Source organism: Pinus tabuliformis, chromosome 8 (assembly GCF_031772625.1).
Source record: "Pinus tabuliformis cultivar Carrire ecotype Pingquan chromosome 8, CPIR1, whole genome shotgun sequence".
NCBI lineage: Eukaryota > Viridiplantae > Streptophyta > Pinopsida > Pinales > Pinaceae > Pinus > Pinus tabuliformis.
The window spans coordinates 978456567-978600745 of record NC_142294.1 but is presented as its reverse complement, the minus strand read 5'-3'; positions in this window follow the sequence as shown (position 1 = coordinate 978600745).

Here is a 144179-nt window from a genome sequence, read left to right as displayed (position 1 = left end):
AGAAAGATTCATTTTCATGGACTCCGGAAGTAACAAAGGCCTTCGAACATCTTAAAGAGACAATGTGCCAAGCACCAGTCTTAGCTACGTCGGACTTCACAAAAACCTTTATTGTGGAATGTGATGCTTTAGGAAATGGAATTGGTGTTGTTTTAATGCAAGATGAAAGACCCATTGCTTTCAAAATTCATCCAATCAAAGGAAAGTATTTACACAAAGCTATTTATGAGAAGTAAATGTTGGCAATACTACATGCACTTAAGAAATGGCGACCCTACCTAATGGGAAGATACTTCAAGGTAAAAATGGATCATGATAGTCTTAAATACTTTTTAGAACAAAGATTATCCTCTGAAGAGCAACAAAAATGTGTAACAAAGATGTTGGGTTATGACTTTGAAATCATCTACAAAAAAGGGAAGCAAAATGCTATGGCAGATGCACTCTCAAGAAAGGATGGGGATATTGAAGCATTGTTGTGTGCCATTTCTATTATCCAACCAGATTGGATAAACAAAGCAAGGGATGAATGGAAAAATGACGAAGAAGTGTGGGCACTCATTCAAAAGCTACAACGAGATCCCAGTACATCTGATACATTTAGCTCAAAAAATGATTCGTTATAGTACAAAGATCGCTTATACCTATGTAAGAATTCCCAACTCAAACAAAAGATTCTTATGGAATTTCACACTTCTCCCTTAGGAGGGCACTGAGGATTTTTAAAAACTTACCACAGGGTTAAGAAGGAATTATTTTGGGATGGCCTTAAATCAGATATTCAAAATTTTGTGGTGGAATGTTTGGTTTGCCAACAAAATAAAGTTAAAACAATTAATACCCCAGGTCTATTACAACCTTTATCACTTCCAAGCCAATGTTGGGAGGAGGTTTCAATGGATTTTATCACAAGATTACCCAAGTCCGAAGGAAAGAGTGTCATCATGGTGGTAGTTGACAGACTTACCAAGTATGCACACTTTTGTGCATTATCGCATCCATTTAAAGCCAGTATAGTTTCTACTGCATTTACGGAAACAATTCAAAAGCTACATGGAAACCCAAAGATTATTGGAAGCGACAGAGATCCCATTTTCACTAGAAATTTTTGGACAAAATTATTTTCTTGTCTCAGTACTCAGTTAGCTCATAGCTCATCTTATCATCCTCAATATAATGGGAAAATTGAGATAGTAAACAAATGTTTGGAAGGATATCTTTCTTGCTTTGTATCCGATAAACAAACACAATGGGTCAAATGGTAGCCTCTAGCTGAATGGTAGTATAACAATTCCTTCCATACTACATCAAAAATGACCCCATTTATGGCATTTTATGGATATCATCCACCATCAATCACATCATATTTAAGAGAAAATTATAAGGTTCAAGCAGTGGAACATCACATCAAGCATCAACAACAATTTCTCCAACTGTTAAAGGATAACCTCACATTGGTGCAGAATAGAATGAAACAATAGGAAGATCAACATCACAACGAAAGGAGTTTTGATATAGGTGACTGGGTATTCCTACGGCTACAACCATATAAACAAATTTCCCTCAAGCAACCTAAGAAGGATAATAAATTATCACCAATGTATTATGGTCGTACAAGGTGTTGCAAAAGATTGGTACTATGGCATACAAATTGGAGCTTCCTGCAGCTTCCCGAGTGCACCCAGTTTTCCATGTTTCATGTTTAAAGAAGGTTATAGGTGACAAGCTCCCAATTCAAACAATATTACCAAAACTTGACGAGGAAGGAAAAATCATATTGGAATCGAAGCAGTCACAGAAACAAGAACTTGACAGCTATGAAATCGATCAATTTCGGAGTATCTCATCAAGTGGAAGAACTTATCTGCTGAATATTCCACATGGGAGGATGATAATTTTATACAGAAGCACCCAAAACTACTCAAGCATTGAGGAAAACACTTTTTGGAAGCAGAGGGGCATGTTAGGTCCCTATAATACTAGTGATTCCCCCATTATTATTGTCATTGTATCCCTTATTGTTATTATCATGCCCCTATTGTCCCCAAATTGTTATTAGTGTGCCCCATAGAAACCCATTATTTTTATTGTTGTGCCCTTATGTTATTACTATTATGTCGACTTGATTATATTGTAACCCCTTAGACTCCTATATATAGAAGGGAGGTTTAGTCATTTGTATCATCCAAGAATTGATCATTTGTGTAATGTAAAGGAGTTTGCCCCCTCGAAGAGGCTGAATTCTAAAGTGTTTATATTTCTTTTCTATCTTTTTGTGAGTTTGTTTCAGAACAAGAATCCTGGTATTTTTCTTAATCTCCTAATCTAAGATCTGAAGTTGTTCAAAAATCCACAAAAAAACCTAACACACTTCCAAAGTCAGTTGGCAAAAAATATTCTCAAATACCAACGGAGTCTCCTAAAGTTATGTCTTTGATCCAAAAATTGGAAGGAATTTCTATTTCTAGAGAAAAATTTGTCCAAAAAAATATATCTTAAGGAAGTGTTTCCTCATCCTTATAGTTTTCTGGTGTATTAACTAGATCCTAGAGTGAAAAACTAGGATTTAAACCTTTTGAATTCCCATTAACCACTCATCACAGAAAGAAAACTACTCCAAAACTTCATTCCTCTGCTAGCGATATTACAACACCATCTTCCCCTCTTACTCCTTCTCTTGGTCCTTCCACTTCCTCTACCTCTTTACCTTCTTCTAATCAACCTATCATCCCATCCATTCACATTCCTTAAACACAAATGTCTAGTGCAACTATAATCAGTAGCACTACAAGAATATCTTCCACAATGGCTCACTCACCTCCATCTCCCTCATATTTCTACTACTTCTTCTCCTCTGAGTACTCCCAAAATGGCCAACAGACCATGGAATAATCCTGGGGAAGTACAAATGGCTCTGCCATTACACCCTATTCCCAAACACCCAAAGAGGTTTCTTCCTAAATTTAATCCTAATGATGGCCTCCCTGTAAAGGAACATATTCATAATTTCATGTTAGCCATCAATCTGAATGAAGTCACTGAAGAGCATTGTGTTGTCAGACTCTTTCCATACCCATTTGAAGGATCTGCAGGATACTAGTATTTTTCTATTCCTTTTGGATCAGTAACAAATTGGGATATGTTCGAAGAGTAATTTTTGTTGAAATTTGGTGTTGACCAAACAACTGCCACTTTGATTAATGACTTATCAATTCTTAAGACCAATCCAAACGAAAGAATCAAAGATTTTAATTCCAGATTCAACAAATTGTTGAGTAAGATCCCAGCCACTTCTAGACCAAGGACTGATGTATAGATTGAATGGTATGTCTCTACTCTTCCTTCAAACTTTTCTATGTTCGTAGATAAAGCTAACAAAATAGTTATGATTGATAACATGAAAGAAGCTCTATTTGTAGGAAAGAGAATCCTTGATCTTGAAAAGAAAACTGCCCTTCATGAAAGAAAGCAAATAAAAAAAGTTACTTTTAAGGATGAATCCAAGATGAAACCTCCCAAGGATCCTTTTGAATTCGAAGGATTATAAAAGGTTTTGAAGACAATATCTAATGAAATGGTAGAAATTAAAAAACAAGTAGTTGAAACCTCTAAAAATTCCATTCATAATTTAAAAAGGACTCAGCCATCATAATCACAACCACCTATCGTTATATCAAATGCCAATTCTAATCAAGATGGTGAAGAGGAAGAATCAACTTTATCTGTTGAAGAATCCTAAGAAGAAGAGTTAGCATAAGCTTATGGTTTATGGGATTTCATTCTGACTACTTCATAAAATGAAGAAGAAGAAGAGGCTCTACATGTAAGTACTAGAAGTAAGGGAATTTCTTATTCATATCTAGAAAATCAAAAACAAAAGTCCCCTTCTCTTCCTAATAAGGGCAAAAGTGAAATTAAAAAGTCTTCTACTCCTTCTTCAAATTCTCTTCTGACTACTTCTAAATCAACTCCTTCATCTAAGACTTTGATAATATATGACACTATGGAATATAATATTGTTGAGGACATGAAAAGGGTCAAAGCCAACATTTCTCTTTATGAGGTTAGTAAATTAAAACAACAATAGATACTTTTATTAAAAGAATTGAATGTAGTTCCTGCATCTCCATTACCTATTATTGTCACTACAAAAACCTCAAAAGGGAAAAGCAAACATCTTAATGTCTCTCCATATAAAATTGACTCATCAGATGCCATTTTGATCAGAGACAGATCAAATTCCCATACCCCTCCCTTTTTATTGACTTTTGATATTTTTAACAAAAATTATCTACAGATTATGGTGCATCATCAAATGTCATGACTTATGCGGTATGTCTTAAATTGAATATAACACCACAGAAATATGTTGTCTAGGTTGTTCAATTAGACCACACAAAATTCAAAGTTTTGGGATAAATGAATTATTTTTTAATAAGATTAGCTTCCAAATCAAAGGTTTGTCAAATAATAGATATATTAGTTCTAGACATTCCTGAATTTTATGGTCTTATTCTAATTAGAGACTAATATGAAAAACTATATTGTTACTTTGCAACCGATTGGTCATGGCATGTGGCTTCTGTACAATGGAAAACCCAATCAAATTCATGTTGATAGGGAAAAACACATGAAACATTCAGCGATTTATTTTTATGAATAAAGTGAATCAGTATTTTTTACAAATAATATTCTTGGAAGTTATTCCTTTGATTCTTTCTTTGGCAATTTTCAAGCGCAAGAATCTCCTTTTTTAGTTGACTACGTTTCATCTCAAATTGAAAATTTCTCCCAAACTAATTCTTCTAAGTGTATAAATTTTATATAAAACCTTGTAAATAAACATGACACTCTATTTTGGACCCTTCATTTTGATGGATCGAAATCTAATGAAGGAGCAGGAGCTTGTTTCATTTTGATTAATCCTTAGGGAGAAAAAACTATGCTAGCTTGTAAATTAGAGTTTAACTGTACCAATAATGTTGCAGAATATGAAGCATTGGTACACTTCTTACAAAAGGCTATTAGTCTTGATATCAAATATCTTAAAGTTTTTGGTGACTCATGAATTGTTATCAAAAAAGTTAGAAACAACATCCATTGTGTTTCTAGTCACCTTAAGCATTATCAATCTTTGATCCAAGAAATCATGTCTCATGTCACTACATTCAACATCACTCCTATTCCAAGAATACAATATGCTAGTGCCGATCTCATAGAAAATGTTTCTTCCAAACTCATTCCACCTGAAGATTTCAATCAATATAGATTTTCTATTGAATTAATTTTTCACCCCTCCATTCCAGACAACATTACTAACTGACAAGTGCTTAATGATGACAATGACATCTTGAGTTTTCTGACATCTGAAGGGCCTTACATTGATCAAATTATCAATGAAGATGAACGTCACGAATAGTTGAATAAATCTTCTGAGGAAAATTATTTACCTAAACCTTTAGTTAAACTCGAAGATTTATATGATCTGAAAGATAGATTAAAAAGGGTAACTAATTACAAGATTCAAAGTTCAACTTGGAGATTTGAATTGGTTAACTTAGGATCTGATCATAAGCCTCAGAACATCAATTTGGGCATTGGACATTCACCAGATGAAATATTTGCTTTCATTCATTTGTCGAAAAGATATAAGGATATATTTGCATGGATTTATGATGATCTGAAAACCTATAACACATCCATCATTCGACACAAATATTCCTATGCTTACAAATGGCAAGCCAATCTAACAAAAGCTTAGGAAAATCCATCCTAACTTGGAAACTCATATTAAAACTGAACTGAATAATATTCTTAAACCTAAAATCAATTTTCTAGTCAGACATTTCAAGTGTGTCTCAAATCTTTTGTCAGATAGAAAGAAAAATGGGGATATTCGTATATGTATAGATTTCAGAAATTTGAACAAAGCCTGTGAAAAAAAAACTTTCCTTTGCCCCCAATGGAACAAATTTTACAAGTTGTTGTTGCTTCTGAACTATTGTCTTTCTTATATGTCTTTTCAGGTTACAATCAAATTCTTGTACATCCAGATGATAGACTGAAAGCCACATGCAAGACTAAGTGGGGAACCTACACTTATCAAAAAATTCCTTTCGGAATGATTAATGCTCAAGCTACTTTCCAAAGAGCTATGGATATCACTTTCAAAATTTTGATCAATAAGACAGTTGCAATGTATCTAGATGCAATTACAATTTATTCCAAACAAAGAGGTAATCATTTACATGATTTAAAATAGATCTTTGAAAGATGTAGAAAGTTTGGAATCTCCCTAAATCCTAAAAAGTCATTTTTTTCTCTTGACAAAGGAAAAATTTTGGGATTTATAGTGTCTAAAGAAGGAATATGCATATATCCGGATAGAATTAAGGCGATATCTGAAATCCCCTTACCACATAACAAAAAATCCATATAATCCTTCCTTGGACAAATTAATTTTGTTAAAAGATTTGTTCTAGACTTCTCTCAAATTGTACTTCCTTTGCAGGCTATGATAAAGAAGAATTCAATTTCCAAATGGGGGTTGATCGAAAGAAAAGCATTTGAGTCAGTAAAATAGGCAACCACTGATGCCCCTAATTTTGCCAAACAATTCATTCTTTATACTTTTGCTTTCGAACAATCCTACGCATTAGTGTTGACTCAACCTAATGAGTAGCAAATTGAAGCTCTGATTTCCTTCTTTAGTTCCAATTTATAGGGAGTTGAGCTACATTATTCAGAGGTTAAAAATAAAGCCTTTGCAATCTTCAAATCCATTAAACATTTCATGCCTTTCCTCCTAAAAACACATACAAAAGTAATTGTTCCTTTCCCTATTGTCAAACAATTACTTATCCAGAAAGAATTGGGAGAGAAAAGGGAAATTTGGGTTACTACCCTACAAGAATATGACCTAGACATCAAACTAGCTAAAATAGTAAGGGGTCAAGGTTTTTGCAGGTTAATTACTAGAGCTTATGAGAGTTCAATTGATGAAGATTCAGGTAATAATGTCCAAATCATAGAGGTATGTCCCATCAATATTTAATCTCAATACATTGGTCTTATTTTTTACTTGAAAAATGGTTATGCTCCATTAGAACTTGATTACAAGAAGAAAAGAGCTCTTAGACTTAAAGCTAATCAATATCATCTTGTAAGTGATGTCTTATTTAAAAGTAATTACGATTATTTTTTGCTAAGATGTTTAGAAAAGTATAAATATGAAAAGGTGTTGTAGGAGCTACATGATGGACCAGCTGGTGGACACTATGGTGGAGACACCACTACTCATAAAATTCTGCATGTTGGATACTTTTGGCTGAATTTATTCAAGGACACTCGTACCTATGTCAGAAAATGTAAAGTCTATGGGACTGCTTCAGGAAGACAGAAGAAACCAACTTTACTTTTGCATTCAGTTAACATTGAACAACCGTTTGAACAATGGGGACTCATCATAATAGGTGAGATTGTTCCTAACTCTTTCATGTAGCATAAATACATCTTGACTGCTATGAACTACTTCACCAAATGGGTGGAAGAAATACCCCTAAAGGTGGCCAATTCTAAAAACATTATTGAATGTATTGATCAATTCATCATTACCAGGTTTGGTCTTCCCCATGCCCTTGTTTTTTATAATGCATCTTATTTTTCAAGAAATTCCATTATTGAATTTTCTCTCAAAAGATGTTTTAAAATTAATTATTTCGCGAATTGTTACCCTCGAGGAAACATCTTAGCAGAATCTACTAATAAAAATAACATTAAATAATCAAAAGAACAATTGACTAAAATCATAGAAATTGGCACAAAGCTCTAGTTTCTTCTTTATGGGATGATAGAATCACTTAGAAGGTCTTCTCCTTTCCAACTAGTGTATGGAAAAGAATTTATTCTACCTCCTAATCTAGCTATTCCATCACTAGCCTTGGTTCAATCCATTAAACAAAAACCTTTCTCTGCTTTATAACTAAGAATGTCCCAAATTTTTAAGCTAGAGGAAGAAATGGATAAAGCAAGACAAGTTCATACCCATCATCAACAATTGGTTAAATCTTCTTTTGATGCAAGTTCAGTTAAAAATATTTTTTTGAAATTGGTGATCTAGTTTTGAAATGAGACAAAGCTCATGAAGAAAAAGGTAAACACACTAAGTTTCAGAAATTATAGCTAGGCCCATTTCAGATTGTTGACAAACTAGAATCATCAACCTTCATCCTCCAAGATCTACAAGGAAAGAGGGATGCTCTTCCCGTTAATGGGCTAGTTTCAAAACAATATTTCTCTTAAGGATACATATCCTTCTATAAATATGTAAATAACCACATGTATATACCAGTGTCTTTAATCCCAGTTATGTTAGGTAATACACTTTTGACTTCACATTGGGATATCTCATTATTTACATGAAATTTGAATGATTAGAGAAGAAATATTAGAAAGACTAATTATAACTTTGAATTTTAGTATTGCATTTAACTCTAAAATCTTTATATCATTAAATTGTGAATGTTTCATAACTTGAAAACTTTATAAAGTTTGGTTATCCTATGATTGGTCATGAAAAGGTTTTCTTTAAAAAAGTAAAGGCTAATTTTAGGTTTTAGCATCTTTTAGCTTCAATTATCGTCCATTACTCTTAAGGAGTGAATATACCTCCCCATCCACTAATTTTAAAATTTTTAGAGTGTAACTCAAAAATATATAAAACTTGAAAGATAAGAGGTCTCATCATGAGTCGACTTACCATGATAATGGGAAACCAATGATACTAACATTATCAACATTGGCCACCAAACCAGGATAATGGCTTATGGTTATTTAACCATAAGACAAGAGGTCTCATCACGAGCTGCTTTGTTTAACATCATTATCACCTATGAATGGCAATGTAATAATCTGGTTACCAAACCAAGACAATGGCTTTCAAGAAAATTTTAAAACAAAATTTTAAAAGAAAACATTAAAAAACACCTAATAAATTTACTATAAGTGGATGGGATACTCATATATCTTTGGTTAAATGGTGAACCTGTTGAGGCTATAGATGTCGGCTGGCAACAGTGGCTCTACCAGTGAAAAATAGGTCTATCTTAAAAGCTAATATTCTATAGTTCTTAACTTTATCTTTATAATTGATTAAATGACCAACAACGATAATAAATATTTTCATCAGTAAACAGGTTATGAGATAATTCACAAGATGATGAGTTATTTTTTCATTATAACTTTTATCAATCAAAACTTCAAGATTTTTACCTTTCTAAGTCTTCTTGTTTAATTGTTTAAAGCTTCATTTATTTTAACAGAGATAATTGTTCCGCTCAGTATGTCGCCAATTGTTGTACTACTCAACAACCCCCCCATTATGGTTAATAGCAGAACTAATAAAATATGGGGGACCCTTTTTAATTTAGGATAAAATCCTTTAAGTTCCAATAAAATAAAATAATACTAGGTTCATTTTTTCCAGAAACCTTGACTAAAATGATAAATTTTCCTTACCATAAACTTTATCAGTGCTTAGGTCCATCACGTGTATTCGCAAACATTGGCTTTTGTTTTAAATCCCTTAGCAGCAACACTTTATCGAGGCTTTTCAAGTATGGTAACATATCCTCTTTAAGAAAGTTGTGAATTAAACTTACTCCGAATGAGTTTTCAAACATTTAAGCCTAAAAGTAATAAAAGCGTTCATTTGCGAATTTAATAACAAATCCCAACCCAACAGGATTTCCACATAGTATATCATAGATTCCAATATTGGAATTTTTAAAACGATGCTCATGTCACTTATATCCAAAGCTTCGATCATTGATCTCTGATATCCTCCATTCGATGATCTCCGATATCCCTTTTCGCTCCGATCCTCTGACTTCCGATCCCCCCGATATGTCACTCTAACAATATTGTGATATGCCAATCCCACAAATTTTCAGATATCCTTAAAGTCCTCCACTCTAATATCCGGATCCGATATGTGTTTTAATGTTGATTAATAATAATTTCACGTCCGCCTGTCTAATCGGAACCCATTCAATGAGACCTCTGATATCACATCATTAAAACAAATCTCCAATATCCAGATCCAATATAGTTATCAAAATGAATTCATTATGGTTTCACATCTGCTCCATATTGGAGCTACCCAATATCGTAATTTTTTCATATTGACTCATTTTAAAAGTTTTGATGAGCCTTTCTCTGATACCATATGGTTCTTTCCACTTGTCCATTCCATATGGGGTCGTTTTTATAATATTGAAAATTTTGTTTTCATTGGTTTTGCAGGAAGTTTGTTATGTTTTGATTTCAAATCAGTTTTCGTCTGAGTTTAATAACATAACGAATAAGCTTTGTTTGGCTTAAATAGGGATGAACCCAAGGTCGATAAGGATAAAGTAATAGTTCGATCCAATATTTCCAAAGACTCTCTGCCATGTGCCACAACGCAGTTCTAAACTGAGGAGATTGTTGTAACAGAGACTGAAAAAGGCCAACACGTGGGCAGAAAATCAATCCTTCGGATAAAGAAAACCTCAAATTGTTTCCAGATGTAAAATTTATGACTAAAGTATGGCAAGAATCATCGAAAAGGAAGGTTGAGAGGATCAAAAAAATATGCCAAAGATTGACTTGGAATGCCATTGGTATTTCCTAGTCAAACTGCATAATCAGTGGTTGATACTGAGTCTTATCTGCAACACCACTACTCATTTACTTTCATCATTTAAAGAGGTGTTATTCCCTACACATATGCCTATATGACTCCATCATCCACCTAAAAATCCAAATGATAGATATATGCGAGATTCAGCAGTGAACGGGCAATCAAGTTGTTGCAACTGCAATTGATTATTGTCTTTTACTTTATATTTAGTATGGTTTGTTAAAACCACTTCAACATTCTATGGCACTTTTTTAGATTTTTGTTTTGATTACGAACTATAAATCCACTTCATTGTTATGAAGGGTTCTAAATTTCTGTGAGAAAACTTCTAGTTTTCACTACTGTATCTTGGAGGAATCTTAATAGAAATAGGAACCACTATTATTTCACTTATGAGCAGAGTTAACATTTATCGAGTACTATTATCTGAATACTAGTACTTTGTTTATGATTTAAATGGTTATTGTATTTTTGTTTATCATATACATTTCTGCAAGCAATTAGGCTTTATCACTACTGATGTGTTTAATTGAAATCTTTTAAGTATATGAACGAACAATGATATCTGATATGTGTGATGTGTTTCAACAATTGATTTAATTAATTATTTAATTAAATTAGTTCCCTTTATTTGTTTTAACCTCACAAAGTATTTGATGATCTATATTGTCATGTTTAATGTGAGATCTTTACAAGTCACATATACAGAAAAATATTTCCTGGGATAGATAGTTTAAGTGTATGTATTTTTGTTTCCTAGTTTCATTTGCATAATCAATTCCACACATATATATATCACATCCACTTTTTATCTTTTACTAAGGGAAATTGGTGACATAAATCCAGTCAGAGCCACTATTCCAAATGGAAAAGGAGCTTCCCTAAGTTCCTGATCAGAAGGTTTTCCCCAATGTTGAGGCAGAGATTTTCGAACCTTCAACAGGTTATATTTGCGAAATTAGGTTAAAGTTATAAAGCTCCTTCTTCACCTCTATCTTTTCAAACATATCATACATAACTAAATTTGTAAAAAAAAATTAAATGGAAAATAGTTTAAGATTAATTTTCCCTTTGCACCCTCACTGTCCTGCATAATCACCTTCCTCCACACAGTGAAATCTTTGAACAACAAAATATTTGCACAAGGAAACATAATAGTACTAATTCAAAAAAAATTCATAGTTAAATTACTTACTTTGTTCATCTGATCAACATACATCAACCTTTGTTTATATTTTTCTAGTTTGGATAGTAAATCAAGATTCTGACCAAAAGTTAATAGGTCATTATCTACGAATTCCTATCTCCCTCAAGCTCACTTTTGACCAAATCGATAAAAGACTTTGTTTTATGCATTAAATTCCGTAGATCGAAAGTTATTTGCCATGTACATTCAACAATTTGCAATCTTTCGAATATATTACTAATAATATATAATTTCACTACATTAAGAAGATTGATGGGTTTCTCAAATTTATGAGATCCGCCAGGACTAGGAATTGCCAATGAAGGCCCACATATTTCTAGTTGAGTCTTCAACAAGGACTAGGGCTCAATGTATCTTCTACGTCTTTTATTTAATTTGTGCTTATGCAGATAGTTTTCTCCCAATAGATTTTGTTGTGCAAAGAGCTTTCATTGTACAGAATTTTTTTCACATTTTCCTATTACATAAAAGTACAACTTTCATTATGGGAGCACAACCTTTAATCAATTAATTAACAAAGCCTTTAGTGAGGAGTGTGGATGTCTTCACAAAAAAGGTTTGAAACCTTTCTCCGCACAATGGACTTCCTCCGCACTCCCACAAATCTACCTAATTTCACAAACATAACCATAAACAAAGATTACATTGCTTATGCGAAGAGTTTTGTGTCAATATATTTTATTGTTAAAGCTCTATCCACAAGCATGTGTTAATAGTTGTGCAGAAGTGCATTTTCATAGAGTTGTGAATATGCGAAGAATGAAGGATGTGTGGAGAACAAGGTATGTGCAGGAGAACTGGGATCATAATATGGAGCTAAGGAAGAAGTTTTTGTTGTGCGTAATGACCATTTTGGTCAATTTGTTGTTAATGGTGATACCATATGCACATATTCTTAGCATATAACATTATAATCAAGAAAATTAACAATTTGGTCAATGATCCATCATGTTAATTAAAGAAATGTAAGTTTTATGAAATTGAAACTTTATTAGTGATTAATAGTTTCTAGTAAAATTGTTGGTGTAAGTTGATCAATGTAAACTTTGAAACGGGAACTATAAACTCAAAACGGGAACTTTGGCCAAAAAAACATCAAAAACAGTGCTAAAAACGAAAAGTGTTGATGCTGGAATAACACCTTTCTTTAAAAAAAAAAAAAAAACAAAACAAAACAAAAACAAAATTAATGATAAGAATTAAAAAACTAAAAAAATAAACAAATAAATAGTAAAAAAAATATTTTAAAAACAAATGGAAAAAAAAGAGAGTTATCAGTATAAAAAAAAATATAAATATAAATATAAAATAAAATATATATATATATATATCGATAGGATGGCAAAAGAAAAACAACAACAACAACAACAATGTTTAAAATTAAGTAAAAATAGAAATATTTAAGGAAAAAAAAGGTAAAAATTAAAAATAAAAACAAACTAGATCTTTAAAAAAATAGAAAATTAACCAAAAAAAATAATTAAAAGCTACTAAAATTAAGATTAAAATGTTGATTATTTAAAAAACAAATATAAAAATATATATAAAAGACTATATATATATATATATATATATATATATAATATGTTAAAAAAAATTATCTCACAAACCATAAAAGAATTTAGAAAAAAAAACAAAACAAAACAAACAAAATATATATATATATATATATATATATATATATATATATATATAAACAAAATTATATATAAGTAAGTAAAAATAGAGAGAAAAAAAAAAAACAAAACAAAACAAAAACAAAAACAAACAAACAAACATTAGCAAAAACTTGGGAAAAAAAATAAAAACAAACTAGTTTTAACAAAAAAAAAAAATACTTTTTATTAAACATACATATTTTATTTAAAAAAAATAAAATATATATATATATATATATATATATATATATATATATATATTATTTATTTATTTATTTAACAATCTTTTTTTTTATTAAAAAGAAATATAATTTTTTTAAAACAATCTTTATTATTATTATTATTATTTATTCAAAAATATAAATTATTATACCTACATTTTATACTTAAGAGAAAAAATAAAAAAAATTAAACCTCCATTTAATATTAAAAAATAAAAATAAAAAATTACATTTTTTTAACAGTTTTATTTTTTTGTTTAACAAAAAAAAAACTATAATTTTTTTAAACAACTTATTTATTTATTTATTTATTTTTATTCTTTTAAACACAAATCACAAAAAAATATTTAATTTTTTTCTTAAAACAAATTTAATTTTTTTAATTTAAAATTTAAAAAATTATTATTTAAAAAAAGTATTATATTAAAAAAAAACAAAAACAAAAAACAAAAAAGCAAAAAAAAAAAAAAAAACAAAAAAAACAAAAACAAAAACAAAAACAAAAACAAAAACAAAAAAAACAAAAACAAAAACAAAAACAAAAAACAAAAACAAAAAACAAAAAAACTTGGAGTCCGCCCACGGCTGCGCCACCACGGGTAGTCGGGGGGTGGAGGCCAATTTTTTTCTTTTTATTTAAAAAAAAACTAATAAATAAATAAATAAATAACTTTTAATTTTTTTTATAATAATTTTTAAAATTTTAAATTAAAAAAGTAAATTTGTTTTAAAAAAATTAAAATATTTTTTGTGATTTACGTTAACTTTTAAAAAAAAATTATAATAATTTTTTAAATTTTAAATTAAAATAATTAAATTTGTTTTAAAAAAATTAAATTATTTTTTGTGATCTGTGCTTTTAAATAAATAAATAAATAATTTTAAAAAATAAATAAAAAAATAAATTATAATTTTTAAAATTTTAAATTAAAAAAATTAAATTTGTTTTAAAAAAATTAAAATATTTTTTAGGATTTGTGTTTAAAAAAAAATTGTTTAAAAAAAAAAAAAAAAAACTTATCATTTTTTTAATAAAAAAATAATTATTTAAAAAAAATGTAATTTTTTTTAATATAAAATGTAGGTTTAATAATTTGTATTTTTAAATAATAATAATAATAATAATTGTTTAAAAAAAATTATAATTTTATTTCTTTAATAAAAATAGATTGTTTAAAAAAAATAGATTTTAATTTTTTTTTTAATAAAAAATAATTATATTTTTTTTTAAATAAAAAATATGCATTTTTTGGTTTTTTTTAATAATTTAAATTTACTTTTGTTTTTTCAATATTAATTTTACCAGTTTTTTAATTTTTTCGTTAATTTTCTATTTTTTTTAACTAGTTTGTTTTTAAATTTTTTTCCCCAGTTTTTGCTAATGTTTTTTTTAATTTCTCTATTTTTACTCTATTCAGTGGCACACACTCTGCAGCTGCGGCTGCGGCTTCACGCTATTCAGCTTCACGCTCTGCGACTGCGGCTGCGGCTTCACACTCTGCGGCTCTACACCTCAGGCTGAGATCTACGAGTGATGAGTGACCAGTTATGCAGGGTATTTCCGCTAATGCGAATCCTCTCTGCCATTTGTGTGAGTGATCGGCGTGCATACATTGCTTGATTGCGTGATCCATCGACCTGTTTGGGTATTTCGCGGAGCACAAAGATCGTCAGATCGACGAAGAATGATTCAGAGACAACACGTTGTCCCTTTGGCGGCCTACTCCTGAGAATTACAGTGGGGATTTTCAGAGTTGTGAACGGCTTGTGGTCATCCCCGATCCATTAAGTAGGCATCTGGATCTTAATAATTCTGATCCGCACTCGCTATTTAGGTGAGATTGCACATTTTGCGTTCTAGATCTAATCTTCTGCGGCTAGATCTAGATCTAGGTGGCTAAGTTCTAGATCTAATCTTCTGCGACTAGATCTAGATCTAATCTTATCATCTGCCTTATTTCTTTGCGGTTGGGGTCTACGAGAAAGTAAAATATGGCTCTCAGCTTCACGAAAATAGCTGTTGGCTCATCCGCTTCTGGAGGGCAAGCTCTTGCCCATATCGTCAATGAAGCCCCAGCTCCAGCTATCCAGGTGGTCCAAGCCTCACTCGATGAGGCTTTGAAGTTTTCCGAAAGTGCCCTAATCTGCCAGTTCAATGGTTTTTGGCCGCAACTGACAGCTCTCCACAATTGGATCTCAGAGGTATGGAAGTCTGTCATTTCTGATGAAATTAATATCTACCCCTGTGCCAGGGGTTTCTTTATAGTAGATTTTGAAAATCCTGGAAGCAGACAATGTATTCTAGATTCCGGCCCTTGCTTTTGGGAAAAATCAAGCCTATTCATGAAGCCATGGAACCCATCATTCGATCCCTCTACAGCAGTCATAACCTCAGCGCCAGTTTGGGTGAGATTGCCAAGCCTACCCTTGCATCTCTGAAATCTATCCTCGCTAAAAGCCATTGGAAATGAAATTGGGAAATTTTACTGTAGGTGCCCAGCAACAGAGGAATATGTCAGAACCACCTATGCACGCATTTGTGTGGAAGCAACAGAGGAATATGTCAGAACCACCTATGCACGCATTTGTGTGGAAATGGACTTCAGCGCCGGATTCCCAGCTGAAATAAACCTAACAAGTAAAGACTACGTGTGGAACCAGAAACTCGATTATGAAAGTGTCCTCTTCAGATGTTGATCTTGCTTTGATACGGGCCATCTAGCCAAAAATTGTCCAAAAGCCTCCCAGAAAAATTTTGCTAGAAAAAACCACCACAAATCTACATGGTGGGAAGGAGCACAAAAAGAACACTACACTGTCATCAAAGAAGAATACTCTAGAGAAAACTCTGAATCACAAGAAATCGGGCAAGAAAGAAACAACTCTCAAGACAAGCAGGGAGAAAGCCCCGCCCAACAAATCAACAGCTATGAGAATTCGAATACCGCACAAAATAAATCTTCATTTAACAGCAAAGCAGATCTCCTAGACCAAACTTCTTCTCCGACTATCTTGAAAAGGACGAACACAATAGATCACGAAGCTAAGGCACCAATGTCCCAAGAACCTGAAGAGATGAAGGAGATGCAAGATAAAGGAAGTTGGAAGACCGTAGAGAAAAAAAGAAAGCTACAGCACCAATCTCACCAAGAAAGACGAGGAGCCAGATAATTAAAAACTAAGAAAATTGTAGGTCCGATAGACCAATTTGGTCTCAGTGGACGTTAACCACCACCATCATCATCATCATCATCATCATATATATATATATATATATATATATATAGTTTTTTTTTCCAAATTCTTTTATGGTTTGTGAGATAATTTTCTTTTAACATTTTTTGTTTTTTTAATATTAATTTTACTAGTTTTTTTTATTTTTTCATTAATTTTCTATTTTTTTTAAACTAGTTTGTTTTTGATTTATTTTTTTTCCTAGTTTTTGCTAATGTTTTTTTTTTTTTTTTAATTTCTCAATTTTTACTTATATATCTATATATATATATATATATATTTATATATTATATATATCTTTATATATATATATATATATATCTTTATATATATATATATATATATATATATTTTGTGTTTTTTTTCCAAATTCTTTTATGGTTTATGAGATAAAAAAATTTTAACATTTTTTATTTTTTATTTTTTTCCTTTTTATATATATTTTTATATTTGTTTTTTTAGAGACAATTATTTCATGTGGATTGAAAATTTAATTAACCATGTATAAATATGTAGAATATCGAAAATGCAAAATATCGGCCTTCTTCTTTAAATATGCAAATCAATAAAAACCTCACTACAAAAAAAATAAAAATAAAAATAAAAACAAGAAAATATGAAGAAGAAAACCACTTCCAAAATTATTAAATTTACAAAATAATTATTTACATTTCATACATCAGAAAATTTAAAGTCAAAAAATAGGTCTTTTAAAAAAAAGGTCTGATGCAGAATAACCACTTTTTTAAATCAGCAGGAAAATCACTACCATTCTAAAACGCAATGTACATAAAAATAAAAATAAAAATAAAAAAAGTGCCAAAAACTATGTTCTAAAAAAAACATGTGTGTTCTGCATCACCCCTTTTCAAAATCGGGTCACTTTTTTTCTATCTCTACAAAATGGGTAACAGTATCAGTTCCCGTTTCAAAGTTTACATTGTTGACTTGTTGTTGATATAAATTAATGTCTTTTATTTAAAAGGAAATAGTAATGTTTCTTATTTAATTTTTATTAGAGTGTCTTTTCCTCGTTAAATTAATTACATGTTTGAAAATTAAACATTCCTTTGTATTTTTGTTCTCGAACACATATGCCATCCTTTGGACATTCAACTCTTGTCTCACATGATTAAATTTGTAAAAAAAATCAATTGAAAAGAGCTTAAAATGAATCAATACAAGATAACTACACTAGAAACTCCTAGCTTTCTCTCACTATGAGAGCACTAACCAAAGAAATGCCTCGTAAAATCCATATGTATGTTATGTTTCTATCGAATTTTGACAATATCAGCAGCTAATGTGAAAAAGAAAAGTGATAATATTGGAAAAAAAAATGAGAAAAAAAATTTGTTGATGAGAAATCTATCTGAAAAACCACAGCACTGCAGATGAAACTTTTTGTTACACTTAAATAATACATATTCAATGCATTTTTATGCTTAGGTGAATGTTATAGTCACTATCACAAACCCCAGTTCTCTCGCACAAGCCCCTTCCTCTACACATCTTCATTGCTCACACGAAAACACTAACCGAAGAAACAGAACCAAGACATTAAGAACATGTTAACTACAGACCTTATTACCTAAATCTGCAAAAGTCTTAAATGAAAAATAGTTTAAAAGTAATTTTTCTGTGTGGAATAAAGTTCTATATGTGCCCCCGTTCTCCTACACATTCCCCTTTTTCTATATAGTAAAGCTTCGCACAAGGAAATCTTCACGCAAGAAAGATTCACATAATGAAACATAATAATAACAAGTCAACATTAATAGTTTAATATTAATTTCATCCATGTCAAAAATATTTCCCTATGCACCCCTGTTCTTCCACACATACCCTTCCACTACACAGTAAAAATATCCGCACAAGGAAAGATTCACACAATAAAGTTGTGCATAATGAAGCATGATCATCCTTCATTCCACATAGATTAACATGATAGTTTAATATCAATTTCATCCCTGCCGAATAAAGTTCCCTATGCACCCTCGTTCTCTCACGCATACCCCATCCTTTGTACAATAAAACATAATAATATTAATTAAAAATTTGTTCATAGTTAAATTAATTAAAGTTTTCTTTGTCCCCATTCTCTCGCACACACCTTATGGGTTCACTATTTGCCTCGATGTAATTTCAAATAGTGGTAGACAGTGATATTTGCAATACAAAGATATGGATTATTTAATACTAAAATATTAGAAATAATACATATACCTAAGTGTGAAATAGATTATTTAATTTTAAGATATTAGGAATAATATGTATACACAAGTGTGAAACATTGTGGCACACTTATGTGGAAATCTTTCACTATGCAGAGAGCTCAGCAATACAGAGATATGGATTATTTAATATAAAAATCTTAGCAATAATACATGTAGGCAAGTGCAAAAAATAATGGTACACTTACGCGGAGAGCTTTCATTGTGCAGAGAACTTTGTGCCAAGAGATTTCATTATAAGAGCACAACCTTTAATGAATTAATTAGTGGTAGAGGCAGCAACTATGGATTTGTGCAGAGTTTCCACTATCGCTTTCGATTTTCTGGATTGTTTGGTAGTTATTGATCAAGTCAGCATTAATGGTGAATACATGGGCTTAAAATCAAGGAAAGTTGGATCAATGGTATATTTACATTGTTGGAGTGAGTTTGCAACCATAGAGTCAGTGATTAGAGCCATAATTCGTGAATTTTATTAGAAAGTGTATCACAGGTTGAAGTTTATGGAGCGCAATCAAAACTATGTACAATGAAAGCTTACTGCGCAATGAAATCTAGTGGCAGAAAACACTATGCATAAGCACAAATGTCATTGTACACCTCTTAGAGACTGAGTGAATTTTTCCATAGTCTAGCTGAATCAACTTCGTTTGTGCTCAAGGCTTTACTAATCAATTGATTAAAGGTTGTAATGAAAGCTCTCCGCACAAATATATTCGCATAGTGGAAGCTTTCTTTATGGTTATCTTTATGTATTTGGGTATATGTATGGGTCTACACAAGAATTCCATTATGTGGGGCCTCCGTATTGTGCACAATGGAAAACCTTCTGCACATTTTATAAATGCTCACACTCATAAACAAGCTTTTTAATCACAAAATTTACAAAAAAATAATGTTTTCATGTCAACACCTATAAACAATGTCAATCCCCACCACTATGTTATTACCTGGCTTTAGGAAGAAGTGTGGACCGTATTGCGAAAATTGCCAAGTCTACCACTATTCGCAATAACACCGAGGGAAGTGGTGGAACCATACAATATTATTGGTATAATAATATCTTTGTATTTTGATATTGTTAGTCAATTGAGTAAAGGTTGTGCAGAGTACGGACAAATTTTGTGCAATGAAAGCTCTTCGCACAATGAAATCTCTACGTACAAAACTTTATGCATAAGTAGTGTAAGCTTTGTTTATGGTTATCTATGTGAAATTAGACATATTTGTGGGAGTGTTGAGGAATTCCATTGTGTGGAGGAAGCTTTCATTTTGTGGACCTCCACACTCTGCATTAAATAATTTGCTAGTTAATTGATTAAGTGTTGTGCTCCCATGTTGACAATTGTCACAATTGTCTGAAGCACGAAAGTGGAATCCAAATTTTTATTATAGAAAACGTAAAATATCATTAGATTAGAAAATGTGAAACTTTTATGTAATAGGAAAATGTGAAATATCATTAAATTACGAATTAAAGTTATAAAGTTCCTTTTGAACCTTCTTTTTCTCACACATATCGCGCACAACTAAGTTTGCAAAAGTTGTAAATGGAAAATAGTTTAAGATTACTTTTGTCTCTACATTCTCGTTGTCCTGCACAATCCTCGTCCTCTGCATAGTAAAATATTTGTAGGAGAGATTTACACAAGGAAACATAATAGTACTATTTTTAAATTTGTTTATAGTGAAATTAATCACACGATGACAATGTGCGTAGTTTCCACTATCACATTCGATTTTCTTGACTTTTTGGTAGTTGTGAATCGAGACGGAATTAATGAAAAAAATAGAGGCTTAAAATAAAGGAAAGTTAGATTGATGGTATATTTAGATTGTTGGAGTGACTTTGCAAGCATAGAGTCAGCGATTAGAACCGTAATTCACAAAGTTTATTAGCAAGTTTGGCACAGACTGAAGTTTGAGTAGGAATAAAACTTTGTACAATGAAAGCTCTTCGCACATCCTTTTGTACAAAACTCTTTGCATAATGAAAGATTTCCGTGGAAGTGCAAAGAATAATGATTTTCTTTCTTTGCCATAAAATCAATTTCTTCTCCACTAAATACATCGCAATGTAATTTTTTTCTTGAAACATGTACAAGAGTGTAGAGCTTTGTTCGAGTGCGGAAAGTGAGTGTGGAAAAGTTCAAAGCCAACATACAATGCCACACAATCAACTTCTTCACACTTCATAGCCAATATACAATATCAAGTTTCATTTATCAAATTTAATATCACATATTATACTCATTATTTGTGCAATTTAACATTAGTTTTTATAACATATTTTATTATGTAATTATTGTAATGATAACAAGTAACATACAAACTATTGGAAGCATTTAGTACTAGAGCATGTGAGAAAGGACAAGTGTGTTATATGCAAAAACTTTGTCAAGACGGTAATGTTTACGAAGATGCAAAAACTTGGAAATCACACTTAGCATTGAAGAATTAATTAATGCTTAGTAGTGTTATTAATATATATTTGGAAAATTAATATGTAATTACAGTATCCCCAAAGCACTTAATAGTATTTACGTTGATGCATTGTGTAATGATTATTGGTTTCAAAGATATCAATAAAATTGTATCTATCAATATTATAAATACTCCTTTTGATATTTATTCAGTGAATTCAAGTATACATAGTGCTTTTAAAAGAGTGGCTTTGGTTAGAGATGATGTTGGTGTTGGTCTCGGGGTAGTTGGTGCTTGTGATCAGTGTTTTGTATCTACATGTGACCAGTCATAAAGGTTAGTCATAGACAAAGGATATATGGAGGAAGTACAGTTTACAAGTTAGACATTAGGTTAGAGGCCAAGTGATAGTTATGAGAATGGACTCATTTTCATTTCTTTGATGGAATATTGAATATATTTCCAAGGCTATTTCACAACTAAATAGTTTGAGACTCATTTATATTATGTTGTGCCTATATGAAGGTGCAGCATGGAGATGGATGGTGCTATTTAGTCTTAGCTTTCTGGTGATGTTCCTAGTGGAATGGTTTTTGGAAATGTAATGACCTTGAAATTTTTTCAAATCCTATAAGTTTTGTTAGGCTATTAAAGTGTATAGTTTTCAATCAAATCTTTTATTGTGTAGAAAAATCTTATAGCAATTTTGGAATGCTAGTTTTTAGCTTAACACAAAACGATGGAAACCATACAAAGTTATAAATTGTTACTTAATTCACTAATTTGAGTGAATGGAGTTAGTTTAATATTTGGATAATGCAACAAAGGAAATAAGGCATCTAAGTCATGAATTGACATCTAAGATATTAAATCACTTTGTATTTTGTGGTGTAAAAGTTTTTTGATAGCAAGGCAAGTTTACATAGTAAATGTGTTGAATATGCATTTGTTCAGTGAATAAATATGTAAAAGACTTCTATTTATTTGCAGCAGAGCTTTGGTTAATCAAAATAGAATGTGGTTTAGGATATTAAATATATAGCATCCCAATGTCGATTGATAAAGCATGTGAAATGGATCAATCATGAAATGTAGTCATATCAATTGGAATATGTCAATTTGGAATTTAAGTAAAATGTATATGAATTAAAGTAATTTCTTTCACAACAATCTTTATGATTAAAGATGCTCTAAATTAGTACTAGACATATTGATGATGATCATTGTTTAATGAATACCATTAAAATTGATAATAGGTAAATTTCATTTCAGAACATAGATTTCAATTCATTATTTAGATGAGTTATCACCTTTGATGCATTATATGTAGGCATGTTTCCTGGGAAAGAGTTTTTTCAATGTTCATTTTGTTCTAGACTCATTACTAAGTTATAAGAAATCTACTTTCTTTGTTTATTTCGAAAATATTAAGTGTTTCCAGGGTTTGCTTTATAATTTCTCTATTGTTTTTTGAATTTGTTACTGAGAGCGAACAAACGGCCCAAAGAAATAATGGCAAAAGAACATACGAATAGGTACATGCAGAGAGCGAAGATATCTTAATGCTCACCCAAGATATATTAGTGCTTAGCCAAGGTACTTTAATGCTAATGGATAAGATACTAGAACTTCAACAAATGCCTACAAATCAAAGATGGACTAGATGTCATAAGAACGTAGTCAAAAGAGCTCTTGCACATGAATAGAGAAATCTGACCTCCATTCTAGCAGCATAATCCATATATGTGTTAATCTCTAGAAATAATGGTTAACTAGTAAAGAAATCGTTACCAAATTTTGTTATTTTCTCAACCAATTTTGAAATTCAGTATATGCTAAAGGTTATGTATTGTAATATTCTCGACATAGTTAAAGAAAGAAAAAAATGTAATGGATTATTATGGATTACATACATATGTATAGATGGAGCATATTTTATAAGTTATATCATAATCTTTCTTATTCAATTTAAAAATTCATTTCAATTGTGTAAGATTATGATTTCTTTAGATATTTGTTTAAATCTTGCATGAAATAGCTTTTTCAATGGAAATAATATTGGATTGGTTGGAAATGTAAACAAAGAAAATTGTGATTGTAATTTCCATTAATTAATAACAATGTCACCGGAAAATGATTAACCAAGCTACAAAGTCCTATGTAACTAACTTGCATTATGTTTGACTAGTTATAGAACTTGCAAATTTGATAAATCAATAAAACAATGTAAGAAACGAGATTGCAAGAAAGAAAACACGACATAGCATAGTACAAAACATAGAACCTGAACAAAATATTTCATTGAAATAAATTTTTGTGCAATGACATATTAGCATTTGCATTAGCATAAGCAATCACCTTGTTTACTCTAATGATTTCATTGCTAATCTTCTTCTCACAAGTATAGTATATTGCTTAACAATGTGAAATCATATCTCAATCATCGAGTAAAATGAAAGAGATGTTTGAAAATAGTCCAATTCTTGAACTAGAAACTATAAGGCAATGTTAAGATGCTTAACAATGAAAGCAACGAGAACTATGTTGTTACTAGATTGCTCGGAAATCTAAACAAAGAAAACAATCATTGTATACATATAATCATGTTTTAATGGTTTATTGTAAATTTGTCATGTGTCTCGAAATCAGACAACATATCAACAACATATGATTTGTATGTACAACATGCTCATAGGAAATTTCTCATAGTGTAGGTAATACTTTTTCCAGTTCCATGCCTCTCAGAACACACTATATTTCAGTCTTGTCATTTGCATGTATGATGCAGTTTAACCAATGGAAATAAACAAAGCGAGAGTCTTTCTTGCAAGTGGTGCAATAAAGCATAGTTTTATTCATATTTATATCGCTTGTAATAAGACCACTGCATTTCGCATACACATTCTCAAATGGATTTACATATGCACTGATCATTGTCAAGTATCCTTTGAAGTACTGTAAAATTGATATAGAAAAAAGAGGCTTAGTAACATGAAATCAAATGTCTTTTTATTCCTCTTTCTTTATCTATGTCTATATAAACAATATAATATAGTTTACCGAGCATATTCCACTTGGAAAACAAAGTAGGTTTCTTACATTTTTGGATTTCTTTCCTATTTTCAATGGACATATGAACGTCGATTGTGAAATTCAGAAAACTCTTTCTTGTTTTCTAAATATATTTTTTAGCAATATCAATGGGAAAACATTTTCTTGCAATTATCTTTGAATTGAAAGACATGTCAGAACAAGTTTATCGTGTACTTGAACCTGTTACATATGCAACATTTGTAAAACAATACATGAAAATTGTATAACATATGGAAAATAACTTTGTAACAATGAAAAATTCAAATAAATCAAATCTTATTGTTGCCTTGTCCTGTTTTGCATTGTCATCTTTGATTTCTAGTACATATTGCATTGTTGTGTGTGTTATTGAAATTGCAATATCATTGATTGTTCCAATTGGAAATGCATCTTCATTACGTGACAGGTTTGTAATCATCATATTGGGAAAGAATCAGTACTTTGCACAAATGAGACAAATGTTGCTAAAACTATTTAGGAAAATAGTTTTTTCACAATCACTACTGTCGTATTTATGCTTTGGAATTAATTCGAAATCGCTAATGGAAACACCATCATTTGCAATAATTTATGTCTCGTGTTGTTCTATAAATTACGTTCACACAAACAATGTTATTGTCATTTTTACTTTCTTATTTGTTAAGTCTGTATGGAGAATTGCTTTTGTCTTGTTTGCTTTGTCCAAAAATGCTCGATATGTAACCAAAACAACGCCATGAAAATTCCTCCCAGTTATATTGTTAGTGATATCTTCGATCAACAATGGCATAGACTTGATTTCTTTTTGCCTAGTCATGAGAATTGAATTGAAATAAATTCAAAAAAAAAACAAAAACACAAAAATAGAAATATGATATATAGTTAATGAAACCTACACAGAACTACATGTTTGCTTTCGTTTCTTGTTGGTTTTTATTCCTTACATTTTGTTGTTGCAATATTTGTTATGGTCTTCATGAGGTGAACGTTATAGTCTCCAATGAGGCAGGGAGTTGCTACGGTGTTACAATTTTACTCAAAAGGATCCTTTGGTGTGTTCTTTAAAAATTTAAAGGACCAATAGAAGTTTTTTTATCAGGGACCCTAGTTTTTGGGCTAATATGGTAATTGTTTCCAACCATGGTTTCTTGACTTTAATCATCTTACCATGATGAATTTGGAAACCCTAGTTTGGGCAAGATTGTTGAACCTGCCCATTCAATTTTGATATATAGATATATTAGAAGATGTGTGGAATTTACTAAGTCACTTCATCAAAAGAAATTAGCACATTTTTTGCATGTGTCGATGTGGACCTAAATAAGGAGTTGTCTAATAAAATATTTCTCAAATGGACGGGTAGGGTTTATTCACAACTTGTGGATTATGAAAACACTTATTTTCCTTGTAGCAATTGTTAGGAACCTTTTCATCTTCAAAATCCATGCTCATTTTCATAAGGGCCCTACACCCACCTGAATACTAATAAAAGAATTGTGCATGGAAAGATCCAAAGCAAACCAAAGGATCTAAGACCACTTTGGCTTGCAAGTGTTAATTTGGCAACTCAGGACAAATTTCCTCCATTGGACAGTCTTCCTCATCAAGAAAGACCCCTCCTATCTCTTGGAATAAATTAATTTTCTTAAGGAAAAATTTATTTTAAGAAGGAAACCTACATGTGCACAAAAGTATAGGTCAACTTTAAAGAAAAATTGGGCACCCTTGGAAGCATATAAATTCAAGTTAACCTCATTTGTATATCATCATCAAGCATATTCTTCTCTCTATTCTTTGGATTGGTTCATACATGTCTAAAATTGGTTTGCAAAATTGGTTTGTACAAGTCCAAATTTGCAGGGTCCAAGCCCACACATGTGAAAATTAGAATTTGATCTAGAGTAGCAAGGTTGGAACAGATAAATATCAGTTGCAACCACTCATTTGATAGGTTATTCCCTACGACTAGAGAGCAAAAACCGCACTGATGGTTACTAGATTTGTGCAATTATGACATAAGATAATTTTTTATAGTTGACCATAGACTTTAAATTTTGACCACATGCTTGGAAACTTTGATTTTGATCAGATTTGTCTATTGAACTCATCTTTTGGATATTGGTTGGTTGGTTTTGTTGGATAGTCAAAGGATTGACCTTGACTCTTGATCGTTGATGTAACAACCCAGGGTTAAAATTTCATGTAATAAATTCAATAAAGGCAAAATAAGACCAAGGTCATGGGACACGTATTCGAAGTTGAATGTTAAGAAAAACATCCTAGTGGGTGTCACTTTCGATTTATTATGGCTAAAGAATTTGAAAAAGGCATTGGAAAAGGAAAAGAGGCATTAATTAGCATTCATTTATGAAAATAAGGGAAAATAGGAGAAAAGGGATATGAAAGGTCACATGTTTGTATAAGGAGGAAAATTGAAGAAAAATAGAGGAAATTGAAGAAAACATAGGCCTCAATAATAAAAAGGCTTTTGAGGCTCAGTTCATAACTTTTTCCAGTTCAGTTTTGGAGCTCTCTCTATTCTCTCATACTACTGCACACATAGAGAATTCTTGGAGCACTCTAGCATCAAAGGAAGCAAGCAAAGGAAGGACAAGGAAGGAAAAGGGAAGAAAAGGACAAGCAAGGAAAGGTTGGATCAAGTAGCTTCAACAAGAAGACTTGCAGGTAACAGGGTTCATGTATGATTTCCTAGCTAGTTTATGAATTCATGGTACATGCATTTGTGTATTTGGTTATTTTGTTGTCATTTGCATGGGTTTTGTCGGGTTTGATAGTGGTTTCATCCTTGCCTTGCCATTCCCATATAGCTAGGGTGTGATGGGGTTTTGTTATTCAATTGAACTTTGGGTTGTTGGAATATTTTAGAATCAGGTGAGATGGTCTAAGGAAAATTCCCAAGGGTTGGGGGTGGAGATGGTTTAATCTCTGAGAAGCCCTTGACAAGTGGGTGGAGAAAGGAAAATTCCTCAAGGTAATGATGAAGAAATTATGAGGCATCCAATGTTGTTTTCAAGCTTAATGATCTCTTGACCAGATTTGGTGGGATTGTGCCAACCAGAGGGTGGAGGTGGTTTAATCTTCGAGAAGCCATGGTTTTTTATATATCAATTTGCTTATGTGATCTCTTGACTGGTTTGGTTGAGATCGCAAGAGAATGAGGGTGGATGTGGTTTAATATTTTGGAAGCCCTGGTTGTTTATGTCTTGATACCCACATTCATGCTTGGAATATGGCACAAGGGTGATTGGCTGAAAGTAATATTTGGTTCATCCCAATCTATGGTTTGGTGGTACGTGGAAGTCCCTGACTTGGTTGGATTTTGCATATATTAATAAGATTTATTTTCATATTTCGATTTATGAGTACTTGTTATTATGTGGCTTTGATGGTTGTTCTATCATGGTTATCATTCTAGTTATAAGTTGGTTATAAGCATGGTTCCATAACAGGTTCTAGCTATGAATTATGATATGTTTGATTAGTTTATGATTGGTTAATGAATGTATGAGATAACAAATGTTATTGCAACTATTATGAGAAGGAATTAGACCTTCTTGGTGATTCTCAGATAAGCTTCAGACCCCTATCTTAGCACCTGGATTGAACCTCGGGCTGAAGGAAGGCAATCTCAAGGTAACCACAATCCATGCTTAGCCAAGTAGCTAGCCCTACTAGGCCAGGAGAGGGCTCTCTCCGTAATGATCTCAGCCAACATGATTGGATCAAGAAAATGATATTAGGCTAGGTATAGTAGCACAAGGTTTGATTTGATTTTGAAAGGTTTTGTTGGATCAGGAGGAGCCTAACAGTTAGGGCAAGGAAATTATGTCAAAATTGCAGGGTGTTCGATGGGGCAAGGTAAGCACAAGGCTCAGTACTCAAGGGTTTGATGGGTGAGGTGATTCAAGACAGTAGAAAGAGCATGTAAGAAACATGGATTCTTCCTAAACTGAAGAAAACACAAACTGTGAATATTTCCCGAAAACAGAGCATAAAAATTATGGGTTTTGCCTATCAACTTGAAAACATCCATTTAAAAGCAATGAAATGATTGATGAATTACAAAAGACATTTTAACATATGATCAAAACAGAGAAAACTGAACTGAACATCATACCACATGGATACCAAAGCATAAGCCTCCAATTGAATCCAACCATTACAATGACTGAGGAAAAGCATCATATAGACCCCAAAAAACTCATCCTAAGCTCAGGGAGTCGAATCCATGAGAGGAGGAGATGTTTCCAACAAAATTTGAACTTCTAAAAAGAAAATAGGGTGGTCAAAGTGACTCATCCCTAATTCAAACAAACTAAATCATTACACTTCATAAATTTGTTTTACCTAATGAATCTACCCTAGTAAGCTCTAGAAGCATCATAATTACATTCAATTGATCAATTACAAGGATAAAATCATGATTTGCCAAGGTCAAAGTGAAAACTGGGATGAAATAGTGAAACTCTAGACAAACTGTCAAACGTGCAACACCAGTGCTAGGGACGTAGCGCCAATTCCAGGCACGCCCTTCAACTTCAGCTCCACTTTTGGAGGCCTTCCTGACATCCAAATTAGACCCACAATAGCTTTGTTGGAAATATATGTCTATCTACTTTCCAGAACATCTTGAATTTTTGCATTTGGAGTTCATTTTCCCTATCGAAAGTCAATTCTCCCAACACTTCTCAGCACCCAAGCCAAAAAGAGGGCAGAAAGGTCATTTTTTGAGGGTTTTTGGCCCTTTTTGTCAACCAATTCTACTCCAAAACCTTAGAAAATACACAAGGTGCATGTACTCATCACTGTGAATACAAAAATTCTAATCATTTCCTCATTGGATGCCCCAAGAAAGAGCGCAACACCCATGGCATTGCACGTTTTCCTTCCATGACTGTGTAAAAAATCAACTTAAAAACACAACAACTTCCTTCAAACTCAAAAATGGTCCATCATGCCCAAAAATGTGTTTCTATGACTGATCAAAGATTAGAGGCATGTAGGGATGCCTCAACAAGCATGTCAAGTCTCTTCCTATCCTCTTGCTTGGTCAATTTGTCAATTTTCTCATGAGCTCTTTTGAGCTTGCTTCTTGCCACTTGATTTCCCCTTGCATAATACTTGGCCATCTTCCTTTGTAATTCAACATCTCTGTTTTCTTTTTCCAAGAGGGTCTCCAAGTGTGTGTTCACTTTCTCAAGCCAAGACTCTCTGTTTTCAACTATGTCCTTGACCAATTGCTCATTTAGAGTGAGATGCTCCTCCAATTCTACCTCTTTTTGTCTTTCAAGCTCTAAGGCATTTTTCAATCATCGTGTTCTTGGCCTTTTTCTTTGTCCCTGTTCATCATCCGGCTCTCCATAATCTCCATAAGCCTCATAAGCTGAAATTTGGCTTTCTCAGCTTCCCTCTTTTCCTTCATGTACTTTATTTCCATCAACTCTTGCTTAACTTCTAGCCGCTTGTTCTCTTGCTCATAAATGGAGATAACATATTGGGCTCTTTATAAATTGACCTGAAGCTCCCTGATTTTGGCATCCTTTGCTCTCAAGGAAGCTTGAGAATATTTTTTTCCATCCTCATCACTAGTGTCCACAAGGAGAAACTCCTTTTCAATGTCATGTTTTTCATGCTACTGTTTGACCTCTGCTTCCTCTACCATTTTCTCCTCTCCTTTAACCTGTAATTTTAATGACGAATGCAAGGCCCCTTCCACTTTCCATGGGGTAAACACCTGCCTTGTTTCCCCTTTGATAGGTGAAAGAAAATGGCTGCAAATTGTTCCTCAGTGGTATACTACTCTGACTATGCTCAATGTGTACATCATGTCCCTCACTGTCATCATGCTCATCATGTTCCTCATCACTGTCATCATCTCTATTGGGTGAATGAATGGCTACATGAAATGGTGATGTAGATGGTGTGGAGGTTTCTGGTGAAGAATGGCTTGTTGAGGACGAGTGATAAGTAGGTTGTGGTGGATGAGAAGAAGTAGATGGATGAGTGGAGGATGATGGAGGAATGCAGGAAGCTGGCTAAGTAGGTGGTTCATTGAATATTTCATTATCTATGAAGGTCTCCCAAGTAATTCCTAGTTGATATAAGTGATGGATGACTATCATTTTGATAAGAGAATGATGGAAAATAATATGCATTTGATGAGCTGGATCCCTTTTCTGAGCAATGTATGTCATCTTGTTAATACTCCTAAAAAGGTAATATGGAAAACTCAGCATTCTTACCATGAAAAGTGCATGAGAATCCTGGTATGGTATGAGTATAGTCTGGAAAACCAGCCCTCACATGTGAAATACCTCATGATGATCTTCATCAATGGAACATACTTGTCCAAAAGATAAGAGAAAGGGAAAATTATTTTCTTATCATTTTTGAACCTTGTTTTAAGATATGGCTCATAAAAACTGTGATGTAGATTTTGCTGCTTGAACCATTTCTCTCCTACATTTGGAATTCCAGTGGTCTGTGATATGATGGCAGGAGATATAGTGAATGTGACCCTGACTAAAGTGACCTGGTTGTTTTGCAAATTGAGGATGAACTTTTTGGTTAACTGTTGATGAAAATTCATCGTTTCAACCCTTTGGCAATAATCAAAACAACCCATGTGCCTGAAACATGATACTGCAAGTGGTGATGCCATACGTTCTATTGTATCAGTGGGTTCAAATATGATAATTCTCCCTCCTTTCTTGTTGGCCTCCTGGGTTATCTTTCCCCTTCTTCTGAACTACTGTATTATGCCATGATTTATAGGTGAAAACTTGAGGGACTAATATATATGTCAAGATGAGTGAAATAGTGAGGAGGTGGAGTGAAATATAGTCAGGATGATTGGAAGGTGACAAAGTCTAAGAAGTACTATAACTCTGATCAAAGAGGTGATTTTGGAAGCATGCAAGGGAGCTTTGCTAGGGTTTCAAAATTTAGGATGCCAATTTGCTTAATTGATGGAGAAAAAGAGATACCGAGCCACTTACTTGTTGTGTGCAGGTAGTTGAAGCTTTTGTGGCTTAAGAAAACAAAGGAAGTGGTGTTTTGGTGCTCCTAGGGTTTTCCAGGCTCCTCTGGCCAAACGCGCAGCCCCAAGTGCCAGCGCACAGCGTTCTCAGCAAACGCACCCTTCACTGCACTGTTGAATTTTACTCTAGGTGCAAAAGAACTAATGAATTTTGAAAAATGCTTTTGAAATTTTATATAGAGGATGATTTTGATTTTTCTTTAGAAAAAACCCACTTTATAATGTTTGTTTGGAACTTTTATTTTGTTTTCAAATCTCTGTCTGATGCTTCTCTTTCTTTGTCTCTTTTCAGGTGGATGATGCTTTGATTGAGCTGATTTCTTCAATGGCTCATTTCTTGCAGCAAGGAGAAATGCTTGGGCATCTTATGGGAACAATTATTACATAAAATGACTTGAATTACATCAAAAAAATATAAACAAACTAAAATACTTTGTTTTCATCTCAAAAACATGTTTTTGAGATGAAAATTACATCAATGAAATAAGAACTTTGTACAATAACCATGACTTGCTACCTATCACTATTTGTTTAATTGGTCTTCCTCCTACATTTGCTACCATTTTTTACACTGAAAATATGTTTTTGACTTTGGAAATGGACCCTAAGACCTAATGGAATGACCTTGCAAATGAACCCTAAGACCTAATGGAAACATAAGTGCCTTGATTCTAAAAATAACACAACTAAAACCATAACTGAATGCAACATGGAGATGGGTCAGCAAATGTACCTCATGAGGGAAATTTTGATTTTCTAAGAAGAAGACAATCATCAATGGACCATTTTGGCATGACCTAGTGGAATGATCAAAAATTTAGTATGAGACACCTACAATGAAAATTCAAAGAGCCAATTTGATCCTTGATGGAAGTACGCATATACTGACACTAGCATTGGCCTTGTTGGGGATGGAAGCTCCTTGGAGGTGTCAAGAACACCGTAGAGAAAAGTGTCTACCTGATTGGGCCAATATGGTCAAACAAATGAAAGACTAGAATATTTTTTGAAATTTTTGAAAAATGACTCGATACAAACTAAAAATTGACTCAAAACTGACTTTAGACTAACTCAAAAACCAACAAAAAATAGCACAAAGTGTCTAAAACACATATTTCATTAAATTTGGAAATTTTTTATTACAGAGACATCAATAGAATTCACTTTTTTAATTATTTTGAAATTATAGATCCACTATTTAATTCCAAATTTAATGAAATATGTGTTCTAAGCTTAATAGCCTTCACTTCGGGCCCCAAGCTCAAATGACATTATAATTCAAATCTTGTGAGGAAAGTAAACTGGTATATATAATGACAGTGAAACAACTTCAGCAAGCTGCATCAGAAATAATAGTGTTTCAAGAGCCTACCATTCATTGGTCCTCCTGAGCATTCTTGACCATCCATTTCCTTTAATAAAAATTCATTTTGTCCTCGATAGGCTGAGATTTTATAAGGTCCTTTCCACATATTGTCAAACTTACCATGTTTCCCTTTTTCTTCATTTTGTGCATCCCATCGCAACACTACATCTTCCAGTTGAAACTTTTCTACCTTGGTTTTGCGGTCATAAATTTTATTTATCTTCTCTTGCAGCCAGAAAGTATTTTTAGAAACCTCTTCCCTTTTTTGTTGAAGGTGAATCATTTGAATGATCTGGCGCTGAATATCATCTTCTTCACTGTCAGCTTCTTGCAATAATCTCATGACCAGGACTACAAGGGATGTAGGAAACACTATATCAGTACCATAAACCAATTTAAAAGGCGACATACCTATTGATTTCTTACTGCTCACTCTCTCAGCCCACAAAGCATTAACAAGCTTTCAATGCCAATTCTTTTTATTTTCCTCCAACATCTTCTTAATAATGTTTACCAAGGATTTATTTGAAGACTCAGCTAGTCCATTGCCCTGCGGATAGTATGTCGTGGAATGACCCAATGTGATGTTGTATTTGTTGCAAAACTAAACCATTTTCTTTGACTTAAATGTTGTTGCATTATCTGTAATAATCTTGTGAGGGAAACCAAAATGAGACAAGATATTGGACTCTAAAAACTGAATAATTACCATGTCTGTAGCTTGCCTTGTCGGAATGGCTTCGATCCATTTGGTGAAGTAATCGGTAGCTGTCAAAATCCATCTGTGTTGTGCTGATGATGTAGGATGAATTTCTCCTATGAAATCAAACCCCAACCGCTGGAAAGGCTCATTGACGGCAACTGAATTCAAAGGAAGAGGAAGCAACTTCCTTTTTCCCTGAAAAACTTGACATTCGTGGCAGCTCATGACTATTTTATATAAATCTGAAAACAAAGATGGCCAATAATATCCTGCTCTCAAGATTTTATTAGCTGTTGTTTTCCAAAACAAGTGACCCCCACAATCTCCTCTATGAAAATCATTCATTACCTGTTGAGCTTCATTTTCAACCAAACAATTAAGAAGAACCCCTCCCGTATCTTTCCAATAGAGAGCACTGTCTAAAATGCAGAATTTTGTAGACTTTAGTTTTAGTGATCTACCTTTACTTTTCAACATTCCAGGAGGAGGAGAAAGATGTTGAAGAACATATACTATATCAGAATACCAAGGTGAGTTGAGAAACATTTCTTATACCTGAATGAGTTTCCCACCATCTTCGTCGTCTGACATTGTTGCAATAAGATTTATGTCCAGAGCATGAAGATTCGGCTCAACCATGAGTTTTTCCAAGCCTTGATCTTTGATTAGTTTCGTGGGCTTAACCTCAAGATCATACTCTAACATCACTGCTGTCCACTTACCTCTTCTTCCTTCAAGTTCAGTTTGCATGAGGACATCTTTGACATCTGTGTTGGGAACATATGGTATGGTATGCGAATGCAAAATGTAAACTCAGAAATCCTTCAATGTCTTTATAAGATCCAAATCTTGTTTCTCAATGATGTTATAGCAAAGAGTAGCATCTCTGATAGTCCGACTGAAAAATGCAATGGGTTTCTCCACCTAATTCTTCTTTTGCATCAACATCGTAGCTAAAGTGTGCTCAGATGCGAATGAAAATATAATAAAATCATGAGTATAGTCGGGACTGGGAAAATCAGGGGCTATGATCAAAGTAAGCTTTACCAAGTTGAAATATTTCATGGCATCCTTGGTCCATTTCAAAATGTTGTCCTTCTTCAACATATTAGTTAACTCAAGCAAATGCTCAGCCAAATTTGGTATAAATCTGCGTAAGCATCCTATTGTTGAAGGTTTGGATCTCCTTTTTGTTGTGCGAAAAGTGTATTTGCTGAATTACCTCCACCCTAGAAGGATCAATGTGAATACTATATTTGGAAATTAAATGACCAAGGAGCTTACCTTCCTCCATGGAAAAAATACTCTTCTTTGGATTTAAAGAAATCCCAAACTCCCTGCATTTCTGAAAAACAATCCTCAGGTGGTGTAAATGCTCATCATCAGAACCAGAAAATATTGTCAAGTCATCTAAGTAAACCACTAAGAAAACATCCTTCTCTTTAACGAAATCTATATCCATAGCCCGCTGAAAAGTGGCCCCGACATTCTTCAACCCAAATGGCACCTTGGCATACTAAAAAGTTCCCCATGGTGTTGTGAAGGCAGTTTTGTCTTGGTCTTTTTCGTGCAGCAAAATATGATTGTAACCTGAGTAGACATCTAGTAGTGACATCCGTGATGCTCCAACTACTCTTTGCAGAATGTGGTCCATCTTAGGAAGAGGATAATTGTCTTTCAGGGATACTCTATTTAGGTTCCGGAAATCAATGCACAACCTTATCTCTCGGGTCTTTTTTCGTACCAGGACCAAATTTGAAACCCAATTAGAGAATCTAATTGGAACAATGATACCAGCTTTAAACAATCTATTTACCTCTTTCTCGATAGATGGCCGCAGCTTTGGTTGCTCCTCCTTAACTTTTGTCTAAAGGGTTTTTGATCTGGCTTGATAGGTATGGTATGCTGAATGATGTTCTTGTCATACACTTTAAAATATGAGTAATCCCACGCAAAAACATCAGAAAATTTAGAAAGAAACTTAACATACTTAGCTTTTGATTCGGGAGATAATGTTTTTGATAGGTTAACAAGCTTGGGCTGGTCCGTTGTCCCAATATTTACATCTTCCTTTGTCAGTAGGAACCAAGGTTGGTTTTCTCACCACATCATCTTGGTCAAACAACTCCTCTAAAGGTATAAGACCTCTAGGAATAACATTATCCTTCAGCTGTAAAACATCCATCTGATTTACCTCAATTCTTTGTTCATCAGAATCACAAACATCATCGATGAAAGCATTCTTAAACTTCCCTTCATTCTGCAAAAAGGAATTAATTTCATTTTCATCCCATAAAACTTGCCAATATCTCAAATTATTAGGAACAGTAGGCGTATGTTTGACATGAATTTCAAACTTATTGCTAGAATTCATTGGAATTTTCAACTTTCTCACTACTGTAGCAAGTGAATCAACAATGATATTTTGACTTCTCGGCACCGCTAAAATGTGTATTCTGGAAATATTTTCAAGATATCCAGGACTGCATTCCTATAATCTCTCATCCATGGATGATTCGCTTGATATTCTCCTTTGACTTGTTTAATCACTAGCTCTGAATCACCATAAACAAAAATCCTTTTCGCTCCTAGCTTCTTCAAAATATTTAGACCTGTAATCAATGCCTCATACTCTGCTTCATTATTAGAGTAATTGAAAGATAATTTATAGGAACACACTCTAACATTACTTGGGACTTTGTTTGACTGAAAAACAGGACTTCGAATCCAAATTCCAATACTCGCACCATCTTTACCCAAAGCACCATCGAAGTCCATGCTCCAAAGGCTGTCTTCGTCTTCCAGATGCTGGAATTATTCTTTTGTTTCGATCTTACCTTCGCTGGTTGCTTCATTTATCTATTCTTCACTGACTTTCTACTCCTATGGAGGCTTCTCAGAAGGAATTGCCACTTTTTTCTTTTCTTGGTTAAGAACTGCTCTAAAACCCTCAAAAATTTCTGGTACATCATCTACTTCTACGAGCTAAATATATACATCATTCAATCCACTATCAGTGTACAAAACAAAAGACTCTAAATCTGTATGTACAACATTTATCAGATGATTTATGGGCTTCTCTTTACTAGTGATCATATATTTCATCTTCATTTCCTGGTACAACTTCCTCAATTGACCGAAAATAGGGATTGTAGCATAAGAGAAGTCAAGTTGTAAAGTACCTTTGAGTTTGGCTCCCCACAATCTAGACAATAGCATACCAAATCGAGGTGGTATATCAGCTACTACCATGTCCATCAAAACATTCTTGGCTGGGATTTGATGCAGCGAACTCTACCAAAATCAAATGAATACAAATCATGATATTTTCGGGTGATATTCAGGTCCATCTTTTCCATTATAGACTTGAGCATCAAATTGTGGGAAGCTCCAGAATCAAGCATAGCATTATGAAGAACATACTCATGCAATCTAAAACTCAAATAAAAGGGAGGGACCTCGCTATCTTCTAGTTGAACTTCTATAGCTGGACCAAAAATAAGTTCAAGATGATCATCCTCAACATTCACCTTGTCAAAAAAAGGATCAATTTTCAGTATTCTATACACATGGTGTTTGTAATGGCTATTCTTAACAATCTCAGTCAAAGGAATGGACACTTTCAATTTAGAAATTTCACTTTCTAAATTAAAAAATGTGACTTTTTCTACTGATTTGACACCGATGTCCCTCGTATCTGTTTGCTCCTTCATTGCACTATGCTTTTTCTGATTATCTTTCTCCTTTGTAGTTGTAGTTGTTGATCGTTGATTTACCTTGCTAGGATTCTGATTGGCATGCTCCTTTCCTTTTTTTTGATTGTTTGAGAGATCATTCTTTGATTGAACATCCTTCCTCTTCTGAATAGGACTAATCGGTACCTCTCTGCTCCTCAAATAATATTGTTTCTGTTGTGCGCTCAAAGAATTCATGTAACCATGCTAATAATCATTAGATTTAGTCTCCAAAACAACATCATTTGCTAAGATGTAGTCCTCATCCTTTAGAATATAGGAACTTTCTGCATACTCCTCATCTTTGGTAAAAAATATAGGCATACAATCTATAGTGAAGAAGTGATTTGTTTCAACTACCAGATCTTCCTCCTCTTCTTCTTCCACACCTTGAACATAATTTTGTTTTAAGGGAATTTTGATTTGTTTTTGTTGTTGCGCTAGTTGTTCTAGTGCTTTTTGCTATCTTTGCTTGATTCGAAAAAGGGGTTGTTGCTGCCCTCTAAAGTTTGGGTTCCGGATTTGCGGTTCAGGTCTGTTTGTGATGGACAACCGGTCAATCATCCTTTCCATTGTTAGAATCAATATATCCATGTTTACATCTAAATTAGATGCTTCTTCTTTCATGGTCACTCTCTTCTCTAATCTCATTCTTGCACTTTTGAGCATCAAGTTCACTTATACGCTCACATCATTCTTTTGCATGTCTTCTAGAGTTGTAGGATCACGTTCACACAACTGATATGCCATATCGGCATCAAATCCATCTGGAAACTTAAGCAAAGCCAATCCCTATGGTGGTTTGATATTTGCAGGGATAACACTATACACTGCATTAAATCTCACACAATAGTCTTGCACACTTTCACCAACATTTCTTTTGATGTTCTCATATTTAGACAAAACCTGAAGGGGATTCTTCTTCACCTCCCACCGATCTAGGAAATGCCTCTGAAGGGTAGTTAGATTAGTGATAGAAGCTACTGGTAGGGCTCTGAACCATTTCTGAAATTCTCCTCCAAAACTTTGTACAAACAACCTCATCATCACATCTTCGATTTCAACTTCATGGAGGTCAAAGAAATCATTCATCTTGTCTACGTTTTGTTGAGCTGTAATAGTTTGAGTGTCATCGAAGAAAGGTATTTTGGTTTTATAATTAGGGGGCATGGCACCAAGATTTTGAGGAAAAACAAGGGGTGCATATCGGGCAGCCATAACTAGAGGTGGGGGAGGTGGTGGATTTAAAACAAGGATTTGGATATTCGGTATAATCAAAGGGATATTAATGATAGTTTGAGTGGTGTGAACAATCTGTGAAGAAGAAGGCGGAGGATGACAGATAGTTTGACTGGTAGTAGATGCAATGGCAATATTTCGAAAATCGAAAGATGGCTTATGAATCTTGTAGTTTGAAGAGAGGTTTTGCAAATGATCAAGTGCGAATAAGTTGTGACCCTGATTTATTATGTGAAAACACGTCTTCAACGGGGTTATAAGGAGTTATAAAGGAATCAACAACTATCTGATCAATCCAACTTAAATATTTACTGTGAAATAAACTCTGCTCATAATTAATATCAAACTCAATGTCTTGCAAAGTGTCTAACCTTCCCGGGAGTGAATTAACTCGAGGAATGAAATCCTCACTTGATTGTTCTCCAACTAAACTAGATTTCTCTGCAGCTTTCTTAGATTTTCACCCAATTTTATGAGGATCATTGATAATGGTTGGAGGATTCGGATCTAGATTGGATATGGTATACTTTCGGGAAGCCATTTTGTCTAATTTTGAAAACCAAGATATTGCTTTACAACTTTCCAATTCAGCCTATGATTAAATTCTAAAACTCATCAACCACAAGCTTAAGGATTCAAATTAAACATTTTACTGGGGTGATTAATTTCTGGTCTTTTGTTCCCCAGTATGGTTGCCACTATGTTAGCACCTGGATTGAACCTCAAGCTGAAGGAAGGCAATACTAGGGTAACCATAAACCATGCTTAGCCAAGTAGCTAACCCTACTAGGCCAGAAGAGGGCTCTCTCCGTAAGGATCTCAACCAATATGACTAGATAAAGAAAATGATATTAGGATAGGCATAGTAGCACAATGTTTGATTTGATTTTGAAAGGTTTTGCTAGATCAAGAGGAGCCAAACAATTAGGGCAAGGAAATTAGGTCAAAATTGCAGGGTGTTCGATGGGGCAAGGTAGGCACAAGGCTCAGCACTCTAGGTTTTGATGGGTGAGTTGATTCAAGATAGGTGAGGAGATAGAAGGAGCACGTAAGCAACATGGATTGTTCCTAAACTGAAGAAAACATAGTCTGCGAATATTTCTCCAAAACAGAGCATAAAACTTATGGGTTCTCCCTATCAACTTGAAAACATCCACTTAAAAGCAATGAAATGTTTGATGAATTACAAAAAACATTTTAAAATATGATCACAATAGAGAAAACTGAACTGAACATCATACCACATGGATCCCAAAGAAATAGCTGCAAGTTTTCATTAATCTCTTGCTGAAAACTTATACAAAATGATGTCTACTCAAAGCATAAGCCTCCAACTGAGTCCAACCATTACAATGACTGAGGAAAAGCATCATATAGACCCAGAAATGCTCATCATAAGCTCAAGGATTCGAATCCATGAGAGGAGGAGTTGTTTCCAACAAAATCTGAACTACTAACAAGAAAATAGGGTGGTCAAAGTGACTCATCCCTAATTCAAACAAACTGATACATTAAACTTCATAAATTTGTTTTACCTAATGAGTCTACCCTAGTAAGCTCTAGAAGCATCATAATTGCATTCAACTAATCAATTACAAGGATAAGATCATGATTTTCCAAGGTGAAACTGAAAACTGGGATGAAACAGTGAAAATCTAGACAAATTGTCAAATGTGCAGCACTAGTGCTAGGGGCAAGGCGCCAATGCTAGGCGCGCCCTTCAACTTCAACTGGACTTTTGGAGGCCTTCCCGATGTCCAAATTGAGCCCACAATAGCTTGTTGGAAATATATTCCTATCTACTTTCCATAACATCTTGAATTTTTTCATTTGGAGTTCATTTTCCTTGCCAAAAGTCAATTATCCCAACATTGCTCAATGCGCAGTGCCCAGGCCAAAAAGAGGGCAGAAAGGTCATTTTTTTAGCATATTTGGCCCTTTTGGTCAACCAGTTCTTCTCCAAAACCTTAGAAAATGAACAGGGTACATGTACTCATCATTGTGAATCCAAAAATGTTGACCATTTCCTCATTGGATTCCCCAAAAAAGAGCGCAGCGCCCATGTTGTTGCGCATTTGCCTTCCATGACTTTGCAAAAAATGCATTGAAAAACACAACAACTTCCTTCAAACTCAAAAATGGTCCATCATGCCCAAAAATGTGTTTTTATGACTGATCAAAGATTAGAGGCATGTAGGGATGCCTCAGCAAGCATGTCAAGTCTCCTCCTCTCCTCTTGCTTGGTCAATTTGTCAATTTTCTCATGAGCTCTTTTGAGCTTGCTTCTTGCCACTTGATTTCTCCTTGCATAATACTTGGAAATCTTCCTTTGTAACTCAACATATCTGTTTGCTTTGTCCAAGAGAGTCTCCAAGTGTGTGTTCACTTTCTCAAGCCAAGACTCTCTATTTTCAGCTATGTCCTTGACCAATTTCTCATTTAGAGTGAGTTGCTCCTCCAATTCTGCCTCTTTTTGTCTTTCAAGCTCTAAGGCCATTTTCAATCCTCTTGTTCTTGGCCTTTTTCTTTGTCCCTGTTCATCATCCGGCTCTCCATAATCTCCATAAGCCTCATCAAGCTGAAATTTGGCTTTCTCAACTTCCCTCTTTGCCTTCATGTACTTGATTTGCATCAACTCCTGCTTAACTTCTAGCTGCTTGTTCTCTTGCTCATAAAAGGAGATAACATATTGGGCTCTTTGTAAATTGACCTAAACCTCCCTGATTTTGGCATCCTTTGCTCTCAAGGCAGCTTGAGAAGATTTTTTTCCCTCCTCAACACTAGTGTCCACAAGGAGAAACTCCTTTTCAATGTCATGTTCTTCTTGTTGTTGTTTGAACTCTGCTTCCTATACCATTTTCTCCTTTCCTTTAACCTATAATGCTGATGAAGAAGGTAAGGCCCCTCCCACTTTCCATGGGGTAAACACCTGCCTCTTTCCCCTCTAATAGTTGAAAGCAAATGACTGAAAAATGTTCCTCTATGGCATACTACTCTAACCATGCTCAGTGTGTACGTCATGTCCCTCACTGTCATCATGATAATCATGTTCCTCATCATTTTCATCATCTTTATTGGGTGAATGAGTGGCTACATGAAATGGTGATGTAGATGGTGTGGAGGTGTCTGGTGAAGAATGACCTATTGAGGATGAGTGATAAGTAGGTTGTGGTGGATGAGAAGAAGTAGATGGATGAGTGGAGGATGATGGAGGAATGCAGGGAGTTGGCTGACTAGGTGGTCCATTGAATATTTCATTAGCTATGAAGGTCTCCCAAGTAATTCCTAGTTGATCTAAGTGATGGAGGACTATCATTTTGATAAAATAATGATGTAAAATAATATGCATTTGATGAGCTGGAACCCTTTTCTGAGAAATGTATGTCATCTTATAAATACTCCTGAAAATGTAATATGGCAAACTCAGCATTCTTACCCTAGAAAAGTGCATGAGAAGCCTGGTATGGTATGAGTATAGTCTAGAAAACCTGCCCTCACATGTGAAATACCTCATGATGATCTTCATCAATGGAACATACTTGTCCAAAAGATAAGAGAAAGGGAAAATTCTTTTCTTATCATTTTTTAACCTTGTTTTAAGATATGGCTCATAAAAACTATGATGCAAATTTTTCTGCTTGAACCATTTCTCTCCTGCATTTGGAATTCTAGTGGCCTATGATATGATGGCAGGAGATATAGTGAATGTGACCCTGGCTAAAGTGACCTGGTTGTTTTGCAAATTGAGGATGAACTTCTTGGTTAACTACTGATGAAAATTCACCGTCTCAACCCTTTGGCAAAACTCAAAACAACCCATGTGCCTGAAACATGATATTGCAAGTGGTGATGCCATAATTTTTGTTGTATTAGTGGGTTCAAATCTAATAATTTTCCCTCCTCTCTTGGTTGGCCTCCTGGGCTGTCTTTCCCCTTCTTCTAAACTACTGTATTTTGCCATGCTTTATAGGTGAAAACTTGAGGGACTAATATATATGTCAAGATGAGTGAAACAGTGAGGTGGAGTGAAATATAGTCAAGATGATTAGAAGGTGAAAAAGTCTAAGAAGTACTGTAACTCTGATCAAAGAGGTGTTTTTGGAAGCATGCAAAGGAGCTTTGCTAGGGTTTCAAAATTTAGGATGCCAATTTGCTTAATTGATGGAGAAAAAGAGATATTGGGCCACTTACTTGTTATATGTGGGTAATTGAAGCTTTTGTGGCTTGATCAAATGAAGGAAGTGGTGTTTTGGCACTCCTAGGGTTTTCCAGGCTCCTCTGGCCAAATGCGCAGCACCAAGTGCCAGCGTGCATCATTCTCAGCAAACACACCCTTCACCGCATAGGCGTGCAAAGCCGTTGAATTTTACTCTGGCTTGGACCGGCAAATGTGCCCTTCACTGCACAGGCGTGTAGCGACTCCACCCTGTGCGTAGCGCCCTCAGCAAATGCGCCCTTCTGATTTTTTCAACCTTCACTCAATCTCCTCTTTGCCAAGGAGAGCTTAGGGTGCAAAAGAACTAATGAATTTTGAAAAATGCTTTTGAAATTTTATATAGAGGATGATTTTGATTTTTCTTTAGAAAAAACCCACTTTATAATGTTTGTTTGGAACTTTTATTTTGTTTTCAAATCTCTATCTGATGCTTCTCTTTCTTTGTCTCTTTTTAGGTGGATGATGCTTTGATTGAGCTTATTTCTTCAATGGCTCATTTCTTGTAGCAAGGAGAAATTCTTGGGCAGCTTATGGGAACAATTATTACATAAAATGACTTGAATTACATCAAAAAATATAAACAAACTAAAATACTTTGTTTTCATCTCAAAAACATGTTTTTGAGATGAAAATTACATCAGTGAAATAAGAACTTTGTACAATAACCATGACTTGCTACCTATCACTATTTGTTTATTGGTCTTCCTCCTACCTTTGCTGCCCTTTTTTACACTGAAACTATGCTTTTGACTTTGGAAATGGACCCTAAGACCTAATGGAAAGACCTTGGAAATGAACCCTAAGACCTAATGGAAACATAACTACCTTAACTCTAAAAATAACACAACTGAAACCATAACTGAATGCAACATGGAGATGGGTCAACAAATGTACCTCATGAGGGAAAATTTGATTTTCTAAGAAGAAGACAACCATCAGTGGACCATTTTGGCATGACCTATTAGAATGATCAAAAATTTAGTATGAGACACCTAAAATGAAAATGCAAAGAGCAGATTTGATCCCTGATGGAAGTATGCATATACTGACACTAACACCCTATGTTAAGATATGCATTCATGACATGTAGATTACATGTTCAACATGTGTTTGATGAAATGATTTTCATGGTTAGGCCTGGTTAGGTCAAGTCCTTGGTCAATTTTTTATGAATTTCTTGGTCCTAGTGTTATTTATCATTCTGAAATGTTTCATTGAGTTTTGGGCAGTGGTCTAGAGACAATCCCTAAAAAGGTGGCTTAGAATCTGGGACCGCATGCTCAGAACTAGTAGTTTTGGGCCATAATCACACCTTTACAGGCTTATGCATGTGGTTGTAGTCCCATAGCCACATGGAGGCATTGGCATGCATGAATATGTTGGTCTAGGTCACTCAAAAATAAATCCAACTCAGGGTTTGGGCACGGGAGTTGTTGTTTAGTTGTTGGGGGTCCTGTATCTCCTGAGGAAGGTCAGTAAAGTTCCATTTTGTCAAATCCACTTCCTTAAATGTACTTTGTAGGTTGGATCATGTCATAGTAGCCCTTGGCTCATGTTTATCTTGGAAGGCCAGTTAAAGTGGGTAGATGTGGGAGGAGAGCGTTACAGGTGAATTGGAACATTGTACTCTCTTTGCTGAAAATTTTATGACAAACCAATAAGAATAAGAATTTGAAAGGATTTTCCTCGTTGTGGTTTTCTCCATAGTCTTTGACTAAATCCTTGTGTCTCTAATTTCTCTTGATTTTATTCTACTCTGTATTGCATTTATTGTTCTATCTACAATTTTTATTGGTCATTGGAAGATTAAATTATGTTAAAATATTTCTAATTAAATAAAATAATTTGGCTAAAGTAATTGTAACAACATAGAATAATAGAAAATTAACATGGTATCAAAGCTAAGGTGAAGACAAGCCCAAGGAGACAAGAGACAAGAGCAATCATTCTTGAAAGGAGTTTAAGGAGTCTGTTTGGCTTGGACAATATGTCTACCTATTATTTCAAGGATAATGAGAAGCTAGATGACTCATCTAACTTTGCTTATTGGAAAATCAAGTTGGAAGTTATACTAGATGATAATGATGTTTTGGAATATGTGCAAGGAAAGGTACCTGAGCCTCCGTCAAATGATTCTATTATTTTCAAATTCAAGTACAACAAAGGTGAGCTCAAAGCCAAGAAAATTATCATTAATGGTTTGCAAGATCATTTACTTGTTTATGTTGGTAGCTTGAAGAAGTCTAAGGATATTCATGACAAGTTGATAGAGATGTATAAAGTCAAGAACTTGAATCACATACTCTCTTTGAAAAATCAACTCATAGGGATGAATATGAACAAGGGTGAATCTATACAATCCTATATCATGAGAGTATCTTGCCTAAGGGATCAATTGCAATCTGCTAGTGAAAATTTATCTAACAGAGATATTGTGGTGGTCACCCTTCAAGGTATTCCTCCTATTTGGGAAACCTTCATTACTACTTTAAGAAACAATAATGTTATTCCAACATTTGATGAGCTCCTTGGTAAATGCACTCAAGAGGAGGCCAAGATGATTTCTAGAGGAGGAATTAAAAAGCATGAAGGAGAGCCCTCTGCATTTGTTAGTCAAGACAAGAAGAGGAAAGGAAGAGGAACTCCATCTGGATAAAGAAGGCCTCCCCCTAAATCAAAATACTTGAATAGAACAGGGAGTAGAATTGAATGCTTTAACTACCACAAGGGAAAATTTTAAGGATGGAAATTTATCTAGAAGTTTATAAACCTTGGCGAATCTTGTAGTCCATCATATGCAATCTATAAAATGTTTGACCATATTTCTATAAAAATATTCAAATTTCTAATAATTTTATACAGTCCCTATATAAAATTTTGGAAATTTTTAGGGTGAAATAATTTTATACTATAAAATTTAGGCAAATCGTTTTTATAAAAAATGGAAATTAGCGAATCTTTTTTTTGGAAAAATAATTGAAAATTAGCCCACTTGTGAATATTATCCCCTAAAAAATTTTATAACCATGGCCATTATATGCGGTACTGCACAGAAAAGAGAAATAATTCAAGAACCAATTACAACAATTGTGGCTTCAACAACAACAAGTTTAACAATAGAAGAAAAGTGATGATAGAAGAAGAGGAGATGATAGAAGAAGAAGGGATGATAAAAGAAGAAGAGATACTTCGAATGATTACGATGAAGGCCATCATCCTCAAAAGAGGTCAAGGAACTCTAGGTATGAAAATAATGCAATTGCTAGTCAATTTGAATATATAATTGTTTCTAGTCTCTCTAGTTGTTCTCCTATTGATTCATATGATAGTTGGTAGGTAGACACTGGGGTTTCTAGTCATTTCTATGGGTATAAAGAAGTCCTCTCAAATATAGTTGAAATGGAGACAAGTTTGAAGATATCCTTGGGACAAACCTACATATCCAGTGAAAGGCTTTGGTCCTATCAAATTTGATTTGGACTATGGGGAATATGTTCTTCGTCATGAAGTAATGTATACTCATGGACTAAGGAAGAACTTGGTATTTATTTCTACTTTAGAAAATAAGGCCATGAGGGTAGCCTTCATAAAAGGAAAATTTCTCGCCTAGCCTATGGAATCTCACATGAGAGATGCTTTCACCTTGGGATCTAGAGTTAAAGGACTCTATAGAGTATGTCTGAGGTGTTCTAGTGGAAAGAATACAAGGGGGTCATCCCCCTCTAGTAGAAACAAGACCGATGATGCTATTCAACTCATTCATTTCAACCTTTGTGTACCCATCCTTGTGCACTCTATTGGTGTACATCTCTACTACATAATATTCACGGATGACTTCTCCAGGAAGACATGGATATACTACTTAAGGAATAAGGACAAGGCTTTTGATATGTTCAATGACTTCAAAGCACTGTTAAAATATCAAACAAGGAAGAAGTTCAAGATCTTTAGGTCCGACAATGGTGGAGAGTGCATTTCAAATGAGTTGGCTGACTTTTTCAAGTAGGCTGGAATCAAGAAGGAAACTATTGTACCTTATAACACAAGAAAAATGGAGTGGTCAAAAGAAAGAATGGGTCCATCATGGAAGTTTATTGAGCTATGTTGCATGATCAAAATTTGTTGAAATTCCTCTGGGGAGAAGCTACAAATATAGTGGTATATTTTCAAAACTATATTCCTCATCAAGCATTGGAGAACAAGACTCCTGAAGAAGTATTCACAAGTGTAAAGCCTGATATTGGACGTCTTAGGATATTTTTTTACCCCGTGTATTTCCATGTGCCGAAGGACAAGAGGAACAGGTTGGAAGCCACTAGAAAGAATGGTACATTTATTGGATATTGTGAAAATTCTAAAGAATGTAGAATGTATATGTTTGGTCAAAGGAAGATTGAGTTTAGCAAGGAAGTAAATTTCAATGAATATCCCTTGGAAAAGCAAGGAACCTTCCTTCACCTCCTTCTGTTGAGAAAAAAGGTGATGATGACATTATAGAAGGTCCTTCAGTGTCAAAATATGAGAAGGAAATAGTTGATGACCCCATGGATCCTATGGACCCCTTGGATCCTCATCCAAGTACTCCCCCTGCCAAGAAGATACCATTATGGCTTCATGATACTTTACAGGATGTTGATAGATATGTTCCTTCCAAAAGGGCCTTCAGATAAAGTAATAAGCCATGTCTATATCAAGGATACTTTGCAGCTATGAGCACTATGATCAAGGTGAAGCCTTCTACCTTTGAAGAAGTTGTGAAAGAACAAGTTTGGAAGGATGCTATGGGTGAAGAATATGAATCGATTATGAAGAATGATGTATGGGATGTTGTGCTGATACTTAAAGGAAAGTTTATCATAACTTAAAATGGCTATATAAGATCAAACGTGGAGCTAATGGAAGTATTAAGAATTACAAAGCAAGGTTCGTAGCCCAAGGTTTATCCCAGAAATAGGGAGAAGACTATGATGATATATTTTTTCTTATTGCCCACAACACTGCTATTAGATCGATTATTTCCCTTGATGCTAGTCAAGGATGGACACTTCACTAGATGGATGTAAAGATGACATTTCTTCATGGCATACTACAGGAAGAAGTATATGTTGAGAAACCTTAGGGTTTTGAAGTGAAGGACAGGAAGACTAACGTTTGCACATTGAAGAAAGAATGATGTGGTTTGAAGCAAGCTCCCAGAGCCTGGTATGCTTGTATTAGTAGTTACCTGGTGAAGCTTGGATTCACAAGAAGTAATTTTGATCCAAACCTCTACTACAAAGTGGTCCAAGGTATGCCATTTATTTTGGTTTTGTATGTTGACGATCTATTCTTGACAAGTAGTGAGCCCCTAATTCTCAAGTGTAAGAGTAATTTGGCCTCTAAATTTGATATGAAGGATCTTGGTATGATGCATTACTTTTTGGGATTAGAGGTGTGGTAGATACCCCGATATATTTTCCTTTCTCAAGGAAAATATGTTGTGAAGCTATTGGAAATATTTGGAATGACTGAATGCAAGTCCCTATCCACAACAATGGAGATGAATTTCAAAAATTTATGCAAAGATGTAGTTGGGCCTGATAATTTGGAGAATACTTCTGAGTATCGATAATTGGTTGGGGAATTCATTTTCCTTGTGAACATCTATCTGGATATATGCTATGTGGTGAATACTTTTAGTCAATTCATGACGGAGCCCTTTCATGCACATTGGGTTGCTGCCCAAAACATATTGATATATTTGCATGGGATGATTAACCTTGGTCTAAGAAATTCTGTTGGTGATGTATGACTTCATGGTTACACTGATGTTGACTGGGTTGGAAATGTTATTGGTAGCAATATGACATCTCTACTTTGATATCTTGGATGAGCAGGAAACAAAATTTTGTAGCTTTAAGCATGACCAAGGTAGAATACAATGTTGTTAGCATGGCTAACTATGAGGAATTTTGGTTGAGGAATATCTTTATAGAGTTGTTTGAGAAAGTTCTAGATATGACAGTGATATATTGTGACAACAAGAGTGGGATCTGATTTCCAAAATATCTTGTATTTCATGACAAGTCCAAGCATATTGAGATCTAGTATCACTACATTTGAGACATGGTGCAAAGAGCACTCATGAGACTCCATCAAATTTTTAATAATGAGCAGATAGAGGATATACTCACCAAGGATTTATCGAAGGGGTAGTTTTTGGTCTTTAGAGAGAAGCTTGGACTGATGGATGTGACCCTCCTAGGTAAGGGTCCTAGTTGATCAAGAACACTGAGCATGCTCTTCCCTCCTATCAGGATCCTAGGGTGGGAATGTAGCAGTAAGGTATCTCAGGGTTGAGGGACATGTGGAAAATAGGATAGGGTGTGTATCCTTACCTCTATGGTAAGTTGATCTCGCTATTATCGTTTTGACATAGTATACCCCATTTGGAATCTTACCCACAAGCTAGGCTTGTTGGGATTGGACCTCCCCATCTGACCAATAGGTTGAGGTGACTTGAGATAAGGTGTGTATCCTTACCCATGTGGTAAGTTGATCTCGCTCAAGTCTTAGATGCAAGTGTTCTGCCACTTGATTCTTAAGGGTCTCAATGGAGAATCATCGGATAATAGGACATATTGTGATCATCAATTTGATCTCACTTATTTTCACTACATGATAGGATAGAGTGTGATCCTTGATTATTTCTCACCTATTGTCCTAGGTTAATAGGACAGAGTGTGATCCTTTCCCTTATGGTAATTCAATCTCACCTATTCATAGAGGGTTGAGTTGGGCTCCCCTACGATGTGGGTTGAGTTGGAACTCCCCCATAATGATTCATTGAATAGAGGGTAGTAGCTTTAGCTCCCCTATGATGTCAAATTCTTCTTCTTTTAGATTTAAGAGTGTTCAGCAAAGATCAGTAGAGATGATTCGAGATGAGCAGTGACAACATTTGATTTAATCATGATGAGACATTTAAGATGGGTCATATGTTGCAGTCGGAAATTTCTAACTAGCTAAGAGGGAGTGTTAATTTGATAGCTCAGGGATAAATTCCCTCCACTAGACAGTCTTCCTCATCAAGAAATACCCTTCCTAACCCTTGTAAGAACTTAATTTGGTTAAGGAAAAATGTACTTTTAAGAAGGAAACCCACATGTGCACAAAAGTATAGGTTGTCTTTAAACAGAAATTGGGCACCCTTGGAAGCATATAAATACAAGTCAAGTTAACCTCATTTGGATATCATCATCAAGCATGTTCTTTAGATTGGTTTGTACATGTCTATAATTGGTTCAGGAATTGGTTCGTACTAGTTTAAAATTATTGGGTTTGAGCTCACAAGTGCAAAAAGGGGAAATTGATCTGGAGATGCAGGGTTGGAACAGAGAAATCTTTGCTACAACCACTCACTTGATAGGGTATTCCCTATGGATGGAGAGCTACAAGTACACTGATGGTTACTAGCTCCATGTGGCTATGACCTAAGATATTTTTTATAGTTGAACGCAGACTTTGAATGTTGAACATAGGCTTGGAAACTTTTATTTTTATCAAATTTGTTTATTGAGTTCATCTTTTGGATATTGGTTGGTTGGTTTTGCTGGATAGTCAAAGGATTGACCTTGATTATTGATTGGTGAATTGGAACATTGTACTCTCGTTATTGAATATTTTATGACAATCTAATAAGAAGAATAATCTGAAAGGGTTTTCCCTATTGTGGGTTTTCACCTAGTTTTTGACCAAATCCTTATGTCTCTTATTGCTCTTAATTGTCTTTTATTTTCTATTACATTTATTTTTCTACCTACAATTTCTATTTATCATTGGAAGATTAAATTGTGTTGAAATATTACTAATTAAAGAAAATAATTGGGCTAAAGTGATTGTAACATCATAAAACAGTGGAAAATTAACAACAAGCAAGACAACACACAACAACAGAAGTCATCTACCGCCCATCCAACCCCATCAAACTTAGCTCATCCTCATTTTGATCCTTCTCAACCCACAACAAAGTAAGCTCATATTTCAATCGAAAAGGAAATAGACTCAACCATAATTCTGACCCCATCAATGAGTGGGCACAAACGCACTGATGAATCATATCACTCGGATAATGACAAGGAAACAACAAATATGTTAGGACCTTCGGAAATGGAAACATCTCAAGAAAATGTTGTCATTGTGTCATCTACCTTTTTAATTGATAATTGCTCAAAATGGATAGATGTTCATAAGAGAAAAGGAAAGAAGTAAAAACCCACAAACAATCTTGGGAGTTAAGATTAGGATGTTAGCAAATGTAACACTATGTATTGTGCTTATTAGATATGGAAAGAATGATGTAAATTGATATTTTGAAGTAATACAATTCGATGTACAAAAAAAATTAGTTAAGATAAAGGATTGATATTTGTCTCAAAATTCAAACATAATTATGTCTTTTTACTTTTCAATTTAATGAAAAGAATGTTATAAAATTAAATCGAAATAAAATATATATAAAATGTTTAATTGTAAAATAAGTTGTGGTTTTTTGGGGATGTGGTATGGATAAACCATGGTATTGTAATAAAGTTTATTTATAGGTTAAGAATCTTCATGGTAAAGTGAGAGTTAAGAATTTTCATTGCAGTGAGAGGCACTCTCCATTCCAATATCGGGGATTTGCTGTAATGTTTAACATTTTGACTTAGTAAAAATAAAAAACAATCAATCAATCAAATGAATATATATATATATATATATATATATATATATTTCTCCAACCCAAAAACCCACGGTATTCTTAACCCATGGTTTTTTCCCATGGTATTCTTCTCTAATGTGGCCTATTTAAAGGCTAATAATTAAACCAGCCTAGATCCAACCATTTTTTAATCTTGACAATGCGAGATGTATTATGAGATAAGTGTTTGACGTATGTCATTGGTTAATGCTTGTCAACCATTTAATATATATGGTTATCCTAAATTAGATAGTGTAAACTACATAACTCAAAATACAGTCTAATTTCTAATAAACTAAAATAAAACCATTTAATTATACTTAAAAAAATGTTGATAAGAGATAAAATCTAAATAAAATTATTCATTAAAAAAATGGGGATTGAAATATGCTATGGAAATTTAATGTACATAATAGTTTCAAATAAATGTCATTTTGTGAACGTTTGGTCCACGCAATCGAATCCTCGCGGCAGCAGGAGGAGATATTTTAGTGTCATAGGTCACAAGTGCAATGGCTCAGAGAAGGGGAGAGAAACACATGATTATTCCACAAATATTTGGTGAAACATCACCACCATAATCGCATTTATTCACTTAAATTTAACAATGGAACCCGGCATGTTGAGCACGAGGATATAGAGGGTGAGTTGGTATTGTACTATAGGGAGTTGTAGACTAATGATATGCACAACAAGAATGATTCCATAGTTAGAATCACCAACCACATTCCTCAATTGATCACTCCTGAACATAATGTAGCTTTAATGCATGAAATATATTTCACTGAAGTAGAAGAGGTGGTAAAGAAATACCTAGTAACAAAGCTTTGAGCTTGGATGGATTCATAATAGACTTATTCAAGTTTTGTTGGCCTTTCATTGGAAAGGAGGCACACACGGTGGTTAAAGAAACACACAATTCCCAATAGGTATGGTCTGGATTGAATGCTACTTTTCTTAATTTTGTTCCTAAAACTAATCACTCTGATGAAGCTAGTAATTTTCAGCCCATTTCCCTGTGTAATGTAATTTATAAGATTATCTCATCAGTTATTATCAAAAGACTAAAGCAATTGTTGAAGAATATCATTGATTCAGAGAAATTGGATTTGTCAAAGGGTGTTCAATCCTAGATGGAGTTATTACTACGCATGAAGTGATCCAATCCTTAAAAAAGAATAGGAAATAAGCATGGCGATCAAGTTGGATCTATCTAAAAATTACAATTATCTGAACAAGAGGTATCTGACTGGCATCCTGACAGCTTTTGGTTTCTCAATGGGTTGGATTCAATCCCTAATATTTATGCCCTTTTTCTCTATTATGATTAATGATTCACCCTCCAAAACATTTAGAGTCTCAAGGTGCCTCCAACAAGGTGATCCACTTCTTAAAAAAGAAGATTAAATTGGCATGGTGATCAAGTTGGATCTCTCTAAAGCTTACAATTATCTGAACAAGAGGTATATGACTAGCATCCTGACAGATTTTGGTTTCTCAGTGGATTGGATTCAATCCCTAATATTTATTCCCCTTTTCTCCATTATGATTAATGATTCACCCTCCAAAACATTTAGGGTCTCAAGAAGCCTCCAGCAAGGTGATCCACTCTCTCATTTCCTATTTATTTTTGTAGTTGAAGGTTTGGGTCATTACGTCGAATCGGCAGTCAACGGAGACCTTCTAAAGGGTTTGAGAATTTGGGGCTAGGATATGTCAGTCACTCATTGACAATTTTTTGATGATATCATGATGTTCAGTGAACCAACGGTCCAAGAAATAATGACTTTAGGAATATCTTGTTGGACTTCTAAGATGCATCGGGCACCTTTATTAATGGAGGGAAGTTGAGCATATATTCCTTTAATACAAATGTGTTATCCAATGGAATGTTGCAAGAACTCTTGTATTTCAAATAGATACACTACTATCCAAATGTTTAAGCATTCCATTGGTGGAAAATTTGATGTAGACATCCTTGTGGATGGAGATTAAGGAAAATATCTCTCGAAGATTAACTAATTGAACATTCAAAGCTCTTAATTCTTCAAGTATAATTATTTTTCTTAAATTTATGTTGTAAGGAGATTAATAGGAAAGAAAGTGGACCTTAATTACCTGAGATAAATTATGTTTGCTAAAATGGGGTGGGAGTCTCGGGATGAGAGACCTAGATCTACTAAATAATGTTATGGGGGGGAATATATGGTGGCACTAGTTCCATGGGAGTCGAGAATTATGGAAACAAATTTGTCATAGGAAACCTTTCCCAACCTTAGACAAGAGGAAATTATGATACATACAGCTTTGACAGAGGGGTCATCAATCTGGGATCTATAAAGGGAACAAAGTACATTCATACAGAATCACTTGTTCTAGGAAGTCATTAATTGACACAAGGCAATATTCTATGATGAATCCCAGCATCAATTCTCAAAATTGGATCATTGATAGGAGATAAGGGGTATCTAGGACAGTATAAACCAGCTGGGGGTAGTGGTCATGATAGATTTCTGGAAAGAAGCAGCCCTGCAATATTAGTGAAGGAATTGGAAAAGAAAGGATGATCAGAGCATTGTTGGGCCTCCACAGCATTGGAATGATTTAGAAGCCATCTTGAATGATAGGAAGATCCAAGTGGCTAGGGATCAAGATCGAATATGATGGGGATATCAATATCAGGGAAATTTCTCTATGAAATAAGTGTACAATTTGTGGCAAATCATAAGGAAATATCAAAGGAGTCATACTAGTGAAGAGTGTGGGGCATGAAGGCATGGCCCAAGGTTGAAAGCTTCCTATGGTTGATTGGTCATCAGAGACTATTAACATGGGATCTCTTGAGGTAAAAAGGTTTCAAAGGCCCATCTAAGTGCCCTATTTTTCAAGAGCATGAAGAGAGCATGGACCACCTTCTTAACACATGCTTAAACATGGTTTATTTGGAACATGATCAGAAGTCCATTTGGTCACTTGGATAGGTCACAAAATATCCTTAGAGTAACCATCAAGGCATGGAGAACCCTCCTATTTAAAAACCCCATCGTAAATAGGTCTTGGGAGCTCACTCCAGAGCTATTGTTATGGAATGTTTGGAAGGCTTGCAACACGGTAATATTTAAGGATGGCAAGAGTACTAGGGAGGAGGTAGGAAGAAAACCAGAATGAATAACAAAGTATTGATTATGTCAGAAAAATGGTTGTCAGAAGCCAATATTCTTAAGGATCTAGATTTATCACAAGATTTGGTGGTCAGTTCTTAGGGGCAATTAAATTGTGTCAGTATTTCTTCCCCCTTGGGGTTCACTCCGTTGAAGAAAGTGTAACTACGTTCGATCTTCATAATGACATGATCTTTGTATTTGATGTAATAAGAGAAAATAAATTATGTTTGTAACCTTGCTGCATGGGTTTCATGAGCAAGAAGTGTCATTAGATGAAATACTTATTCTTGATGTCTTTAGGATTTATTTCTATGTCAAAGAATCATTTCATGAGTCCATGTAAATGTATACAAGTCTTAATCAAGTGTAGCAGCCCTCCAAGACCAAGATCAAAGCCTCAAGATCAAAAAATAGAAGTATGCAAGAGAAAATATTAAATAGAGTTCATGTCGGCTCAAAAGTAAATTAAATATATAAATATATTTAATGTCGGCTTGAAACAAGAGTGATGTCTGTTCATGGGATCATGTTGGCTCATATATGGAATGCTCACCACTATAATTAACCACGAAGGGTCAGCTCCAAAAGATAGAATCTCGTACTTCTACTTCTCTGAGATTTTGGGTAATGAAGCCACAGTTAAGGCATGGAGCTGCAATCACGAAGAAGATGAGGTGTAGCCACAGTCAACGCATGAAGCCACAGTCTTGTAAAGGGAAGTCTCAATCATGAAGAAAGAAGACACAGTCATGAAGAGAGTAGTCACAGGGTTTGACTGCACCTGGTTTGGGTTTTAGGTGCAGTCATAACCTCGATGCATGGAGCAATGAATAAGGTCTCCGCAACAAAGTCTGGGTAAACTTAAGATCTAAAGGTAGTATCCACAGTAAACTTTGGGCATGTCACTCCCATCATACTTAAGATCTGAAGGTGGTATCCACAACAAAGTCTGGGCATGTCACTCTCGGCATATCTATCTCGAATAAAAGGATCAAGACAAGTTTTGGATGTGGACATAAAGATCATGATGGTATTCCTGCAGTAGACAGCAGTCAATCTCAGTGATGATCACAGGGATATAGAGAGATCATACATCACAGTGAGATTTAGATCTATATCTCACTGTCTCGGCATAAGGAGCAGTATCACAGTCTATATGGAGAAACAGTCCTAAAGCTCTAGCAAACTAGTAATGGAGGAATGATATAATAACTAGGACTACTTGATGAAAAGCATGAATGAGGATCACTGTCTCAATGATGATGAAGATATAAGGCACAGTCATCATGTTGAAGAAGACCTCATTGACATAATGTCATGGATGATCTCAGTGATATTGTAGTGATGGCTTCAATGGTGCAGCAATGAGGAGAACCTCAACAGCAACAGAAAGTAGGATTGATATCTTGGTCTTGGAGAGGCACAGTGTGTCAAGGGTCATGGTCTTGGTATTTTTCAATGGAATCTCTATAAGAATAATTTACGCATGGGTTTTCCTCTCCAAGAGGGAGAGGTTTTAGCCCTGGTAGAAAGCCAAAACATTTGTGTTCTTGTCTCTTTTGTTTTTATAACAATTTTATGAAGTTAACATATACATGCTAATAATGAAGTAAACATCAAGTTAAGAAAATTGTTTAAATACTTCAAAAATTGTTATCATGTATCGAAGAATCACTGTAATTATGCATGCCCTAGATTCTTCAACACACTCTACCTCCTCAAGGTTTCATAAATTTGAACTTTGACAAAGCATCTAAAGGAAATCTAGGTCCAGTTGAATTTGGTGGTATCTTTCGCGATGATAGAGGCTTTTTGTTTTTATGCATGATATTATGGATATACCAGCAATAACATGGCAGACTTTCTAGAACAGGAATGAGGTTTGGCTTGGGAAAGTGAGAAAGGATATACTAGGCTCCATATTGATGGTGACTCCCAGTTGGAAATTAAAGTGGCTCAAGAATTACATGATGGCTCTCTAGTCCAAAAGGTAGTTAAGAGTTGCAACTCGATCTTCTAGTACATTGTATCCAAGCTCTATTTTTATCTTTTCCATACATTATTAGAGCTCACTCCCTATGAACAGGGAATAAGGTTGCTAATCTACTAGAAAACTAGGGGAGTCAGGATGTGAATCTCTCCATCTCTCAGGATTGTCTCTTGACTTTCTCTTCTAAATGGTTGGAGAACCTCGATGGGGGTGAACAAGTGAGGTGGAATTAATAAAGGGGGTGAGCAGTTGATACTACCATAGGATGTTCTTACAACTCATAATTAATGATCACACCAGGTTGAGCAAGTGGCAATAGACGCCTACAAAATTTGAGAGCCAAGCAAAAGTTATATTTTGGACGAGGGCTCATCTCTAGCACATGGTTTTTCTTGTTATGGGAGATTCGCAAAATGGTGAAATGGAAGTTGAGTATGCATAGGCTGTCAACCTATCCATGCCTTCTCACCTTAGTGTAGCAAGAATTATTGTGCATGCAAGGTGGAGGGGTGGTTGTTTTGTTGAGTTCAAGGTGTTGATTTGCAAGGTTTGGGACCCCGATGAGTGGTGGATTAGTGAACACCCTAGAGGTTGGTTGGATGTGGTATGGAGCGAGACTTTGCAGTTTCATCTTGTTGTGGATGCCCAAAGGGTGGAGCAACTTCTCTATGTAGGCCTTGTAAGTAATAGATATTTCTATCCTTTCCCTTGGAATTTCACAATAATTGGATGGTGATCAATTTGGATCCCGCTAAAGCTTACAATTATCTGAACAATAGGTATATGACTAGCATCCTGACAGATTTTGGTTTCTCAGTGGATTGGATTCAATCCCTAATATTTATGCCCTTTTTCTCCATTATGATTAATGATTCACCCTCCAAAACATTTGGGGTCTCAAGAGGCCTCCAGCAAGGTGATCCACTCTCTCATTTCCTATTTATTTTTGTAGTTGAAGCTTTGGCTCATTACGTCAAATCGGCAGTCAACAAAGACCTTCTAAAGGGTTTGAGAATTTGGGGCTAGGATATGTCAGTCACTCATTGACAATTTTTTGATGATATCATGATGTTCAGTGAACCAACGGTCCAAGAAATAATGACTTTTAGGAAGATCTTGTTGGACTTCTAAGATGCATCGGGTACCTTTATTAATGGAGGGAAGTTGAGCATATATTTCTTTAATACAAATGTGTTTATCCAATGGAATGTTGCAAGAACTCTTGTATTTCAAATAGATACACTACTATCCAAATGTTTAAGAATTCCATTGGTGGAAAATTTGATGTAGACATCCTTGTGGATGGAGATTAAGGAAAATATCTCTCGAATATTGACTAATTGAACATTCAAAGCTCTTAATTCTTAAAGTATAATTATTTTTCTTAAATTTATGTTGTAAGGAGATTAATAGGAAAGAAAGTGGACCTTAGTTACCTGAGATAAATTATGTTTGCTAAAATGGGGTGGGAGTCTTGGGATGAGAGACCTAGATCTACTAAATAATGTTATGGGGGGGAATATATGGTGGCACTAGTTCCATGGGAGTCAAGAATTATGGAAACAAATTTGTCATAGGAAACCTTTCCCGGCCTTAGACAGGAGGAAATAATGATACATACAACTTTGACGGAGGGGTCATCAATCTGGGATCTAGAAAGGGAACAAAGTACATTCATACAGAATCACTTGTTCTAGGAAGTAATTAATTAGCACAAGGCAATATTCTATGATGAATCCTAGCATCAGTTCTCGAAATTGGATCATTGATAGGAGATAAGGGGTATCTAGGACAGTATAAACCAGCTGGGGGCAGTGGTCATGATAGATTTCTAGAAAGAAGCAGCCCTGCAATATTAGTGAAGGAATTGGAAAAGAAAGGATGATCGGAGCATTGTTGGGCCTCCACAGCATTGGAATGATTTAGAATCCATCTTGAATGATAGGAAGATCCAAGTGGCTAGGGATCAAGATCGAATATGATGGGGCTATCAATATCAGGGAAATTTCTCTATGAAATAAGTGTACAATTTGTGGCAAATCATAAGGAAATATCAAAGGAGTCATACTAGTGAAGAGTGTGGGGCATGAAGGCATGGCCCAAGGTTGAAAGCTTCCTATGGTTGTTTTGTCATCGGAGACTATTAACATGGGATCTCTTGAGGTAAAAAGGTTTCAAAGGCCCATCTAAGTGCCCTATTTTTCAAGAGCATGAAGAGAGCATGGACCACCTTCTTAACACATGCTTAAACATGGTTTATTTGGAACATGATCAAAAGTCCCTTTGGTCACTTGGATAGGTCACAAAATATCCTTAGAGAAACCATCAAGGCATGGAGAACCCTCCTATTTAAAAACCCCATCTTAAATAGGTCTTGGGAGTTCACTCCAGAGCTACTGTTATGGAATGTTTGGAAGGCTTGTAGCAGGGTAATATTTAAGGATGGCAAGAGTACTAGGGAGGAGGTAGGAAGAAAACCAGAATGAATACCAAAGAATTGATTATGTCAGAAAAAATGTTGTGAGAAGCCAATATTCTTAAGGATCTAGATTTATCACAAGATTTGGTGGTCAAGTCTTAGGGGAAATCAAATTGTGTCAGTATTTCTTCCCCCTTGGGGTTCACTCTGTTGAAGAAAGTGTAACTAGGTTCGGTCTTCATAATTACATGATCTTTGTATTTGATGTAATAAGATAAATAAATTATGTTTGTAACCTTGTTGCATGGGTTTCATGAGCAAGAAGTGTCATTAGATGAAAGACTTATTCTTGATGTCTTTAGGATTTATTTCTATGTCAAATAATCATGTCATGAGTCCATGTAAATGTATACAAGTCTTCATCAAGTGTAGCAGCAGTCCAAGACCAAGATCAAAGCCTCAAGATCAAAAAATTGAAGTATGCAAGAGAAAATATTAAATAGAGTTCATGTCGGCTCAAAAGTAAATTAAATATATAAATATATTTAATGTCGGCTTGAAACAAGAGTGACATCTGTTCATGGAATCATGGTGGCTCATATATGGAATGCTCACCACTATAATTAACCTTAAAGGGTCAGCTCCAAAAGATAGAATCTCATACTTCTACTTCTCTGAGATTTTGGGTAATGAAGCCACAGTTAAGGCATGGAGCTTCAATCACGAAGAAGATGAGGTGTAGCCACAGTCAACGCATGAAGCTACAGTCTTGGAAAGGGAAGTCACAATCATGAAGAAAGAAGACACAATCATGAAGAGAGTAGTCGCAGGGTTTGACTGCACCTGATTTGGGTTTTAGGTGCAGTCATAACCTCGATGCTGGAGCAATGAATAAGGTCTCCGCAACAAAGTCTGGGTAAACTTAAGATCTGAAGGTAGTATCCACAGTAAACTTTCGTCATGTCACTCCCATCATACTTAAGATCTGAAGGTGGTATCCACAGCAAAGTCATGGCATGTCACTCTCGGCATATCTATCTCGACTAAAAGGATCAAGACAAGTTTTGGAAGTGGACATAAAGATCATGATGGTATTCCTGCAATAGACAACAAGAAATCGCATTGATGATCATAGGGATATAGAGAGTGTCGTGGCGGAAAAAGTCGTTTGTGCGGACACAACTGACCTCCCTAGGAGTCTAAACTCTCTAGCGACAAACAAGACAAAATGGAGTGATCTTTCTCTAAATATACCTTTTAAAACATGAAAACTACAAGTGTTTAGGCTTACCTTATTCCAAAACGCTGTTGTTGTAGTCCGTCCTTGCCGATCCGGATGAGCTCCTCCTTCAAGTCAATTCCTGCAACCACAAACAATCAAACAATTACCAAGCACTTGCATTTCATATAATAAAACATATATCCAACATGCAGACCAAGGAACACATGAAATAACTCATTAACACAAGCTATTGAGAAAAATAAACCAGTTTGTATTAATAACGAAACAAAGAAACTCTTACAACCTGGCCTTGGTGTTGTGCAAGTTCCTCCCAGGGTCCATCAAGGGTTTTCCTCTACTTTGACAAAGCTCACCCACTTCCAAGTAGAATCAAGCAAAGACAATCTCTCCTCACAAGGTTCTAAATGGGAGTCCTAATTCCTGCAGCATTTACCCAAAGAAAATGTATAGCTCCAACCTCTCCTCCCTCTGGCTCAATGTCTTTATTTATAGTGCTGTAAAGAGGTTATTCAGGTCCACCATCAATGGGATAATCCCCCTCTTTGGGTGGGATAGCTCCCTTATTGATGGGATAAGTTCCTCCTTAATAGGGATACATGAACCAACTGGAGGCGCATCCATTTCATCAAACCGACCTCTAGAAAGTTCTAGAAGTAACCACAAGTAACTTTTTTAAGATGAAACTCGCGCATTTTGCCTTTTACAGAAGGACGCACCTGTCCCTTAACATACAGAGCGTCCAAGGACGCAACTTTTGTGAACATTGTGAGCGTCCCCGCAGGTAAGGCTAGAGAGAACCTGCGACCCCAGAGATAAACACATTTTTTACAAGACTTTCTCTCTTCTTTGAGTTTGAGATGGATAGCAGAGGCATAAGACTTGCCTAAGAGGGTAGCATGACTGTTGATTTGAGCCATACTAACTGTAAGTAGTCATGGTGACATTTTTTAGTGTAACAGATTGCCCCCTAAAGTGCGAAGCCTGGAATAGATTAGGGTTTTGTAATTCTAGGAAGGGTGAAGCGCTTTATCATTTCAAGGATTGTCTTGTGGATGACCTGGTTGGAACCTGCAATTTTCAACACAAAATACATGTATAAGATTATATCATTACTGAGGTAGGCATTCCCATACTCAGATTCAAAACTTTAACTAATGGACTAACTATTCTGATACAGGAATGATCTTGCAGTACATCATTTTTTATAGACTTTTGTAGACACAGTATGGACGCAGCCATCTGTTTATGATTAGTCTACATAGATAATGAATACAAAACTCCTCGCAGCCTGGATGGTAGAAACTAGATCCAGGGTCTTCACTTCTACTTCCCGAATTGGTACGATTCTAGCCATGTGATTTAAATGATTTGATGTCGAACATGTTAGAAACCACTTGATTACCAGTCGATGATGTAAACTGTTAACAAGCGTGAGAGAGACCACCAGTAATGTCAATGGTTCTCAAAGTACCAAGCACAACCCGTGAAATGTGAATAGATGTTTTGATGTCGAACACTTCACGGAATCCTTTGATCGAAAGTCAATGATGTAAACTGACGTCAAAGGCGAGAAACCTGCCATTGATGCATGCAGACTTCAAGGTACTGTCGATTCCTAAGTCATCTTTCTAGATAATGTGTCGATGTCGATAGAAAGCGACCCGTTGCAGGCAAGCCCGCAACACGAAATCATTGTTCAAGTTGAAGAAATGTTGCTGTAAGGACTGACTCAGGGATGGTCAAATGGATGACAAGTATTTTGCAGATGAAAGTTTTGCTTACAGACCTCTTGAACACATAACGACACGACAGATGGCTTGGTGACGAATAACTCAAAGTTAATCCCCGGAACCCGGTTAAAGACTTTCAAAGTGGTTTGGTCAACTGTGAGGTAAAAGATTTCCCAACCCAGGTGAATGAAAAGTGTCGTGTTCAAGAGTGGTAATAAAGTTTCTTTTGAGACAAAAGGTAACAAACAGGTTCATTCTTCTCTCTTTTCCCCCACCATTTCTGGCAAGTACCTCTTTATTTTTAACAAGCTCGAGGAGGATAACATATGCTTGATTATAAGCTCATCCTTCGGACGAGTCCAACCTAGTTTAAATTCAAACCCTAGGAAGGAGTGGTTCGTTCCTGTTTGTAATTGAACAGGTCCTTTACTGTAAAAGTTTAACGAGCCCAGTATAGGAGAAACTCGGCGTTTTTCATTTTTAGAGAGTCTGAAAAAACAAAAGGAGACTCCACGTTGAACTTTTTCGTATATTTGTGTCCCTCAAGCCCGAAAAAGTATAAAATAATACCTGGGGGAACCGCTTGATCTTGAGACCAAGGAGTACTTTCATAATAGTGTCGTTGACCTGAAAAGTAAAAAGCGATCAAGGACACGTCGTTTTATTTCCTTATCGAGTTTGAAACGACAAAAACCCGGCAATCTTTTCCTGATTTTGCGGTCAGAAAAGAGCTGAAAGGGGACCGTCTTTTAATTCCGTTTTAGCGAGTGTAAAAGAAACGCTCGACGATCTTTTCATGTTTTAGGAGTCAGAAAAGGGCTTAAAAGATGACTCTGATATTTTTGTTTGTGAAAAATGACAATTTCCCTCGAAATCCCTTTGTCCTGCACAAAAGCAACACATTACTCATACCTGTTTAAAATAGGCAAAAATACATCGAAAAATATCTTTTCATGGTAAAAAATGAACTAATTCATCCAAAAAACCTATAAAAAGACCTTTTACCATGTCATTTTTACCGTTTCACTGTTGAGGTTGAAAAAGGAGCTTTTGACAAGAAACTTCCCGTGGTCGCTGCGGAAAATCCGACCGTCGGAATCGAACGCCGTCTTATCCAGGTATTTTGCACATCCTACTCTGCATTTCTATCCGTTTAGAATCAATTTTTAGGTCTTAGTTTCATTTTTTGGGGGGGTTTTGGTTTTGGAATGCGCCTCTCGGCGGACGCGGGTGCCCTTCGGGTGACCCGCGTCCCCCGACTTTTTCTCATACGGGAAAATGGTCGGAAGACGCGGCCCGCCTTCAGGCCAGCCGCGTCCGGGCGCCCTGTGCTACAAAGCCGGGGTGCGTCTTCCGAGAAGTGCGCATTTCAAAACCCCAACTCCCTCAAAAAACTACCAAAAATTCCCAAATCAATTTCTAATTTCTATTTCTGATGTGCAGGGTATTAACCATGTTAGATTGGAGAGAAAGAGAGCACGTAGAGGATGATGAAGTTGCAATAAATCATCAACCTTCCCTGGATGCCCTAAGAGCATGCGGATTATACAAATATTGGACCATACCGGGCATGAGGGGCCAGGTAAGATTCTTGGAATGGCTGGTTGAGCGATGGAACGTTCAAGAACAATGCTTTTACATAGGAGGGCACCAGCTCGAGATAGAGCCCTCGGATGTATACTTTCTCACTGGCTTGCCGAACAGAGGTGAGCAACTCAGTCTTGCGGGGACTAGGCCGGGTGGCCAATCCCTTGATAGTCTCCGCGACGAGTGGTGCACACCTGGGGCTCACCATTCAAAAGGCATAGAGATAAAACACATCACTCTGCCTGAACTCAAGGTCATAGCGTTCACGGTTACCAGAATTTGCGGCGCGGCCGCTTTACACATTGCTTCCGGATCCCAAATGCGGATGGCAATTGACTGTTACCAAGGCACCATTTTCAACTGGTGTGAAGCTGTGTCGGCTCATATGAAGAGCCAACTGACCAAGGCAAAGAACGGACGACTAAAGACTTTTGGATATGGGCCTCTAGTCGTGAGTTTTGCCTTGGAGAGAGTTCCAATGCTGATCCCTCAGCAACTCACTGTTGATATCTTGGGTCCTCGGGAGCCAAAGCTGATACGATGGGTTGCGGTGATGGCCCGGCATCCTGACGAGGGTGCGACAGTGGTTCGATTCTCAGATAGTTACTTTCACTGGTTAGAGGACCAGGTTTTTTCGATACAGGACTTTCCGTATGCCGGAGTGGATTTTAGAGGTGATCCGGACATGGTTCTTCCACCGGGAGAACAATGGGATGACAGAGGTACTTTTATTTTCACAAGTTCTCTAATTATGTATTTTTTTATTTTTCATATATATCATCTCAAAACTAACAGTAAAATTTTCAAAATGCAGATGTTGGTCCACAGCGTCCAGCCAACCTCCGGCCTTTTGATAGACTACATCCAGCTGCACCGGTACCGGCCCCACAGGACGCGGCTGCAGAAGTACTAGCTGAGTTGGAGCATGATCTAGAGCGTCTCACGGCAGATATACCTGAGACTACTATGGATGACATTCCTATCCGGCTTCAGCGCTTCGTAGTCGCGGTCCCTGGACCGTTTAGGAGATTTTTGCGTAAGGTAGCCCGCGCAGTGGTGTCATACAGAGAGCACCACCAGTGATTGACTAGTCACTTTTGTAGTCACATGTGACATTTTGACTTTTTGTACTATCATTTTGCCGATCATAAGGTGTTTTCAACCTATGATCGAAGACGATGTATATATTTTTTGACACACTTCTATCTATATATATCACTATTACCGGCTTATCTTGTTTAACATATGTGACGAAATGTTTTTTAAATTTACTTGCATGATTATCGTAAATGTCTGTCCAACGTTCGAGAAGCAATTGCATCTGCTAATGTATTCAAAGACCTTGGAATATGTTGATATTCAATGTAATCAAATTCACGTTCCAAGAGACGCACTCTCAAAAACAACCTTAATAACACAGGATTCCTAATGGCATAAACTCTATTAAGCTGTAATACAACAAGTTCAGAATCTAACCTCACTATCAAACGTCGAATTCCAAATGAAATAGATTCGGATAATAATTCAATCACTGCACTGTATTCTGCAATGTTGTTCGTTGTTTGACCGAGGCTTACCCCATGCATAGAAACTAACTCGTCAGAGGGCGAATAGATAACCCAAGCTGCGGAAGAGATGTTCCGTGTACTACGACAAGCACCATCAGCAAATCCAATATATGTTTGGAGAGGCGTCGACATCTGCAATATCAAGAGTAAAACCAAGATAAGCCAGAATAACGACGAAAAACCACACTCTCTAAGCTAAGCACACTGACTAAACTAACACACTTGCTAGCTAGAAAGAAAATCTAACCTATCTAAAAATTTCTCCATACCCATCATTTAAGCATAATACCTCTTTAGGTAAAGTCCATTTCTGGGTTTACCCAAAGAGTCCCCATCAAAGTCAACTAGCTCATAAGCCCCTTTTGCTAGCTTTCGCTTTACAATGTAGGGCCCATGCCACATGGGAACGAATTTTCCGGCACCTAGCTTATCGTTAGCTTGATCATATAATAGTACTAGGTCTCCTTCCGAAAAACTTCGAGGGGTTACATTTCTATCATACTGAGCTTTCATTCGTTTCGCGTGAGTCTCGATTGCCAATGTAGCGTCACGTCGAGTCTCATCTAATTTAGCCAAGTACAATAAACGTTTCTCCTCTTCGGAAGTAGCTGGAAGTAATTCGACAGCCATTTGAAGTGATGGGATTTCGCATTCAATGGGTAACACAGCTTCTAAGCCATAAACTAGCTGGAAAGGAGTGAACCCTGTTGAATTTTTCACTGAGGTTCGGTATGCCCATAGCGCTGAAAATAACATGTTGTGCCAATTTGACCGATGAACACCAATGGTTCGTCGGATCATGATAACTAGAACTTTGTTGATAGACTCAACCAAACCGTTGGCTTGCGGATAATAAGGAGTAGAGCTATCGTGGCGCAAACCAAGCTGGCTTGTAAGCTCAGTCATCATGACGTTTCGAAAATGGCTCCCATGGTCAGTAATGATTGCTTGTGGGACACCAAACCTAGTTATGATATGATTGAATACGAAAACTGCAGCTGTTTTGCCGCTTGCGTCGAATGTAGGCATCGCCTCGGCCCACTTAGTAAAATAATCAACCGCAAGGATGATATACGCATGCCCCCGGCCGAGTGAGGGTTACAAGTAATAAAGTCGATACCCCATTTGGCGAATGGACCAACGGCAATTATAGGGTGGAGAGGAGCAGGTGGAGCGCGCATCTTGCGATCAAACACTTGACAGTTGTGGCACTTCCTGACTGCAATGATACAATCTTTAAACATAGACGGCCAGAAATAGCCAGCGCGCAACACCTTCTGAGCTGTGGCATACCCAGACATATGACTGCCACATGCTCCAGAGTGACAATCATTCAAAACCCTCTCAGCCTCTTCGTGAGTTAAACAACGTCGAAAAACTAAGTCTGCCCCCCGGCGATAAAGTGTATCTCCAATAATTTTGTATGGCTGGGATTGAAACCGAATTTTTCGACGTTCCGCTTTGGAAGCTTCAGGCCGAAAGGTTTGGGTTTGGAGATAAATGATTATATCCCCGTACCACGGATCTACAGTACTGATAAGAAACAAAGATTCGTCCGCAATGGACTCCTCTGCCACAATCTCTGTGTCAGCACTCGGGAAATCACACATCAATTCCGCAAAAACTAAGGATTTCTTAGACTTGGACTTCTCGAACTCCAAGTCGAACTCTTGCAGGATAACAATCCATTTAGAGTACTTGCCCCCTAGCAGCTGTTTTGTCAAAATATAAATCATAGGGTTGCAATCCGAAATAACTGTAGTTTTGCGGAGAAGAATGTAGTGACGAAAACGCTGGACAGCTTGAACGGCTGCCAGGGCCAATTTCTCCACATGCGAATATTTTAGCTCAGTGGGATTCAAGGTCCTACTAAGATAATATATCACATGCTCCGCTCCGAATTCATCTTCTTGAACTAACACCATTCCAATGGTGGAATGCGAAGCTGCGAGGTATAAGAAGTAGTCTTGGTTGTAGTTGGGAGGATGCAATAACGGTGCATGGGTCAACGCGTGTTTAAGTGCATCAAAAGATTGTTGGGCAATCTCGTCCCAAAAGAATTGTGCATTCTGTTTCAACAACCGTGTAAAACCTTTAGTGACCTCGGCGTAGTTTGGGATGAATCGGCGTAAAAAGTTCGCTTTCCCTTGCAAACTTTGGAGTTGGCGCAAACTCGAAGGAGGAGGCAATTTGATGATAGCCTCGACTTTCGAGGGATCGACGCGAATGCCAGCTTTTGAAACAACAAATCCCAGCAATCGACCTGTTTCTATACAGAAAAAACACTTGTGGGGATTCAACCGAATTCGATAATGCCTACACCTCATAAAGATTGCTCGTAGGTGGACAAGGTGATCAGCTCGATGTAAAGAATGAGCAGGCAAATCATCGAGATAGGGTTGCACAATGTGCTTGATGTCATGAAATGCATAAGACATCGCCCGTTGAAAAGTGGCCCCGGCATTCTTAAGCCCAAAAGGTAACTTGCAATAAGCAAATGTCCCCCATGGACAAATGAAAGCCGTTTTTGGTTGGTCGGCAGGTAGAATATTGATTTGATTATAGCCCGAGAAACCATCCATAAAAGAAAACCTTTCACTTCCGGCACAATCATCAATAATTTGATCGATATAAGGCGTAGGATAGTTGTCTTTTGGACAAGCTCGATTTATATCCCTATAGTCGATACAGATTCTTATTGTTCCTTGTTTCTTGTTGACCGGAACAATATTCGATACCCAATCCGTTAACGGGATCGGATAAATGAAACCTGCTTTCAACAGCTTTTCGACTTCTGCTTTAATCGCAGCCGCTTTTCGAGGGTGAATTTGACGCAACCGTTGCCGGACGGGTTTAGCATCCGGGTAGGTCTTTATTTCATGAACAACAATGGCAGGATCAATTCCCGGCATTTCCTCGTAAGACCAGGCAAACACGTCGCGGAATTCTTGGAATAGGGCCTTGTAAGTTTGGATTTCTTCTTCAGTACATGCGGCACCTATATGAATGTTTTCCTCGATTCCGGGCTTCACTGAAATATCAATGGGAATAGTACGAGAAATATTCCCTAAATTCAACTCTGAATCAGAATGTTTCGTTGGATCCTGAGCGTCTTTGACATATTCAGCGGTAAATTTAGATGAAAAATCATTTTCAAATGCATCATCCTTAGGTAAAAACGAAGATCTGTGATGGAGATCCTCCCATGGTAGATCATCTACACTTAGGATTTCGCGAAGTTGTTCGTCAGATGACACGACTTCGGGAAACGTTATCCGTTCTAAGGGTGAGGTGAAAAGTGACTCTTCACTGACCACATTCATTTGGTCGACTTCGGTTGAATGAAAGTCAGTAAAAGACATGAGAGCTTCATAAGCAATTTCATATGGACTCAAAGGCATAGCATTACCAAGTGAGTCTATCTCAGAGTCAGATGGGACGAACCAAGGATCATCATAAATAATGTTTTCTGATGTAATCATATGAATGGTTGCAAACGAAGGATCTGCGCTGAGTGGAGGGAGAGGAAAAGTTCCCAGTAAACCGGAATCCTTAACTAAACCTACACCAACGTCCCTATAAGGGATTGTCGTTTTACCAACATGCTGGATACTCTCTGAAGAGGCTGGGTCGGATGAAAAGTATGTCAGCTGATCAATAGTCACGATCTTACCGTTATGTGGAAACTTAATTACTCTGAAGACCGATGAAACGACCGCTGTCATAGCATATGACCAACTTCGACCCAAAAGAAGGTTGTAGTCTAGAGGGGCATCAACCACTTCCACATCCAGACTAACGGTTTTACCTTCAACCCCTATAGGCAATTCTTGTAGAATACCAAACGGACGGAACCCACGGCCATCAAAGGCCTTAAGGATGGTGGGGGATTGGTTCAACGAAGGAGAACCAAGCGATCTCCAACATTGAATCGACATAATACACGTAGAAGCTCCCTCATCAATCACAGTCCGATGAATAGGCCTGTTTTTGACTATCACTGGAATTTGGAAAGCCATTTGATGGGGGAGACGTGGCGTACTATTTTCTAGATCAAAGATCATTAGGTTCGGGTCCTGAACATCGACAGCTCCGATAGCCGACAAAAGCAATTTCCGTTGTGCTGGGCATGATTGCAGCACTTCGAGTGCCGACATTGCTGAAGGTGAAACAGCTAAGTCCTCAACAATGTTGTAATTCTGGGCTACTCTCGCATGTGGATTGAAAGCAGACCTTCGAAGTACACCCTTGGCGGGCGGCTTAATCACTAAGTCTGGGTTAGGTTTTTCGATCTGTAGTGGATCGGAACCAGGAGCTGAGGTTGATGGGTTAGAGTGAGAAGATTCTGCTTCCTTGCCATCAACAGGAGCCTTACTACCATAATCTTGCGATCGAGTCGCAATCCTCACATGAGACATCATCAAAATGGGTTCTTCACTGGCATTCGAAGAAGAACCTATCATCTTATTCTCCTGTTCTGGAAATGGATTCTTTAACACAGCAGGAGTGGGAGAACCTTTGACTATTTTTACAACCTCGGCCCGATGAGGGCAATCTCTCGTAAAATGATCCTCTTCACAAATAAGACAAGGATATCGAGGTTTGCGTTTTTCGTCATTGGTTTCCGACTTTTCAGTTTTCTCCTTTGGAGCCTTGTCTGCTTTAGCCTTCTTCTTTCCTTTCTTCTTTCCACCGTTTTTTGGTTTGGCCGTAGATGACTCTACAGCGTGAATGTCGGCGGTGAGTTCAGGAGAAGACTCTCCTGTCGGAGAATCAGGCAAAGTGATAATTGGAGTAGTTGAAGCCTTGGAAGACTTCTTCTTGCTCTTCGTAGTCACGATACCAATCATACCATCAGCGGCATGAGATCCCGAAGGAGCAGCAGCGATTTGATTCGACTTTGGAAGATCCGGAATCTTCTCGTGTAACGTACCCGACTGAGTGTAAACTAAGTCAAGGTATTGTGCCTGAGCAATGACTTGCTCCTCAGTAACTACTCCGGCCTTAGCTACATCTTCAGTAATCTTCGGTAATAATGATTTGACAAACCATTCAGCTAAGATTTGGTCCGGGATAAAAACTTTCACTAATCTCCTTCGACGTCTCCACTCATGAATGTGATCAGAAATATACGTGGACGTCGATTGTTTTAGTGAAGTTAATAACTCCGTGCCGTTATCGTATCTGACCGGCAACTGAAAGTGAGTTAAGAACGAGGTAGCTAACTGGCTAAAGTTGTAAAAAGAGGCCCGTGGCAACTCAATGTACCACTTGGCCGCGAGACCAATGAGTGTACGCTGGAAAAGACGTAAGCGGATGGAATCATCTGAGATAGAATTCGAAGCACACCAGAGGTGGTAAGTCATCACATGATTGGACGGATCCTCTCCAGACTTACCTTCGAACTTGGGTATATCGCTGGGCAACTTATTTGGCATTGGCGGCCAGAACTGAAGATATTGAATTGGATCGTTCGTTAGGCGCGTCAAGTCGGGTAAATCCAAAGTTGCAATAAACGGTAACTGCCGGTTAGGATCTCTAAAACTCTGGGTCACAATACCAGCCCCAGGAGGAGGATATCCAGGATAACTAGGAACAGGAGTCGCATTTGGGATATTATATCCTCCTGGAAAACCAGGATTAACCGGACCGTACTGGGGTTGTTGAGGTTGTTGATAAGTGTACCCAGGATACGGTTGATACTGGTAAACCGGTTGTTGGACAGCTTGCCCAGGTTGGTACTGTCCCTGGTACGGAGGTTGAACAAATTGAGGTTGAGTAGTCACAACCGTACTTATACCAGGCTGACCTACAGGCATCTGGACCGTGGTTTGAATCGTAGATCCAGACAACGGTAAAGATGTCTGAGGTGTGGTAACAGGGACAGTAGAAACTGGAGCCGTCGATACTCCAGAAGTAAGTATGGTAGATGTAGCGATAGTTGCAGCAGCCGTTTGAGATGGAGTACTAGGTGCAATTGACGGCTGAGTAACTACCGAAGCTACAGAAGTTTGAACATTTGGCTGGACAGGTTGCGGTTGCTGGGTTGGACCAGAAACTACGGGTTGTCCAGCTTGAGGAACCATCTGTACACTTGGCTGCAACACCTGTTGACCCTGTGATGGATCCCACACTAACATTCCAGGGTACTGACCCGTAACAGGTTGAGGGTACTGAGATCCATAACCAGATTGAGGGTAGGATTGATAATTGTAAGGTGCAGTTCCCATACTTGGAACATATGACTGACCTTGAGGCGGTTGATAACCTTGACTTGAGTATTGACCTTGAGGTTGATAACCTTGAGGTAAATACTGATACTGGGGTTGACCTTGACCTTGAGGTTGGTACCCTTGAGGTTGATAACTTTGGGGTTGATACCCTTGAGGTTGCCATCCTTGAGGTTGCCATCCTTGAGGTTGATATTGATACTGAGGTTGACCTTGGGGTACATATTGAGGCTGAGGTTGACCTTGAGGCAAGTATTGCACCATAGGTACATACTGACTTTGAGGTTGCCCCCCAGACACGATTTGTGTACCTTGAGGTTGCCCCCCAGGCGTTAACTGCGGTTGCCCCCCAGGCGGTAATTGGCCACCTTGAGGTTGGGAAACGGGAACTGAACCTGACATCATGTAAATGTCTCCTACACCCAATGGTATATTACCACTGTTTCCAGCAAATAACCCATGATCAACGGGTTGAGGAGATGCCCCCGCAAAGGTACCAGAAAGTGACTGATACCCAGTGGGAACAGAAGGACCGCCGTGTAAAAAAGATTCAGGACTTTGTGTAAACACGGACGACTGACCAGACATATTTACAGGAGTATGAATACCTCCAGGTGGAAAAGGAGTACGAGGTGTAGAAAAACCGACTGAGTTGTCTAAAAAATTGGTTAACGCAAGGTACCAAGAAGTACTTCTAGGAGGACTGTAAAAGATGGATTCACGCTCCCTTAGATCAATAGTAAGTTGACCTTCAAGGTGAGAGACACCTATATCTTCTTCTGGAGCAAGTTCTTCTATAGCAATCAAACCAGAAGGTAGATTTTCGGTGATAATTCTTTCTATTCTCGGTGAATCAGGGACACTAGAAGTTGGAGTAACAGGTTCGGAAATTTCAGGTTCTTCGCCTGTTTCACTGGCAGATGAAAAACTACCAGCAAGCTCGGAAACTGTAACAGTTTCAGGATTGTAACCTGTTTCTAAACTTTGGTAATCTGGATGGACTACCAAGGAAGATTCTCCTTCTTCAGGTGAACCTACTCTACTGTCACTAGGAGGAGTTACAAGGACCTTTAAACCTTCTAAATTACCCGGGTCGTCTCGAGGAGGTGATCCCCTAAGTCTACGGGATCTTATCAACAATTCGGCCACAGAAACAACTTCAGGAGACTGGCCCCGAAGTCTACGGGACTGTCTCGGTAATTCCGCCACAATTAAAGATTTTTAACTACAACACACGAAAACAAAGTAAAAATTTCAAATCAAACCACCTAAAGTCTTCTAAAGAAGCAAACAAATTTGAAGCACACGCCTAAAGAATCTAGAGCGTCAAACCAAACACAAACAGTAGTCTTCCGGACCAAAAGCGCTAGTTGGTGATTAGGCCCAACCTCGCAGGATTCAGTACAGAAATGGCGGGTGGAACAGTTACCCCGGCAACCTGCTTAATGAATAGACCGGCACAAGTTCCTCCACTTTAACCGTCTCGAAGTGAAGTGAACCCCCCGGAAAATCCAAGTGAGTATAACCGACGTCTGCTCCAGGTACAGTGGGACCTTCCCTCCACCGTCACCTCGGTAGAACCCTAAAGATTATGGTCACTAAAGTTACCAATCACAACAATTACACCTGGGGGAACAGTCTAAACTCCGACAGCACGCAAGGGCAGAGTAACAAGCTCAATCCCCTCACCGGCTCCTTGACAATAATCCAAGGTTTACCGATAAGTGACCCCTGGCTCCTCGACAATGGTTAATCCGAGGTTTACCGTTTGTAATACGTACTGTCTGGCGTCGTTCCCAACGAGGGGGGAATGATCCCCTCACTGGTTCGGACACGAGCTCGTGCTTCTCCTTTAAGAGGAGCTTTCCCAGAGTGCAACTGAAACAATTGGATTTAATCTACTCAAGATAAACTATCTGTTTGGTTTTGTAGTCTTGGAGAGTTAAGTACTCACCTACTCCAAGACCCTAGCCTAAGCTATGTTGGTGTTTCAGAGCCCTAGAAAAATAAAAATTACTAGATTGATTTTAATTTAAGCGTTACTTTTAAGGTTGTTTCTTAAGTCAAAAGGTGATGGAAGTGAAACCAGTGGTGTGTTGACTCGACTCGAAACCACTACAAAATGCACCTAGGATGATTTACCCACTACTTTACTTTTTCGATGAATTGCTTAACTAAAAAGTTGAGAGAATGCAATCTTTATAAAAGCAACTTCTTAATTGAAGACAATCAAAGAAACAATTCGTTTGTCTTTTCCAAGCATAAAAACATGACCGCTCTTTACATGCACGAAAAAACTCTTTTTCTCTTTAAAAAACAAAAAGCTACTTGAAACAAGACTTTCAAAGAAGATGTTTTTGTATTTTTCTTTTAATAAAGCAAATAAATCTAATATAACCAAAAATCAATCTTAACAACTATTAAAATCTACGAAAATTCACTCATAAGCAAACTAAAAGGTAAATTTACTCTAAGCAATCTTAACGAGGCCAAAACCAACAATGATTATTCTAAGGTGTTTTACTTGATCACAATCAAATCAAGGACTAGCTTATTGCAGAACCAAAAACTAGTCAAAACAAAACTCTAATCTTTTTGTTCTTTTGTAAAATGGAAATCAACACTTTATAAACAAGTAATTCGAAATTTGACCCAAAACAACTTAAATGGCAAGCTGCTCACACAAGGAGACTTTATGACAGGCCCGACTTCTAAGAAGGCTAACCAACCAGAGAGATCTAAGGCTGGACAACTTTCTACTGTCAAAGTCACTACAAGACCTATCCAAAAATCAAACCCTAGGCCTAAACTTCGTTGAAATCCACTAAAACACTCAAAGCTCACAAAACAAGTTCAGGTGAAAATTTTTGACAGGGTACTAAAGGATCTGGGCAGAAAACACTAAGAAAAATCAAAATTTAAAAGCAATTAAAGCAAAAAATGGAATTTTCCTAAATTTTACAGGAAGACGCAGGCAACCCGTTGTAACAGGTGCGGGCCCGCTCTGTGCAAACGGCAACAACGCGTCCAAAGACGCACTGTGCAGTACTCAGAGGGTGCGTCCTTCTGGAAAAGTTAAGAAAAACCAAATCTAACTAAATCTAAAGCTAAGCCACCCAAATACTAATTCTCACAGTCAAAAACCAGAAAATAAAAATGATTTTCTCAGAGCAAAGTTCACACAAAGGAAAAGACTTTCTCATTAATGGATTCCCCAGTATGGTCGCCAATTTGTCGTGGCGGAAAAAGTCGTTTGTGCGGACACAACTGACCTCCCTAGGAGTCTAAACTCTCTAGCGACAAACAAGACAAAATGGAGTGATCTTTCTCTAAATATACCTTTTAAAACATGAAAACTACAAGTGTTTAGGCTTACCTTATTCCAAAACGTTGTTGTTGTAGTCCGTCCTTGCCGATCCGGATGAGCTCCTCCTTCAAGTCAATTCCTGCAACCACAAACAATCAAACAATTACCAAGCACTTGCATTTCATATAATAAAACATATATCCAACATGCAGACCAAGGAACACATGAAATAACTCATTAACACAAGCTATTGAGAAAAATAAACCAGTTTGTATTAATAACGAAACAAAGAAACTCTTACAACCTGGCCTTGGTGTTGTGCAAGTTCCTCCCAGGGTCCATCAAGGGTTTTCCTCTACTTTGACAAAGCTCACCCACTTCCAAGTAGAATCAAGCAAAGACAATCTCTCCTCACAAGGTTCTAAATGGGAGTCCTAATTCCTGCAGCATTTACCCAAAGAAAATGTATAGCTCCAACCTCTCCTCCCTCTGGCTCAATGTCTTTATTTATAGTGCTGTAAAGAGGTTATTCAGGTCCACCATCAATGGGATAATCCCCCTCTTTGGGTGGGATAGCTCCCTTATTGATGGGATAAGTTCCTCCTTAATAGGGATACATGAACCAACTGGAGGCGCATCCATTTCATCAAACCGACCTCTAGAAAGTTCTAGAAGTAACCACAAGTAACTTTTTTAAGATGAAACTCGCGCATTTTGCCTTTTACAGAAGGACGCACCTGTCCCTTAACATACAGAGCGTCCAAGGACGCAACTTTTGTGAACATTGTGAGCATCCCCGTAGGTAAGGCTAGAGAGAACCTGCGACCCCAGAGATAAACACATTTTTTACAAGACTTTCTCTCTTCTTTGAGTTTGAGATGGATAGCAGAGGCATAAGACTTGCCTAAGAGGGTAGCATGACTGTTGATTTGAGCCATACTAACTGTAAGTAGTCATGGTGACATTTTTTAGTGTAACAGAGAGATCATACATCACAGTGAGATTCAGATCTATATCTCACTGTCTCGGCATAAGGAGCAGTATCACATTCTATATGGAGAAACAATCCTAAAGCTCTAACAAACTAGTAATGGAGGAATGATATAATAACTAGGACTACTTGATGAAAAGCATGAATGAGGATCACTGTCTCAATGATGATGAAGATATAAGGCACAGTCATCATGTTGAAGAAGACCTCATTGACATAATTTCATGGATGATCTCAGTGATATTGTAGTGATGGCTTCAATGGTGCAGCAATGAGGAGGACCTCAACAGCAACAGAAAGTAGGATTGATATCTTGGTCTTGGAGAGGCACAGTGTGTCAAGGGTCATGGTCTTGGTATTTTTCAATGGAATCTCTATAAGAATAATTTATGCATGGGTTTTCCTCTCCAAGAGGGAGAACTTTTAGCCCTGGTAGAAAGCCAAAACATTTGTGTTCTTGTCTCTTTTGTTTTTATAACAATTTGATGAAGTTAACATATACATGCTAATAATGAAGTAAACATTGAGTTAAGAAAATTGTTTAAATACATCACAAATTGTTATCATGTATCGAAGAATCACTGTAATTATGCATGCCCTAGATTCTTCAACACACTCTACCTCCTCAAGGTTTCATAAAGTTTAACTTTGACAAAGCATCTAAAGGAAATCTAGGTCCAATTGAATTTGGTGGTATCTTTCGCGATGATAGAGGCAAGCCTTTTTGTTTTTATGCATGATATTATGGATATACCAGCAATAACATGGCAGACTTTCTAGAACAGGAATGAGGTTTGGCTTGGGAAAGTGAGAAAGGATATACTAGGCTCCATATTGATGGTGACTCCCAGTTGGAAATTAAAGTGGCTCAAGAATTACATGATGGCTCTCTAGTCCAAAAGGTAGTTAAGAGTTGCAACTCGATCTTCTAGTACATTGTATCCAAGCTCTATTTTTATCTTTTCCATACATTATTAGAGCTCACTCCCTATGAACAGGGAATAAGGTTGCTAATCTACTAGAAAACTAGGGGAGTCAAGATGTGAATCTCTCCATCTCTCAGGATTGTCTCCTGACTTTCTCTTCTAAATGGTTGGAGAACCTCGATGGGGGTGAACAAGCGAGGTGGAATTAATAAAGGGGGCGAGTAGTTGATACTACCATAGGATGTTATTACAACTCATAATTAATGATCACACCAAGTGGAGCAAGTGGCGATAGACGCCTACAAAATTTGAGAGCCAAGAAAAAGTTATAATTTGGACGAGGGCTCATCTCTAGCACATGGTTTTTCTTGTTATGGTAGATTCACAAAATGGTGAAATGGAAGTTGAGTATGCATAGGCTATCAACCTATCCATGCCTTCTCACCTTAGTGTAGCAAGAATTATTGTGCATACAAGGTGGAGGGGTGGTTTTTCTGTTGAGTTCAAGGTGTTGATTTGCAAGGTTTGGGACCCCGATGAGTGGTGGATTAGTGAACACCCTAGAGGTTGGTTGGATGTGGTATGGAGTGGGACTTTGCAGTTTCATCTCATTGTGGATGCCCAAAGGGTGGAGCAGCTTCTCTATGTAGGCCGTGTAAGTAATAGAGATTTCTATCCTTTCCCTTGGAATTTCACAATAATTGGGTGGTGATCAAGTTGGATCTCTCTAAAGCTTACAATTATCTGAACAAGAGGTATATGACTAGCATCCTCACAGATTTTGGTTTCTCAGTGGATTGGATTCAATCCCTAATATTTATGCCCTTTTTCTCCATTATGAATCATTATTTATGCCCTTTTTCTCCATTATGATTAATGATTCACCCTCCAAAACATTTAGGGTCTCAAGAGGCCTCCAGCAATGTGATCCACTCTCTCATTTCCTATTTATTTTTGTAGTTGAAGGTTTGGGTCATTACGTCAAATCGGCAGTCAACGAAGACCTTCTAAAGGGTTTGAGAATTTGGGGCTAGGATATGTCAGTCACTCATTGACAATTTTTTGATGATATCATGATGTTCAGTGAACCAACGGTCCAAGAAATAATGACTTTTAGGAAGATCTTGTTGGACTTCTAAGATGCATCGGGTACCTTTATTAATGGAGGGAAGTTGAGAATATATTTCTTTAATACAAATGTGTTTATCCAATGGAATGTTGCAAGAACTCTTGTATTTCAAATAGATACACTTCTATCTAAATGTTTAAGCATTCCATTGGTGGAAAATTTGATGTAGACATCCTTGTGGATGGAGATTAAGGAAAATATCTCTCGAAGATTGACTAATTGAACATTCAATCTCTTAATTCTTCAAGTATAATTATTTTTCTTAAATTTATGTTGTAAGGAGATTAATAGGAAAGAAAGTGGACCTTAGTTACCTGAGATAAATTATGTTTGCTAAAATGGAGTGGGAGTCTCGGGATGAGAGACCTGGATCTACTAAATAAAGTTATGGGGGAGAATATATGGTGGTACTAGTTCCATGGGAGTCGAGAATTATGGAAACAAATTTGTCATAGGAAACCTTTCCCGACCATAGACAGGAGGAAATTATGGTACATACAGCTTTGACGGAGGGGTCATCAATCTGAGATCTAGAAAGGGAAAAAAGTACATTCATACAGAATCACTTGTTCTAGGAAGTCATTAATTGACGCAAGGCAATATTCTATGATGAATCCTAGCATCAGTTCTCGAAATTGGATCAATGATAGGAGATAAGGGGTATCTAGGACAGTATAAACCAGCTGGGGGAAGTGGTCATGATAGATTTCTGGAAAGAAGCAACGCTGAAATTTTAGTGAAGGAATTGGAAAAGAAAGGATGATCGGAGCATTGTTGGGCCTCCACAACATTGGAATGATTTAGAAGCCATCTTAAATGATAGGAAGATCCAAGTGGCTAGGGATCAAGATTGAATATGATGGGGCTATCAATATCAGGGAAATTTCTCTATGAAATAAGTGTACAATTTGTGGCAAATCATAAGGAAATATCAAAGGAGTCATACTAGTGAAGAGTGTGGGGCATGAAGGCATGGCCCAAGGTTGAAAGCTTCCTATGGTTGATTGGTCATCGGAGACTATTAACATGGGATCTCTTGAGGTAAAAAGGTTTCAAAGGCCCATCTAAGTGCCCTATTTTTCAAGATCATGAAGAGAGCATGGACCACCTTCTTAACACATGCTTAAACACGGTTTATTTGTAACATGATCAGAAGTCCCTTTGGTCACTTGGATAGGTCACAAAATATCCTTAGAGAAACCATCAAGGCATGGAGAACCCTCCTATTTAAAAACCCCATCGTAAATAGGTCTTGGGAGCTCACTCCAGAGATACTGTTATGGAATGTTTGGAAGGCTTGCAACAGGGTAATATTTAAGGATGGCAAGAGTACTAGGGAGGAGGTAGGAAGGAAACCAGAATGAATACCAAAGAATTGATTATGTCAGAAAAATTGTTGTCAGAAGCCAATATTCTTAAGGATCTAGATTTATAACAAGATTTGGTGGTCAGGTCTTAGGGGCAATTAAATTGTGTCAGTATTTCTTCCCCCTTGGGGTTCACTCTGTTGAAGAAAGTGTAACTAGGTTCAGTCTTCATAATGACATGATCATTGTATTTGATTTAATAAGAGAAAATAAATTATGTTTGTAACCTTGCTGCATGGGTTTCATGAGCAAGAAGTGTCATTAGATGAAAGACTTATTCTTGATGTCTTTAGGACTTATTTCTATGTCAAAGAATCATGTCGTGAGTCCATGTAAATGTATACAAGTCTTCATCAAGTGTAGCAGCCCTCCAAGACCAATATCAAAGCCTCAAGACCAAAAAATAGAAGTATGCAAGAGAAAATATTAAATAGAGTTCATGTCGGCTCAAAAGTAAATTAAATATATAAATATATTTAATATCGGCTTGAAACAAGAGTGACTTCTGTCCATGGGATCATGTTGGCTCATATATGGAATTCTCACCACTATTATTAACCACGAAGGGTCAGCTCCAAAAGATAGAATCTCGTACTTCTACTTCTCTGAGATTTTGGGTAATGAAGCCATTGTTAAGGCATGGAGCTGTAGTCATGAAGAAGAGGAGGTGTAGCCACAGTCAACGCATGAAGCCGCAGTCTTGGAAAGGGAAGTCGCAATCATGAAGAAAGAATATGCAGTCATGAAGAGAGTAGTCGCAGGGCTTGACTGCACCTGATTTGGGTTTTAGGTGCAGTCATAACCTCGATGCTGTAGCAATGAATAAGGTCTTTGCAACAAAGTTTGGGTAAACTTAAGATCTGAAGGTAGTATCCACAGTAAACTTTGGGCATGTCACTCCCAGCATACTTAAGATCTTAAGGTGGTATCCACAGCAAAGTTAGGGCATGTCACTCTCGGCATATCTATCTCGACTAAAAGGATCAAGACAAGTTTTGGATGTGGACATAAAGATCGTGATGGTATTCCTGCAATAGATAGCAGGAAATCGCATTGATGATCACAGGGATATAGAGAGATCATACATCACAGTGAGATTCGGATCTATATCTCACTGTCTCGGCATAATGAGCAGTATCACATTCTATATGGAGAAACAATCCTAAAGCTCTAGCAAACTAGTAATGGAGGAATGATATAATAACTAGGACTACTTGATGAAAAGCATGAATGAGGATCACCGTCTCAATGATGATGAAGATATAAGGCATAGTCACCATGTTGAAGAAGACCTCATTGACGTAATGTCATGGATGATCTCAGTGATATTGTAGTGATGGCTTCAATGGTGCAGCAATGAGGAGGAGCTCAACAGCAACAGAAAGTAGGATTGATATCTTGGTCTTGGAGAGGCACAGTGTGTCAAGGGTCATGGTCTTGGTATTTTTCAATGGAATCTCTATAAGAATAATTTATGCATGGGTTTTCCTCTCCAAGAGGGAGAGGTTTTAGCCCTAGTAGAAAGCCAAAACATTTGTGTTCTTGTCTCTTTTTTTTTATAACATTTTGATGAAGTTAACATATACATGCTAATAATGAAGTAAACATCGAGTTAAGGAAATTGTTTAAATACTTGACAAATTGTTATCATGTATCGAAGAATCACTATAATTATGCATGCCCTAGATTCTTCAACACACTCTACCTCCTCATGGTTTCATAAAGTTGAACTTTGACAAAGCATGTAAAGGAAATCTAGGTCCAATTGAATTTGGTGGTATCTTTCGCGATGATAGAGGCAAGCCTTTTTGTTTTTATGCATGATATTATGGATATACCAGCAATAACATGGCGGACTTTCTACAAGAGGAATGAGGTTTGGCTTGGGAAAGTGAGAAATGATATACTAGGCTCCATATTGATGGTGACTCCCAGTTGGAAATTAAAGTGGCTCAAGAATTACATGATGGCTCTCTAGTCCAAAAGGTAGTTAAGAGTTGCAACTCAATCTTCTAGTACATTGTATCCAAGCTCTATTTTTATATTTTCCATACATTATTAGAGCTCACTCCCTATGAACAGGGAATAAGGTTTCTAATCTACTAGAAAACTAGGGGAGTCAGGATGTGAATCTCTCCATCTCTCAGGATTGTCTCCTGACTTTCTCTTCTAAATGGTTGGAGAACCTCGATGGGGGTGAACAAGCGAGGTGGAATTAATAAAGGGGGCGAGTAGTTGATACTGCCATAGGATGTTCTTACAACTCATAATCAATGATCACACCAAGTGGAGCAAGTGGTGATAGACGCCTACAAAATTTGAGAGCCAAGCAAAAGTTATATGTTGGACGAGGGCTCATCTCTAGCACATGGTTTTTCTTGTTATGGGAGATTCGCAAAATGGTGAAATGGAATTTGAGTATGCATAGGCTTTCAACCTATCCATGCCTTCTCACCTTAGTGTAGCAAGAATTATTGTGCATGCAAGGTGGAGGGGTGGTTGTTCTATTGAGCTCAAGGTGTTGATTTGCAAGGTTTGGGACCCCGATGAGTGGTGGATTAGTGAACACCCTAGAGGTTGGTTGGATGTTGTATGGAGCGAGACTTTGCAGTTTCATCTCGTTGTGGATGCCCAAAGGGTGGAGGAACTTCTCTATGTAGGCCTTGTAATTAATAGAGATTTCTATCCTTTCCCTTGGAATTTCACAATAATTGGAACTCCTCGTGTGGCAGATGTTAGTTTCTTTTGGGTTTTTTTCTTATATGTGCATTGGGGAATTTACAGGAGTATTTTTAGTTTCTTGTGGATTAAGTTGAAAATTTGTGTCATCTGGTCTCATTGAGGTTAAATGTGGGTGTTTGAAGTATTGGTTTCTTTTCTTCTACCCAAAATGACTAGTTCTTTGGTGGCGTGGGGGACTGCATTTTGATGGTGTCTGTAGTTTCTGGGGGGTGCTTATCTAGTAGCATGGGGATATGATTTTGGTGGATTGGGGGTTTATATTTCTTATAAGTCATGTGGAAAGAAATCCTTGGTAATCCAAGGTTCTTGGCATGCTGAATTGAATGAGTCTCAGTGGTTGGAACCCTTTAGAGGCATGTTTAGATAGAGGGGGTGTGTCCGACATGGTGGAGTTCCCCGTGGAGAATTGGTGGATCATGGTGGCTGGGTGAGTGTAGAGAAAGTTGAAGGGGGTTTTGAAGTGGTATCCGAAGGAAAATTGGCATAGGAAAACTTGCCAGCACCTAGCCTTGCAGATGCACTACATTATTTTGGGTCCATTAACAAATAGTTGCAGAGTGTCACTGCACTCCTGGGGGAGTAGGGGCAGCAATAGCGTGATGACCTGAATGAGGTGATAGGTTTCATGAATGACTTACAACATAATCAATGGGATATTTTGGACAGAATGGCTTCACTGAGAAGGAGTCAAAGACGCATTCACGAGAGGTTGGATCTGATTGAAGGCAGGATTGACCACACAGAGTTCCATGCTCATAGGGTCCCTAGACCCCCAAACCCTTTTAACGTCGGGAAAGCTCTAGCTATGATCCAAATTTATGAAGGAATGAAATTATAAACATAACACAGAGATAAAACAAAAAACGAAACTTCAATTAATTAATAGAAAGTATTGAAAATTGTTTACTTGCATAATGGAATCAAAATAGCTCGGGCAATCGTAGCTTATCTTTGAGAAGAGATGTACGGCTACATGCCTTTTGAACTGTGTTAAAATGAGGCTCAAATTCTTTTAATCATAAATAAGAAGTGTGGAACACTAACCCTAGGAGATGAAGCACCAACGATTTTGGGCCCAGTTGGGGTAAGTTGGATTGCTAACTTCCTGGGGTTGTAAATTTACCATACAATCTATGTTTGGCTATCACAATACCTCGCTTCAAAGATCTCCACGAGGGGATGAGTGAAAAAATATGTAAAATCGATTCTAACACTTTTTCGATTTTTTCACTTTCCTAGAAAAGGTCATTTAGGACCTCAAAATGGCTCCAGAAGTTTAGGACCCGAAAAAATGTCAAAAATAGAAAGTGTGCTAGAATTAAAGAAATTGAAAGGAAACATTGTTGGGGTCCAAGTGGAATAGGCAGGGGGGGCACTAATATCCACCTAGATAGGGCTCGCTTTGTAATCCTTGATGTCGATTGGCTATGTATATATTCTCTCTATATTTTGGAGACTACATACTTTTGGTGTATGGACACAATATAGTTTTTAGCACTTTTCTACCAACATTGGTATATCTCTCCTGGCCAATAAATATGGTCGGAGTGACACTGAGAGAGAAGTGAATATAATGAAAATCCTATGTAATGTTTTGATGATTTAATAGAAGTGGTTTGATCAACAACAACAAAAATAACATGTTGTGAAATATTAATCTATTAATGTTTTATAATAATAAAGTTAAAACAAATATATATAGATATATATATATATATATATATATATATAGATATATATATATATATATATATATCGATAGATAGATAGATAGATAGATATATAGATATTTGATTTATCTTTAAATTTGATAAATTGGAAAAATAAAATGAACTAATATAATGATAATGATGATATGATTTTTACCAAAACAAGAATATTATATTTATAAAAATATGTGTTGTGGACCCAACAATTACAAGAAAAGAGGGGCTACTTGAGTGATTTTACTCACACACATGAATTTTTGGAATTTCCAGTGGATAAAAAATTGATTTCTTTGATATCTAAAACATTATGCCTAGTTTTGTAACACCAAAAGACTTGAAATTTTTGACAAATTTTACAACACATACTAAGTGACATCTCCTAGCCCTTTACACAAGATGATACAACAAAAAAAAAAATTAGATAAAGAATTATCAAAAGACATTCCAAGTAAATCAAAGAAGATTAGAGATTTCTAGGAGTTAGATTTTCTTTATTTGTGGCCTTTCCTACCTCTTGTCAAAGGAGAGGAGGGATGTGAGTGTTTATTTAACACTTTTGAAAAGGATGGAGAGGAGGAGGTATTATCACCTTCAACCTTTTGTGTAGGTTAAATATCACATTCCTTTTTCTCCTTTTTTGCGGGTATGGCTTCTCTTTCCGTGATTGAATCATTGTCATGATTTTTTTAGCGGTTGTTTAAAATGCCATTTCTAATGACATTTGATATCCTATATATTTATCCTTATCTACATGTGCACTTTAAACATCTCTATTAGTATGGTGGCCTACCTTTTTATGGGGTTTTTTAGAATTACCTTTTCACCCTCTAATTTTTCGTATGTGTATCCATAAACCGAAGATAGTTGATGGTTCATGATCTTTATATGGGAATGAAATACTATAACTCTTTTGATGCAACTTCATCCTCCATGTCTAAATTTTATTGAGTTAGAACATCCTCAAGGGGAGGCATGTCCTTTTGACGCTAATAACTCATGCATCAGGAGTTGACCAATTGGATATCTTGGTGCAGTGCATCGAATATTTCCCCTTCATCATTTTCCTGATTGAGGGAATCATATTTTTTCCCTGCCAAATATTTGTTCTTACTAGAGGAAAAGTAGGACCTTTTAGGCTCCAATCCAGTTCTTTCATGTGTCCTTGATGATGCATTTTGCTAAGGGGCACTATTTCTTCTTTTTGGTTGCTACCATTGTTCTCCTTCCTCAATATTTTTTTGGATTTTTCTTATTTTGGTCATCCTTGAGAAAAAAGGCCCATATTCATGATGGCTCTGAAAATTAAATGGTAGTTTATCATAATCCACCTCCTGATAATAAGTCCAATTATCTAGCTAGAGATTTATTTCCATTAGGAGTCTCTTATCAATACCCACTACTACAAAAATCCTGACACAAGATTTCATACATTCTCATGTCTTTTTTTCCAACCAATAAAGCATCCCTTAGCATTTCCGTTGTTCCTAAATATGTCCTTGTTTCAATAGCAAAGGGGAAAATATGGAACTTTAACCCGAATAAGGACAAACAGATGGAACATTCATTTATGGGTTGTAACTGGACTCCATCAATTTAGATACAAACCCTTGAGCCCCCATAAAATATGCCCCACTTTGAAAAATTGGCTCTTTATATGCTTTCTTTTCAAAGAGGAAAGACAAAATCCCCTCCCTCAAAAGGAAATAGAAAGTTGTCATTCAATCATGGACCTCTAATTTTAATCCACTTAGAGATTCCAAGAGTGCGGTGAGGGCCTTAGTCCCATAAATTGTTCGATTAGACCTATCTATGCTAGCCTAATAGGCATTCTGCATAATTGTTTGGCATGAACAACATTTTTTGGGATATCATTTGATTTATTCACAAATTTTACTAGCTTGGAGCATTAGAACCTCGAACCACTCACAACAAATGTGAAGCATCGATATCCAGATTTGGTGGAGGGAATAGCCTTCTAAAATTGAAAACTATCAGCGAGATGGCTAGGGTTTCTTATATCCTTTCCATGATTAAGATATTAAATTTTATGTTGTAGATAGGAGATATTGATTTATTCATTTGTTGGTTTTGTGATAAAATTTAGAAGTATTTTTAATTAGTTAAAAAATTAAATCATTTATTTTAAGTTTATATCTATATATATATATATATATATATATATATATATATATATATATATATATGCTCATTGCACTTAACAAATTAAATTTCAAATAGCATCACTTTTTTATATCATATCTCAAAATTTTCATGAATTTAGCTATAAATTCCCTTGAAATATGGAGCACAATAAAGAAAATATTCTTATTTCACATTACAACATAAAATAAAATATATTTATATTACACAATAAAGTGATAAAGATATTATATAATATCTAAATGTCAAATTTAGATATAATAATTTCTTAATTCCCTGGATGGTTTCTCTCGAGGTGCAAGCAAGGAAGGAGGGGTCTTCTACCCACTACCACCCTCTGAGAATTATGGGAGACAACATGGTGCTAGATGCCCACTCATATCACCTAGACCATCATGAACTAATGCACATTCATTCTCCCCATTCGTACATCCCATTAACATGTTTTTACACACACTCAAATTTACCATGCAATGAATGTGTTGTTGGTTATGGAATTTTTCATTGATCGTGTTGGGATTCCCAATGCACCCAGAGTTGGTTTTATATATCAATTGGGTATGAGGAGGTTAGGTTCATTTGTTTTCGATGTCTATATTAGAAATTTTTATGTCCATTTGGGTATTGTTTTGTTTTTCAAGGGAACTTCCAACGTTTTGGTCTAAGATTTACAGTCTGAAGTACCAAACCCTCCTAGCCTAGTCCCTTCTCTAATTCTGCTTCTCTTATATTTTTCTAAGTGTGAGAATATCTTCCTAATTAGGGTTTCTTATCTCATTTTACGGTGGTGTTATTTGCATGAGAATAAGGTCATCCTCCTAGTAGGGGTCACCAATAGCGCTCTATGGGAACTTCCAAAGAATTAGGGACTCTAGCACCAAGCTCTTTATGTTTTCTCTAATCAACCTCTTTCCTCAAACATATTTGTGGGATGCAACAAACAACACGTATATAGTCCACGTTCATGGTGTTTTTCTATTAGCTTTGTTGGATTTTCTTTCTACTCCTCTTCTCCATTGGTTCAATACCAATAAGTATTGGTATGGTGATTCGCCTTCTACATCCCCTCTCTCTTAGTCAACAATTTCTCGCTCCCTATCCCACACCTATATAGTATGCATTTGTTATCTCCATCATGCCTCACCAATGAGCTTGTTCGACAAGGGGTGCTAGAGGTCATGGAGCCTATAAAAATGCCCAAGCTCAATCTTGACACTATGCATCTTCTGATAGGTTTAAGGATTACAAACCCCTAGGAATTCAATGGGTAATTTTTTTATTTGGAATAAGAAGTCACAGAACGAAGGGAAAATGTTTCAGACACTAAAGTCATGGCTTCAGTCTCCAAATAGATCCATGACGCGAGGACTCATCGAGCCTACAAAATTCAGTATTTGCACATCGATGACCTTTATTGGCATGCCATGAGTCTATTAGGAAAGGTTGTGTTTGATCAAAATGAAAGTTAATATGAAATCCTCCTTCACATGAAGGAATTACATCTATTATATCAGCTCATGTATAAGCACATGGAGAGTATCAAGGTGTTGTACTGTTCAACAAACCCCATTTTAATATATTATAAATTTCCTATGAAATTTATTAAAATAGGGACCCTTCAATTTTAGAAAAGTCTTTGATTATCCAAAAAGCCAAATTAAATAGCCCCCGAGACACAAACTATACTTAGGCTTAAGTATTAAACATTATGGGTTATTTAATATAAAAAAATGAAATAAAACAAAGTTTTTATCCCGGAAGGTTGAAATTTTTATAAAAATATAAATACACTACATCGCATATAAGAAATAAACATAAGGCAAGATCGGACCCGAATGGGTTATTAATTGTTAAAAATATCACATCTAGGACATCGCAAAGACATAAAAAACTTAAGTTTGACCCTACTCCGAACTACCGATTGCAATATGCGATAAGGCCCGGACCTGACCGGAAAATACATGCAAATACATATTAATCCCACATCTATGGGCTATCGTGAATAATAAAACTTAAGTCCATACCTGCTCCCTTTGATGATTGCAATATGTGATAAGGCCCGGACCCATCGAGATTATACACTGCAATTTATATTAATATCGCATCCAGGGCCTATACCGCAATCGCAAAAAATTCTAAAAATTCATGCGTCATCCCAATGTCGACTGCGATAGGACATCATTAGTGATGTTAGATCCACATCATCACCACGTCACTTGTTAGTTGTCATGTCATTTTCCATGTCACCATTCCACGTCATAGTGATGTCACTATGATGACATCCCTGACGTCACCCCGGGACCCCGCAATCGCAAGTTTCATAGGGACACAACTTATAATAATTCCTTCACCCATACTGATTTGTGATATGTGATATAACTGGACCCGACATGATTATAAAATCTATTCCATAAATTCCCATGTCTGAAACTATCGTAATTTCCAAAGACTCATGCCTATTGTGATAGCAATTAAACTGGACCTGATAGAATTATATGTTACAATTCATTTAAATCCCCGCATCCGCGAATATCACGAATAAAAAAAGAACATCGTTTCTCTGAATCCTACCCATTCCGATTGCGATTGCAATTTTATTTGAGAAGGGCCCTTTTTGGATTTTATATGAAATACTCCTAGTCTAAACCAATTGCGATTGTTCTGAAGTTTTTCCCCTGACTCAATTCCGATTGTAATTGTTTTAGGATCTGCCCCAAAACTATGATTTCTGATTGTGATAATCCATAAAGCTCCACCTCCTCACTCTGCATTCCTCCCCATGATGTTAGTGTCAGATTTATTTCGCTTTATGTTTTCCTGATTTCCTGCAAAAGTAATTTGTTTCAAATAAAATTCGTTCATCGTCTCATTTATGTTTATCTTATTGATTCTTGTTTTCCATGTTCAGGTTCATGACAGAGAAAGACAGTTGTACTGATAAGTGATAGATCAGTTCAAACAGACAGACAAACATCCAGAGAATTCGATGGAACAAACGAAGCTGATGAAGACGGAAAATCACTTTCAGAAACTTCTACCAAAAAATTATTTTCCTTTAAGAGTTGTTGAAGGGATCTGTTTAAATGCCCTCAACGCTCTACATAATAGATTCAGTTGTTTTATGTTATTTAAGCTTGTTGTATAAAATAAGGGTCTGGAATTTTATGAAGAAAGGCTTATGAAAGCTCGCATAATTATACTTTCACACTTTTCTCAATAGAATGACTTGAACATTGTTTTAGGAATTTTCATAAATAATTTTGAGAAGTTGCACTACTATAATCCTGAAATCATCTTTGTGAGAAAGACTAAACTGCTACTATTTCTTTTATAAGTTGAGCAATGTGCATTTCATATTTCTATCTTTGTGCCTGTGTTTTGTTCATAAATAAATAGTGAATTTATCTTTTCAGATTGCTTATTACATGGTATTTCTACTCTACTCTGCAATTCAAGAATTCTTGAAGGCACTATTGTATAAAAGATTTAAAGTTGTAGGTTAGAGGAGAAAACTCAGATCTGAAGGATTATTGAGGAATTTTTTTTTGCACTCTGAATTATGTTCTGATGGGTAGATTTTGTACTATTATAGCTCTAGTTTTAAAAAAGTTCAAGCATTGTAAAAGATTGTTGGATACTATAGCCAGAGAAATGCATTTAATAAATTGGAATTTTTAATAATATTGTTTTAAATAATAGTTTCATTTTATAATGGAAAGAATGTGTCATTTTATTCATATTTGTCCACTATTGTTGGTAGGAGTAATTTGTCTCAATCATATGTTATTATTTATCTCTACTCTTATGTGTTGAATTCTGATTTCTGAGTAACTATTTACTCAAAAATCTTTTTTTTAATCTCAATTTAATTAATAATGATATGTTATGAACTATTTCCTCATATTCTTGTTTAAATATTCAAATTATTGATTTAACAATCAATATCATTTTGTGAACTACTTCCCAAATGTTATTGGTTGATTATTTCGATTAAGAGGTCTTTGAATAGAATATGCTTTGGAATTCATAATTTCAGTTAATTGAACTATTTCGTTAGCTTGATATTCATTATAAGCCAAACATATTTAAATCCCAAATCATTTAAATATCTTTATCTCGGTTGGGTTAGATCTATATCTGCCCAATTGAGATAGGATTAGGATTTAGTTCCTTTTTTCTTGCATTTTAGAATTAGTTCGCATTTAGATTAATTCGACATTTCTAGAAGTCCTCTTTCAAGGCAAAACTTTAGATTGGTTTGGTTGTTCCACAAAAACAACTTAAGGATCATTCTTCTTGCCTGGTCAACTCGAAGAATTGATCTGATGGCCCTAGCTATTAGCAATTAGAGATATATTTAACGCTGATAGTGGTTGGGAGAAGGTAAATGGACCTAATTGAACCAGTTGGAACCGCTATCCCAAATGTAAAAGGAGTTGTTTTAAGGTCCGAACCGGGTGCTTATCCCCAATGTTGTGGCAGAGATTTTCGAGGCCTCAACATTTTTGGCGCTAGAAGGAGGGCCTTGAATTAGTTATTTGTTTAAATTTTGTTATATCATTTTTTTTAAATTAATCATGGCTCCCATATGCATTCCTACACTTGGTCATGTGTTTAGTTTGAGTCCTTGTCAAAGTTAAAGTTCGACAGTGACACTAATATTTATGCATCAAATCATATTTCTGATTTTTTTAATAGATGTAAATCTTTTAATATAATCGTTGATAATAAGATTTGTAGGCTTTTCACTCTCACATTCAGAGGACGGATCTGCAAATGGTTCTTGGTGCTTCCCGAGAAGTCGATTCATTCATGGAAACATTTTTGCTATGTATTTCTCAATGCACATCAAATTACAGTTACAATAGTTTGTGTTTAGAATTAGATAATCTTTACATGTATGATAATAAATCTTTAGATGATTTTTATAATAGATTTTGGTCGTTTGGTTATATATTTCATTTACATGATTTTCCTTCAACTAAGTTTCAATTGAATGTTTCACTTCTCTTGTTTCTTCCTATTTTGAAGATAATGAATAAATTAATGAAAAAAAGACACATTTAACTCATTAACTAGTCTTGAATCACCAAACGATTTTATGGAATTCAAACCTGAAATTGTAATTAAATCACAACATTCTTCTTTAAAAAGTTTCAATTCTCACTTTCTGATTTTTAAAACAAATATTTCCAATATAAATACAGAATCTGAAAATGTTATTGAAACAATTTTGTATGATGCATGTGATCAGTCAATAGTTCCAATAAAATCCAATCTACAACAAGACTTGGATAATGAACATATTAATTTATCTTCTTTCAAAGAAAATTCAGAACGTGCTTCTCTAATTGAAAGAACTTCCTTAAACCTAGATTATAATACGGAAAGTTCTATAAACGATTCATTTCAGTCGCTATTATATTCTGGAATGCATTGTTTTCTTTATCCCAATGGTGATCACCTTAATTTTTCAAGTGATAATCTTTCTAATCTTTGTTCTGAAAAAAAATTGTAGCTATTACTCATTTGGATGATAATTCTTTAATTGTAAAAACCTATTCTTTTGTATTTTCTGATTCTGTTAGTTCAGATCATCCATTTAATTTCATAAGAAGAAAGTAATTTACGAAAATTATCATGACAATGAGGATAAAGAATCACATCTTGTACAAAGTGCACCAATTTCGAAAATTGATCTATCTTGTAAAGATTCATACACTTTAATTTTGTCTCATCTTACTAAACATAAACTTAATTTTGAGAATTTTGATGAGTTAATGTTGCGATTTTATAACGTATTTCATTCTGATTTCCTTTTAGAAATTTGCAATTATAATTTTTTTAGGGAATGTCCTTTTAGTGGCAATTCATTGATTGAAATCCATGATAGGTTCCAGAATTGTCTTGTAAAATTATTTTGTAATTTTAGCTTTCATAACAATTTAATTGTTTGTCCATCCTTTTATTTTCTTTTCTTTTCTTTTTGCAAGCATGTTAAATCTTTCGATATTGAATATCATCGAGATTTATTAAGTGAAAATTAGGAATTGGTTTCCCATAATCTTGAATATCAAAAATTATTTCATTTCCAATTTAATTCAACATTCAGAAATTCATTCCAATCATTTCATTATCAGACAAATTTAAATCTTGAGAGTGTTCTTCCTTCACAACATGCTTTGCCATCATCTCCTTTGGAAAGTTTTCATTATCCAACAAATATCCGTCCATTCTTTGATGATCCCATTGATATTTTTTAGAGCATGCTTTCCAAAAAAGATGGTTTACTAATAGGTTCATTGTAAATAAACTTGTCTTTGTACATAATTTTACATTAGATGTAAATAATAAATTTTGTTTCATTTTGATTATTTTCATTATCTGGTTACTAACATTTGACTTGTACATACAAGTAGATAATAAAACGAGAGAATGGTTACATTGGAAGTATGATTATACATAGTCATGTTTCCTTCATTATGTTAGAATTAGGGGTAGATTAGTTTAGATTAGATTCAATAAATAATGATTTCGAGTTAGGTGCCTTGCATTGGAGAAAGTCATATCTTTCGGTAAGATTAAATAAAATTCTTCAATGGTAAGTCTTATATACTCATTTTCATTCATTTCTTTACTTTTTATATTTAGTTTTGTTTTTTTATTTTTTGTTGATATGTATCTCTATTTTGCAACTCTTCACAAGCATTTTCACACCTTCACCAGATCAAATTGCGAGCTCAAAGAAGCAGTAATGATTTTCATCGAATCAACCAAAATGGGACAGTTTTAAACCTTAATCTTTTTTCTTCAAAAGCATTACTCTGATTAAAAAATGGTTAAAACGCTTTTTACAAGTTCTGCTTTTGAAAAAGATAAATAAATAGCAAATTTCATCATTCAAACTAAATTATCACTAAATGATTTTAGCTTTGAAAATTCGATTTATCTAGATTTCGACATAAGAAGGAATGTTTTCATCATAAGCTTTTTCTTCTTTTGTTAAGAAATTTGCATAAACAATTTTGTAAAGTTTTCATTTTAGATTTGGTTTTGAGTGATTTTATCATCATACTTGTTAATGGTTATATCTTGAGAATTCAGTTATCATATCACATTTACTTTTTCTTTTAGATAATAATGTTAAATGATATACTCTTGGCCTTTCATCAACATCTCTTGAAAACCTTTTTATAATCCTTCAATTTGAAAATAGGAATTTTTCAGGAAGTGGTTATGAAAATTGAAAATTAGATAAAAATTATTAACTCTGAATTTTTTTCTGTGCCATTAAGTTGTAAAATCTTTAAAAACCTCAAAAATTATATCCTTTTACTCTAGCTTCAGTCAAAAAAAGTTATCCTTAAAAAGTAAAGACCGTATTATGACTAAAACACTTTCAACTCATATTTGTCATCCAAAACTCTTATGGAGTCAACAATCCTCCCCATCCATTAAAAAGGAAATTTTTAGAGTGTAATTTAAAAAAAAAAAAATCTAAAAAAATAAGAGGTTGCATCACGAGCCTGCTTACCAAGTTCATAGGGAACCAATTAAACTGACATTACCACATTGAACACCAAATCAAGGTAATGGCTTACGATTTTTAATTGTAAGACAAGGGGTCTCATTACGAGCCAGCTTGTTCAATTTGATTGTTACTGGTGAATAGCATTGTCATTATCTGGCCACCAAACCAGGAAAATGGATTTTTAGCATCAAAAAAGAAAAAAGAAAAAGGAAAATAAAATTTACCTCCAATTATTGCACTATTAAATGGATGGGACACTTGATTGTTGTTGGTTAAAAGGTAACACTATCGAGGTTATGAACCCCTGCTGGAAACAGTGGCTCTACCTGTGATGAACAAGTACATCTTAAAGCTAAGTCGTAAAAGGCCCCCTACTTTATTTTCACAATTTATTAATGACTAATCCAAGTAAATAGGAATTTTTCATTCACAAAAGGTTTTAAAAAAAATGCAATTTAATGAGCTTTATAGCCAGAGTAATTTTATTTATATAGATATTTAAAAAAATAGTTTTCACTTCTTAAATTATTTTTACTAAATTTTTGGAAAATTTCATTATTATCAGAGATAATTGGTTCTTCCAGTGAATCACCAATTGTTGTACTGTTCAACAAACCTCATTTTAATATATTATAAATTTCCAATGTAATTTATTAAATTAGGGACCTTTCAATTTTAGAAAAGCCTTTGATTATCCAAGAAACCAAATTAAAAATCCCCTGAGACACAAACTATACTTAGGCTTAAGTATTGAACATTATCGGTTATTTAATTAAAAAAACAAAATAAAACGAATTTTTTTATCCCGGAAGGTTGAAATCTTTATAAAACTCTAAATACCCTGCATCACACATAAGAAATAAACATAAGGCAAGACCAGACCCGAATGGGTTATTAATTGTTTCGAAAAAGAACCCCACTTCCATCGCAATCACATGATCTTCTATAAGTCCATGCCTCCTACCTTAACCGATTGCGATATGTGATATCACTCCAAACCCGACCACAGATTTAAATCCACCAAGTTAAAATATTACATCTGGGACATCGCAAAGACCCAAAAAACTTAATTGCGACCCCACTCCGAACTGTCGATTGCGATATGCAATAAGGCCTGGACCCGATGGGAAAATACATGCAAATATATATTAATCCTACATCCGCGAGCTATCGTGAATAACAAAACTTAAGTCCATATCCCGCTCCCTTTGTCGATTGAGATATGCGATAAGGCCTAGACCTGCCGCGATTATACACTGCGATTTATATTAATATCGCGTCCAGGCCCTATACCGCAATCGCAAAATTCTAAAAAGTCATGCATCATCCCAATGTTGATTGCAATATGACATTAGCAGTGACTTCAGATCCACATCATTACCACGTCACTTGTCATTTGTCACATCACTTTCCACATCACCATTCCACGTCATAGTGACATCACTATGACGACATCCCTGACATCACCCTGTGACCCTGCAATCGCAAGTTTCATAGGGACACAGCTTATAATAAATCCTTCACCCCTGTCAATTTGTGATATTCGATATAACCAAACCCGACGGGATTATAAAATCTATTCCATAAATCCTCGTGTCTGAAACTATTGCAGTTTCCAAAGACTCTTACCTATTATTATAGTGATTAGACTGGACCCGATAGAATTATATGTTGTAATTCATTTAAATCCTCGCGTCCGCAACTAACACGAATAACAAAAGAACATCATTTCTCTTACTCATTCCCATTCTGATTGCGATTGCGATATTATTTGAGAAGGCACCCTTTTGGATTTTATATGCAATACTCCCGGTCTAAACCAATTGTGACTGTTCTGAAGTTTTGCCCGTGATTCAATTCCGATTGCGATTGTTTTATAATATGCCCCAAAACTCTGATTTCCGATTATGATAAATTGTAAAGCTCCACCTCCTCACTCTGCATTCCTCTCCATGATGTCAATGTCATATTTAGTGCAGTCTACGCTTTCCTGATTTCTTGCAAAAGTGATTTATTTCAAATAAAATTCGTTCATCATCCCATTTATGTTTATCTTATCGATTTTTGTATGCCATGTTCAGGTTCATGACAGAGAAAAACAGTTGTACTGATAAGTAGCATATCAGTTCAAACAGGTATACAAACATCCAGATAATTTGATGGAACAAATAAAGCTGATGAAGATAGAAAATCACTTTCAGAAACTTCTACCAAAAATTGTTTTCATTTAAGCATTGTTGAAGGGATCTGTTTAAATGCCCTCAATGCTCTGCATAATAGATTCAGTTGTTTTCTTTTATTTAAACTTACTTGTATCAAATAAGGGTCTAGAATTTTATGAAGAAAGGCCTATTGTACTTTCACACTTTTCATAATATAATGACTCGAACATTGTTTTAGGAATTTTCATAAAGAATTTTTAGAAGTTGCACTACTATACTCCTGAAATCATCTTTGTGAGAAAGACTAAACTGCTGCTATTTCTTTTATGAGCTGAGCAACGTGCATCTGGTATTTCTATCTTTGTGCCTCTATTTTGTTCATAAATGAATAGTGAATTTATCTTTTCATATTTCTTATTACATGGTATTTCTACTCTTCTCTGCAATTTAGGGATTCTTGAAGGCACTATTGTATAAAAGATTTAGAGTTTTAGGCTAGAGGAGAAAACTCAGATCTGAAGGATTATTGAGGAATTTTCTTTTGCACTCTGGATTATGATTTGATGGGCAAAGTTCGTACTATTATAACTCTAGTTTTAAAAGCATAAGTTCAAGAATTGTAAAAGACTATTGGAGACGAGAGCCAGAGAAATGCATTTAATAAACTGGTATTTTTAATACTATTGTTTTAAATACTAGTTTCATTTTATAATGGCAGGAATGTGTCATTTTATTCATATTTGTGCACTATTGTCATTATGAGTAATTTGTCTCAATCATATGTTATTATTTATCTCTGCTCTTATGTGTTGAATAGGGTGAAAGTGTTAAGCACTTATTCATAGGATGATGTCCTTTCTTTATTCAAGTATGGAATATTTATAGACTTGTTTTGAGACACTCAATATTTTGGGAAGGGAAGGCTCTGGAAGATGCATGGATTTTATGGCATTCTAATCCCTATTGTCGGCCTTCAAAGCTCTATCTCTCATTATATGTTGGGGATATGGTTGGCTAGAAATACAATGATATTTCAGGATAAGATATTTGTCCCCAATCATATTGCAAATGGGATTCTTACTATCCGTAGCCACTACCCACAAAATAAAGGAAATGCTAAGCACCCAGAGTGATTATCCATGAATGTATTAACACATCAAAGTTGTGGGCTTACTTTGATGGGGTCTCTTTTAACAATGGATAGAATTGTGGTGAAGGATTTATACTATACCTTTCTACAAAGCACAATTTCAATGTCAAACTTGTTTGGACTTCAAGACCAATAATCAAGCAAAACTTCTGGCATGCAACTTTTTTCTTTTGTTTGCACTTGAAAAGGTATGCACTCACATTCATATTTTTGGTATTCTATGCTTTCTATTAATTGGATTAACAAAATTATCTCATGCACGAACATCATACTTCCTATTATTGATGATATTATGATAATCTCTAATAATTTGTCTTTTTCATGCTCACATGTGTACAAGGAAAGGAACCAGATGGCTTGCTTCTTATCAAAAGGGAGTCTCCATATGGAGAAGACTGTCTAGAATGTAACAGAACAAATAAATGATCAGTTTTTTGAGGTCTTCCCCAACCCTTCAAACATAGTTTCAAATCTACAACGACAGTTTAAGGGCAATCTCCACAAAATTTCCTCGTATTTTTGTGTGTTTCTTTTTTTCATGCTATAGCACAAATAAAGAACATACAGTTTCTTACAGGTCCATTGTTTGGAAAGATTATGTAATTTTCACATATGACAAAATTTTGGTTGGAAAAAACATATATACCACTAAGGCAGTGCTAGTTTTATTATCATGTTAAGATGTGCACGTGGTTAGTTTATGCACATGACGTGATTCTGTTTTTGGCATATGGTAAGCCTCTTATATGCTCAAAACAATTATTTGCATAGTGTTTGTATTGATATTTTTCTCTTGTACATGAAAGGTTCTCTCACAATCCAATATGGGGGTGATGTGTAAGTATGTCCATCCTCAAAAAATAAAAACTATAAAAGTAATTTTCTCCAAACAAATTAATGTCATCCTAAACAAAAATGATGTGTTAAAGTGTTCTTTTATCACATACCTTGAATTTGAATGTATCATAAATTTACCTTCAACAAAAAATTACCACATTAAAATTCCAAATTAGGTAAAATTTTAAACATCTTTACTCTTCACTAAAGTCAATACCCTTTTTGTCCACGGGGTCTTGGATAGATAGTGATCGGGTGCTCTGTTAAGGCACTCCTAGATGTGAAGTCACCAGTTCAATTCCCTGCCCTGTTCGGGTTGATATATTGGACATGATGAAGATGTAGTCCTGCCAAACTTACAAAAACAAAGTCAATACCCTTTCTTAAACCAAAGGAAAAAGGTTAATTCAACGCAGAATCAAAAATCATTTAGGTTTTGTATAAATATGGATTTTAAACCTTTTAATATTTCTTTGTAAGAATAATCATTAAAGGTAAAAACCATCTCTTATGGATATATTAAAACTTTTAAAGGCATTAAATATTTCCAAGTCAAAGTTGTAATAAAAATTGTAATATTTGAAAATATTAATTTGATGTAGTTTTATTATAATTTTTGTTATCATGTCATGTAAAAACATCATTAAATCTATTATTATTATTATTAAATCTCATATTAATATTAAAATTTTGATATATATATATATATATATATATATATATATTAACTCTAAATATATATGGGAGTAAAGAACAAAGACATAGGGTGACAGAGGTGGAGACATGGAGGGAATGACAAGGGAGAGATGGAGATAAAGTGGGGGGAGAGGAGAGGAGTGAAGAGAGAGAAGGAGAGGGGACAGAGAGGGAGAGGAGGGTGAGAGAGAGATGGAGGGAAGAGAGAGGAGGAGAGAGGGAGGGAGATAGTGATAGGGTTGGAGGGAAGAGAGAGAGAGAGAGAGATGATGGGGGGAATGGGGAGATATGAGAGAAAGGGAGAGAGAAGGAGGACGAGAGAGAGGAGGATAGAGGAAGAGAGGGAATGGAGGAGAGAGGTACACAGAGAGAGATGGAGTTGGAGGGAAAGATAGGGAGGAAAGAATATATGCATAGGAAGAGGAGGAAGATGTAGATAGATATGGAGAGAGAGAGAGTGTGTATATTTTTGGTTTGATATAGAGAGATAAGGAGAGATAAATGGAGATAGAGATATAGATGGAAAGAAAGAGAGAGATAGAGGGAGGGAGGGAGAGATAAATAGATATGGAGAGAGAGCGCATGTGTGTTTGGGTGGGGTCAAATAGAGAGACAAAGAAGGAGAGATGGAGGAATATATAGATATAGATGGAGGCGGGAAAGAAAGTGAAGAAAATTGCTTGCACTAGATGCATCGATTTTAGTGTAAATGTTGATTTCTAATCCTATTTGATTGTTTGCACTAGATGCATTGATTTCTATGTAGATGTTGATTTCTAATTATATTTTAATATTTGCACTAGATGCATTGATTTTAATGTATATGCTTATTTCTAATCATATTTGATTGTTTGCATTAAATGCATTGATTTTATTGAAGATGTTAATTTCTAATCCTATTTGATTTCTTGCATTAAATGCATTAATATCAATGTAGATGTTAATTTCTAATCGTATTCGATTACTTGCACTAAATGCATTGATTTCAGTGTAGATATTGATTTCTAATTATATTTTATTGTAGCACTAAATGCATTTATTTTAGTGTAGATATTGATTTCTAATCCTATTTGATTGCTTCCATTAGATGTGTTGATTTCAATTAAAAAAAATACATAGAGAGAAAAAGGTAGAGAGAGGGAAGTGACAAGGGAGATAGCAAGAGAGGGAGCGAGGAGAGAAGGAGGGAAGAGAGATAAAATGGGAGAGAGAGGGATATATAGATATATATAAAGAAAAAGTGTGTATGTTTGCAGGATGATATAAAGAGACAAAAGGAGATAGAGATATAGATGGAAGGGGGATAGAGAGAGAGAGAAAAAGAGAAAGGGGGAGAGATAGATAGATATGGAGAGAGAGAGATCATGTGTGTCTGGGGAGTCAAATAGAGAGACAAAGAAGGAGAGATGGAAGGAGATATAGATATAGGTGGAGGGGAAGAAAAGGTGAAGAAGATTGTACTTGATTTATAATTCTCTACTCAAAAGAAATTTACACTTTGAGAGATTTAGTCCCTCTCAGTGTTGGATAGATCTGAGGTCAAGATGTATCTAAGCTCATTTTTAAATTGTTTGAAAATTTATAAAAAACTTTGTATCTATAGACAATTATTTCCCTATCATTTTTTAGGGGAAAAAAAAATATTTCAAAGAACCAACCATTATTGAAAATATAGGAATATATAGATTTTAATTATGTAAAGGATATAGATAAGAAAAAATCTACAAATAAATATGTGTTTACTCTAATAAGTGTCGAGTATTGCTATGTAATAAATGTCAACTAATAGCCCCGAGGGATAGCTCAAATGGTCGAGTTCCCGTTGCTAAGTACTCTCCCGGTTTGGGAGGTCACGGGGTCAAATCTCCTCGACGCCCTCGGGGTTAGGCCTGATATGGCCGACCGGCAGATCCCTTTGGGTGGAGCTGCCCCGCTTCTCTATGTGGACGTAGCGGCCACTCCGGTGCCCGTGAACCACACTTAAAAAAAAAAAAAAAAAAAAAAAAAAAAAAAAAAAAAAAATTCAACTAATAGTTATATACAAATATTAAAAAACTTGTAAATTAATTGCTACTTGTTTCCACCCTACATAATTGCAAAATAATAACACTGCGTAAACCCCCTACTTAAATTTATGGTTTTGTTATACTTATTATCGAACACGTTAATTTAATATAATGTGATAGTTTTATTTAACTTAATATTACGATATTCAAATTTGTTTGGAAACTTTATACTCTTAAACATTCCTATTGCATATACAAATGGTTTCTAATGTATCACAACAATTTAAAAATTATTAAATAATACATTAGGTATGATTTTGATTGTGAAGTTTTTAGTTCGATGATTACCCCAAACCATGTAGATAAAACGAGTTTTAAACATCTAAACCTCCTTGCATCACGGTTAAAAAATATACATTAAATTTGTACCAAACTTAACAAACACATTAAAATTGTAGAATCAAGGGAAGTAAGCGAGCTTGGGAAATAAGTAGAATGGTTGTTTTGGTTTTTGTATGAATGAAGGCAAAGCGATCTTGTTACACGATGGCAGTGACGAAATTGTAACAAAGGATATATGTGATCTTTTGAGGGTCGCATCTTTAAATTTTGATAATGGTTTTCACCTACCTTTAGTTTAATAAGAAATCGAAAGGATATTATAACTAGGATTGGGATTTCACAACAACAAAAAATGGATGGTTAGAAGTATAGATGGTTGACGATGGAAGGATGATAATGTTGAAATCAGTGTTATAAAACATTTCAGTATATTGGATGCGCCTTTATTTATTGCTGAGAGAGATCATCCATAAGATAGAAGTTATTATGAATCACTTCTTATGTGTTGGAGCGCAGCTACGAGACAAAATTCAAATGTTGCGAGGGTCATCACTTACAAGGTCAATGGAGCAAGGAGGTCGGGCATTCATTTATACATCCACATTTAATAAGGCTTTGATTATTAAAAACATGTAGAGGACAGTGTTTGGGAATGGTATGTGGTCTCGTATCATTAAGGAAAAATATATGTTCGATCAAACTTTCTTGTCATGGATTAGCAGTGGTGCCAAGAAGAAATATGTTATATCACTCATTGGATGTTGGGGTTTATTCATTGAGAGGTTGGATATGGATCCAATATCAAAATTGGATTAGGTGTCATCATGGGGATGGTTGGGAATCATTCCTTATCTTTTCAATTGTTGAATTTCATACACATAAATGACATTATCCACTTGCATCAAAAATATCAACCAAGGACTAAAAACATTAACCATCGGAGTTGGAGAAGGGTCAAAGATTTAGGCATACCAAAGACATGTCATGAGGAATGGGGGTCTTACATAGCACAACTTCGCTCTGCTAGCATCACCCTTGGAGATAAGCAAGATTGTATGATATGGGGGGAGAAATGAAAAAGAACCATCCAATGGTCCAAGACATTTATATTAAGTTACCAAGGCCTAGGAGGATTATTAATTGTAATAAGTGTCTACAGGATATATGGAGTTAGAATCTCCCCAATAAATAAAAATATTTTTGCTAGCTAACCAATTATGATGGTATTTTAACATGGAACAACTTACAAAAGCATGGGTTCATTGGCCCTGGTATTTTCCCTCAATGCATGAGTGGGGCGGAAGATACGGATCATTTGTTAATCAAATGCTCATATGCAAGGTTGATTTGGGATGGGGTTATGGAGGAAATGAAGCTTCATTTTGCTGGCACTATTCAACCCTTAAGGAAATGCGAATGTGGTGCAATCATAGTTACTGCGCCTATTAACTTATTCCACTTCTCATGGGAGGATATAGGGGATCTAACAACAAAGATGAGATTAGAGTGTTATGGGGAGTCCTTATCACAGCGAAATGGCTAAGGCTAGATAAAATATAGGTATATGGAGATGCAAAAAGAGTCATTGATTGGGTAAACAAGCAATACTAATTTCAATCCCCCATACTTGCAAACTGGATGACAAGGATCTCGAACCTGATAAGGACTTTTAATCATATACATTTCTAGCGTATATACAGAAAACAGAATTGGACACCGACCTCCTATCTAAAGGAGGTATTTCAAAGAAAACAAGTAAAAATTTTCCTTAGTTTTCAAGCAAGGTATCATGATAAACGCATAGAGCATCAACTACTCTTAGGATACATTTTAGCACATACCTGATTATGATGAAAATTTTGTTTGTAAAGACACTTTTTGTGGAAGTTTTGTTTCTAAAGACACTTTTTGTAGAACAAGAAAGAATAGATATTGTTTTAATACAAAGATAGTGTTTTTTTTAATACAAAGATAGTGTTTTTTTTTTCTTTCTGAATAAAAAGTGGAAGGGTTGTTTTGTTGTTGGGCACTGAACTGACGATTTCTCACTCATCTCCGTCGTATACGATCTAGCAAAAAAATGAAAATCGATCATCATACACAACCCACCCTGCTAAGAAATTTAGGAAAACTTGCATTTCTAAAAATACAATAACTCAACGACATACCTCGTATCCACCATTGTCAGTCTCTACAACAGTAATTAACTGGTCACCATCCTGGCCGATTTTGCCCCGCTTTCCTTCCAAATAATCACTCAATAACTCATGAAGCTCGGATAGCTCTTCCATTCCTAAGATGCTTAAATCCATATAAGTGTACCCACTTTTCACATCAACGGAGCAAAATTCAGTGTGTGTATTCATAAATTCTACTAGTGTCTTGGGGATATCTTGGGGTAATTGCCCAAACAAATCCTCTATCTTCTGCTCTAGGGAAGCTCGGCATTTATCATCATATTTCTGTTTGTTAACTTTCATCGTATTTGGTTTTGGCCGACCCTTCTCAATTACTGTTGCATTGTTAAAGCACATGGATTTCTCTTCCACTGCACCTGAACTTTTAGCTTCTTTCACCATTTTTACTGCAATGGACTTCCATTCAAAAAAGAAGATATCATATAGCTCTTCAGCCATGTTGTAAACTTCATGATCAGGAGGATTGAACGTCATTGCATTGTCAAATGTCAATTTAACATCATTGCCAAATTCCAGTGGGATAGAATATTCATTCTTTCTTAACTTGGACCTCACTGTTCCCAAATCCATAGGCTTCTTGATAATCTCAAAATACTTGTCAATGCCAAGCCAAACCTCTGAACTCACTGGCTTGTTGAAAGGCCAACTGCTGGGGTGGTTCATTAGAGTTTGTAATAGACAAGCGCACATTATTCTTATGGAGGGACTAAATGTTTTGATACCTTCTAACTTCTCATTTACTTTCTTCAACTCCTCATCTCTATTTTTCACTTCTTTTTTATTATTTTCCCCCGACTTTGCTCTGTCGCGAGTGGTGTCATAATTATAATATTGTTGGTCGGGGGAATCTAAGCGGAATCTTTTGTGAAAATCTTTACCTCCTGTCTCCCTCCCTCGCTTTCGGCTTCCGCTACCTTTTGGCATTCCTCTAATTTGATAGTGGTGGCTCACTAAATTGTTCTACCGATTGCTTTCGCCTTGCCAATTACGTGGATCGGATCAAAGTTTCCGGTATTTGTAACATGGGAAAAACGTATGGACGTGACGGTTGAAATCTCGGAATGCGCAGTGCAGTTCAAATATGGTGTCCAGTTAAAAGAGTTAACTAAAAACATATAACCTGTATAGGAGAATGGCAGGCGGGTAGAAATTTTATGAATAATAATGGTGTATTCATAATGAAATATTTGTATTTTCATTTGTTAATCGGTAGAGTAAGAAAAGCCGACAACATTACATATTCACTTGCAATAACCTCCCGGTCTGGTAGACTAAAGACATTTTAAACATCTTTCAAATAAATGAAATACTAATTTACATGTAACATAAAACTAAATTTCACTCATTATAACTATACTCTATTTCAATTATACAGTGATTTAAAAAATACTCATTATAACTATACTTTATTTCAATTATATAGTAATTTAAAAAATTGGAGTTTATTTCTTTTAAGTTTTCATTATTTTATAAGATAAATTATAACTTTTTATTATTTAAATTATATTTGTGTATTTATAAATTAATTGATATATATATTTTAGAATAGAGTTAAAAAAAAAAAAATTATTAATAATTTTAAAAATGGATTATAAAATTTAATTTTCATGAAATATTTTTAAAAATAGTTACGATAAAAGATTGAGATTTATTTCAAAGTTTAAAAATAGTTATGTATTTTTACATTTTAATTTAATGGAAAAGAAATATAAAATTAAATTAAAATAAATACATATAAAATATTTTAATTATAAAACAAGCTATGGTTTTTTAAGCATGTTGTATAGATAAGCCATGATATTGCCACATCGTATTGTAATAAATTTTATTTATAGGTTAAGAATCTACATAACAAAGTGGGAGTTAAGAATTTACATAGTTAAAAATATTGATGCATGTTATTCAAATAATAATATTAAGAAAATCTATATTTATAAATAATACTAATCTACTTAACAATTTAAATTTCAAATAGCATTACTTTTGTATATCATATCTCAAAATTTCCATGAATTTAGCTATAAAATCCCTTCAAATTTTGACAATAAAGAAAAAATTCCTCTTTCACATTATAACATAAAATAAAATATATTTATATTGCATAATAAAGTGATAAAAATAAAACAATGCCAGCCAAGTGAGCCTTCACCACTCACCTCCCTAGCCTATTACAATGAAGTCTTCCTAAGCGTTTTAAAGGCTTAATTACATGCAATCCATGGGCACTAAACCATGGATAACCAAAACCCTCAGCCCAAATCTACCATTCTTGACCAAGCAAAATTGACTCTTTCACCGAGTCAAGTTTTACCTAACACACTCCCCAATCAATCAACTAATCATCGCCCTGATGAGGTTGTAAAATATCTAGGCATAGATCAACATCAAGGATCCTTAATGCGAGCTTCATCTAATAAGAGACCTCCAAGGAGTTTCCTTCTAAAAGAAATCATAGATCCAAAGTTTAAGGTGCATTCCAATTGAATTAAAGAGTACTTTCATTACATGAGAGATCATGCTTTGATTAGAAAATTTCTAGGCATTTGGCCCTTAGAAAAATGTGTCTCTTATTGGATCCAACACAAGTAAAATCCAAACGGGGTCAAATTGGAGTTGGTGGAAAAAGGATTTTTCACCATTATCTTTGGAAATGTGGAAGTCGCAAGAGTTTTTTCAAAAATGGACCATACTTCTTCAACTCTACGAGTTTATATCTTAGTTTTGGATGAAAATATTTTTCTGGAAAAAGAGGATTGGTTGCCCCAATCTAGATCTGCATGTGCTCCTTCCCAAAGGATTTTGGGATAAAGAAATATTAGCAAGATTTGGAAATGTTTAGGGCCGTTTTGTCAGAGTCTCGAAAACCACTAAGCAAGAAAGATACATACTTTATTCTTGCATATGTGTATATATGAATATCTCATAGCCCCTTGATCTGAACTTAAACAAGAATGAAACAAATTACAGATATAATCAGAAACACAGAGATGCAGCAGAAAAACACTTCATTTCCTTAACAGAAAAATATTGAACTATGCTTACAAACATAATGGAAATAAAATAGCTCAGGCGATGGTAGTTTATCTCTAAGAAGAGATGTGGCGGCTGCATGCCTCTGAATTTTGTTACAATGAGGCTCAAGGGCCTATTTATTATTGTAAAACATGAGAAAACCTTAAACAACCAAAACCCTAACCCTAGGAGATGTAACACCAAGAGTTTGTGGGCCCCAATGGGGTTAGTTGGGTAGCCAACTTCCTGAGGTCATAACTTTGTCATATTATCTATGTTTTGTGTGTACGATACCTTGTTGGAAACGTCTCGCCAAGTAATACAAGTTTCGTCATATGTGCCTATTGCAGACCCCAAAAAAATGTCGTTTAGGGGGTCAAAACTGCTCTAGAAGTTTGAGACCTGAAAAACTACTAAAGTTAAATGTAGAAATGAACAAGGAAACATATGAAACTAACTCGAGGGTCTAGGTGGAATAGGCGAGTGGCCACCAATATCCACCTGGATCATTCCTCGCCCCAGTCCCCATTGCATGCAGAGCCTTCATGAGGTGAGGAAATTTCTATTGAACCTAGTCCCTGGTGAACCACTTGCCCTGGTGAAGGAGTTAGCCTTCTTTGACAACTCAATATAACGGTATCCTCTATTAGTGAGTGTTCTTGATTGGTGTGTACATGATTTGATCAGTTGTGACATGTTCCATGCAGTTAGGGTTGAGCTTTGTTGGTGCAAGTTGTTCTGCAATGTCAGATGTGTCCAACAATGGTGGAAATTCATTAGGAGAATTTTGAGGTCTAAAATGGGCCTCCTAAGGAAATTATAAAATAATAGTGACAATAATAAAATAAGATTAAATTACATCATCAAATTTTAGAGGGAAAAAGAAAAAAACTATTTTTTAAACTCGTATTTTCAACTTATCTCCCTATGAGTTTACTCAAATTTTGAGAGGGAACACTCGTTGGATGCAAAATTTGATTCCTCATCCAAGGAGTACCCATGTTGCATATTTTTGATGGACTCTTCTACACGAAAAATGATAAATACATGAAAAACATTATTGCAATCACGTTTTTTCATGTATTTCTCATTTTTCGTGTAGCAGGGTCCATCGAAAATATGCAACATGGGTACTCTTTGGATGAGGAATTAAATTTTTCATCCAACGAGTACTCCCACTTGAAATTTGAGTAAAACATTAGGGAGATAAGTTGAAAATACGAGTTACAAAAGTAGTTTTATTATTTTATTATTTTTTAATCTTTTTACCTTTATACTCCAAAAATGGTGAATCATCCCCCATGGTTGACATCATCATCTTGAATCCTATTGGTTCTTATAAAGTTTATTTTGGTTGTACATTTTTCTTAGGAGGCCCATTTTAGACCTCAAAAGTCCTCTAATGATGGCCGAAGGTGATCTACCTTGAACACTGGGTGCAGACCAAGGAACGGTGGAATGTTGAGCTCAAAGGCATTGTCACTGATAGCCTTGGTGATGGTGTATGGCCCATATCGGAGAGGGCGAAGCTTTCGGTGGGGTCCAGTAAGGCGCTCCTTCTGCAAATGTAGCCAAACTTTATCGTCCACTTGGAACTTGTGCGGCACTCGATGCTAATCATGGTTCTATTGTACTTAGCATTGGCTCTGTCCAATATATCATGGACCTGTTGGTGGATGTGTTGAATGCACTCAATGAAGTTGTTATCCCTTTCAGCTTCAGACTGAACGTGAGCCGAATCTACATGAGTGGTTGCAAATGGTATGGCCACATCAATGGGGCATAATGGCTAAAATCCCAACCTTACCTGAAAGGGGTTGTGGCCTGTTGAGCTGTGGAGAGCTTTGTTGTACCTGTGTTGGACATAGGGGAGACTTTCATCCCACGTGCATGGATGCTTTGAGTTGTACATGCATAGAATGTGTACAATCATCATGTTGACAACCTCTATTTGGCCATCAGTTTGGGGATGGAAAGTCGTGGACTTAGTAAGTTTACTATCCAGCATCGACTAGAGACTTGACCAAAATGCACTCAGGAATCTATCTAAGACAATGGACTATGCGATCCCAAATTGTACCCACACTAGCTCAAAGAAGATCTTAGCAATGGCCTGTGTTGTGATACTCTTCTTGCAGGCCACCATGATGGCCATCTTAGAGAATCTGTCGACGACCACGAAAACAAAATTGTTGACGTGCTTAGTAGAAGGAAGGCCCGACATGTAATCCATGGAGATGATTCCTAAGGCCAGCTAGGAGTAGGTATCGGAGTATACAGGCCTTTCTTCTTTATGGTTGGTTTGAAAATGGCACGGGCGATGCGGGATCTAATTTACTTCCCAACATCTTGACGAAGTTTCGGCCAATAAAAATACTTCTGCAATACCGCCATTGTTTTCTCTACTCTGAAATGTCCAATGACCTGAGTGTAGTGTGCCTCCCAAATCATTTTGGCACGCTCACTTGAAGGAACATAGATGTGTCCCAGGTGGCATAACAATGCATCCTGAAGGTGAAAATTTGGAACTCTCTTCCCTTCCAAGAGTGTCTGGTATATGCTGCCAAATTCTGGATCGCTCTTGTAAAGATGCATCCACCCTGATGTCTTGTGCCCACATGAGTCAAGCACAGTGATCAATGCCATGATCATCGTCGACTGAGGCAATCAGCGGCGTTATTGGTGTTTCCCTTCTTATACTTAATGTTCAAATGGAACTGTTGTAGATAGGTAGACCATTTTTTATGGAGATCGTTCTACAACTTCCCTTCTATATGTATGAACTATAGAGGTCGGTGGTCTGTGTGGATGACCATTTCCTTCCCCATAATGTAATCCTTCCATTGACAATAGGCATGCACAATGGAATACATTTATTTGTCATAAGTGGGGTACTTTTGGATTGTGTCTGAAAGTGTCTCATTGTGGTAAGCAGTAGATGTCCATGTTGAGTAAGAACCGCACCAATAGCATAGTTGGAGGCATCTGTCTCAATCTCAAATGGTTGTTGCAGGTCTAGTAATGTGAGAATTGGTGCAGAACAGAGGCGATTCTTCAACTCAGAGAATGATTTTTGTTGGGTTTCTGACCCAAAAAAAAAAAAAAAATGCTCCACCCTTGGTGACTTGACTTAAAGGCCAAGTGATATGAGAGAACCCCAACACGAACCTACGGTAGAAATTGGCAAGACCCAAAAAGTTGCAAAGCTCTGTTAAAGTGGTTGGCATTGGCCAACCCCTAATGACTTGTATCTTGGATGGGTCCACATTTACACCTTGCTCATCAATTATGTATCCCAGATATTGAACACAGGTTAGGATAAAGGTGCATTTCTCCAAGTTATCACATAGCTTGTGTTGTTGCAAGGTTTGAAGGACTTGTCAAATATGGTGGATGTGCTCTTCCCAACTCTGGCTGAAGATCAAGATGTCATCTAAATACACCACCATGAATTCATTGGTGAAGGGCCGCAAGATGTCGTCCTTCAGTCTCATGAAGGTTATGGGGGTGTTCATCAATCCGAATGGCATGACCAACCATTCAAAAAGGCCCTCCTTAAATTTGAAGGCAGTCTTCCATCGAAGGGTTCAATAGGTACCTCGTGATAACCTGGCTTCAAGTTACTCTTGCTGAAATATTTGGCCCCTTTGAGCTTGTCCAGAAGGTCATCAATCTGCGAGATTAGGTACCTATTTCGGACAGTGATCTTGTTTAGTTCCTGATAGTCAATACAGAGCCTCCAAGTCCCATACTTCTTCTGTACCAATACAATCAGGCTCCCACAAGGTGATGAGCTCGGCCTAATGTGCTCTTTATGCAACAATTCTTGAATATGCCTCTTGATCTCATCGTTCTCCATAACAGAGCGTCGATATCTCAGTTCATTGGGCAGTGACACACCTGGGGTTAGATTGATGGAGTGCTTGACCTGACAGCGCAGAGGTACCCTTGTGGGTGACGCGAAAATATACTTGTACTCCTCCACGACCTTGTCCATCTGTTGTTGTTGTGTAGAGGATCCCTACCTGGAATCCGTGGCCACAACCTTCTTCTTGCCCTAGGGGCGAATCATAAGGAAAATAAATTTCCTGATTTGGGAAATGATCTCATTCCATTGCTTTACAGTAATCAAAGAGATGGTGGTAGCCAGGGCTACCTCCAGTATCCTGTACAACTTATTTGCCAAAGTAATAATCACAGAACAAGATCTAAACTCATATACAACATGTCACTTCCACAAGTATGGTTTTCCTAACAATACATCACAAACTTCAAGAGGAGCAACGTCACACAGTACCTCATCCATGAAGGGATTGATGCTGCAGGGAAGGTGGCACTCTTGGCTGACGCGAAGATCTCGTCCTTGGTGAAGCCACTCGATGGTGTACAGTTGTGGATGTCTTGTAGTCTTTAGGCCTAGCCGCTTCATGACCTCTACTGAAATGAGGTTGTTTTGGCTCCTGCTATCGATAATGAACTGCAACGAAAACCCTTCACCCACATCTATGAGTGGAAGAGGCGTTCCCCCTCCTCTGGATCTTCAGGCTCAATCTTTTGGATCTTGGTGGTTGCCACGGTGACATTGGGCTCTGCATCAATGATCTGCTTCCCTTTATCAGTTCTCTTATCAAGTTCTGATTCAAAGTCAGAACCTACATCTGATTTAGAATCCTTCAGCTCAGCCACCAGTGACTAATCGGCCCGACACTCACTTTTATTGTTAGTGGAGCTCTTATGGAACTCACATCATTTTCCTGTGTCCTTCTTCATCTTCATGGTGTTTTCTTTGCTTGCGGCTTTGGTGGGCTGTCTTGGGTATCCCTGCCTTAGCTTGGTCCTTTGTTTTGTGGTTTGGGGGCGCCTTTTCCTTACTTTGGATTTGTAGATCCAAAGTCTCGCATATTTTGTTTAAACTTCTGCTTAATCTTGATGGTGTACCGATACGTCGTGTTGAGCGAGGAAATGCCCAGGAACTCCATCTCGTCCTGGATGTACTTATGTAGATAGTCACAATACTTGAGCACCAAATTCTGCTCAGTATCCTTGATACCTAGCTTCGTGCGAAGGGTATGGAAAATATTTGTGAACTCTGGCACATCTTGGTCCCTTCTGTGTCGTAGTGTGGTCCACTTTATGTATTTTTCTTCATAGCTCCTGACAGGGTAATATTGTTCCTTAATGGCATCTCAGAAAGAAATCCAAGTGAGTGCAGATGAAAATAGCAAGGGTTCACTCTCCTTTTGTTCACAATATGTTTCCCACCAGTCCTTGATGTGTGGGGTGGCTTTGAGAAGTGCAAAAGTAATATTTTCCCAATTGGAAAAGTCATGAACTGAAAAATATCCTTCCAACAAATTTAACCATTTATCTACGATGTCTGCATCTATCACGCCTTCTAATATGGGAATATTGACGTTAAGTTGTACTTTAAAAGGAGTGGCGCCTCGAGAGTGGATGTTGTATGAAGATGCATTGCATGTGGGTAGTCGTCAAAAGATCTAGGCAAAGTTATCCAGCATCGCGTCCCTCTATCGCTCGAGGGCTTCCTCAAGCAAAATTTTGAAAGGATCTCCTGCCCCCTTATCTTTATTTTCTTCTGCCATGGGAGGTCGTCAAGTTTTGTGAGGCTGATCTTGCAATGGTTCAACTAGATCAAGCCCCAACTCCTTGTACCCTTACCTCATTGGGGACATGCAAAGAAAAATAGAGAAAGTGCAGATCGCTCTGATACCACTAATCCGAACTTAAACAAGAATGCAACAACTTACAGATATAATCATAAACATAGAGATGCATCCCCCTAATAATACTAGTGATTACCCCATTAATATTGTAGTTGCATCCCTTATTAATATTTTTGTGCCCCTATTATCCCCATATTGTTATTATTATGCCCCATAGAATCCCTCTATTGTTATTTTGTGGCTTTATATTATTATTGTTAGGTCGGCTGGGTTATATTGTGACTCCTTAGACTCCTATATATAGAAAGGAGGTTTTGTCATTTGAATCATCTAAGAATTGTTCATTTATGTAATGTAAAGGAGGTTTCCCCCTCGAAGAGGCTGAATTATAAGGCGTTGATCTATCTTTTCTATCTTTTCTTGAGCTGGTTTCATAACATTTGGTTTCAGAGCTTTGGATTCTAGGGTTTCGCTGCTCCAAACAGGTCATTGTGGCATTTTCCCTATAAAATTTTTCCTGCGACATTTCAAAAGCTTTAAAAAAAACCCATTTGAGAAGAAATCACGTTGAATCTCAGATCCAAATTTCAGAGCTGTTCGCTTTATATTTGCGGAGATATGATCTGAGGAAGTTGGTATTCTTGCAGACTCCTGAATTTCATTCCAAACAGGTGACCTGGGGAAAATTGTCATAACTTTCTCTCTGAGCATCTGATTGAAATTTCATAAGAAGGTACAGAAAGAGGACAGACTTTAGTTTCTTGTATATATTTTTCAGAGCCAAAGGTCGAAACAGTGACTCGTGGCACGTCGTACAAGTTCGCTCTACTGAACTAGTCTATAATCAGGTCACTGTGGGAGATTTTGCATAACTCTTCCTTGGAGAATCCAATTTGGATCAGATTGGTGGCATTGGAAAGAGGACACAGAGGGCTACTATAGGTCGCAATTTCAGAACTGGATGATCTGAAAGTACAGAGATACATTAGAGGCAATATCGAGCTCCTACAAAGTGAAAAAAGGTGTGTAGATTCTTTTAAATTTTTGCTTAAGATTGGTTTGAAAATTTATTTTGAAGGAATTCAAAGGGCATAGTAGAGCATTATTATCGGTAAGTAAGCAACCTGAAAGCCCTAGCATGACTCATGAAGAAGAGGAATAAATGCTACATGATATATCAAAATTACAAGAACAAGTGCAACAAATGTCACACTCACAAAAGCTAACAGAAGCTAAGATAAATGGCGTGGAATCTAAGATAAAGGGCATGGAAGCTAAGATGGACGATTTGAATATAGATTTGAAGAGATACATGGCAGATTTGAAGATAGATTTGAAGACAGACATGGAAGATTTGAAGACAGATTTGACAAATTTTCTACAAGAAATACTTACTAATGGTGAAAAAGTTGTAAAGGAAACTCATGATGCGAACAAAAGAAATGTTAATCATGATTTCATAGACTCTAATGTGGGATCGAAGACCCACCGTATTCCAAAAATCGATATGAGGAAGTTTGATGGCAAGGATCCCGCAACATGGATATTACAGATGGAGCAATTTTTCGATCTCAATAATGTGAAAAACACACAAAAGGTATGTATTGCAACTTTATATTTGGAACCAAATCAGTTTTTATGGTATTAATGGCTTTGCTCTCATAAAAAAATTATCACTTGGGCAATTTTTACGGAAGAATTGACAGCACATTATGAGGATACAAAAAGCAACACCTTTTTTAGCCAATTGATAATTCTTAAACAAAAGGGTTCAATAATGGAGCACATTGAGGAGTTCCAAAAATTGAACATAAGGGTAAAAAATATTCCAGAGGAGCATATGATTGATGTGTTCATAGGGTCTTTAAAGGATAATATCCAACATGATGTTCGCCTTTCGGAACCTGATTCATTAGAGAAGGCATTCAGGTTAGCAAGAAAAATGGAAAGCAAAATTATGGCAACCAGGAAGCATACCACTCACAACTATAAAGATGGAAGTGTTATTGCCCCTAGTCTTCCATAACCTATAAGGTTGACACCACAATAATTGGAAGAAAAAAAAGCAAAAGGGCTTTTTTACAGTTGTGATAGCAAATACACTAAATTTCTTAAGTGTGCTGAGAAGAAATTATTCTACATAGATTGCGAAGAGGAAGAAGAAAAGGACCAAGAAAGGTCAAAAGAAGAGGATATACTCCATGAACAAAGCCTAGATAAAGAAGAAATGAATCTGACCATATCTTGTAATGCATTGGCTGGAATTACCACTCCTTAAACCATCAAGATAGAAGGACAAATCAAGAAGAAAAATGTAATAGTGTTCATTGATTCAAGAAGTACCCACAATTTTATTGATTGTAAGGCAGCAAAAGAATTGAATTGCTTCCTATATCCAGCACCATAGTGTCAAGTGATGGTTGCAAATGGAGGAACAATAAATTTCTCTAGAAAGTGCCATAATATCAAGCTATCGATGGGATAATATGTATTGACTAGCCCAATGCTTTCCATTCCAATGGGAGGTGCTGATGTTGTACTAGGAGTCCAATGGCTACAATCCTTGGGTACAATAGCTTTTAATTTTCAAGAACTTTTCATGAAATTTTATGTGGAACGAAAGGAAGTTGAAATAAGGGGTATTGCAGGGAAACCAGGAAAGATAATCAGCTCTAATGGTATGACAAAGCTTCTAAAAAAGGAACAAAGGGGTGTAATTGCACAATTATGTTCGCTAGATGTTTCCACATTGGAATCATCTATTTCTCCAGATCTCCAAAAAGTCTTGAACAATCATTCCAAGGTATTTGAGACTCCCAAAGGTCTCCCACCTATTCATGATCATGATCATGCTATTCATCTAATTCCAGGAAGTGTTCCTCCAAACATCAGGCCGTACAGATATCCCTATGCCCAAAAGAGTGAAATTGAACGTATGGTTGCAGAAATGCTAGAGGTTGGTATAATTCAACCGAGTCAAAGTTCTTTCCCTGCTCCAGTAGTATTAGTGCACAAGAAGGATGGATCATGGCGCATGTGTCTGGATTATAGAGAGCTCAAAAATCTCACTATTAAAGATAAGTTTCCCATTCTTGCCATTGATGAATTACTGGATGAATTGCATGGATCAATTTACTTCACCAAGTTGGATCTTCGTTCAGGATATCATCAAATCAGAATGAATACTGAAGACATTTCGAAAACAGCATTTAGAACTCATGAGGGTCATTATGAATTTTTGGTCATGCCTTTTGGCCTTACCAATGCACCTTCAACATTTCAAGGTTTGATGAATTCCATTTTCAAACCATTCCTTAGAAAATTTGTGCTAGTATTTTCTGATGATATACTAATCTACAGCAAGTCTTGGAAGGATCATGTTGAACATGTTGACAGGATGTTACAACTATTGGAGGAGAAACAATTATATGCAAAAAGATCCAAATGTTTCTTTGGAGTACAAGAGGTGGAATATCTGGGTCATATTGTATCTCATGAAGGAGTTAAGGTAGACCCTAGAAAAATTAAAGCCATTAAGGAATGGAAAATCCCCACATCCATAAAGCATCTACGAGGATTTCTCGGGTTGACAGGGTATTATCGCAAGTTTGTTAATAATTATGGGAGAATAGCAGAACCTCTAACAACATTATTGAAGAAAGATGCATTTTCATGGACTACAGAAGCAACAAAGGCCTTCGAACATCTTAAAGAGGCAATGTTCCAAGCACTGGTCTTAGCTACACTAGAATTCACAAAAACCATTATTTTTGAATGTGATGCTTCGGGAAATGGAATTGATGCTTCTATAATGCAAGATGAAAGACCCATTGCTTTTGAAAGTCGTCCAATCAAGGGAAAGTTTTTACACAAAGCTATTTATGAGAAGGAAATGTTGGCAATACTCCATGCACTTAAAAAATGGCGACCCTACCTAATGGGAAGACACTTCAAGGTAAAAACAGATCATGATAGCCTTAAATACTTTTTAGAAGAAAGATTATCCTCTGAAGAGCAACAAAAGTGGGTCACAAAGATGTTGGGTTATGACTTTGAAATCATCTACAATAAAGGGAAGAAAAATGTGGTGGCAGATGCACTCTCAAGAAAGGATGAGGACGTGGAAGCATTGTTGTGCGCCATTTCTATTGTCCAACCAGATTGGATAAACGAAGCAAGGGAGGAATGGAAGAATGACGAAGAAGTGTGGGCACTTATTCGAAAGTTACAACAAGATTCCAGTACGTCTGATACATTTAGCTGGCAAAATGATTCTTTATGGTACAAAGATCGCTTATACCTCTGTAATAATTCCCAACTAAAACAAAATATTCTTATGGAATTGCACACTTCTCCCTTAGGAGGGCACTCAGGATTTTTAAAAACTTACCACAGGGTTAAGAAGGAATTTTTTTAGGATGGCCTTAAATCGGATATTCAAAAGTTTGTGGTGGAATGTTTGGTTTGCCAACAAAATAAAGTTGAAACAATTAAGACCCCGGGTCTATTACAACCTTTATCCATTCCAAGCCAATGTTGGGAGGAGGTTTCAATGGATTTTATCATAGGTTTACCCAAGTCTGAGGGAAAGAGTGTCATCATGGTGGTAGTTGACGGACTTACCAAGTATGCACACTTTTGTGCATTATCACATCCATTTAAAGCCAGTACAGTATCTACTGCATTTATGGAAACAATTCAAAAGCTACATGGAAACCCAAAGATTATTGTAAGCGACAGAGATCCCATTTTCACTAGAAATTTTTGGACAAAATTATTTTCTTGTATTGGTACTCAGTTAGCTCATATCTCATCTTATCATCCTCAACCTGATGGGAAAACTGAGATAGTAAACAAATGTTTGGAAGGATATCTTTGTTGTTTTGTATCTGATAAACAAACACAATGGGTTAAATGGTTGCCTCCTGCTGAATGGTGGTATAACACTTCCTTCCATACAGCAACAAAAATGACCCCATATATGGCACTTTATGGATATCAGCCACCATCCATCACATCATATTTAAGAGAAAATTCTAAGGTTCAAGCAATGGAACATCACATCGAACATCAACAACAAGTCCTCCAACTCTTAAAGGATAACCTCATGTTGGCACATAATAGAATGAAACAATAGGCAAATCAACATCGTAGCTAAAGAAGTTTTGATGTAGCTGATTGGGTATTCCTACGGCTACAACCATATAAGCAAATGTCCCTCAAGCAAGCTAAGAAGGATAATAAATTATCACCAAAGTATTATGGTCCGTACAAGGTGTTGCAAAAGATTGGTACTATGGCATACAAATTGGAGCTTCCTGCAACTTCTCGATTGCACCCAGTTTTCCATGTTTCATGTTTAAAGAAGGTTATAGGCGACAAACTCCGAGTTCAAACAATATTTCCAGAACTTGACGAGGAAGGAAAAATTATATTGGAACCGGAAGCAGTCACAGAAATTAGAACTCGACAGCTACAAAATCGATCAATTTCGGAGTATCTTATCAAGTGGAAGAACTTATCCGCTGAAGATTCCACATGGGAGGATGAGAATTTTATACAGAAGCATCTAGAACTACTCAAGCGTTGAGGACAACACTTTTTTGAAGGAGAGGGGCATGTTGGGTCCCTATAATACTAGTGATTACCCCATTAATATTGTAGTTTCATCCCTTATTAATATTGTTGTGCCCCTCTTATCCCCATATAGTTATTATTATGCCCCATAGAATCCCTCTATTGTTATTTTTGTGGCTTTATATTATTATTGTTAGGTCGGCTAGGTTATATTGTGACTCCTTAGACTCCTATATATAGAAAGGAGGTTTTTTCATTTGAATCATCCAAGAATTGTTCATTTATGTAATGTAAAGGAGGTTGCCCCCTCGGAGAGGCTGAATTCTAGGGCGTTGATCTATATTTTCTATCTTTTCTTGAGATGGTTTCATAACACTGATTTTGCAATGGTTCAACTAGATCAAGCCCTAACTCCTTGTACCCTGACCTTTTTGGGGACATGCAAAGAAAAATAGAGAAACTGCAGATCGCTCTGATACCACTAATCCGAACTTAAACAGGAATGCAACAACTTACAGATATAATCATAAACACAGAGATGCAACAGAAAAACACTTCATTTCCTTAGTAGAAAAATATTGAACTATGCTTATAAATAGAATGGAAATAAGTTAGCTAGGGCGATGGTAGCTTATCTGTGAGAAGAGATGTGGCAGCTACAGGCCTCTGAACTGTGTTACAATGAGGCTCAAGGGCCTATTTATTATTGGAAAACATGACAAAACCCTAACCCCAAGAGATGTAATGCTAAGAGTTTGTGGGCCCCATTGGGGTTAGCTGGGCAACCAACTTCTTGGGGTCGTACCTTGGTCATATTATCTCTGTTTGGTGCATACGATACCTTGTTCAAAAGGTCTCGCCGATTACTACAGGTTTTGATACAAGCTTGTGCCTATGGCTATGAGCCTGCTACGGACCCCAGAAAAACATCGTTTACAGGGTCAAAACTGCTTCGGAAGTTCGAGACACAAAAAACCGCTAAAAATAGTAAATGCTGAAATGAACAAGGAAACATATGAAACTGATTAGGGGGTCTAGGTGGAATAGGCAGCTCGCCACCAATATTCACCTGGATCACCCCTTCACGAGTCGATTGATATATACTATCAAGGAAAACTCTAGAAGAAAACCTTTGACTATGAACACATTATGTTCAATTGTCATAGATTCCATGAATATGGGCATCTCTGCAAAAATTGCCCCATGCTAGTTCTTGAGACCACTTTAAATCAAGACCAAGCTATATATTGATATGGATTATTTAAACTGATTAATCATTGTCATGGACCCAAGCCTCTACCCCCACAAACACACTTTGGAAAAACCCTTTTTACCAACAACAACTTTGAATTGCTTGCAAATCTGGAATCCATAACCCCTCCTACAAATCTCTCACCCTAGAGATATACATGCCAGATACAAACAATGCCAAAGAATCCTCTGAGGTTCCTAATATTACCTCCTCACAATCCTCAAATAAAGACACTTAAGAACCCTCTGAGAAAGATTCTAAGTTTTCGCACAATAATGAGGGAACCAATGAAATGGATTTGGATACTCTCAATTTCCCAAGAATTGCTAAGGAATAGAAAGATAAATACCCAAAGTCTTTCATGGAGAATCAAGTCAAAATATAAGTAGAGCCATTATGAAATCAAGATAACAAGCCCAATGCTGTCTTATGGGGGCCTGACCCAGATTCTGAGTTATTTAGCCAAACAAATCCCTACACTACTGGCCCTTTCAGCATTAGCTCGCAGAGCGCGGATTGAATTCTCACCTAAAGCAGTATTGGGGGATGTCGGAACCAAGTTTCTGCACCCTTGAGATGTCTGTGATGTTGGTTTAGTCCAACTAGGCCTACCTTCATGCAGGTTAATTCACACATTGTTTTAACCTTCAATATCTTCGTGATCTGTTATAGTCGACCTTCGTGCAGCCCTAACCAGGGGCTGAGATTCTTTCGCATTGCTAAGGCAGCAAACTGCTATATCTCCTAAACTATGCCAAGTGTCTTACTTATCTTCTTAACATATATTAGTTAACTTTGAATAAACAAATATTCTATCTTGCATTCACTTAATCAACACAATTATACACATTTGCGCATCATATAAGCATTAGAAGCGAAATTCATACCCAATATAACAAATGCATAAAACAGGAAATAAATACGTAGAATTGATAGAAACTTCTCTTTATTAATACTTCAACCGATTACATACTAGACTTGCCCTGTGCACTCAGTTGTAGGGGTCCACTCACTCAGCTGCGACTACTAGGCCTCTATGCACTCAGCTGCAGAGCCTTCTCCTACTCTGCGACCCAAAACTAGACTTTTTACACCTCAGATCTATCTCGCATACATCATCTTTATTCTTTGACTATGCTTTCAAACTACTTAGAACCTTGATCTATTTATACAATTCCATAGTCCACGGACCATGGGTAGATCTCTACAGCTGACATTACAATAAAAAAATTAAGGGCGGACAACCCTATGACTCTTTAACAAACTATGCACTCTGTGCCCACAAAATGTAGAGTCTTTACATTGGACCTACAATCTTTGACCAAAATCTGGGCTATAAGCCCCAAAACTTCCCTCGGGGGATCCTGCACCCAACAGGCCCCCAACACCAACATCGTGACTCGCCCTCGAGTCACTCTGTCAGTGCAAAGATCTTTGCCCGAAGACCTCCCAACTCTAACTATATCACTGCAATTTTGGCAGCGCACTAAGCGGCTGCCTGTTGGACTTCCTCTACACGCTATTTAGTGACTGCTGTAGTTGAACTGCTGCCCTGAATATTTTCTTGAGTTGCTTGCAGCTGCGCAAGATTTTCTTCAATGGAGGTTGTAATGGTATAAGCCTCATCGATCCACGGTTGTATGCATGCCTTGAAAACTACTTCCTTAGGTCGAGCAGCATCCACCTACTCCTTAAGCGCCTTATCCTGCTTCATCCTTGCGAGCCTCTGCGTAAGGGCAACCATCTGCATAGTCCCTTTTACCTCATTGTACTTCTGTTGTAGTTCGCATGCCTATGTCTCCAGGTGCTCTATGTTCGAATCCTCTTGCAAGGTGGTGAGGACCTCAAAGGATTGCTCGAACAGCTTTGTGCAATCTGTCACTAGATTATTAACCGCTGCCATTATTGTTGTGATCACGGTGGCGCGATGTTCCTTAACCTCCAGTGGAGTTGAAGGTTGCGCCTTCAACTATAATTCTACTATCTGAAGGTTCAACTCCAGCTGAACCCAGGCCATTTCTTCTCTTACGTCACGCACCCCTGCTGCTAACTTTCATACGCGCGCCTCCACTAGTTCCTCTGCTTGGATGGCCAACTCTGGGACCATTTGGCAGGCTTCCTCCACCACTTGCACTATCTGTCTATTCTGCACCACTACCTCGTCGCACTGCAGGCTCAACTACTCAATGTTGATGCATTGCTCGCTCATTACCTGTAGTGCACGGCTCTCCCTAGTGCGTAGTTCTGCAGTGACTCCATCCTGCAAAATATAGAGCGTCTCCTGAGGGAGCATAGCCATGTTTAACTCAATCCCTTTCAACCTGCTAACCATAGGCCTGTCGGCCTCATTCTCTATAACGAGTGCTCCATCTGGCAGCACTATTGTGTTGGTCATCCAGGCACACAACATTTCCTCGGCCACGAAAGTGCCTACTGTGAGGCTAGTTGACATTGTGCTAGACTGCAGAGTGTGCACCTACAACTCCTGTATCTGTGTCCGAAGAGCCCCCAATACGATCTGGTGTTGCTCTTCAAACTGCCAGAGGGCCTCCGCGGTGACGTCCCTCACCATTTCACCGATATCATGTAGATCACCTTTAGTAAGGGTGATAGGGTCGAACGAAGTCTTTTAGGCCTTCATCTTCTTTCGCAGCCCTAACTACTCTTTTGGTCTCAGACATTTCAGCTGGGTGGACATTGTCTACGGGTCCGCACCACCTTGTTCTGTATCGGTCTTGGGCTCGGGCGAAGGTGACTTCTATCCTTCGCGCTCTTCTTTTGTTGTCTTCTACTGCTCCTCTGCCAACTTCGCAGCGTCATGCGCCACTTGGGCCTTAGTCGCTGCTTCTTCCTTCCTGTGTTTTTCCGCCAACTGGGCCATCCACTATTTCACCTCTTCCTTCTTCCGCTTCCCGGCAGACTTCTCTGCTTCCACCGTTGAGCCAGCTGGAGTGCGCCACTCCGGCAACCATGACTCAAGGACCACGAAGATGACATCATTGGTCGCCAAATAGGGTAACTCACACCACATCTTTGTGGGGTCCTTTCGTGCCCTTATGAAAGCATGGTAGAAGTCTGCTTTTAACTCTGTGGAGCTCTTTAGACTGTTGTAGACCGTGGGCGATAACCATGGCTTGCGATTGATCCCCATCCTAATGGTCATCTCCATGAGCACCCAAAATATTTTGCTTTCACGTATCCTTTGTGCATCCCTGATTTCCCACAGCAAAGCGTACTTCACTTCCTCTGGAAGGTCCTGCGCGATAGTCAGGAACTGGCTATCTTTAGGCAACTCCCATTCCACCAGTACTATGGACAATAGGAGCCATGAATAATGAAATGTTTTTCCTTGCTCCTGTGCCTCACAGCAGTTCTCAAGGAACTTTGCGCATCGATAGTTTGCCTAGTTGAACTTGACCCCTTCTGTGCATTGCACTGCTAGTGCAACCACCAATGTGGGCACCTCATCCACGCAGCACTTCTACATCACCTTTCCTACCAATATCTAGGTCATGACCTTGACTGTAGGGTTGTTGATGCTGGAAATGCCATACCCTTGCTTCTTCTTCTCCAGTTTAAACTTCCTTTTCATGGCCTCTGCGATGGCCAAATCGTCACTCTTCCCTTCTAAAATGTTCGTTGGGTCCTCCCCTATGCATCGGAGCTGTGTAATATTATGAATCAAATGATCTGTGATGGGGATGGGCTCCTCCAACCACAAGCATCCATCATGCACCAAGCAGAGTAGCTGCCTAATGACAAAAATGGTCACTGGGGTGCAATGATAATGTGGCACCCAGATCAGGTTTAGCAATCTTGCCTTCTCTACACCTCTTAGCCATTTGTGCATCTCCAACTCTATGGTTCTAGCTAGCACATCTTTCTTCTAGCACATTAGCTACGCGGTCGTTAAATTTTGGAATTTCTCGTGGTCCGCGAGGTCCCAATCTTCAAATTTCAGCACAGGCACCCGTCCTAAGTGCGCTCCTTCAAAAATAATGTCATCAGGGAGTAGTGGAGTTTGCAAAGAACTCTTGATCTCTTCTATATCTTTGGACGCCTTTGCTTTACCCTTCCACGGAAGAACATATGCAGGTAACCTAGTGGGAGGGTCTGCACCCTGGGGTTCAACTTCCATCTCTACATCCTCCTCCTCAACCAGGATTTCTTCAAACTCTTCCTCCTCATCGGCCTCCAAATTGATAGCCTTCCCCTTTTATTCCATGGTGAGCTTAGTCCTCAGTAGATTTCTAGGTCATATGCACACCGGTACCATGGCATGCTTGTCTTTCTTGGGTCTCGGCATGTACGGTGATGTAGGGATCTCAGTGACTATCCTGGCGCTCTCTGGGGCTTCCACTTCCGTAATTTCATGCGTGGCTTCCTCGGTGGTCATTGCTCTAGTATCCATGGCTTCTTCTGGTGCTACCATAGTGCAATTCCACAGTTCTCTCAGTGTCTCTGGCAATTGCTCAAACAACGAATTCGCTTTCAGAATATCGAACAAATATTGGTTCATGAATATCTGAGCGTGTAATAACTCAGTTCTCAAATTTCCAAGTGTTGTTTTCTGGAAAGCCCTTTGTATTTTATAGCGCCTTTTGAATTTTAATTCGACCGTCTCCCCCACATTCGATCCATTAATGCTAGATTGGCGGCAGATTTTCAAGAATCTAACCCATAAATTTTGCCTTAAATGCCTGTCGCCCACTCCATTTGGTCTCAAACCAAGCATCACATCATGAATAGTGACTTTAACGGTGACTTTCCGGCCAGCCCGTGCCCCAGCGCAGCTACGCTTGTGCTGTCGCAGACCCTGTGACACTTTGCTACTGCGCACAGTCCTGACATTGCGCAGTCCCCGGGCAGAGTAGTTTATAGTCTTGCGCCTCCTTTCAGTTACCTGGAGAGCTAATACTGTGCTTTGGTCAGCTAGTCAGGTGGTCAGGCCACCTGTGTATGGCTTCAAATGGCTGCCATTCACTTTTCCTAGGAAGGGCTCTCCATTTAACTTGACCAACTATACCGCGCCTCCGTCTATAATCTCCTTAATAACATACGGCCCTAACCAATGCATTCTAAATTTCCCCAGGAATTTATCAAACTTACTATCATACAACACCAGATCGTTTACCTTGAATGTGCACAGCTTAATATGTCGATCGTGCCAAGCCTTTTTGCGTTGCTTTTGGACCTACTAGTGGAATCCAACCAAAAATCATTCTTCTTCGAGCTCTTCCAGCTACACGAGCCTCTCCTCCAAGGCTCCATGATCCGTCATACCTATGAGCACTTGCTATGCGCAGACTAGGTACTATATATTCCATAAGCATTATGGCTTCTACTCCATAGACAAGTTGAAAAGGTGTATGTCCGTCAGTTTCTTTCACGTCATCCGATAAGCCCATAACACTGCAAGTATGTGTAGTTCCTAATCACTTCGTTGCGCGTTGCATACCTTGGTCAGCGCATTTTCCAGTACTTTGTTGAATGCTTCTATGCGTAGAATCTTTTGCGTGATTTGTCTTCCTACATAATATCTTCCTAGCTTTAAGATCCGTCTGCAGGGTCGCCCCCCCAACACACGCTTATTGACCATGTATTTTAGTGCGGACTTTGTGTGCATCTACGCAGATTGTGGCTCTTCTCCATATGCCTGCGTCCACTTGGCCAAATGTGCGTGTAGATCATCCTATTCATTATACTTATCTGTCAGTCGCACCTTAGGCTTCCCAAATCATGTGCACATCATTCTCCTACATTCTCGCCAATCATCAAAGCTTCCTTTGTGCATGCCCCACCATCTCGCAGGCATAGCGCGCAGTACCTAGTCCAAGGCTTGGAAGCGTTGTTTTTCTGGCACCTCCCTTTCAAATGCATCCAAGAAAGTATCTACCTCATTCAGTCCATCATAAATAGGCAGACCTCTTACTTATGTTGATACCCAGCACAGCGACCTCGTCATCATATTGCAATTCAGTGTAGTTACCTCATGTAACCGATTCTACCATCGTTCGATCTCTTCATCAGAATCCAAGGTACAGGAGCTCTCGCTCTCCCATGCAATCTGCCCATCTACATTGGGATTCACCCAGTCCTGGTCTCGTGTTGTTATCTTATAGATGTAGTCCAAATCATCATCACTTTCATAGTCATGCACCGGCTCCATATAACGCAATCCTTCAGCCGGGTCCAGGGGTACAATTATGCGTAGTGACTTCTTCTCAAAAATCATCTTCTGCTTCTTCAGATTGATTACCCCATTCATACCAGTGGCCCAGTCAATTCTTAAGAGTACGGGGTAGGGATTGATGTCATCAACAATCTCTATCACTTCGAAATCTGCCAGCTCCCTCGCTCCCTCAATATCCACAATTATTCCCTGCAACCGCCCCATGGGTATTATTTTCTACTGTTTCACCATTCTTAGCTGAATTGGAGACCACTACAGCGCAGGTCTTCCCATTCGCTCCCATGTCTACTTCGGTGGAACATTCGCATCCGATCCCAAATCCAGGATGACTTGATCCATCTCATATTCTTCGATCTACGTGGTTAGCCTCATTTCTCATCCCATCCTTGTCTTATGCTTCCCAATCTTCCGGACTACATGTAGTTCTCCTAGTGCGGTCCCATCGCATCTGTTGATGAGTTCCTATAACCCTTTCACAACCTTACTGTCATGCAGTAATTTCATACAATTTTCCAAGAACGTTGTGAGCATATATGAGTCCATTTCCGACTACGGTTTATCTTTGCTTCCTGAAGTGGAGGCATCAGCAAAGCTCTTCTTAGCTTCCATGAAGGTTTCCGAAGTGTGCTCCAAATCAAACTCTACTTTCTTTGTCGGATCTTTGCGAACCCAAGTATTATCTTATGGTTGTTTTCCTTTGTCATCTCCTGTCGTGATTCCACTTCGGAGCACAATGTTCACATTCAGATCTTCCTTGCACGGCTCAGACCTCATCATCTGTAGGTTCTGAGTCGGGGAGGCGGTAGCGCTCCTTTGTTGCATATCCTAGCTATTAGCGTAGGACAATCTTATGTCTCATGATCAAACAACGTGCAATAAAAACATGATGGGCGCGTTTGATTTGTGCAATCGTGGGCATAATGTCTTGGCCCTTCACAATTGTAGCAAAGCAATTGTCTACAACCTCTTCCAGGTCCTCCTCTGCCTCAGCCTCATCCACGCCCTTGAAATACTTTTCTCTCCACTCCTGTATTCTGGTCAAGGGGCCGTGTTTCGGCTTGAACTCTATAGATGGGAGTTCTATCCATCATCAACTCATAGCTTCTACAAGTGCGCTTGTCATGTCCCACCAACCTAGAAAAGTTGTAGAACAACTATTGTGAATTTTCCGTACACTTTTGTAACAAGTGACAATTGTTTGTGGCATGTTTTCCAGCTATTTGACAGATCGCGCACCACAAAGCAGGCGTCGCACTAGGTCCTTCTTTAGCTTTCGGCCTTAAAGGCATCAGTCCTCCTCCTGCAAGATAATTTGTAAAAACTGGGTAGTGGTCTTTTTCATGACCCTGGCTCTTTCATTTTATGCACCACACTTCTTCGTGCACTTCTGGTCAAACCATTCTATCCTGTTTCAGACTCTGCATCTCAAGGCACAGATTCTTTAGCTGCGCATGGATTTGCTAAACTCCTAGGTTAGGATCCTGCATTGGGGTCTCATGTAGCCTCATAGCAATCTCTAAGGGCTCTGCCTGAGTCGTTATCTTCTGTTGCAATAGCGCACTCCTTAAATGTGGCAGTAGCAAATCTACAAACCGCTCGTGATGTTTCCCATCTATCAGATTCATATTAGTTTCACGAATCATACATTTCAACCTCTGATCCAGCTCCCAAGGAGTCTTGCCTGGTAGCATTGTGATCTCTTTAAATCCCATGATTGACTGCGCTTCAGACTTAGGCCTGCTAAATTCTCTATTTAGCGTTGCTTGGATATCTGCAACTCTCGCATTCGAGTTATCATTGGAGTACTTAATATACTAAGTCAGTGCATGATCGCGTAGGGCGCTAACCAACAGCGCGCAATCCTGCAGGGTGCTAACTAGCGTCGCCTTCTTTATATGGTCATCTGTAACACCTTGCGCTTCCCATACAGCCCTTACAACATACCAGAATTGGTTCGAATCCTCATTTTCCAAACCTTTGAACACAAGAAACTTCATTGTGCTTGCCATATTGAATCACGGTGGTGGTGGAGTTGGTACGGGTGAAGATGGAGGTGATGGCACTGAAGTTGGTGGTGGTGTGGGTGGAGGTGGTACTCATGGAATTCTTTGCCTTATCAGATGGATGGCACTTCGCAGTGAGACCTTCACGAGCTCTTCCTTGTCCCCTCGTGGAGGTGAAATCAAGGGGCTATTTTCTGGACCCTTATTTCCTTCATTCCAATAAACCTTTCCGTTTCGCATAGCCCCGAACATCAAAGTAACTGCATAACCTGCTTTTCACACAACAGAATTTTAATCCAAGTATTCAAAGACTTTACGTACTTACCTCGTGGTCCTTTAAGAAAGCGTCGCTCTGCCTCACTATAGCTAACTGAGGTGTCAACCATGAACTCAGTAACGAATCCTCTTATAATACGATCGAGCCAATGATCGACGGCGTGTGCGGTCTTATCCTTCGATGCTTCCAATATTCGCACCAACTCTGGGGTCCACATAATAAGACCGTTAGGTTTCCACCTTCCTTGGCTATCTGCTAGCTTCACGATCCACTTGTATAGCTCAGTAGGGAAGGACGCAAAAAATATCTCATGGATCTCTTTTTATAGGTAGTTTTCTAGCCACTCTTCTTTTGATAATCACGGGTTTTTGTTCTCCTGCGCTGCAAAATCGTGAATTATTTTGTCCAACCAACCTTCAATTTCTTTCTTAGTTGGATTTCAATGATACGACATCAGACATATCTATGCAGATTCTGGTCCCTACAACGGAACCATTTGTTGGCTTATGGGGGCCTGACCCAGGTTCGAATTTATTTATCCAAACAAATCCCTACACTACTGGCCCTTTCGGCATCAGCCTGCGAAGCACGGACTGAAGTCTCACCCGAAGCAGTATGGGGGGATGCTGGAACCAAGTTTCCACACCCTTGAGATGTCTATGATGTCGGTTTAGTCCAACTAGGCCTGCCTTCGCACAGGTTTCTTCATGCACTGTTCTAACCTTCAGTATCTTCACAATCTGTTATAGTCGGCCTCCATGCGGCCCTAACTAGGGGCTGAGATGCTTTCGCGCTACTAAGGTAGCGAACTGCTATATCTCTTAAACTGCGCCAAGTGTCTTACTTATCTTCTTAACAGATCTTAGTTAACTTCGCGTAAATAGATATTCTATCTTGTGTTCACTTAATCAACACAATTATACACATTTGTGCATCATATAAGAATTAGAAGCGAAATTCATACCCAATATAACAGATGCATAAAATAGGAAATAAATAAGCAGAATTGATAAAATCTTCTCTTTATCAATACTTCAACCGATTACATACTCTACTCGCCCTATGTACTCAACTTCAGGGATCCGTGCACTTAGCTGCAGACTACTAGGCCTCTACGCACTCAGCTACAGGGATCCGTGCACTTAGCTGCAGACTACTAGGCCTCTACGCACTCAGCTACAGAGCCTTCTCCTACTCTACAACCCAAAACTAGACTTTACCCCTCTGATCTATCTTGCATACATCATCTTTACTCTTCGACTATGCTTTCAAACTACTTAGAGCCTCGCTCTATTTATACAATCCCATGGTCTGTGGACCATGGGTAGATCTCTATAGCCGACATTACAATAAAAAAATTAAGGGCAGACAACCCTATGACTCTTTAACAAACTACACGCTCTGCGCCCACAAAATGTGGCATCTTTACATTGGAATTACGATCTTTGACCAAAATTCGGGCTCTAAGCCCGAAAAATTCCCTTGTGGGATCCCGCACCCAACACCCAAAAAGGTTATATACAATAAACCAGTGTCAATCCTTTTGAGTTCGCATCCAACCTATGAAGAAGACTACCAAGTCGCATAAGGATGAGAAGAAAAAATTTCATATGAGAAATCAACAAATCTTGGAAGAACTGGGTTACAGTCTTGTCAACTAAGGTAGAATAAAGTTGACCACAAAAGTTTATCCCTCCACAAACTATTCTCCCCCATGAAGACAATCTCCCACAATATTAGCAACCTAAATCACAAGGGAAAGCAAAGGATTCTTAAAGACAAGTGGCTCATGAAACATACAACCTTCTTAATGATTCAGGAAACTAAAACTTCCTATGAAGTGGTATGCAATATGACAAACAAATGGGGTTGAGGATTCCAATCAGTAGCTCTTGATGCACAAGCTCAATCAGAGGTCTTCCCATCATCTAGAACTCTCAATAGATATCCATCCTTAACATGTTTTCTTCTTTAAGAATTCTTACTATACAATTTTAGCTCATAGGATCATCAGAAACTTGTTTTCGTTCAATTGAATATAGGTTTCAGTACCGAGAGACAAGCCACATTTTCTTAACTCTGCCAAGTATCTTATTTTATTCATCTCCTTAACATATTGGATCCTAGGAGGGGATTTCAATTTAATAAAATCTTTAGAAGAAATAAAGGGTAGTGTTAGAAATCTAGAAGTGGAATCCAGTGTCTTCCAAGATGTCATGGATTCTTCTCACTTGGTCTAACTTAGCACCATCAATGACACTTATACTTGGAATAATCATAGAGTTGTCTCCTAGAAAATATCTTCAAAGATGGATGTGTATCATGTCCCTCCCTAGAAATGGGCCCTTTTTCCTAGATCATTTATGGTTCCAACATCGTGAATTACAATCCATCATCAAGGATTAGTCAGATGAATTAGCCAAATTGGAAGGATCAAAAATTCTATGCCTTCAAAGGAAGTTGAAGCACATTAAATATCAGCTTAAAACTAGAATAGTAAAAAAATTGAGAACGTCACTCAAGACAAATAGAACCTAGAAGCCCAAATGAAGTGCATCCAATAGGAATCCGTTCACCAAGGAATATTAGAGGAACTTATAAATAAGGAATTGCATATTCTCACTCTGTTTGAAGAAAGAAGGAATCAAGAAGAAATGCTTTGGCAACAAAAATCTATAATTCTATGGCTGAAAGAAGGAAACTAAAAACACTAATTTCTTCCATAATTCGATGCTTAAACATCATCACCACAACCGTATTTCTTCCATAAAAAACCACACATGTTTCAAGGTTCAGGATCACAAGGATATGACTACCATGTTGGTACAATATTATAAAGACATACCATCTGACCCCAAGTCAAACTGCTCGAAGGCTATACATAAAATAGTCCATCACATTCCATCTCTAGTTACCAAATAGCAAAACAAGGCTCTCTTAAGAGAGATCTTTATCAATGAAGTGAAAGAGGTAGAAAAATCTATGCCCCAGAACAAGGCCCTTAGACCAGACGGCTTCACTACTAACTTTTTTCAAGCTTGTTGGTCAACAATTGAACATGATATGTGGTAAGTGGTGGAGGAATCAAGAGATTGAAAACCATCTTGAAAGTTATTGGTGTTACCTTCTTCACTTTAGTTCCCAAAAAGGAGAATTTTGTTGACCCTAATGGCTTCTATCACATTGTTATGTATAATGTAATCTACAAAGTGATCACCAAAATAATAGCCAAATCGCCTCAAACCCATCCTCTTAGCTCATTTCTACGAAACAAACTAGTTATGTGGAGGGGCATTAAATTCTGGAGAGTATAATGATTACACATGAAACCATTCTCTCTTTAAAATTATCCAAGAAACTGACATTCTTTTAAAACTTAATATTTCTAAAGTTTGATAAACTAGATTAGAGTTATATCTTTAACATTCTCAGAGCCTTTGGCTTTAACCCTAACTAGATCTATTGGATAGGGAGCCTTATCTCTTCAACCTTATTCTCTATTTTTCTAAATGAATAACCTACTATCCCCTTCTTGTCCTCTCGTGGTATCCAGTTAGGAGATTTGATGTCACATTTTATCTTTATTATAGTAGCGAAGGGTCTTGCAAGGCATTCAAAGTAGCAATTGAGGAGAACAAATCAAAGTATTGTGTCTATTTAGTGATGATCTCCCTCTATCACACCAAAAATTGTTGGATGATAACTTGGGTATGGAAATTCCAACTATTCAAGAAGCCAAATGATTTTCTCAAATTTTGGAGGACTTCTCTTTGGCCTCAGGTATGGAAATAAATAGAGATAAATCTCATATTTTTTCTCTAATACACCTTTGGTTGTGCATAAATATATTGCAAATACATTTGGTTTCCAAATCAACAAACAGCTAACAAAATACCTAGGAGCACCACTAGTGGATAGTTCCTTCAAACTCAATTTATGGGAGGATCTCATGAACAAATTGAATAACAAGTTATCCAACTAGATATTCAGATCACTAAATTTGGTAGGAAGACTAATCCTCCTCAATTTAGTTATGTAGGCTTTGCCCATATATTTATGTTATGCTCTGATAGCTTTGTCCTCCATCCTTAACTCAATCAAGAGCTTGAAGTGGTATTTCTTATGGGGAGGAGCTAAATTGGAAAAAAATGGGTGCTTTTAGCTTGGGATAAAATCTGCAAAACCAAACTAAATCGAGGCCTATGGTTAAGAGATCTTTCAAATTTAGCTAAAATTATGGGAGCCAAGACCTAGTGGCGTTGGATCCAAGGATCTCAATAACTTTGGAAATGTATCTAGACTAGAAAATATTGAATGTGCATTCCAATTGGGCAGCTCATAAGAATTACCTTCTCCCAAACAGGTTCCTTCATTTGGAACTGTTGTAGCGGCTACAACCACCCTCTAAAATTTTTCCTTAGCTTTGTTTTGGAACCTCCCTACCAACTTTTCACAACAACTTGTCTTGCTTCGTCAAGTTCACAAGCTTCAGTGTTTTGCTTGCAAAAAGGTAGTTTGTCGATCACGGCTTGATGCACTTCCCTCATAGGCTGATCACTTGGACTTAGTCCAGTTGTAGCTTGAGAAGCTCCCCCAAGAAATTGTGCAATTCTATAGGGAAACCAGCCTTCCCTCCAAAAATTACACAACCCTTATTGGCAGCCTGCTGGGCTCCAGAATTGCACAATTCTAGCAGTCAACACTCACAATGAAAATTGTGCAATTTTCCCCAACAGGACTTCTCAGCCTAGAATTTGCACAAATCTAGGCAGCAATCAATTGCTCTACCTAGAAATTGTGCAAATCTCTTTGGCATCTAGTCCAGCTCCCAGCCAGAAATGCGCATTTTCTCCTAGCAGTCGAACAGCCTCATGCATGTGTAGCTGAGTTGACTAGTTCCCTCTAGGACCAAGAAAAACTGACTTGCATGCATGGGTTGCTTCTCCTAAGGCAGAATGCAAAGGCATCCCTTGTTTCTGGGACCTATTTTTGGCAATTGGAGGTTGCATGCAAGGATCATTTCAGAAACCTCCCACCAAGTGTCGCTTTCCCTATATTTGTGGCATGTGCGTCACAACCTCCATGTTATCAAAACTCATCAACTGGATGCAGCATATCTCATGCCTCACATCAACCTTGCATTTATAACATCCCACATCACATCTAGGATCTATCAGCACATCCAGCTCAGTTTTTTTGGTGTAAGCCCGCTTCCCATGTCTTGTGTTACATTTCTAGCATTTTTTGTGTTTCACTTTGTACGAATGCTTTCTGCTTGATTTCAATGAGCACTTGCTGTCATTTTGATACATATTAGCTTGTTCTAGCACCATTTCAGTTTCCGTTGTTATCTCATTGATGTCACATGCATGAAACTGTTTTGCACGAATGGTCACTGATTCGGTGACTTGCCTCACCCACATGCATGTTGTTCCATTTCCTTAATTTTTCATTCACCGTTTTCATGCATGATCATTCACTTATTCTTACACTCAGTATCACCATGCATTCACACTCAAACTCGCATTCGATTGCCCATCGGCGAGTCTGGGCAACATCGGCCTGGACTCTGCCTTCACTGAGATAGCATTGCGCCATCTAGGAAAGGAAGACTCTGTCTTCCTCTCCAAAAATGTGCATTTCTTCCTAGGCACTATCCTCCAGGACAGTTTTGCACATTTCTAAGGGACAGTGACTATTGGCCCATAAAATTGCGCAATGCAATCATTGAGCATGCAGCCATTGCCAGTTGAGATTGTGTATTGTGCAATTCCAACAGTCAACAGCTAGACTAGATTGTGCATTGCGCAGTTCCAACGGTCATCCAGCCTTACAGCAGCCTAGACTGTGCCTTGAGCAGTCTTGGTAGTCAGTCTCCCGACCTCCCGGCGGAAATTACGCAACCTTCATGATCAGCCACCCAGGTATGTTGCAGGTTAGCTCTCAAGTTCATTTTGGTTTTCGACTAACACATTACTTTCCATGAGTGTTGTTGTGTCTCCAAGTATCACATGTTTTCATCTACCTCCCAGCGATACAGGTACAATGGTTTCCAGGAGAGCAGAGTTGAAGAAATCGTTCAGAGCACACTTGGAGATACAGTCGATCAAGTGTCTATGAGCTTGCCTACTCACGAAGACATCAAGTTGTTCGTAGACAAGGACATCAAGATATGACAGCAGCAGCATCACAGTGAGCAGCATCATGAACAGAAGCTGAAGGCATCATACCGAATGCAATGAATGCAAGAGGAAGGTTGTTGACAACACAGAGGTGGAACAAAGTTGTGAGCTCAAGTAGATCCACTGATGATGAAAGAAACTTTGGAGACTCAGGCTATGAGGTGATGGTGCAACATGAAGATCACGCAAAGACAAAGAATGGAACAAAGAAGGAGTTGCATGTGATGAAGTAGTACCTCAAGGAATAACATGAGTTTCACAAACAAGCAAATGAGTTGCAGCAGGAACAGGAAAAGCAGTGGGTGCAACATGCACTTACGGAAGAAACTACACCCGTACAAGTTATAGATCTATCCTAGTAGCTAGCACGGAGCAGACATGGTGAGCAATGTTGTTGATCGCATGCAATTGATTCGGAAACATGCATGTCATTGTGCGCATGCATGCGATCCAACCCATTTAGCACACTCACCAAGGCAAAGACAAGAAGCAAGTCCAATTGGATTTGAACATGTACTTCGGCAAGTTGATGCGCATGACCACCAACACACACTTGAATATTATCACAGACACTATGCATCAACGTGTTATCGATTCAACCGCACCGAAGAAGACCATGTGCATGCTAGCAGAAAAGTTGGATGAAGGAGCCACACCAATGCACCAGATGCACTGAGTTTGCTTCAGCAAGATGTCACCATGGAGCACATGCACACCATCACGGATGACCAAGCTTGCAATCAGCTCACCACCTTCACCATCACAAGCATGTCAAAGAGTTGGTCTCACCACAATGGACTGAGTGTCAGTGATGTCTTGCATGGCTTTCTCTAGCCATTTTGTCTCACATGAGTACATGTGCATTGTAATGTAACTTCATGTCAAGTGTAAGTCAAGTGTCGATAGTTGGATAGTTGGATCCAAGACCTAGTGGCGCTGGATCCAAGGATCTCAATAACTTTGGAAATGTATCTAGATTAGAAAATATTGAAATGTGCATTCCTATTGGGCGGCTCATAAGAATTACCTTCTCCCAAACAGGTTCCTTCATTTGGAACTGTTGTAGCGGCTACAACCACCCTCTAAAATTTTTCCTTAGCTTTGTTTTGGAACCTCCCTACCAAATTTTCACAACAACTTGTCTTGCTTCGTCAAGTTCACAAGCTTCAGTGTTTTGCTTGCAAAAAGGTAGTCTGTCGATCACGGCTTGATGCACTTCCCTCATAGGTTGATCACTTGGACTTAGTCCAGTTGTAGCCTGAGAAGCTCCCCCAAGAAATTGCGCAATTCTATAGGGAAACCAGCCTTCCCTCCAAAAATTACGCAATCCTGATTGGCAGCCTGCTGGGCTCCAGAATTGCACAATTCTAGCAGTCAACACTCACAATGAAAATTGTGCAATTTTCCCCAGCAGGGCTTCTCAGCCTAGAATTTGCACAAATCTGGGCAGCAATCAATTGCTCTGCCCAGAAATTGTGCAAATCTCTTGGGCATTTAGTCCAGCTCCCAACCAGAAATGTGCATTTTCTCCTAACAGTCGAACAGCCTCATGCATGTGTAGCTGAGTTGACTGGTTCCCTCTAGGACCAAGAAAAACTGACTTGCATGCATGGGCTGCTTCTCCCAAGGCAGAATGCAAAGGCATCCCTTGTTTCTGGGACCTATTTTTGGCAATTGGAGGTTGCATGCAAGGATCATTTCAGAAACCTCCCACCAAGTGTCGCTTTTCCTATATTTGTGGCATGTGCGTCACAACCTCGATGTTATCAAAACTCATCAACCGGATGCAGCATATCTCATGCCTCACATCAACCTTGCATTTCTAACATCCCACATCACATCTAGGATCTATTGGCACATCGAGCTCAGTTGTTTTGGTGTAAGCCCGCTTCCCATGTCTTGTGTTACATTTCTGGCATTTTTTGTGTTTTGCTTTGTATGAATGTTTTCTGCTTGATTTCAGTGAGCACTTGCTGTCATTTTGATACATATTAGCTTGTTCTAGCACCATTTCAGTTTCCGTTGTTATCTCATTGATGTCGCATGCATGAAACTGTTTTGCACGAATGGTCACCGATTCGGTGACTTGCCTCACCCACATGCATGTTGTTCCATTTCCTTAATTTTTCATTCACCGTTTTCATGCATGATCATTCACTTATTCTTACACTCAGTATCACCATGCATTCACACTCAAACTCGCATTCGGTTGCCCGTCAGCGAGTCTGGGCAACATCGGCCTGGACTCTGCCTTCACTGAGATAGCATTGCGCCATCTAGGAAAGGAAGACTCTGTCTTCCTCTCCAAAAATGTGCATTTCTGCCTAGGCACTATCCTCTAGGACAGTTTTGCACATTTCTAAGGGACAGTGACTGTTGGCCCATAAAATTGCGCAATGCAGTCATTGAGCATGCAGCCATTGCCAGTTGAGACTGTGTATTGTGCAATTCCAACAGTCAGCAGCTAGACTAGATTGTGCATTGCGTAGTTCCAATGGTCATCCAGCCTTACAGCAGCCTAGACTGTGCCTTGAGCAGTCTTGGTAGTCAGTCTACCGACCTCCCGACGGAAATTACGCAACCTTCATGATCAGTCACCCAGGTATGTTGCAAGTTAGCTCTCAATTTCATTTTGGTTTTCGACTAACACATTACTTTCCTTGAGTGTTGTTGTGTCTCCAAGTATCACATGTTTTCATCTACCTCCCAGCGATACAGGTACAATGGTTTCCAGGAGAGCAGAGTTGAAGAAACCGTTCAAAGCACACTTGGAGATACAGTCGATCAAGTGTCTATGAGCTTGCCTACTCACAAAGACATCAAGTTGTTCGTAGACAAGGACATCAAGATATGACAGCAGCAGCATCACAGTGAGTAGCATCATGAACAACAGCTGAAGGCATCATACCGAATGCAATGAATGCAAGAGGAAGGTTGTTGACAACACAGAGGTGGAACAAAGTTGTGAGCTCAAGTAGATCCACTGATGATGAAAGAAACTTTGGAGACTCAGGCTATGAGGTGACGGTGCAACATGAAGATCACGCAAAGATAAAGAATGGAACAAAGAAGGAGTTGCATGTGATGAAGTAGTACCTCAAGGAATAACATGAGTTTCACAAACAAGCAAATGAGTTGCAGCAGGAACAGGAAAAGAAGTGGGTGCAACATGCACTTACGGAAGAAACTACACCCGTACAAGTTATAGATCTATCCTAGTAGCTAGCACGGAGCAAACATGGTGAGCAATGTTGTTGATCGCATGCAATTGATTCGGAAACATGCATGTCATTGTGTGCATGCATGCGATCCAACCCATTCAGCACACTCACCAAGGCAAAGACAAGAAGCAAGTCCAATTGGAGTTGAACATGTACTTCGGAAAGTTGATGCGCATGACCACCAACACACACTTGAAGATTATCACAGACAATATGCATCAACGTGTTATCGATTCAACCGCACCGAAGAAGACCATGTGCATGCTAGCAGACGATTTGGATGAAGGAGCCACACCAATGCACCGGATGCAATGAGTTTGCTTCAGCAAGATGTCACCATGGAGCACATGCACGCCATCACGGATGACCAAGCTTGCAATCAGCTCACCACCTTCACCATCACAAGCATGTCAAAGAGTTGGTCTCACCACAATGGACTGAGTGTCAGTGATGTCTTGCATGGCTTTCTCTAGCCATTTTGTCTCACATGAGTACATGTGCATTGTAATGTAACTTCATGTCAAGTGTAAGTCAAGTGTCGATAGTTGGATGTAACAGTCACAGAGTAGATGAAGAGTCAGGAGGGTAGTTGAACTGTCATAAAGGGGAATGTCAAGGATCACCCGCCTTTTCTATAAATAGTCCCACATAACTCATTGTATAGGCTTTTGGTCAGCCAAGCTTCCAATAAGACTATCTTGGAGAGATCTTGGACAGTATTATAACGCACCTTGGCTTTTCCACTGCACGGAGCTAGTACATCTCTTTAGAGGAGCAAGTGGATGTGGCTCTAACATTCCATTGTTGGAGCTAGTGGTTGGACATGGATGTATTGTATGACTGGAACTTACACTTCTCTATATAATAAGAGCCAACACGTTTCATGCATATGTTGTATTGTATTCGAGCTATCTTGTTTACTCTAAATGGCATATGTATTTGCTTTCTTACGCATGCATGTATGGACTATTCTGTATGAGTATGTATGTATCTTTCTGAAATGTGTTGTTGGTTTAACCATGACTTTGGATTTCCATCTAACTTGTTTTCCATCTTGTGATGCATCTTCGCTCGTGTGTTCCCTTCCCATCCGAGTACTATTACAGGTTTCCAAGGGGCACACTCATCTCAACCCTCATGTGTTATAACCTCTCATGCACCTTCTTTGACTCACTGTAGTTTTCATACCCTTGCTACCAACAGAGTTATCTCACTTGCCTCTATGTGAAATCGCGGTCAAGGCATTAATATACAACCCATTGCTGGGACTCCTACACCAAAAGGCCTGAGGTCTAATTGGGACTTCTTACCAAGGAGATCCCCTGACATGTTGGCGGGTCCAACACCATCAACATTTCTGGTGCTATAACGAGGGCCAAATGATAAGCGGTGTCTTCTAATCTAGTTTTGAACCTTTTCATATTTTTCATGGATCCTTGCACTCTTCTTCCTCCGCGATGTTTTTCAAATCATGAAGATGTCACCATCACGAGGGAGTTTTTCGATCTCTTGTCTACTTACATGTATGATGGTGAAGGCGAAGTTCCCTAGCCTGAGTACTTACATGACTTTCTTTCCATGCTTCATGAGGAAGATGAGTGTTCTGACGAACAGCCAGCTTGTTGCTTTCATACACACTTTGCAAATCTCCACGTCGATGGTTGTTCAACCTACCGCTGACAGCGTGCACTCACTTGAGCACTTATGTGATCTCATTGAAGACACTTTCTATCATTTTGATCCTAAATATCTTGACCAAAATTTGCTATAGAAATGGAAGCCTCTGCATGAATCGCTCATGGATTTTTGGTAGTGCTTCCGTGACTTGCAGTTTCAAGCTCCGAGGAGCTAGATGAAATTTTCCTATCTTTGGGACCAATTCGATTATTGCCTTAAGAAATTTTCTTGCCCCAAGAAGAATCTTGAAATCAAGCCTCACTCAACATTCTTCACTAATGGAGCTGCACAATCTCATGTGGATGTGGCCACTGTCTCAACTGACTTTCCACCATCCCCTCATTCAACAGCTCCACCACTTCCGAGTGATGTTGAGGAGCATTCTCACTCACTTGTTCAGCTTTCACATCCTCCCAGCATCACTTAAATCAATTTTCACAGAATGTTAGGTCTGAGTACCTCGAGTTCCCATATGCATTATGTTCCACAACCTCTTTCTTCGCACTTGGTTGTTCCTCCGGATGATATTCTCATGTGTTCTTCCATTCTGGACTCTTCACTTCTTGTGAACAAGGAACAAGCCATTGATGGAGTTGGTGTTGCACGACCAACATGTGTTTTCATTCATGAAAGGTATGAGTGGTTGCTTGAGCATCAACTCTCGGCGAAGGATGACTCCCTTCCATCTGAGCCCCCTCCATTCTTTCCTAACATCTTTGGTGACCCTGCCATCCATGATTTTGCATGTGTGTCTTCATCCGTGGATGCACCCATTTTTTATCACTCGCGTGACTCACCGGATGTTGGTCCATCATTTGTCAATGGAGAGGATAAGTTATTCATTGAAAATCCACTTGATCTTTCATCTGTATTTTCTAAAAACACAGAGGATGAGTTTGTCCACTTTTCATCTACCCCTCTGTTTGATTCATCTGATCATGAGGATGTCGATGAACTCATTGATTTTTCTGATCATGGTTGTCGTGATCCATTTACTCCCATATTTGATCACGATCATGAATCTATCACAGTTGATCTTTCAAAGCCACCAGTTTATGATGATCTATCTAATGATGAAGTTGAAACACCCAAGACTGTTGAGGCACTTTAGCCCGAGCTGATGGTTATGTTAGGTCCTCACTCTCTTGGGGTTAGTCTCACTTCCGATCATGAAATTGTTCAATCACCCAAGGCTCCTCATCACTCATATGTATGCATTAAAGATCAATCTCACACACAGATCATACTTCCTCCACTCGAACTACACAATCCAATCGCTCATGCATTGGAGGAATCTTACATTGCAAGCACTCGTTCGCAACACAAGTTATCTTTGTTTCTTTTGTTTGCTTTCATGTCACAATCAAGAGTGTGCTTATGCTTCAAAGTTGCACGTAGTGTCACACAACATTATGATAAGTCTACCCACTGCTTGTCATGCACTTGTACTCACTTATGTCCTGTGGGAACTTTGAAACATGAAGTTTGGTTGTCTTCATTGTTATACCTTTCTTGCTTGCTGGTTCACACAACTGGGTTGCTCGCAGACCAAGCCTTCGCCAACATGGGTCAACCAATGCACTGGTGGCTGCATTGGAAATATCACTTCACGTGATCAAGCCCATGCACCATTAGTGTAGGAGTAGGAATAGTGTTTTCTTTCAGTTGTTTGCTTGCATGCTTGTTTTCTTATGTGCTTGTTTTCTTATATGCTTTGTTGTGTGTTTATTTATTTGTTTTCCTGCTTCTTTTCTTACTCTCTTTGCTCTCACTTTTGCTCTTGCTCTTGCTTTTCTTTGTTGTTTGTTTGTTAGTTCTCTTGTTTCATTCATAGGTTAGTTTCGCATGAAACCATGTATGACTCTTGAAGCAAGCTGGGTAAAGTAAAAGAGGGCTTGTACAGCTATCACTACTTGATTATCTATCATCTTTCCTCTGTATGAAGAACTTGTAACCTTTAGTCCATGATACGTCGAAGGAAAATACATATTGTTCGAAGTGAACCATGGTGAAAACATAACGCTTGCGTGCTAACTAGTAACACCTACTCTAGTAGGTCGTTTTTGGTTTAACCCTTGTCAGCTCAGTTAAGTAGAGTAAGGTGAGGGCGAAAACCTTAACAGGCACATAAGAGATATAATAAATTACTTCTCTGCCGGAACAACCTCTTATACTCTCAATAAGTCAGGATCCCTCTTCCGCCTCTGAAATGAATAAGTGTTATGCACAATTGAAAAAAATGAAAAGTGAAAAAAATTAAAAATGAAAAATGAATCAGGTGAAAGAAGAGAAAGGCTTCTTGTGCAGGAAGGTGATGCAAGTAACTTTGTCGGGGTAATTACTAGGCTCGCTGGTAGCGGAGCCATGCTTGTGTTCCTATGTGACTCCGAGATACTGTCCAAGCCTGCTGGCAACAGAGCAACACCAGAGATGAAACTAAGACTCTGACGACTATACTAATTGTGCACCAATATACCCCTCAACCCTAATAGAAACAATTATGTTGCCTTGGCTTGGAATGTGTGTCAATCGACCAAGATCTTGGTAGATGCTACATCTTACAATCAAGCTAGTGTGAAACCAAGATGAGCTGAGAACTGAACAATTCTTTTGGAAGTGTTAGGCTTGTTTTTCACAAACAAGGTCCATTCAGAGAGGTGGAGTTCTACTAGTGTGTCGCCAAATGTTGTATCGGCTGCAACCACCCTCCAAAATTTTGCCTTGGATTCGTTTTGGAGTTTCCCTACCAACTTTTCACAGTAGCTTGTCTTGCTTCGTCAAGTTCACAAGATTCAATTTTTTTTCTTACACAAAGGCAACCTATCGATCACAGCTTAATGCACTTCCCTCACAGGTTGATCACCCAGACTTGGTCTAGTTGTAGGTTGACCAACTCCCCCAAGAAATTGTGCAATTCTGAAGGGAAACCAGCCTTCCCTCCAGAAATTGCACAATCCTGATTTGCAACCTGTTAGGCTCCAAAATTACACAATTCTGGTAATCAACACTCATAGTGAAAATTGTTCAATTTTCCCCAACAGGGCTGCTCAACCCAGAATTTGCGCAAATCTCAATAGCATTCAGTTGCTCTACCCAGAAATTGCACAAATCTCCTAGGAATCTAGCCCAGCTCCCAGCCATAAATTCACATTTTCTCCCAGCAGTGGAACAGCCTCGTGCATGTGCAGCTGAGTTGACTAGTTCCCTCCAAGACCGAGCAAAACTGACTTGCATTCATGGGCTGCTTCTCCCAAGGAAGCATGCAAAGGCATCCCTTATTTCAGGGACCTATTTTTGGCAGTTGGAGGTTACATGCAAGGATCATTTCAGAAACCTCCCACCAAGTGTCGCTTTCCCTATATTTGTGGCATACGCGTCACAACCTCAATGTTATCAAAACTCATAAACTGGACGTTGCATATCTCATGCCTCACATCAACCTTGTAGCTCTATCATCCCACATCACATCTAAGAGTTGTTGGCACATTCAACTCAGTTGTTTTGGGGTAAGCCCACTTCCCATGTCTTGCGTTGCATTTTTCGCGTTTTTTTTGTTTTGCTTCGTATGAATGTTCTTTACTTAATTTCAATGAGTTCTTCTTGTTGTTTTGATACATATTAGCTTGTTCTAGCACCGTTTTAGTTTTCGCTGCTATCTCGCTGATGTCGCATGCATGAAACTGTTTTACATGAACAGTCACCGATTCGGCGACTTGCCTCACCCATATGAATGTTGTTCCGCTTTCTAAATCTTTCATTCACCATTTTCATGCATGATCATTCACTTATGCTTACACTTAGTATCACCATGCATTCGCACTCACATTCGCATTCAGTTTCCCGTCGGCAAGTCTGGGCAACCTCGGCCCGTACTCTGCCTTCACTGAGACAGAATTGCGCAATCCGGTGAAGGAAGACTTTGTATTCCTCTCCAAAATGCCCATTTCTACCCAGATATTGTCCTCCAAGACTGTTTTGCGCATTTCTAAGGGACAGTGACTGTTGGCCCAGAAAATTGTGCAATACAGTCACTGAGCTTGTAGCCATTGCCAGCTGAGATTTTGCATTGTGCAATTCCAACATTCAGTAGCCAGAATGGACTATGCATTACGCAGTTATAACAGTCAGTCAAACTTACAGCAGCCCAGACTGTGCCTTGTGCAGTCTTGGCAGTCAATCTCCCAACCTCCCGGTGGAAATTGCACAACCTTCATGATCAGTCACCCAGGTATGTTGCAAGTCAGCTCTCAAGTTCATTTTGTTTTTCAACTGACAGATTTCTTGCCATGAGTGTTGTCGTGTCTCCAGGTATCGCAGGTGTTCATCTACCTCCCATCAATACAGGTACAATGGTTTCTAGGAGAGCAGAGTTGAAGACACCATTCAGAGCACACTTGGAGATGCAAGTGTCTATGAGCTTGCCTACTCATGATGACATCAAATTGTTCGTAGACAAGGACATCAAGATATGACAGCAGCAACATCACAGTGAGCAGCGTCATGAATAGTAGCTGAAGGTAGCATACTAAATGCAATGAATGTAAGAGGAAGGTTATTGACAATACAGAGGCAGAACAAAGTTGTGAGCTCAAACAGATCCATTGATGATGAAAGCAACTTTGGAGACTCAGGCTATGAGGTGACAGTGTGACATGAAGATCGTCCGAAGACAGATAGTGGAACAAAGAAGGAGTTTCATGTTCTAAATAAGAAACTCAAGGAAGAACATGAGCTACACAGACAAGCAAATGAGTTGAAGCAAGAACAAGAACAACAGGGGACGCAACATTCACTCACAGATGAAATTGTGCCCGTACAGGTTATACATCTATCCCAGTAGATGGAAAGGAGCATACATGTTGAGTAGTGTTTTTGATCTCATGCAAGGGATTTAGCAGCATGCATGTCATTCTGTTCACACATGTGATCCAACCCATTCAACACACTCACCAAGGTGAAGACAAGAAGCAATCCCAACTGGAGTTGAACATGTACTTCGGCAAGTTGATGCGCATGACCACCAGCACAGACTTGAAGATCAGCATGGACACTAAGCATCAGTGTGTTTCCAGTTCAGCCGCACCCAAGAAGACCATTTGCATGCTACAGACGAGTTGGATGAAGGAGTCACACCAATGGACCAGATGCAATGGAGGCAATAATTCGCTTTAGCAAGATGTCACCATGGAGTGCATGCACACCATCACGGATGACAAAGCTTGGCAATCAACTAACCACCTTCACCATCACAAGCATGTCAAAGAGTTGGTCTCACCGCAATGGACCGAGTGTCAGTGATGTCTTGCATGGCTTGCTCTAGCCATTTTGTCTCACATGAGTACATGTGCATTGTAATGTAGCGTCATGTCAAGTGTAAGTCAAGTGCCGATAGTTGGATGTAACAGTCACTGAGTAGATGAAGAGTCATGAGGGTAGTTGAACTGTCACAAAGGAGAATGTCAAGGGTCACCCCACCCTTTTCTATAGATAGTCATGTTAGCCTCCTGTTGCAACAGGTTTCATATTTCATGATTGACAGTGGAAGTGCCAAAAATGTTCACCTTTTTCATGCTGCTAAATTTCCATTTTTGAAGGTTTCTCAGTTGAAGGAAAGCCAAACAGTCTAAGCTTGGTTTCCCTAGGTTTAAATTTCTTGCTTTAGAATATAGAGAGTTTATCTGTCCAAACAGTTTAAGCTTGGCAGATTAGTAGCTAGGTAAAGGACGAAGGAGCCCAATAGCTTAATCTGGGCCCTTGGAAGAAATAAGGCTAGTTTTAGATAGGAAAGCAGTTTAAAAGAAAAAAGGCAATCAGGTTTTGCAAGTCTAAGTGCGCCTCTCCGGAAGAAAAAAAAAATGCTAGGTGTTGTAAATTGGGTAGGTAGCCTGGGGTTGCAGAAGCAAGATCATCTTCAGTTTTTGGGCATTGTTAAAGAAGGCTCATCTCATCAGTGGCAGAGGTATCAAAGCAGTGTTTTTCTGGCAGAATGTTGAAAAAGCATGTCTAACTTCCCCTCACCTCCCTCTCAAAGTTCCTTACTAACATCCCCCTAAAGGACCTTGGGATCTGCCCAACAAGTTCTAGTCTTTCTTCATTTTTATAAAACATTAAGTCAAGGTTTTGGCTTTCTTCATGAAAAGAAGCCA